The following is a 144,179-nucleotide window of genomic DNA, read 5'->3' as shown; positions in this document are numbered from 1 at the left end:
TCCCTTCCCCTCCCTGCTCACGCATGCGCTCTCGCTTGCGCTCTCTCTCTTTCTCTCTCTTTCATGTTTACTGGGAATTAACAACCTCTGGATGCTTTACCCCTGAGCTATATCACCAGCCCCCTTAAAAAAAAATTGGGGGACAGGGTCTCAGTTGCTGAGGCTGGCTGAGAAGTTGTGTCTCTGGGATTGCAGGTGTGTGTCCCTGTGCCAGGTTCAGGGTCCACTTTCAAGGAGTCTATGGTTTAGATATTATGTGTCCCCCAAATCTCATGAGTGAGAAAATGCAAGAAAATTTAGAGGTGAAATGATTGGGTTAGGAGAGTCTCAACCTAATCTGTGCATTAGTCCCCTGACAGGGATTAACTGGGTGGTAACTGTAGGCGGGTGGGGTGTCGCTGTAGGAGGTGGGTCATCAGGGACATATCTTTGGGGTATGTATTTTGTGCATGGTGAGGGGTGCTTTGTCTCTCTCTGCTTCCTTATCATCATGTCCTAAGCCGCTTTCCTCTGCCACACTCTTCGCCATGATGTTCTGCCTCATCTCAGGCCCTGAGGAATGGAGTCAGCCATTTGTGGACTGAGACCTCTCGGAAACTGTGAGCCCCCAAATAAACTTTTCCTCCATTAATTGCTCTTGTCAGGTCTTTTGGTCACAGCAATTAAAAAGCTGACTAAAACAGTCTAACTAAAACATTTACCAAAATTATAAACAAGACTGGACTTTAAAGAGATTCAGTTACTTTTTCTGGATCTGGAAAACTCTGTACCTGGGAAGACCCAGGAAAAAGGTTCCAAAATTGTGAGAGTGTTACAAAATAATGGTTCTGTTCTCAAATGGTCTCACCTGAGGTTTTTCCAACCAAATTTTATCATAAACACACTGTGGTCTGGAATCACAGGGGTAGAAAGCAAGACAGTGTGCCGAACTTTAAACACATTAAATAATTTGATTTTCTCATAAATTCTGTGAGGAAAGTACTACACATCTTGTTTTGCCGAAGATGAAACTGGGAGCTTAACTAATTTGACCAAGGTCACGCAGCAGGAATAAGTGCAATCAGGATCTTAGCCTACACAGCCTGGTTCCGGATGCAGGGCATGAGCCTTGGACATAGCCCTGAGATTGTGAGAAATATCTGATAAATCCTTGCTTGTTTCGGAAGTCTTAGAGAAAAGACTGTACTTAGAGAAAAAGGAAAAGCTGGTCTAAGTAATATCTTCCAATGTTTGAAGGCTTTGAGCCATGGAGAGCTTTGTTGTCAGGTGAAGCCTTCCATAATACATGGAGTTTTCAGACAGGTATGGTGGTGCCCGCCTGTAATCCCAGTGGCTCAGGAGGCTGAGGCAGGAGGATCTCAAGTTCAAAGCCAGCCTCAGCAACTTAGCAAGGTCCTAAAGCAACTCAGCAAGACCCTGTCTCTAAATAATATCAATATTAACATATAACATTAATATAATAATATAAATAACATTAACATATGATTGATATTTATAATTAATATAATATTAAGGTATAGTATTAATAAATTATATAATATTAATATAACATATCATTTTATATTTTAATGTATTTGATATTATGTACAATATTATATAATTATATATCATGATATTATACATGATTATATGTTTTATATATATACATATGTGTGTGTGTGTGTATACACACACATCTGGGGATGTGGCTCAGTAGTCAAGCACCCCTGGGTTCAATCCCTAGTACCAAAAAAACAAATACACAGAGTTTTCCCTAGAATAATTTTTTTTAATGAGAGAGAGAGAGAGAGAGAGAGAGAGAGAGAGAATTTTTTAATATTTTATTTTTTAGTTTTCGGTGGACACCACATCTTTTATTTTTTATTTTTATGTGGTGCTGAGGATTGAACTCAGCGCCTTGAGCATGCCAGGCGAGCGTGCTACCACTTGAGCGACATCCCCAGCCCCAGAATAATATCTTTAAGCATATAGAAGAAAACACTTAGGATTACAAAGAAAGCCTATATTAAAATGCATTTATTGTGAGGCATGGGGGCGCATGCCTGTAATTCCAGTAATTTGGGATTACAAGAGTCTGAGGCAGGAGCATCACAAGACTGAGACCAGCCTCAGCAACTTAGCAAGACCCTGTCTCAAAATAAGAAATAAAAAGGGCTGAGGATGTGGCTTAGTGGTCAAGTGCCCCTGGGTTCAATCCCTGGTACCAAAAAATAAGAAAGTGGGAAATCTCAGTCATTAGACAGTGACAAATGTGGACTAGCCACCCAAATGGCTGTATGATGTTAGGACAGACATCCCTGGTGGCCCCAGAAATCTACACTTCATCCCTTTTCCACCCTTCTTAACTTTCTAAAACACAGGTTTGTGTTTCCCACCGATGCCAAACCTTTCAGTGCCCTCCCCAGCACTGCCTGGGGTGCCCAGGATGGCATCCAAGGCCCATGTGTCCTGAACTCAGAAATTTATCCTACTGATCTCTGAGCGGTTTCTTCCACATGCCGTGCAAGCCAGCCTCAGCAATCTCCCTGCTTCCCTGCGTGCACCTTGCACGTGCACTTTGTGGGGCTCACCGCCTTCTCTGCAGCTCCAGGGCAGAGTCCTTCTCTCAGCTGAAACTGCAACTCTGCAAAGTTTTCCCCAACAGTCCCTCTCCCAGGCAGAACTGATCTCCTCCCACAGGCCTCTAGCATGGCATAACTACACAACACGTGACTGTATAGTTATTGGGAACACACACTAGGGCCTACTGCATGAATAATATCTTATTGACCTTAAACAGGACCTGGCATATATCTAGCCCATGACAATAGTTTAATAAATGTTGGTTAAAATTGATTTGATGGTGGGGGCCAGCCAGTTAATTGAACATGAGTTTGAGATAACCTGAGTGTAGTTTCTCAGTAGAATTTGTCAAATGATCAGTGGTTCCTTGGGAGTCTGGTTACCAAGTTCGAAGGGGTCCACTAAAATTGAATGATTGTGTAAGCTGGACATGGTGATGCACACCTGTAATCCCAGTTACCCAGGAGGCTGAGGCAGGAGGATTGCAAGTTTGAGGCCAGCAAGGCCCTAACAATTTAGCAAGGCTCTAAGCAATTTAGTGAGACCCTATCTCAAAATAAAAAATAAAAAGAGCTGGGGATATGTCTCAGTGGCTAAGCACCCCTAGGTTCAATCCCCAATACCCCACCAAAAAAAAAAAAAATCATGTAAAACTAATGCTTCATCCATAATACATTAATGTTTATTATCAAAATAATGTTATTGGTTTTGCCTCAATTTTAAATAAAATGGACACGTCTAAGAACCTGTCCTGTTTCATTTAAAGCTTCTCTTTTGGCGGGGAGATACTGGGGATTGAACTCGGGCACTCAACCACTGAGCCACATCTCTACCCCTATTGTGTACTTTATTTAGAGACAGGGTCTCACTGAGTTACTTAGTGTCTCGCTTTTGCTGAGGCTGGCTTTGAACTCATGATCCTCATGCCTCAGCCTCCAGAGCCATTGGGATTATAGGTATGCACCACCACGCCCAGCTTCATCTCTGACTTGCCAGTAATCCTGTGGGTGCAGGGACCAGAAGGCTCCTCCTCCTGACCCTAGGGGTGAGGGCACCATTTGGTTGACTATAAGTCCCAGGAGATTCCTCTTCCCTCCTCCCCCAGACAGCTGGATGATAAATACACAGCCTCTGGCAGGGCTCTGCCTCCCCATAAACAGTTCAGATGAGTAATTACTCCCAAACCTACCCATTTTCTAATCTTTCTTTAAAGTCCTTTGGGGATGATTCATTCTGTGAAATAAAACGATTTGTTGGGTTTTTCCACAAGGTCCCTTTGTGTCTGTTATTGTTGTTTTCATGATTCTTTGGATGTTGTTAAGATTTTATCATCTGTGACAAGTGACTTCCTTCTTGTCATTGCAGCAGGGCACACCTTCTTCTTTGACAAAGGAGGGCTTGATCATGGGCCCAAGCTCTTCCCTTTTCTTTGAGTTTGATCTCCCTTTTCATTTTTATTTTTGTGGTACTAAGGATTAAACCTGGGATGCTTAGCCACTGAACTACATCCCTTGCCTTTTAATTCTTTTTTTTTTTTTTTTAATTTTGAGACAGGTTTTTGTAAAGTTGTTTAGGACCTCACTAAATGGCTGAGGCTGGCCTCGAATTTATGATCCTCCTGCCTCAGACTCCTGAGTCGCTGAGATTACAGGCATGGGCCACCATACCCAGTCGATCTACCCTTTTAAATCTTAGCTATGGTGAAATTAAAAGAGAGTGGATTTTTTAGTCAAGCAGGATTGGTTTCATTCCTACTTCTGCTAGAAACTGACTAGATAATATTATGCCAACAACACAAGCTCTCCCCATCTCAAGATACTCATCCATAAAAATGGGAACAATTATTTCCACTTTCTAGGATGTTGTGGGCAGCAAAGGTGAGGTTAGGTATGTAGAAGCACCTTAGTATCTAGCACAAGAGTAGATACTGAATGTGAATTTTTGTTTCCTTCCTTCTATGACAGGAAGCATCTACTTCTGTGGCCTATAAAATTGGGTTGGTGCTGGTGCCCAATCAAGAGCCAGTCACAACTGGGTCTGGTGGCACATGCCTGTAATCCCAGCACCTCAGGAGGCTGAGGAAGGAGGATCTCAAGTTCAAAGCCAGCATCAGCAATTTAGCGAGATCCTCAAAACTACAAAGGGCTGGGGATGTGGCTTGGTGGCTTAGTGCCCCTGCGTTCGATCCCTGATACCAAAATAAATAAATAAATAAAGCCAGTCACCATGAAATCTGCCAATGGCCACTCTCCACTGGATAGAAGAATCTGTGTTTTTGCTTCAATATCTCGGACTCCTCCCGCCCCCCACAGGATGAGGCACATAATGGGATTCAGCAGGGTGTCCATGGAATGAATAGACAGAGAGAAATGAGTGAATCTATTTTTCTAGAACGGTAAAGGATTTAGGGCAGTGGAGGTAGCATTGTGGCAAAGCACTTCTTTAGCATGGGCAAAGCCTTGGGTTTGATCCTCAGCAACTGCCAACCAAAAGGTCAAGGATTTGAGATCGATAACTAAATTATATCAAAGTAATCAAGGAAACATATGTGAAACATATCTCCTAAAACCTATCCAATTCCTGTACCTCTGACACTATATTAAAACAAGTTGGTAGATGAAGACTACAGGATTGGGGAAGGGTGTGTGTGTGTGTGTGTGTGTGTGTGTGTGTGTGTGTGTGCGCGCGCGCGCGCAGAGGGTTTGAATATAAGAGCAAGTAGGCTGAATGCAGTAGAACACCCCTGTAATCCCAGTGGCTTGGGAGGCTGAGACAAAAGGATCACAGGTTCAAAGCCAGCCTTGGCAACTTGGCGAGGCCCTGAGCAACTCAGTGAGACCCTGCCTTGAAATAAAATATAAAAAAGGGCTGGAGATGTGGCTCAGTGATTAAGCACCCCGGGTTCAATCACTGATACCATAAATAAGTAAGAGCAGGCAGGCTGAGCAGCTCACTTGCTTGTTGAGGTTAATTGTTAGGACAATCATGAGTTAGTGGGGAAGGTATGAAAAGGAATCGTTCCATAATTACTACTGTTTCTGGGTAAGTATACAGCTTTTAATTGCTGTTTTTCTGGGTAGCAGTGATAGGTTCTGCCTGAAGTCTTTGAGGAATGGTTTCAGTGACGACGCACAGCCTTGCAGCACCAGATGGTTCGCTGCGGTCCACTGTCTCTGGCCTGGCCCACAGCCTGCCAGCCAGGCTCCTGCTTCCATGCCCCTCCCCCACAACAGTCCATTCTCCCCACAGCAGACACACTGGACTTTCCAAACCGTGCACCAGATCTTATGACCCTCCCTGATTAAAACCTGCAGTTCCAATTTCCAGATTTCTATTGCATCAAAAATCCAAATTCCTCAGTGCCCACCCAGCCTCTGCCTGAAATGAGATGGCCCTTGCCCATCTCTGCAAGACCTCTGCTGTCTGTGCTGAAGCCACACTGGCCTCCCGGGCTGCCCAGACACACCATGCCCATTTCCCTGAAGGGCCTATGCACTTCCTGTTCCGTGGGTCTGGAGAGTTCCTTCTGCTTTTCCTCACGAGGCCAGTTCTTCCTCTCACTCAGGTCTCCGTTCATTTCCCAGAATGCCTTTCCTGACTTCCTGAGCTACATGACTCTCTCCGCTCCTTTCTTTTACTGTACACTCTTATTTTCTCCATGTCAACTGTTCATCAGGCTTTCCTCGCTGTGACCAAGATACCCAACAAGAATAACCTGGAGGAGAAGTGTATTTTGGCTCATGGTATCAGAGGTTCAGTCCTTCGTGGGCTGACTCTGTTGCTCTGGGTCCAAGGTGAGGCACCATGGAGGAAGGGCGTGGTGGAGGAGGGCTGCTCCATTCCCGGCAGCTAGGAGGCAGAGAGAAGTAGCAGGAGGAAAGGGCCAAAGGGAAAATGAACAGTTCTAGGGCACATCCCCAGTGACCCACCTCCTCCAACCCCACGCCACCTGCCTAGAGTTACAAGTCAGTCCATTCAAACGAGAATGGACCGATTAGGTCACAGCTCTCACAATCCAGTCACTTGGCCTTTGAACATACCTGCATTAACCCAGGAGCTCTGGGAGGACACTTCATTTACAAACCATAACACCACCTATATGCTCTTACTTTTTTCCACATCACCTACAACTACCTAAAATCTATCTGTTCCTATATATATTTTTAGGGTTGATTTTGTTCACTTTCCCATCCCCTGGTGAAATATAGGGCTCATGGGGGTCTACGCCTCTCTGGTTTGTTGTTCTGTCCCCAGCACCAAGTGTCAGTAATAGGTGCTCAATAATTATGTTAGGTGAATAAATGAAAAAAAAACTGTCCCATTGGGAAGGGAAAAACTCATGTATCACTCTATCAACTTCTCATCATTCTTTGCTAGGAGATGAGGGTGACACTGATCCTGCAAGTCAGGGACAAGGTTGTGGGGAGCAAGAAACTCACAGCCAGCCACCTCATTTTTTGAGAGCATTTCCTTTGATAGGCAACAACCCTGCACACATGTTTTGCTCCCAGAAACTCTTTGGAGATTCTTGAAACCTCCTGGTTATCCTGAAGAGTTGGCAAGCCTGGTAGAAGCTGATGACCCTAGTCCCCCAGGCACAGTGGCACAGGCTTATAATCCCAGCAGCTCAGGAGGCTGAGGCAGGAGGATCACAAGTTCAAAGCCAGCCTCAGCAAATGAGAGGTACTAAGCAACTTGGTGAGACCCTGTCTCTAAATAAAATACAAAATAGGGCTGGGGATGTGGCTCGGTGGTCCAGTGCCCCTGAGTTCAATCCCTGGTACCCCCCATCACACACACACACACACACACACACACACACACACACCAAAAAGAGCAATGTCATTGAGGAATGACATTCGGGAGCAACTTAGTAGTAATGAAAATGACTTGGTCATCTCTACAAAACGGGAATTTCCTGGAATAATATGAGAGGCTTAGAATTCCAGAAGGAGAGACTGGTGTGATTAAGCCAGCGAAGTAAGGAAATGCAGGGCAGAATAGGTGACCCAAGAGGACATGAGGACAAGCCAAGAACGTCGACAGGGACAGGAAACCCATCCCTCTGCATCCTGGGCACATTAGGTGGGCCCCTGACTGTCTTTTCCGTTCCTTGCAGAGGTGACAGAGGGCAAACTTGTCTGAAGCAGGACATCCATGAGTTAAGGAAGCAGGACAGTTTCCTCTGCCAGCTCAGCCTCCTGAAAAATGAAAAGGTGACAGTAACATCCTCGTCATCCACCTCTGAAGGACCTGATCACGTCTTGGTCTTGCCACTACTATGAGGGGAAGAGTGGGCCCAGCAAGGCTGGGTGAGGCCTGCCTTGGCAAGACAGATGTCCCAAGCTCAAGGGTCTGTCAGGGCCAGGGAACACCAGATATGGAATGCAGAGGAGAAACTCCCTGAGGGCAGTCAATTCTGACATTTTCAGTGTGATAATGTGGTACTGTTTCTTTAAGGTACTGCAGGAATGGATTCATTATTGACTCCTCCTGATGGGCTGCAGCTGGCTCTAACCCACTTGTGACAGCCAATGGCTACATTTTCAGGACTTTTCAAGCTGGTTGAGGTCACGTTGGCAGTGTTTACAACATAGGAATCGGCAAAGGTTATATATCAGGACTGTTTTTTTTTGGCACCAAGGATTGGACCCAGGAGGGCTCAACCACTGAGCCACATCCCCAGCCGTTTTTTAATTTTTTATTTAGAGACAGGGTCTTGCTGAGTCGCTTAGGGCCTCGCTGAATTGCTGAGACTCTCTTTGAACTTGCGATCCTCCTACCTCAGCCTATGGAACCTCTGGGATTCAGGCCTGTGCTACCTGTGCCTGGCTAGCTTTCCATATTCTCTACGGCTCAGTTTCAATCTCAGATTCTCAGTCACCTGGGAATATTTTAAAATGCAGTTTACCTAGGTTATATACCTGGTTAATAATCATAATATTTGAGACTAGGTCCCCAATACTAGTATTTTTGAAAGCTTCACTAAGGATTCGAATGTACAGCCAGGGTTGAGAACCACTGAGATAGCCCAAGGCTTCTCAAGTATTAATGTGGACAGCCAGGTGTGGTGGCATGTACGGGTAATCCCAGTGGTGGGGGAGGCTGAGGAAGGAGGATCACAAGTTCAAAGCCAGTCTCAGCAACTGAGTGAGACCCTGTTTTGGCTACGGAAAATAAAGAACCCCAAGATAGTATGGCCTGAGAAAAGAGAATGAAAAAGGAAGCTATACATTGATAACTTTCATCTCTTCCAAGATGAATCCTCCCCTGATGCTGGCCGTAGGTGGGGAGAAAGTGTTTCATCAAACCTAGAATGTTAGTCTCTTGGAAACACTAAACTCTTCCAAGATAACTCCTCTCCGGGTGCTAGCCACCAACCCCCAACCCTCAAACTCAAATACCTGAGTGCCCAGACCAACATGCTCACTAAATCACCTACTATCTAATCCCTCCTTAGTTCAGTGGCTCATTTTCCACCACAAAAGTGGGCCTATTCCTGTAGATGTAGTCCTGTTCCTGAATAAAGGCTGAAATGATCTATGAAGTTTGGGTCCAGCCTGGTCTGTTTGTGCTAACACCTTGTCTCTAAATAAAATATTAAAAAGGGGGGCTGGAGATGAGGTTCAGTGGTTAAGAACCCTGGGTTTCAATCCCCAGTACCAAATAAAATAAAATAAAATAAAATAAAAATCAATGCATACAAATCATCTATGGATCTTGTTGATATGCAGAGTCTGATTTAGTAGGTGTGGGTGTGAGTGGGCCCTGAGATTCTGCATTTCCATCAAGTTCTCAGCAAGATGAGTGCTGCTGGCCGTAGACCATACTTCGAGTAGCAAGAATTTGAACAACATGGTAACTATCTGTACTTTAAAATTACATGGAGTTCAGCTATGCAGTCATTTTACTCTGGTCCTTTTTTCTACATCAAATCTCATTATGTTTGAATCTGTTCTATAGGAATTCTGATCCATTTAGGTTTTTGCCTTTTCCTATGAGAATTTTGGTATTTTGAATTTTGTAAGAAATTTGTTTTTCTAAGTTTTCAAATTTGCTGCCATTGAGTGACATTTAATAATTTCTCATTACTATTCTGAACTGTAGCTGCAATTATTAAGAATTCAAATTCAAAGTTTTAAAAAATATCAAGCTAACCAAACCAAAAATCTGTCTTGGTTTGACCTTTGGTACAAGTTTGAGATCCTGCTTAAAACATCTGTAGTAGTTTGCTTGGTCTGCCAAAATGGAATACAAAGGACTGGGTAGCTTTAACAACAGAAATTACTTTTCTCACAATTGTGGAGTCAAGACAGTCCAGGATCAAGTTACCAGCAGGGGGGCTGGGGTTGTGGCTCAGTGGTAGTACACTTTCCTTGAATGGGTGAGGCACTGGGTTCAATTCTCAGCACCGCATATAAATAAAGGTCCATCGACAACTTAAATAAACTATTTAATAATTAAAAAAAAAAAAGTTACCAGCAGGGCTCAGTTTCTGGTGAGGGCTTTCCTCCTGCCTTTAAATGGCTGCGTTCTTGCTGTTTGTCCATGTGCTCCTTCCTCAGGGTGCTCATATGGGAAGGGCAGAAGAAGAGTTAGGAGAGCGCTGGTCTCTCCCTCTTATAAGAATGCTAATTCTATCAGATCAGGGGCCCACGCTTATGATCTCATTTAACCTGAATCACCTCTCCCTCACCCATTAGGGATTGAACCTAGTGCCTCATGCATCTATACCAGTACTCTACCATTGAACTACATCTGTAGCCATTTTTAAGGTTTTTTTTTTTTTTTTTTTTTTTTTTGGTACCAGGGATTAAACTGAGAGGCACTGGACCACTGAGACACATCCCCAACCCTATTTTGTATTTTATTTGGATACAGGGTCTTGCTGAGTTGCTTAGGGCCTCACTTTTGCTGAAACTAACTTTGAACTCATGATCCTCCTGCTTCAGCCTCCAGAGCTGCTGGGATTACAGGGTGTGCCACCACACTAGGCTTTTAAATTTTATTTTAAGGTGTGTGTATATTGAGTGGGGAGGTATCACTAAATTTCAAAGGCTGGCTTTGAAGTTGTGACCTTCCTGCCTCAGTCTCCTGAGTAACTGGGATTACAGGCATGTAACTGCACAAAATGATCAAGCCAGGTACAAACTTCATGGATCAGCGTAGCCTTTCTTCAGCGGTAGAGTCATGACTCTGGTGGGCCCACTTTCCTGATGAAAGATGAACCACTGGTCAAAGGGGGAGTCTATGCTTATATAGGTTACACTGAGAAGTGACTTAATTTTGGACAGAGCATGTCACTTTGGGCATTCAGGAAACAGGTTTGGGAGAATTTGAAATTTGTTTTTACTGGGCAATAGTTTTACTTGGGAAAGAATGGAGGGTCTGGGGTCAGCATTCAGTGCTTATCTCTTTCCCTTCAGGGTCCCATTGTACTGTCACTGGGGAAGGATTTATTTGGAGAAGGATCAATGCTTTGGCTTCTTCCCAGAGATTGCCATTCTAGGCTTAATGGATATCTCCTTCCCAAGGATTGTCTTGCCACTGGATGATGCTTGCTTCCTTTCTAGGGATTGTCCTGTCACTGGGAAAGAATGTATTGGGAAAGGATCAATGTTATGAATGTGTTGCCTTCTTCCTCAGTCCCTCCTCCCAGACCACTCTATTTTGGGGTTTGTCATTTTCCATATCTAACCATCTCTAAAGGCCTAATTTCCAAATGCAGTCACACTGTGGTAAGGGCTTAAACAAATGAATTTGAGAGAGAGGGATACCAACATCACATTCAGTCAATATAACCCCCAATTACTCTAATCATTTCTCCTACTTTTGAGTTGTGGCTGACTCCAAAAGATTCTGTTGAAATATGTTGATGAAGATATAATCTCAGAAAATTGCAGAGGTGAGCTAATATACGATCCAATCATATTATTTTATCTGTGGAGAAACTGAGGCCCAGAGAAGCTCATGACCCATCCCACCCTAAGCATAGCTCCTACGCTTCAATAATTCAAGCAATCACTGAATGTGAGCTGATGAACATGACATACAGTTTATCTGGTGGGTCTTTTGTAATCAGGTCACTTTTGTGATGTCCAAGGCATTCCTCCATGACCCGGGGGAAAGTGATATTATAAAGAAAGCAATGATTATAAAAAGCCAGTGGAGTGGCATTGGGTGGGAGAGATAAAAAGAGAGACTGGTTTTTACCCAGAGCCCAGGCATATGCATTTACAACTGCTGCCACCACTGTTAAAATCACTGAGTCCCAGTCCCAGAACAGATGCCTGACTGGGGTTCCCAACAAATTGTCTCGTCATTCATTCACCTAAAAAAAAAAAACGAAGAAAGGAGCTTGGTTGTGACTCAGTGGTGAGTGCCTGCCTATCATGTGTAAGGCACTGGGTTTGATTCTCAGCACCACATATAAATAAATGAATAAAATAAAGGTCCATTGAGACAAAAAAAATAAAAAATGGGGGAGGAGAGTAATGGTGAAAAGCAAGAAAGAGGCCATGCCAGTAATCCCAGCAGTTTGGGAGGCTGAGGCAGAAGGATTGTGAGTTCGAAGCCAGCCTCAGCAATTTAGCGAGGCCCTGAACAACTCAGTGAGACCCTGTCTCTAATAAAATATTTAAAAGGGATGGGGATACGATTCAGTGGCTAAGTGCCTCTGAGTTCAATCCCTGGTACAAAAAAAAAAAAAAAAAGCAGAAAAGAAACTTGAATAGCTACTCTGGGAAGACGAAGGGCCCTACATCCTCAGCCCTGTCTTTGAGGAGCTAATGTTAAGTTCGAGGCATATAGAAAGGGGAATGGGAGGCTGGGGATGTGGCTCAAATGGTAGCGCGCTCGCCTGGCATGCGGGCGGCCCGGGTTCGATCCTCAGCACCACATACAAACAAAGATGTTGTGTCCACCAAGAACTAAAAAATAAATATTATAAATAAATAAATACACCAAGGAATTTTTATTAAAATAAAGAAGGAAGGAAAAATCATGCATCACTTGGAGAATGAACAATAGGTTACTGAATGATCAATGGGTTATAGAAGACATAAAGGAGGAAATTAAAAAATTCTTAGAGATAAATGAAAACACAGACACAACATATCGGAATCTATGGGACACAATGAAAGCAGTTCTAAGAGGAAAATTCATTGCCTGGAGTTCATTCCTTAAAAAAAGGAATAACCAACAAATAAATGATCTCACACTTCATCTCAAAATCCTAGAAAAAGAAGAGCAAAACAACAGCAAAAGAAGTAGAAGGCAAGAAATAATTAAAATCAGAGCTGAAATTAATGAAATTGAAACAAAAGAAACAATTGAAAAAATTGACAAAACTAAAAGTTGGTTCTTTAATAAAATAAATAATATTGACAGACCCTTAGCCATGCTAACGAAGAGAAGAAGAGAGAGAACTCAAATTACTAGCATACAGGATGAAAAAGGCAATATCACAACAGACACTTCAGAAATACAGAAGATAATTAGAAATTATTTTGAATCCTTATACTCCAATAAAATAGAAGATAGTGAAGGCATTGATAAATTTCTTAACTCATATGATCTGCCCAGATTGAGTCAGGAGGATATAGACAACCTAAACAGACCAATATCAATTGAGGAAATAGAAGAAGCCATCAAAAGACTACCAACTAAGGACCGGATGGGTATACAGCAGAGTTTTACAAAACCTTTAAAGAAAAACTAATACCAATACTTTTCAAGCTATTCCAGGAAATAGAAAAAGAGGGAGAACTTCCAAATTCATTCTACGAGGCCAACATCACCCTGATTCCTAAACCAGACAAAGATACTTCAAAGAAAGAAAACTACAGACCAATATCTCTAATGAATCTAGATGCAAAAATCCTCAATAAAATTCTGGCGAATCGGATACAAAAACATATCAAAAAAATTGTGCACCATGATCAAGTAGGATTCATCCCTGGGATGCAAGGCTGGTTCAATATACGGAAATCAATAAGTGTTATTCACCACATCAATAGACTTAAAGATAAGAACCATATGATCATCTCGATAGATGCAGAAAAAGCATTTGACAAAGTACAGCATCCCTTTATGTTCAAAACTCTAGAAAAACTAGGGATAACAGGAACATACCTCAATATTGTAAAAGCTATCTATGCTAAGCCTCAGGCTAGCATCATTCTGAATGGAGAAAAATTGAAGGCATTCCCTCTAAAATCTGGAACAAGACAGGGATGCCCTCTCTCACCACTTCTGTTCAACATAGTTCTTGAAACACTGGCCAGAGCAATTAGACAGACGAAAGAAATTAAAGGCATAAAAATAGGAAAAGAAGAACTTAAATTATCACTATTTGCAGATGACATGATTCTATACCTAGCAGACCCAAAAGGGTCTACAAAGAAACTATTAGAGCTAATAAATGAATTCAGCAAAGTGGCAGGATATAAAATCAACACGCATAAATCAAAGGCATTCCTGTATATCAGTGACAAATCCTCTGAAATAGAAATGAGGACAATCACTCCATTCACAATATCCTCAAAAAAATAAATAAAATAAAATACTTGGGAGTCAACCTAACAAAAGAGGTGAAAGACTTATACAATGAAAACTACAGAACCCTAAAGAGAGAAATAGAAGAAGATCTTAGAAGATGGAAAAATATACCCTGTTCATGGATAGGTAGAACTAACATCATCAAAATGGCGATATTACCAAAAGTTCTCTATAGGTTTAATGCAATGCCAATCAAAATCCCAACGGCATTTCTTGTAGAAATAGAGAAAGCAATCATGAAATTCATATGGAAAAATAAAAGACCCAGAATAGCAAAAACAATGCTAAGCAGGAAGTGTGAATCAGGCGGTATAGCGATACCAGACTTCAAACTATACTACAGAGCAATAGTAACAAAAACAGCATGGTACTGGTACCAAAACAGGCGGATGGACCAATGGTACAGAATACAGGACACAGAAACCAATCCACAATATTACAACTATCTTATATTTGATAAAGGGGCTAAAAGCATGCAATGGAGGAAGGATAGCATCTTCAACAAATGGTGCTGGGAAAACTGGAAATCCATATGCAACAAAATGAAACTGAATCCCTTTCTCTCGCCATGCACAAAAGTTAACTCAAAATGGATCAAGGAGCTTGATATCAAATCAGAGACACGGCGTCTGATAGAAGAAAAAGTTGGCTATGATCTACATACTGTGAGGTCGGGCTCCAAATTCCTCAGTAGGACACCCATAGCACAAGAGTTAATAACTAGAATCAACAAATGGGACTTACTCAAACTAAAAAGTTTTTTTCTCAACAAAAGAAACAATAAGAGAGGTAAATAGGGAGCCTACATCCTGGGAACAAATCTTTACTCCTCACACTTCAGATAGAGCCCTAATATCCAGAGTATACAAAGAACTCAAAAAATTAAACAATAAGAAAACAAATAACCCAATCAACAAATGGGCCAAGGACCTGAACAGACACTTCTCAGAGGAGGACATACAATCAATCAACAAGTACATGAAAAAATGCTCACCATCTCTAGCAGTCAGAGAAATGCAAATCAAAACCACTCTAAGATACCATCTCACTCCAGTAAGATTGGCAGCCATTATGAAGTCAAATAACAACAAGTGCTGGCGAGGATGTGGGGAAAAGGGTACACTTGTACATTGCTGGTGGGACTGCAAATTGGTGCGGCCAATTTGGAAAGCAGTATGGAGATTTCTTGGAAAGCTGGGAATGGAACCACCATTTGACCCAGCTATTCCCCTTCTCAGTCTATTCCCTAAAGACCTAAAAAGAGCATACTACAGGGACACTGCTACATCGATGTTCATAGCAGCACAATTCACAATAGCTAGACTGTGGAACCAACCTAGATGCCCTTCAATAGAAGAATGGATAAAAAAAAATGTGGCATTTATACACAATGGAGTATTACTCTGCATTAAAAAATGACAAAATCGGGGCTGGGGATGTGGCTCAAGCGGTAGCGCGCTCGCCCGGCATGCGTGCGGCCCGGGTTCGATCCTCAGCACCACATACAAACAAAGATGTTGTGTCCGTCGATAACTAAAAAATAAATATTAAAAAAAAATTTTAAAAAAAATGACAAAATCATAGAATTTGCAGGGAAATGGATGGCATTAGAGAAGATTATGCTAAGTGAAGCTAGCCAATCCCTAAAAAACAAATGCCAAATGTCTTCTTTGATATAAGGAGAGTAACTAAGAACAGAATAGGGAGGAAGAGCATGAGAAGAAGATTAACATTAAACAGGGATGAGAGGTGGGAGGGAAAGGAAGAGAGAAGGGAAATTGCATGGAAATGGAAGGAGACCCTCAGGGTTATACAAAATTACATACAAGAGGAAGTGAGGGGAAAGGGAAAAAAAAACAAGGGGGAGAAATGAATTACAGTAGAGGGGGTAGAGAGAGAAGAGGGGAGGGGGGGAGGGGGGATAGTAGAGGATAGGAAAGGCAGCAGAATACAACAGACACTAGTATGGCAATATGTAAATCAGTGGATGTGTAACCGATGTGATTCTGTAATCTGTATACGGGGTAAAAATGGGAGTTCATAACCCACTTGAATCAAAATGTGAAATATGATATATCAAGAACTATGTAATGTTTTGAACAACCAACCATAAAAATTATTAAAAAAAAAAAAAAAAAAAGAAAGGGGAATGGTGGAAGGGTTGGGGGTTTGTTGGCCTAGCTGGAGAGTTTTCACAGATGGCAAGCAGAAGATCTTGGTCAGGCGTGCTGTGTTCCACCATGATCTCAGCACTGGGGCCTGGTCAGTGATAAGAAAGCTGCTCTTGTGGCCTGCGGGGAGGAGCTCCAACTCCTCACAAGATGTTTATAGGTCAGACCTGGAATTTGTGGTTCCTGGAATCCAAGGGGACTCAGAGCAAAGGAGACGGAAGCCAAATGAGAGCAGAAATGCCAAGTTTTATTTTATTTATTTTATCCTGCTTTTAGTTATCTGCTGGACATTTGCAGGCAAAAGTAAAGAGTTGGGTCCTTGTTACAATTTCAGCCACTCAGGAGACTGAGGCAGGAGGAGTGTGAATTTGAGGATAGTCTGGGACACTTAGAAAGACTCTGCGGATAGATAGATAGACAGACAGACAGACAGATAGGGCTGAGGATGTAGCCCAGTGGTAGAGCACTTCCTTAGCATGCGTAAGGCCCTGGGTTTCATCCCTAGGACTGAATACAAAAAAAGAAAAGAAAAGTCACTTTTTCCACTGATCAAGAAACCAAGAGTTTTTGCTACTGAAACTGCCACCAGAGCTGCTGGAGTCCCTGGTTACCACAACCCAGGCCCTAGCACCCCGCACTGTTTCAGGTCCCACAATTGCCTTCCACAGCTGCTGCTGCTGTGGTCACAGTGGTCCACTTTATGCTTTGAATACAGCCTTTGCTGCTCTCTCACTACGACTGATCTTTTTAAATGGACATGATTCTTTCTCTTCTTCTCCCTCTCCTTAATCTCAGGGGGAACAGGATTATCTTTCTTTCCCATTTTAGGCAGATTTATCTGTCCTTCAGCACACACACCCACCATAGGAACAACTAATCCAGGCTTTGGGGATGGCATCAGAAGATCTCAGAAATGACTATCTCCCAAATTAGCAAGAGAATTACAGCTCTAACAGAGAACGCGTGGAATGTAGCCTTTGGATCACCCCTTTAAAAGCCCCCTGTTCCTGCTGAGGGAAGAATCACAGCCTTTGGGACAGAAGTCCCCTGTGTTTCTCCTTTACTAGCAAAGCAATAAACCTTGTTTTTCCTTTTTCTCAAAAATCAAGTCCTCGTTATTGGATTAGCTTCAGGGATGATGACCTGGCTTTTGGTAACACAGGCAGGAAATGCGGCTGAGTGGTCCCAGGTAATACACAACTATTGTTCTCAGGTGAAAGTGGAGAGGGGAGAATGAGGCAGCTGAACATGGCATTTAGTCATCCAGACTTGTCCCACCAGGGATAATCAGCAGCTCTGGAATGTCACAAATTCCATTTGGAAGAGACTTTTTTTTCCCCCTGGTCTTCCCAATAAAACTCTCCAGCCTGGAGAAAATTCTCCTCCACTGACTTCAGGGGAATGGGTGAAAGGAGCAGGGCTACCCCTGCAGGAGACCTCTGCTGAAAGACTTCTGCCAGAGCCCAGCAGAGCAGTGGGCTGACCGGGTTCCCATCCACTCCCAGGTGGCAGCGAGGCTCCTCAGCCAGGGCTGCCATTACAAAATACTGAGGATGGAGTGACAGTCTTCTCACAGTTCTGGGGGCTGGATATCCAAGATCAAGCAGGTCTGGTTTCTCCTGAGGCTTCTCCCTTTGACTTGCCCATGGTCACCTTCCTGCTTCTCTGTGCATCTGAGTCCCTGGTATCTAATTTATAGGGACACCTGTCCTACTGGATTAGACTTCCACCCTGATGACCTCATTTAAGGGCTTCACCTTGAGAATCTGGAGAGGATTCAATTTAGTCCATAACAGAAGCTGAGTAGATAACTGCAGCTCTGAGAGTAAACAGAAACCTCCCTCTAAGTCCTAGACAAGAACATGTGGTGTTACCTTCACACCCTCCTGCCCCTGGTTAAAACTTCTAAGTAGTTTGTATCCCCATTCATTTATTCCACAGATATTTATTGAGTTCCAACTCTGTGTCAGGCACAGTACCAGTCCTGGGAAATGGAGGTTCAATCAGGCAAGTGAATACAGTACAATGTGATGTCCACAGTGTTAAGGACCCAGGACCCAGAAGAGGGATGTCTTAGTTTTTTCCCTGCTGTGACTAAAGGATTTGACCAGAACAACTGTAGAAGAGGAAGATTTTGAGGGCTCATGGTTTCAGAAGTCTCAGTCTATAGACATCTGTCTCCATTCCTCAGGGTTTGAGGTGAGGCTGAACATCGTGGCAGAAGAGTATGGTGGAGGGAAGCAGCTCACATGGTGATCAGGAAGCAGATACAAAATATAGACTCCAAAGCCATGCCCCCAATTCCCACCTCCTCCAGCCACACCCAACCAGCCTTCAGTTACCACTGTTAATCCCCACTAGGGGATTAATTCACTGATTGGGTCAAGACTCCTATAACCCCATCATTTGTCCTCTAAATCTTCTTGCGCTGTCTCACACATGGGCTTTTGGGGGACACCTAACACTGAAACCCTAACAGGGGACTCTTAGGCTAGACTACTGAATCCTGTTCTGAAATATGAGATGGACATATCCAGCAGAGGACGGTGAGTTGTTTAGCCATCAGGCTTTCAAAGGATCCCTATTCCTAGAGTCATACAGGAGGGAAATCTAGTTTATATAAAACTTTTCTAATACAGATATAGTCCACAGGTCAGGAGAACTGGAATCATCGGGGGAGCTTCTTAGATAAAAATGGCAATCTCAGAACCCATCTCAGATTTACTAGTCAAAAGCCACAATTTAACAAAATTCCCCAGAGGATATGTGAACATTAACATTTGGGAAACACTAAAGTGGGCACGGTGGGTAGCACACACCTATAACCCCTGCTACTGGGGAATCTGAGGTAGGAGGATCACAAGTTTGAGGACAACTTGGTTGACACAGTGAGACCCAGTCTCAAAATAAAATGGAATAGGCTCAGTGACAGGATGCCCCTGGGTTCAGTCCCCAGTAATCGCACCCCCCACATATGCACGTGCGCGTGCACACACACACACACACACACACACACAGATTAAGTGCAATCTCATTGTTTCACAGCTAGAGAAACTGAGGCACAGAGAATGATCTAAGTCTCAAACCTAAATCCACCTCCTTCCCCAAAAACCCTTTTTCTATAATTGACACATTTGCCAGTTGACCTTCAACTTTTCTTTTTCTTTTGATATTGGGAATTAAACTCAGGAGCATACAACCACTGAGCCATATCCCAGCCCCCACTTTTTTAAATTATTTTTTTATTTAAAGACAGGATCTCACTGAGTTGCTTAGCATCTCACTTTTTGCTGAGGCTGGCTTTGAACTCACGATCCTCCAGTCTCAGCCTCCTGAGCCACTGGGATTACAGGCGTGTGCCACCATATCTGGTGCCACCACTCCTGGCCAACCTTCAACTTTTACATTGTATTATGGTGCTGATCTATCTATCCAACAAACCCTTAGGCTGGGCCTAGAGGACTCATTAGTAGTGCTTACTCATCAGGGAAGAAGTGGAGGCCCCTACAACCAATCTCTATTGACCCTGTTCTGCCTCCTGTTTGGGATGGTTTTGATTGCTTTGTGTCAGGCTCCCATCATTTTTTTTTCCCCTTCCTCCCCAGCCCTTGCTCACACAGTTGCTGACACTGACTAGAAGATGTGAGGTGCCTCCCAGAGCATGGAGCCCAGGGATAACCTCAGGCAGCCCTCGTCCTACTGCCTTCCATATTAATCCTGTGTGACTGTAAATGTGTATGTATGTGTGTGTTTCTTTTATTTTCTTAGTTTATTTCTTTGTATGGCTGACACTACAAATGTTTTAAACATTTTTTAAACCTAGTTGTTTTGATTTTTTAATTAGCAGACTTTTATTGATTTATTTTGTGGGGCTGGGGATTGAACCCCGGGCCTTGTGCATGCTAGGCAAACATTCTACCACTGAGCCACTGCTAATTGTCAGGATCAAGGAATATAAAATTTTCAGCTTGGTATAACTTTAATTTGAAGTGTTTATTTCTCTTGACAACTCACAGAAGCAAACTTTAAGGAAACGGTATCCTCCCCACTGCCTCCCTCATATTGGGGATTGAACCCAGGGATGCTCTACCACTGAGCTTCATTCCCAGTCCTTTTTGAGACAGGGTTTCACTAAGTTGCCCAGGCTGGCCTTCAACTTGGAATCCTCCTGCCTCAGCCTCCCGAGTCACTGGGATTACATACACCCATCTCACCTGCTGAAAAGTATCTTTAATATAGGCCTCAAGTCATTTCTACACAGAATGTTTAAAAAAACAATGTCCAGCACTCAGTCTAAGAGTGAGTCCAAGAGTGGTAATTAGCAGGAAAGAAACAATAGAAATAGACCTAAAAAGAGTTCAGATATTGGAATTATCAGATATATACTCTTAAAATGAATAAGGTAAATTTTGTTAAAAGATAAACTTGTTGATACCTTCATGGAATAGGAAACTATATATTTTTAAAGAGACGTGAGGTCTTGCTATATTGCCCTGGGCTCAAGTGATCCTTCTGCCTCAGCCTGAACAGCTGGGTCCATAAGATCAATCCACCACACCCAGGTTCAGGAAATTAGGAAAAAAAATTATATATATGTATGAATGAATATGGTCCATTGATTTGTTTTGGTTTTTGATACCAGGGATTGAACCCAGGTGCATTTAACCACAGAGTCACATCCCCAGCCCGCTCCCTCCCATCCACATTTTTTAATCTTTTATTTTGAGACAAGAGTCTCACTAATTTGCTTAGGGCCTCACTAAGTTGTTGAGGCTGGCTTTGAACTTGCAATCCTCCTGCCTCAGCCTCGAGAGTTGCTGGGATTACAGGCTACTGCATTCAACTATGTGGTCCATTTGAAAAAGAATTAAATAGAATTTCTGGGGCAGGATGGTAGGAGGGGGCAGCATAACCAAATTACATACATACATAACTGAGTGAGAGAGAAGGGGGCACTGGCGACATTGAAGACAACTATGAGAACAGAGCAAGACAGGGTGGTCTCCATGCTGCTGCCTGCTGTGGGTTCCCTCTCCTTGGAATCAGAGAACCAGCATTAAAGGGCGGAGTTCCACCTCCTATCTCCTCCTTGGCCACATTTCCCCTCCAGATGTCTTCTTTCTTTTTTATCTTTTCCTGGTAGGTCCTTATTCTTTGCGGAAATTAAAATCCAGTGTTTACTTTGGATTTCACATCCACAGCAGGCTCAGTGTCTAGGCAAAAAAAAAAAAAAAAATATGAAGAAAGCGTTTTGTGTTTTCTGGCCCTGCTGATGTTAAGAAACATCTGGGACAGGGAACAAACCTCTCCGGAGTGTGAGAGGCAAGCCCACTGCGTACAATTGTGTGGTTTTGTGCACTGCATAAAGGCGCCTGCAAAGATGAGGTCCTGAAATCCAGTGACAGCTCTGTTTGGTAATGCCCCAGCCAAGGCCCATCTGACAGAAAAGTGTCTTCCATCAAATGTGCCACACCAGTTAGGAGGACTGCATTCACTCAGGTCAGTCTCTCTCTCTCTCTCTCTCTCTCTCTCTCTCTCTTCTCACAAAGTACTCATCAGTTAATGGTGAGGCTATACATTGGAGGAGTCTAACAATAGATTAATTCACTCTTAGGTATTCTATAAAGGCTGGCCAAGGATAATGAATGGTGTATGATGGGGACAGAATGGCTCATAGGGTGACCAATTGCTAGCTTTGCTCACATTGAGGCATTTCCTTTCATGTGGGACTGCTATGCTAAAGCTGGGACAGTTCCAGCAAACCCAGTGGTTGATCACTGTACTACTAGACATGCCTCAACTTGGGTCAAGTTTTTTTTTGGGGGGGGTACTGGGATTGAACTAGGGGTCCTTTTAATTTTAATTAAAAATTTTGTTTAGTTGTTGATAGACATTTAATTTATTTATTTTTAAGTGGTGCTGAGGATCAAACCCAGTGCCTCACACATGCTAGGCAAGCGCTCCACCACTGAGCCACAACCCCAGCCCTGAATTTTTGTATTGAGACAGCATCTTGCTAAGTTGCTAAGGGTCTTGCTAAGTTTCCCAGGCTGGCCTTGAACTTTCGATCTTCTTTCCTTACCTTCCAGTGTCACTGGAATTATAGGTGTACACCACTGCATCGCTATCTGGCCATATTTTTTTTTTTTTAACATAACAACATGAACATTTTATTAAAATGATGTTGAAATTTTTTTTAAATATTTTTTTTTAGTTGTCAATGGACCTTTATTTTATTTATTTATATGTGGTGCTGAGAATCAAACCCAGGGCCTCACACATGCTAGGCAAGCGCTCTACCACTGAGCCACAACCCCAGCCTAAAAATATTCTTTCCAGACACACGGTACATTGAATATATTCCACTGTTTGGCTGTACCTTAGTTGGCTTAACTGTTCCTCTACCAGTCATTTAGGCCAGAGGTTTATAAGTGTTTCCTTAAAGACCCATAAAGTAAATATTGTAGGCTTTATTGGTTGTATAGTCTTAGCTATTGTAGCATAAAAGGAGAAATTAAACAATATAAACATAGATACAGCTGTGTTTCAACACTTGACCAAGATAATGGGAGGACTAATTCACCCATAGGCCATAATTAGATGATCTCTGATTTAGACTATTTCTAATGTTAGTATTATAATGTTGCCACTAAAGATCTTTGTGAAGAAGTCCTTGTATATGTGTCAGTATATGTCATATTATCTTTTGATAAAGGATCCTACAAATGAAGTTATTAGAACAAAAATGTCTGGCCATTTTTAAGGTCCTTGAGACATAATCTGTGACATTGGTTGAAGAAGCTGTCTGATCCCCGCCCAACATCATTCTGGAACTCTGCCCTGGGAATCCTGGATCTAACTTCTGTTTGATTTTAAGCACGTAACAACAACTTCATTTCTCCCAAATTACTCCTTTCCTTCAGATACTTCAGCCCCTCCACACTTGACAACTATCTTAATCTATTTCCTTCTCATATTGCTCCTTTTTCCTTCCTAACTGAATTGGTTCAAGATGGCAGATTAACTGGGCATGGTGGTGCACACCTATAATCTCAGTGGCTCCGGAGGCTGAGGCAGGAGGCTCACAAGTTCAAAGCCATACTCAGCAACTTAATGAGACCCCAAGCAACTCAGTGAGAACTTACTTCAATTTTTAAAAATTTTAAAAAGGGCTGGAGATGTGGCTCAGTGGTTAAGTGTCCCTGGGTTCAACACTCAGTTTCCAAAAAAAAAAAAAAAAAGGAAAATAAAAAGATTGTACAGACTGGCTGAATAGATTAAAAATTAACACTAAACCCATAATATTTTGCCTCTATGAAACCCACTTCAACACAGACTGAGAGTAAAAAAATGAAAAAAAAAAAGATACTATGCAAAGAAATTGAACAGGGGTAACTATTCTTCTTCTTCTTCTTCTTCTTTTTTTTTTTATTGAACCTAGGGATACTTAAACTCTGTGCACATCCCCTCAGCCCTTTTTATTTTAAGACACGGTCTTGCTGAGTTGCTTAGGGCCTCGTTAAGTTGCTGAGACTGGCTTTGAATTTGAGATCCTCCTGATTCAGCCTCCTGCACTGCTGAGATTACAAGCATGCGCCACAGCACTTGGCAGGTTGCTATCCTAAAAGACGTGAAAGGAATAAAATAGAACTCTTGGAATCTAAAACTATGAAAGCAGAAATTAAAAACTCAACAAAAGGATTGCAAGTTAAAACTCCTAGAAAGACTGATGGCAGAAAAGGAGAGAACAGATGGTAAACTAGAGCATGGTTCAGGAAGTTCAACATTTATAACAATAAGCGTTCCAGAGAGAAGAAAATGTGTGAACACAGCAGCATTAGAAGCAGTGAAGAATAATTAAACAAGCAATTCAAGTAAATTTCTTCAAATGAAAGGATATATATTTCCAAATTTGTAGCAAGGGACCACATCAATAAATAGAAATACCCATATCTGAAGCACCTGATCATGACATCCCAGGCCTCAGGGTCACAAAGACAATATACTAAGAGCATCCATTTTCTAATTCCTAAGAGGTGTCCTCTAGCTCCTCGTGGATAAAAATCTTAAATGTTGAAATGACATTTTTAGTAAATTTGTCAAAAGGATTTTAGTTTACTTAATTTATGAGTTTCAGAAAAAGTCCTGGGCATGTTAGAATACTTTTTTTTTTTTTTTTTTTGGTAGTACTGGAGATTGAGCCGAGGGTGTTGTACATGCAGACAGGCACTCTACCACTGAACTGTATCTACAGCCCTTTTAAATTTATTTATTTTATTTTTTCTTAATTAATTTTTATTGTTGGTTGTTCAAAACATTACATAGTTCTTGATATATCATATTTCACACTTTGATTCAAGTGGGATATGAACTCCCATTTTTACCCCGTATACAGATTGCAGAATCACATCAGTTGCACATCCATTGATTTACATATTGCCATACTAGTGTCTGTTGTATTCTGCTGCCTTTCCTATCCTCTACTATCCCCCCTCCCCCCTCCCCTCCCCTCTTCTCTCTCTACCCCCTCTACTGTAATTCATTTCTCCCCCTTATATTTTCCCCCTTTCCCCTCACTTCCTCTTATATGTAATTTTGTATACCCCTGAGGGTCTCCTTCCATTTCCATGCAATTTCCCTTCTCTCTCCCTTTCCCTCCCACCTCTCATCCCTGTTTAATGTTAATCTTCTTCTCATGCTCTTCCTCCCTACTCTGTTCTTAGTTACTCTCCTTATATCAAAGAAGACATTTGGCATTTGTTTTTAAGGGATTGGCTAGCTTCACTTAGCATAATCTGCTCTAATGCCATCCATTTCCCTGCAAATTCTATGATTTTGTCATTTTTTAATGCAGAGTAATACTCCATTGTGTATAAATGCCACATTTTTTTTTATCCATTCGTCTATTGAAGGGCATCTAGGTTGGTTCCACAGTCTTGCTATTGTGAATTGTGCGGCTATGAACATGGATGTAGCAGTGTCCCTATAGTGTGCTCTTTTTAGGTCTTTAGGGAATAGACCGAGTAGGGGAATAGCTGGGTCAAATGGTGGTTCCATTCCGAGCTTTCCAAGAAATCTCCATACTGCTTTCCAAATTGGCTGCACCAATTTGCAGGCCCACCAACAATGTACAAGTGAACCCTTTTCCCCACATCCTCGCCAGCACTTGTTGTTGTTTGACTTCCTAATGGCTGCCAATCTTACTGGAGTGAGATGGTATCTTAGGGTGGTTTTGATTTGCATTTCTCTGACTGTTAGAGATGGTGAGCATTTTTTCATGTACTTGTTGATTGATTGTATGTCCTCCTCTGAGAAGTGTCTGTTCAGGTCCTTGGCCCATTTGTTGATTGGGTTATTTGTTTTCTTATTGTCTAATTTTTTTAGTTCTTTGTATATTCTGGATATTAGGGCTCTGTCTGAAGTGTGAGGAGTAAAGATTTGTTCCCAGGATGTAGGCTCCCTATTTACCTCTCTTATTGTTTCTTTTGCTGAGAACAAACTTTTTAGTTTGAGTAAGTCCCATTTGTTAATTCTAGTTATTAACTCTTGTGCTATGGGTGTCCTACTGAGGAATTTGGAGCCCGACCCCACAGTATGTAGATCATAGCCAACTTTTTCTTCTATCAGATGCCATGTCTCTGATTTGATATCAAGTTCCTTGATCCATTTTGAGTTAACTTTTGTGCGTGGCAAGAGAAAGGGATTCAGTTTCATTTTGTTGCATATGGATTTCCAATTTTCCCAACACCATTTGTTGAAGATGCTATCCTTCCTCCATTGCATGCTTTTAGCCCCTTTATCAAATATAAGATAGTTGTAATTTTGTGGATTGGTTTCTGTGTCCTCTATTCTGTACCATTGGTCCACCCGCCTGTTTTGGTACCAGTACCATGCTGTTTTTGTTACTATTGCTCTGTAGTATAGTTTGAAGTCTGGTATCGCTATACCGCCTGATTCACACTTCCTGCTTAGCATTGTTTTTGCTATTCTGGGTCTTTTATTTTTCCATATGAATTTCATGATTGCTTTATCTATTTCTACAAGAAATGCCGTTGGGATTTTGATTGGCATTGCATTAAACCTATAAAGAACTTTTGGTAATATCGCCATTTTGATGATGTTCTACCTATCCATGAACAGGGTATATTTTTCCATCTTCTAAGATCTTCTTCTCTTTCTCTCTTTAGGGTTCTGTAGTTTTCATTGTATAAGTCTTTCACCTCTTTTGTTAGGTTGATTCCCAAGTATTTTATTTTTTTTGAGGATATTGTGAATGGAGTGGTTGTCCTCATTTCCATTTCAGAGGATTTGTCACTGATATACAGGAATGCCTTTGATTTATGCGTGTTGATTTTATATCCTGCCACTTTGCTGAATTCATTTATTAGCTCTAATAGTTTCTTTGTAGACCCTTTTGGGTCTCCTAGGTATAGAATCATGTCATCTGCAAATAGTGATAATTTGAGTTCTTCTTTTCCTATTTTTATGCCTTTAATTTCTTTAGTCTGTCTAATTGCTCTGGCCAGTGATTCGAGAACTATGTTGAACAGAAGTGGTGAGAGAGGGCATCCCTGTCTTGTTCCAGATTTTAGAGGGAATGCCTTCAGTTTTTCTCCATTTAAATTTAAATTTTTATTTTTAGACAAGGTCTTGTTAAGTTGCCCCACTGGCCTTGAACTTGTGATCCTCCTGTCTCAATCTCCTGAGTAGCTGGGATTACAGGTGTGTGCTGAAGACTTGTTTCCTCTCTTACTGTGAAAGTAACATATGCTCATTACAGAAAACTTGGTGATTTCAGAAGGAAAAGTATGGGTTATAATTGAACCACTCTGAAATAAATACTCTAACCATTCTGGATTGGTTTCTTTTTGTGAACCACCCCACCCCCCACCCCCACCCCGGCCACACACACACACTATGTATCCTCTCTACTCTTTTATAATATTTATTGTTAAATAAAGTTGAAACTTATAGTCTTATATTCCTATTGTTATGGTTTAGATATGAGGTATCCCCCAGAAGCTCATGTGTAAGACAATGCAAGAATTTTCAGGTGAAATGATGGGATTATGAGAGCTTTAGCTAAATCAGTGGATAACTCTTGATATGGATTAACTAGGTTTAACTGTAGGCAGGTAGGGTGTGGAGGGAGGAGCTAGGTCAGGTCAGGGTGGGGGGACCTTTGGGGTTTATATTTTGGCCCTGGTGAGCAAGAGCTCTCTTTGCTTTCTGTTTGCCAAGTTCTGAGCTGCTTTCCTACTCCTCACCCTTTGGCTATGTTGCTCTACCTCACCTCAGGCCCAGAGCTCACCTCTGAAACCAAGAGCCAAGTCAACTTTTCCGCCTCTAATTGTTCTTTTCAGAGTTTTTAGTCACAGTGACAAAAAAATAAAAATAAAATAAAATAAAATAATTCAAAAATCAAAACTAAAACAAAACCCCAAAACCACACAAAAAACAAACAAAAAACCCTAAAAAAAAAAAAAAAACTAACTAAAACACCTGTTTAGGTACATGACATTACATCACAGGCATTTTCTTATTTTTAATGATTACATGTTTTCTCTTATTGCACTGGTTTCTATTTTTAGACATTTGAGCTGTTGCCAGCTGTGTTAGTCAGTTTTCCATTACTATAACAATTACCCAAGACAATCAGCTCATAGAGAAAAGGTTTATTTATTTATTTGGTACTGGGGATTGAATCCAGGGGCACTTAACCACTGAGCCACATCCCCAGCCCTTCTTTGTATTTTATTTAGAGACAGGGTCTCACTGAGTTGTTAAGGGCCCCACTAAGTTGCTGAGGCTGGTTTTGAACTGGCGGTCCTCCTGCCTCAGCCTCCCAAGCTGCTGGGAGTACAGGCATGTACCACCCTGCCTGGCTGAGAAAGGTTTATTTTGCCTCATGGTTTTGGATGTTACAGACCATGGATGGTTTGTTCCACTGTTTGGGGGCCTAAGTGAGCTAGCATACTATGGCAAGGAGTGGATGGCAAAACCATCACCTTGTGTAGGAGAACAAGAGAAAGAAGGGGCTGGGATCCCAGTATCTTCAATGACCAGAAGACCTCCCACCAGGCCCCACCTCTTAAAGGTTCCTCTACCTTCTATGGATTGGGCCTTTGGGGGACACTTATCCAAACCATAGCACCAACTTTTCACTATCCTAAGTAACACTGTGATGACAATCTTTTTATCAACATCTCTGATTAGTTCCTTAACTGGATTCTAAAGCATTCTGGATCCAAGGTTGTATATAAATTTAAGGCATTCAATACATAATGGCTATTTGTGTCCTAGACTTGTGCTGTCCAATAAGGTAGCCACTAGGCCCATGGTTATTTACATATAAATTTAAATGCAATTTAAATCATTTCTGCTGTTGCTCTGGCCAATGGCTACCATATTGGGCAATACACCCAAATAACACTTCTATACTGCATAAAGTTCTAGTGGACAGTACTATTTTAGAAAGCCATACTCTTTGTCCCTCCATGATCAGTCTCTCTACTCCTTCACCAGCATTGAGTACTATCATTTAAAAAGTTTTCTTAGTTTGACAGACCTAAAAGGGAGTCTGGGTTTAATTTATAATTACTTCTAATTAGAATTGGCTGTGTTGCCCATTTTGTCAGCAGTTGTTTTTTCTTCAGGAATTGTCTCCTTTGGTAGTCTTTTTCTTGTAGATCTAGACATGACTGACAAGATAGTCTAAAGGAACTGTGTCACGTTCTCATCTCCATGGCTGTGCCCCAGACCAGAGCATATGATGCCACTACAGCAAAAATGTCATTCTTCTAAATGACAGTGATAGTTGGCACATTCATTTTTCTTAATTTCTCCCCCTCTGGTAATTGAGGGTGTATGTTTGGTTTCCTGGCTATCTTACTCTGGATTAGTGAAGATATGGCTGAAGCTGTTTCCTTACCTCCCAGCTTGTGCCCACGTTGTCCTTTCTTCTGAACCCTGTGCTCTAGCCATAGTGACCCCAGAAGGCCTTGTTTGAAATGCTATACACTTGAGAAGGGCAGAAAGGAAAAGCAAATAAATGTCAAATATTATTATTTTTTATTTTGTTTATTTTTGGTATTTGGAACTGAACCGATAGGCACCTAACGCTGAGCCACATTCCCAGCCATTTGTACTTTTTTGAGACAGGATCTTACTGAGTTGCCCAGACTTGCCTTGAACTTGCCATTCTCCTGCCTCAGCCTCTTGAGTTGCTGGGATTACAGGTGCACCACCATGCCTGGCTTCTAATTTTATTTTTAATGGAACATGGTTTTAGTAACGGAATTTATTTGTTAGAATGAAATATTTGCTCTCCAACAGAAGACATGGTCCTACAAAACAGCCTCTTGCTTTACTTAATTTATTTCATAGGTTTCCATTCCTTGGGCTCAATTATGAAATAAGGAACCAAAATACTATTAAAGAAAACTATGAATAATGTATGAGTTAGACAAATTATCCCAAGCTATAGCTCCTTATCTTTGTCTTGATACAAAGCAGTAATAAAATCAAATACACAGAAATATTTAGAGACATGGGAGCTAAAGTTGACCTAGAAAACACATTTGTAACATGCATTTCCCTTCCTTTGTAAGGACAGTAAAAATGGACACTGTAGTTAAGATGGCAGTGCAAGGTCAATGGGAGCAGTTAGCATCTATCGCCATCTTGTGGTGACATGTCCAAATTCCAGGCTTTGCAAGGACCCTAGGATTAAGTCACTGAGCCTTACAAGGAAATGGCTTGTAAGCTGTTTCTACGATTTGATTTAATAATCATGGGAGAGGTTATTTTGGGGGTGACTAAATATCATAGAACTAAATAGCATTTGAGTTATAATTTATCATATGAACAAAAGCATTCAAACGTGAATGATTTCATTCAATCCTGGCAGCAGGCTCTCAGGCTTAAACATGTGAAGACAAAGTTTCAGAGAAGTTTGCAATTTGCGTTAGGCAAGTCTTGAACTTGAACTCAACTGTTCATAATTCAAATCCTGTAATATATTAGTTTTACTGTATTTAGCTTTCATATATATGTATACATATTTCAAAGAAATATATAGTACATAATATATATTATATATACACATGTATATATCTCTATCTATCTAAAAATACACATGCACCAATAGTACTTATACTATTTTCTTTCCTTTTTTTTTGGATACCAGGGATTGAACCCAGGGGTGCTTTATCACTGAGCCACACCCCTGCTCTTTTTATTTTTTATTTAGAGATATAGCCTCACTAAGTTGCTCAGGGCCTTGCTAAGTTGCTGAGCCTAGCTTTGAACTTGCAATACTCCTGCCTCAGCTTCCCGCAGCTGATCCCTTTAATTTGCAATCTGCTGCCAATTACTTCTGGGAACATTTTCATAGACATGCCCAGAACTCTGTGAATCTTAGACATCTTTTTTTTTTTTTTTTTTTTTTCATTTTTATTTGAGACAGAATTTTGCTAAATTACCCAGGTTGGCTTTGAATTTGTGATTCTTCTGCCTCAGCCTCAGCAGTAGCAGGAATTATTTTGTAGAGTACTGCTAACTAGTACTCATTACCTTTCTGCAGGTTGATTTGTGTGTAGAGAAGGCTGTGATGGTGGACTCTTCGTAGTCTGTATGATTCCACAAATGCTCTTATGATCAGAGCTTTGATACTAAGTTTGGTCTTATTTTCCTGGTTTTGGGGCACCCAAACTGGGAGAATCTGCTCTATTAATGTCTCATTTTGGCGTGCACTGATGGAAAAGTGTGCCCATAGGAGAATGGACATAGGACACTGAGGTAATGGGACTGAAGCCAGTTTTTTTTTCTTTTAAGATGTTGATGGACTTTTATTTTATTATTTATATGTGGTGCTGAGAATTGAATCTAGGCCTCACACATACTAGGCCATTGCTCTACCACTGAACCACAACCCCAGCCCCTGAAGCCAGTTTTTATTAAGCTTGACCCTTTTTAAAGAAAAATTAAGAGTTTCCTAAATCAATTCAGCTAAAACCTTTAAGGACTAGGTCACCTTATCCACTTAAGAAGTATATTTTAAGTGAGGTCACTGAGAGGTTTCCTTGATCAGTGTGAGAGGTGGATATGCCATTCAACCAGTTTTAAATATCACAAGTGAAAACTTTTGCAGCCTGGTTTCATTGGTTAAGAATTTGGGGCAGTTAATTACCCCTGTGAGAGGAGACAACTCCAAGTTGTGTTCACCTGTATCTGCCTAGCCAATTACTGGCAAAGGTAGAGAGGCTTTTTCTTATGGCCAGGACCCTCAGCCTGCCTGTCTCTTGGACAGATGTTCCACCCTGCATCTGCAACCTCTAATAGCCATACCTCTCAGGGAGGATAACCTCAATTCCTTTGTTCCTGGATTCACATCAACCTCTCAACTGAGAATATTATTGACAGACGATTGTCACAAGGATTATATTAGGGTTTTCTACAAGAACAGAACCAACATGATATAGTAATGTATATGAATGATTATAAACAGGAGATTTATTAGCTTATCTTACAGTATCATTAGCTGGATAGTCCCACAATGGCCATCTGCAGTCTGGAGAGGCAGAGGAACCAGTAGCTGCTCATTCCAAAATGCTGGAGCCTCAAAGAGCCCCACTCCAGGAATGAAGGCGTGGATTCTTCCTGGAGAATCAGTGATCAGAGTCCACTTTGGAAGAATGAAAAGCTGGAGTCTGATGCCCTCAGGAGACCCCAGCAGCCTTCAAAGCCCTGGCTCAAGAAGTGACCTTTTCTATTATAAGCTCCCTCGTTCTTCCACCTTTTATTCTATCCAAGTCTCCATTCTAATGGACTCTGTCACCCACATTCTCCACCTTCAGTTTGTTGTCCCACATACATGCCAGTTATGTCTGGGAATATTTTCATAGATATGCCCAGAAGTCTTTTCTTTCTTTCTTTCTTTCTTTTTTGGTACCAGGGATTGAACTGAGGGACACTTAACCACTGATCCACCTTTAAAAAAAATTTTTTTTTTCAGTTTTACTTGGACACAATTCATTTATTTTTATGTGGCAGAAGATCGAACCCAGGACCTCACACATGCTAGGCAACCCAGCCCTTTTTTTATATTTTATTTAGAGACAGGGTCTTGCTGAGTTACTTAGGGCCTCACTTAATTGCTGAGGCTGACTTTGAACTCACAATCCTCCTGCCTCAGCCTCCTGGGCCACTGGAACTACAGGTGTGCACCACTGTGCCTGGCTTTAGGCATCTTTTTTTTTTTTTTTTTAAATAAACATTTAATTTTATTTACTAATGTTATTTTCTACATTTTATTTATTTTTATGTGGTGCTGAGGATCGAACCCAGTGCCTCACGTGTGAGGTAAGCACTCTACCACTAAGCCACAACCACAGCCCCTGTTGCATCTCTTAATCAATCAAATTGACAATCCAGATTAACCATCACAAGGACAAATAATTCATCAAAATTTTAGGGATCTCAAAACTCACCCAGCCCATGTCCTTTCATTCCTCTCCATTAGATTAAGATTTGGATAGCTCTTTGGGGTTATATCTATACAAAGTGAAATTACTAGAAACAATGCTTTGATACTGTATTTCTTACTGGTGTGAGAATGTGGGGAAGGAAGCTTGGGTTTATCTTGGATCTGGACTTGTTTTCTTCTTTTACACTGACTAGGGAGTCAAATTTCTAATTTATCTAAAGTGCACAAGACCGAATGTAATACCATTAGTTTGCTAACCTGGCTCCAACTTCTTTCCTTTGTTCTAATCTCTTTACTTAACATCTTATTGTAATGTACACAGTTGTAATGTACTTATTGTGTAAGTTGACCTTAAACTCCTTTGGGGGAGAATTTAAAAATAATATAGGAAGAGAAAAAACTATGGTGTTAGAAGTCATAATCATAGTTACCCTTCAGGGGACAGTGACCGGAAGGGGACACAGTAGGGAGTGGTTTTGGGGTGCTGATCATTTCCTCAGCTGTGTGCTTATTATACAAGTTTGTCCATTCTGTGACATCACTGAGCTAAACAGTAGATTTGTATCTCCTTCTGTACATTAAACTTTAAAAAAATGTTATAAAAATGAGAATTGAGGAAATGATACCTGCTGGGTTACTCGCAACTAAAACACTCAGGTGTCACTCCAGGGGAACTGGGCTAACTGGGCCGCGTGAAACAACCACACAAGAGACAGAAATACCTTTTGCTTTGGGGGTTCTGTGACAGCTCCTCTGACCCTAAGAGTCCACAGAAAGAGAGAGAGAACATGCTGACTCCTTTTATTGAGAAGCCATTCAAATGAGGCAAGGGGTCAGGTTTCAAGGGGCTGAGTCTAGCTTCATGATGTTTGCTGTCAGCAGGATGACTGACATCTAGGCAGGCCACACCCAAGGGCAGAGTAAGAGAAGGGGACAAGGGTGTTCTATGGAACATTCTATCCCAAACAGGGCAAGGGGTAATATTACAAAGGAACAGGTGAGCATAGCTCCACCCATGGGGATGTAGGAAGCACACCCATGCATGAGACACAGTCGCTGGAACCCTTAGAAGACAGGGGCTATCCAGAAGCAGCATGGCCACTAGATGCCACACCACTCAGCAGGGGAGGTGGTGGACCTAGTCATATGCTAGTCAGCCTCCCACAGATACCTATGTATATTAAGGCTTTATTATGTACCACACATTAGGTATTCCCATTCACCCTCAGAACACTTTTAGGTCAGTACAGTAACCCACACCTTACAAATGAGGAACTTAATCAAGGTTCAGACAGGTTAAGGAATGAGGCCAGAAGTCCAAACGACTCCTTTCTGGTCACAGATGACTGCCCCCCCCCCCCCCCCCCGCCACCTTTTAAAATATTTTTTTTTTAGCTGTAGATGGACACAATATCTTTATTTTCATGTGGTGCATGTGAGGCAAGTGCTCTACCACTGAGTACAACCCCAGCACCACCCCTTCCTTTATACTACACTGCTCCCTGCTTTCTACTTTGTCTATTAGGCTCAGACACTAAACCCAAGTGACAGTGTTCAGATTTAGTGGAGATACAGATGAAAGCGCTTCATGGAAGAGGTGCTGAGTAGCATCCTGGGGCTAAAGCTAGGTATGGGATTCATTTGGTGGAGGAGGTGTTGGAGGTAACAGCCCTGGACTACAGTGACAAGCCCTGGGGCTTCCAAGCTGCTAACAAACTGCTCCAGGGCCAGACTTATCATCCGTGATATGGCCTGTGAGACACCTTATAAACCCACCTTCTTTCCAAGTTAACTTCACACACAGTATGCATGCATATGTGTACAGCACACACAAAAAGAACTGCAGAAGACAAACTCTCACTAGTCTAGTCTTACCTGGAATAATCATCTTTCAGCCTCTAGAGGAAGGGGAGAGTATAGAAAGCAATGGATTATTAAAACATAGGGGCTCCTCTGGCTCCCCACTTCAGTTCCTCTCAATAAGACAAAAACGATGGCAGTTAAGTCACCCAGCAAATATGCTGAGCTCTGCAACCTGTCCCTCTTCTCTCCAGAAGCCAGGAGGATTTACTCTGATTGTCTAGAACCATTATGACCAGTAGCTCCACTGGAAGCCTTCCCCTCCAGATGTGGTTGGGGCTGAAAGGCCCTCATTTTTCGCATTTCCACCCAGTCATAGACATGCTGTGTGTCGAGTACCAAGATGGTCTCATACATAGCTTTCTGCAGAAAAGGAAATGTATGCTTTCAGCATAAATTTTCATATGCAGACCAAACAAACAAAACAAAAACAAAACTCATTTTATTTCATAATATAAAAGTCATTATATGGCAAGACAGGGGCAGAGAGACAGGGCAGCAGACCAATTCAGGCATTTCCCCAAATTCCACCACACTAGCTATTGGGTTTTAGCTTCAACGTTCCCCCAGCCACTGCTTATTTCCAAATAGAGAATTAGGCCAATCCATTCTAATGCCCCTTCTTAGCCCTAAAATTCGAACTATGAACTAGAGATTAGCTGCATTGGACAGATGGGAGTTGGGATGTGGAGAAAGGTGGTGGCGTTTGCCTCCCTCTCCTAGGGGAAAGTGTGGTCAGGAACTGGCCCAATTAGAGGGTATCAAGATCAGGGAGAGAGTCAGGGTGGCTCTTGAGTATAGACATAGCAAAATGGTATGTGTTGCAATCCCGACCTTATAGAGATACATAAATGAATTCAATGGGCAAATAAGACACTGGAAAAAGAGAACAATCTAAAATGTGGATGTGTAACTGATGTGATTCTGCAATCTGTATTTGGGGTAAAAATGGGAGTTCATAACCCACTTGAATCTAATGTATGAAATATGATATGTCAAGAGCTTTGTAATGTTTTGAACAACCAATAAAAGAAAAAAAAAAGAGAACAATCTTTCAGTCTAAAAATACAGGTGGATGTGTTATTTTAGTCGATTTGGCCTCATTTTTCTATACGGCTGTCTGTCATGCTGCCTGGAGCACACTTCCAGAGTCATATGAGTAATGACAAGGATCTTTCTTGAGTGCTACAGGGTTCTTAAAGCTTTCCTATGTGGAATTTTACAGTTGGATGACATAGCTAAACTTTGTTATACCATGAAACTTTGTTTGCTTTCAGGCTTCGAAGTTTTATTTGCATTTCTAGTAGCAGTCACTAGAAATGCTTGCTCCTTTTTTAAATGCATGAATTATATATACTAATTTTAAAAATTAAAATATAAAAATATACAAACTTAAAAAAGTAATCTCAAGCTCTGCTCTCCTCTCCTCAAGGGGAGGCACAATTCCCAGCCAGGTGACCCAGGCCCAGGGTTGCAGGCTTTGAGTTCTTCAGAGGCTTTCGGAATTTGCTCTGGAGGAAAACCCTCGGCACACACAGGCCCTCCTTTTTATTCACCGTCTCTCGAAACACATACTCGTTCACCACTTCTTCATAACCTCTGTCCACAAAGAGCTGAGCCAGGAATTCTACAAGACAAAGAGGCCAACAGTGCTCAATGTCCTGGTAACAGGAAGGAAAAAAATCTATGACCAGAGTGAAAAATAAAGACTCTTACTAAGAGTATCACTACTCTGAAGCACTCTACAGACATTACTGTTTTCCTCAATTATTTATATTTATGTATTTTTGGTACCAGGGGTTGAATCCAGGGGTGCTTAACCACAAAACCACATCCCATCCCTTCCTGTTATGGTTTTTAGAGACAGGGCCTAGGTTGCCTTAAGGCTTCACTAAGTTGCTGAGGCTGTCTTTGAACTTGTGATCCTCCTGCCTCAGTTTCCCAAGCCACTAGGATTACAGGAGTGTGCCACTGTGCTCAGCTTCTCAATTATTTTGAATTAGTTTAATCAGATTTTAGTGACCAGAAGCATTAAAAGATATTAAAATATCTTCTCCTGATATTTTTATGATATTATAGTTTTAGTGGTAATCACTCATTTTTAGTTTCATTTTAGTGTCTAAAAGAATATTTCCAGAAGTAAAAATATTTGTGAAAACAGAGATTATGAATGTAATTATCTATGGCTCAGATACTTATGTAGACTTTTTTTAATACTTATTTTTTAGGTGTAGATGGACACAACACAATGCCTTTATTTTTATGTGGTGCTGAGGATCGAACTCGGGTCCTGCCCATGCTAGGCGAGCGCTCTATCGCTGAGCCACAATTCCAGCCCCAATTATGTAGATTTAAAACTAATGTTTGAAACACTTAAAAGATGGAAATAGAGAATTTTCTTATTCAAAATAATGTAAATATCTCTTTATAAAGCAAATTTGTATATTTAAAAACAGACAACAGACCCAATTACATTTTTTTTTGGGGGGGGGGATACTGGAGATTTGCCCCAGGGGCAATTTACTATTGAGCAAATCCCCAGCCCTTTTAATTTTGAGACAAAGCCTCAACAAGTTGCTTAGGGCCTTACTAAGTTGCTGAGGCTGGCTTTGAACTTGGGATCCTCCTGCCTCAGTCTCCTGAGTAGCTGGGATTATAGTCCTGAGCCACCATGCCTGGCAGATCAAATTACTTTTATTAAAAAAAGGTTACTTGGGGCTGTGGTTGTGACTTAGTGGTAGAGCACTTACCTAGCATGTGTGAGGCACTGGGTTCTGTTCTGAGCACTGCATATAAATAAATGAATAAAATAAAGGTCTATCAACATCTAAAAGAAAAAAAAAGGTTACTTGCCTTTATGATCTTGGAAAGTAATCTTAAGGCATTATATTTGCCTTATTTGCTTTAAACTGAACAAAATGAAGTTTCTGATTTGCCCTCCCTCCTTTTTCAGCACAGCTACCATAAGGAATCCACATGGCATGTCAGAGCCTGTCCGTTATCCCAGACTCACTAACTAGGCTCTGTCACCAAGAAGCTTTGTTTGTTGTCCCAGGTGCTGGGTAAGAGGTGTGCACTGAGTTTGACCCAAGGACTTGTGCATGTGCTAAGTACAGTTATAAGCCCTTCCCACCCTTACCGCAGTGATAATGTAATCAAGCATATCAGATATAAAAAATAAAATATTTTAAGGATAGATTCCATTCATCTTACCATCAGTAAAAAAATATGATCGGGTTCCATCTTGTCTAACATAAAAGTTTTCTCCAAGTTTGCTTCCAGCTTTAAACCTAAGCATGGCATGATCATACAGTCCATAGTCTCGGAACAAGACACTTTTGCCTGGTTTTAATACCTATGAAAGAAAAATGAGCTGTGAGTAACTCTGGGGACCCCAGCTAAACAAAGTAAAAAAATCTGATTAAGTTAGGAATTCAAAGTAACTTATAGATTTGTGGCAATCAGAAAAGGGTCTAGACTGAATTACCCATGATAATATGTAGGAAAAGGGCATGCCAGTAAAAGGGATAGGAAGACCTGGCAGAGCCTCCATAATATTGGAGATACTTCTTGAGCACCTCTAAAAGCACTCTGGAAAGTCCAGTGTCATACAATTAAAATGCAAAAGGCAATACCAAAGGATATTGTCCTAATTGAAGCACATTTATTGGCTACCTGGTAATACTCAATCATAAAAATTTCTTTTAAAAAATATGATGTCATTTTCGGCTTTTTCAGTAAAAAGTAAAATATGTCATCATTTTTTTTAGGCTGGTTTTTCTCACTCAGAATCTCAGCTCTGGTTTCACTGTGCTCTAACTTGCAGCTCACCTGCTATGCACATAACTGATACATGTCTGGCCCTTGATAGCTTGCCAGATGTTTCCTCATTAGATCTTCACCTAATTCTGAAATGAAGGAGCATGACTGTCATCCTCATGTGAGGTAAGGAAAACGACTCTTGAAAAAGTTAAGCCATCTGCCCCCCATCATCACTCACTAGCTACTAAGTAGGGGAGTCAGGACTCACACTTAGGTCAAAAGGTTTCATACTGTGGAACAGACACTTCTGTTAGTCCTGGGGGATGGGGGATGTGTCACTCTTCACACTAGACAAGAAGAGAGGTACAGAAAGGAAAGGTCAATTTTCATATTCTTCCTGTGATATGCAGGACTTCTAGATATGGGAAGTAGATCATCAGGCTATAGTGCAACATGTCAAAGAAGACTTGTGTCAGGACCAGGTGGTGAGTCCTACACAAAAGTCCTTCAGAGGGTAGCTAATAAATTAAAAAAATAAATAAATAAAATAAAAAGAATTAGCAGGATAATACCAATGTAGTTAAAAAAAAAAAAAAGTCCTTCAGAGACAAGATGTCAGAGTAGATGTCTTAAAAATCAGAAGGAAAGATCAGTAGGGTATGGGTACAGCTCACTTTACAAAGGAAATGGCTACCTGTTTTTCAGAATGAAAAATAGTACACATCAGGGCACTTTTTTTTGACACTTGCTTTTTATGTGAAAATTCTTTCAAGTAGTTTAACACTACCAAATGAAAGGGAACTGGAAGCGGGTGTGTGTGTGCACTGATTTTTATTAAATCTATTTTCACTCATCATACATCAACAAGATGGTTTGAAAGCATCTATTTTAAAATGAACATATATAACCTATTATAATAGATTTGTCTCCTTTGGAAAAGTGTGTGATGGGCTATCAAATTTTCTTTCTTTTTATTTGGTGGGGCTGGGGATTAAACCCAGGCCTTTGTGCGTGTGAGGCAAGCAATCTACCAACTGTGCTATATCTGCAGCCCCCCTGGGGCTATCAAATTTTCTAAAACTAGTTAGATGTATTCTCTCCTCCTGAATAGAAGAGGAAAGATTATCCATGACTGTTTGAGCAGATTTTCTCATTTAGTAAACTCTTATTGATAATAGCATGTCTTTTAAAAATGCTGTCAGTGAAGAAAGAGTCTCAGATAAAAACATTCTCAGATAAAAACATGCTATGTTTTAGAATGTAAATAATTAAGAAAGAAACACTCTGAAAACATTTAGTTCACATGAGACTTATTCTTCATTTCAGAAGGAAGGGCTACATGGAACAGGGAAAATAACACTCACTCTGGAATTTGGAAATCTTGACTCAAATCTCAGTTCTTCCATTATCTAGTTGAATGCAAAGTAATTTCATCCCTCTGAATATATTTTCTCATCTGTAAAATAAATTATGATACTAATGCCTCTTTCGATCATGACACTGTAGTTAATCAGGCATTTCCCAATGTCAGTTTTTTTTTTTCATTCCAACAACTCCAAGGATGACCAGATTAGGTCCTATTACACCCACTTTTTGGTAAGGCAGGCTCAGAGTAAAGATGTCTTACTTTCCCGAACAACTCAAGGCAAGTCAATAATTTTAAGACTAAAGATCAGGTCTTCTGATGGCAAATCTAGCCCATCTTTCCTTTACTCTTCCAAAGATTTTTTTAAAAAATTTCCCCCTGGTGTTAATAACTTGGAGTGATTAAATTTATATTATAACAGCTTATTTCTGTGACTATTCATGCAAGGGTCTCAGAGCAGTTCATAGGGTGTCTTATCATCAGAGGTTGCAAATTGCTTCTCCCTCTAGAAATTTCCTGATGAAACATATGATTTCAAATAAATAAACCACTCAATGAGAAAGCAATCACTGCTGTTGTAAACTCATTCCAGATAGGATGGAGGAAAAAAAAATCTATTGAAGTATAAAAAATAGGAGGAATGCTGAGATGAAATTTGTTACTAAAAAAAAAAAAAAAAATAATGGTCTGGGACAGCCCGAGTCCAGGTTTTTCTTTTTAAATTTTTGGAACTGGGGATTCACCTCAGGGGCACTTAACTACTGAGCCACATTCCTAGGCCTTTTTTAAATTTTAGAGACAGGGTCTTGTTGAATTGTTCAAGGCCTTGCTAAGTTTTTGAGGCTGGCTTTGAACTCAGGATCCTCCTGCCTCAGCCTACCAAGCCACTGGGATTTTAGGCATGTGCCACTGTACTCAGCTCAGTTTTTCTTTTTTAATATAATATTTCATACTACTAATACACACACACATATACGCTGTTTGTTTCCATGAAAAGAAGTTCAGGAACTGATGAAACTGATCCATGAAGATGGAGGTTAGAAAACTGGTCACCTAGGGTCTCTGGGGGTGGGGTGAGGGCACCGGGAAGCCTGCAGAGATGCTAGAAACATTCTATATTTAGTTGGGGTTTACATGAGTATATGCATGTGGAAAAATCCCTCTAACTGGTCTGGAGTACTTATTACATGACTATTAAACCTCAGGAAAATATAAAACTATAGACAACATAATTTGTAAAATTATAAATGAACTTTCATCCAATTTAAGAATCAGACCATTATCAATACACCTGTAAGCTCCTCCTCTGCACCATTACCCTGCCTTTCTTAACACAGAAATTCTGAATCTCAAGTCCACAGGCCCAAAAGGTTGAAGATTAGAGATCAGAGGACTGTAAATTTAAGAAGAAAACAAAGTTATATCTTTATTTTCACTGCTTCCAATGGAAAGTTAGTACTCCCTTAACTATGAATTCAGGCAATCAAAATTTTGACCAAAAAACCCAAAAATAGCCTGGTGCCATTGCTCATGCCCGTAATCCTAGCCACTTGGGAGGCTGAGGCATAGGAGGATCCCAAGTTTAAGGCCAGCTTTGTCAATTTAGCAAGACCCTATGGCAAAACAAAAAGGGCTAGGGATGTAGCTCAGTGGTAAGCCCTTGCGGAGCATGTCCAAGACTCTAGGTTCCATTGCTAGCACAACAAACAACCCCTGCAGAAACAATCCCTTGCATCATGGTGCAGTCTTTGCATTTACTTAAATTTACATTCATCTTTACTTCAAAAATGTATGGTTTCACATTACTTGGTTCTTCAGAAGACTAAATTTGGCCCTGCTACTTAGTTCATTTTGTACCTAAGAAGCTTTGCAAAACTGTTTGTTGCTTTTCCTTTTGAAGTACACAAACATCTGGAGTCCAAAAGGAGACTTTATAGTGAGGCTACTACATGAGTTGCAAGAGAGGAATAAGACAAAATGATAAAGAGGTGTCAAGCAAACTTGTATTTCAGTGTAAAATTTATCATGCAGTTTTTGTAAGTAAATAAGATGATTTGAGAACACTATCATATTGCCTTGATATGCACACACACACATATACATTTTTGAATTTATTTTAAAAAATATCTATTTTTTAATTGTAGTTGGACACAATACCTTTATTTATTTTTATGTGGTGCTGAGGATCAAACCCAGGGCCTCACACTTGCTAGGCGAACGTTCTACCACTGAGCCATAGGCCCAGCCCAACACATAATACATTTTAAATAACAATGTCTAAACCTGTTAAAAGCAGGGTTCATGGCAAGCTCTAAACTGCTTTTTTTTTCCTTGAGGAATATACTACATTTATCTGCACTGATGTTGAAAATTCTGTTAAAACCTTGTCAAGAATTTGTTTTGCATTAAACAAATTTATACAGAGTGTGCCCAAATAAAGAAATAAATAAATAAAAAGTATGGTATTTACTAGATCACCACTAAAGAGCTTTTGAATTAATGTGTTAATATAATGTGTTAATTAAAAATCAAGCATAACAAATATGATTGAAACTGTATTTTAATAAATTTCCCTTGTAACCTACTTTAACCTACTAAAACAGGCAGTTAACATTCTGAGGGATTCATAGGTTTCACTAGATTACCAAGGGGGTTCATGGCACGAAAATGCCACAAACCCCTGCCTTAGAAATCCACCAGCCTGGATTTGCATTATTAATCTACTACTTTTCTTTCTTTTTCTCAATGGTGGAAATAAAGGGGTGAGTGGAATGAGAGGATTCTCAAAACACATCATGCTGTAAGCAATGTGCTTTTTTACCCTTTTTTTTTCCTTTCCAGACAGGTCTCACTATGTTTCCCTGGATGGTTTGGAACTCCCTATTCTCCTGCCTTAGCCTCCTACGTAGCTGTGATTACAGTTGTGTGCCACCATGCCCAGACAACAACTTGCTTTTTGAAAATTAACCCATGTCATTCCTATAGCTGAGGTCATTGTCTTTCAGTGCTGTGTGGTGTTCCAACTGTCTGAACATACTACAATGTATGTCTCCTCCATGAGGTCAAATTGACTTCAAAACTGGTTACTGTATCAGAAAAGTACAAGGGGTTCTGCAGATGCATATTCTCATCAATACTTGGCTTTATCAAACTCCTAAAATTTTGTTAATCCAGTGGTATCTCCTTATGATCTTATCTTACATTTCCTTGGTCACTGAGATTATCTTTTTATGTGTTAACTTACCGTTCTATGAAACGACTGAGTATCTGCCCATTCTTCTATTAAATTGTCTTTCTTTCCGACAGACAGGAATTCTTTATGTATTCTAGATACTAATCTTTTGCCAGTTGTATAAATTACTTTTCCCTATTTGTCTTTTTAGTTTCTTAATATTGTCTTTGAACAGTAGAAATTCCTTTTTCTTTTTCTTCATTTTTACTATCATCATCTTTATGCTTAAAATGCTTTGGGTCTTCTTTGAAGTTTTTCCCACTCTGAGGTCGTATTTTCTCTTGAAAGTTTTAAACTTTTGGTGGTGATGGGGGTACTGGGGATTGAACTCAGGGGTGCTTAACCACTAAGCCACATCTCTAGTCCTCCAATTTTTGGTACCAGGGATTGGAGCCAGGGGCACTTAACCACTGAGTCATATCCCCAGCCCTTTTTAATTTTTATTTTAAGACAGGGTCTCATTAAATTGCTTAGGACCTCACTAAGTTGCTGAGACTAGTCTTGATCTTGCGATCCTCCTGCCTCAGCCTCCCAAATTGCTGAGATTACAGGCATGTGCCACCACATGTAGCTAAACTTCTTTTTCATGTAAGTCTTTAATTAATTTGAGAATGAATTTTGTATAGGTCTGAAGTAGGAATCCAATTCATCCCCTCCTATAAATAACCAATATTTCTACCTTTCCTAGTGATTTTCAACTATCATACAACAATTTTCCATATCTGTAAGGAGCAATTTCTAAACTGCATCACACTCCATTTGTGAATCTGTCCTCCTGCCAACACCACTCTGTCTTTAATTATTATAGCTGTAATAAGTCTATAACTAGCAAGGAATAAATCCCCCTATCTCATTCTTCTTCAGGAGTGTTTTGGCTCTACTTGGTCTTTCATGTCTATTTAAAATCAGCTTGTCAATTTCCTCAAACCCACATCTCTCCCAATTAAAAAACAATCCGACAAAAAATAAAATTTGCAGGGATTTTTAGTATAATTGCATAGTTTACCTATGGAAGAAATACAGAATATGTCCTGAACACAGTATTTCTCTCCATATAAATTTTCTCCTCCCAAAGCCTCCAAAATTACTGGTACTACAGGTGTGTGCCACTGTGCCCAGTCATACAAATTTTCTTAAATGACCTTCAATGTGCTATGTATAAAATTTAACTCTCATACATTTGTCAGATTTCATTGTAGGAACACTTTAATTTTTTTATCGGTGTTCAAAAAAGATCTTTTTGAACAAATCACTTTTTCTTTGTATTATATAACTGATCTTAATATATAAACACAGATTTGGACTAGATGTGGCAGTGTAGGCCTGCAATCCCAGCTACTAAGGAGGCCGAGGAAGAAGAATTTCAAGTTCAAGGTCAGCCTGGACAGCTTACTTAGATTCTGTCTCAAAACAATTTTTTTTTTTTTTTTTAAAAAAAGGAGATTTTGATTGCTGGCTGTCATTTGCAGGCCCTGATGTAATGGAACACAGACAGCAGTCAAAACAAATGACAATAACATAAGCAATATATCAGGAAATTAAAAAAAAAATAAGAGCACATATTGCATGTTACTCACCCCCCACCTTTTGTAGTTGTAGATGGACAGAATGCCTTATTTTATTTATTTTTATGTGATGCTGAGGATCAAACCCAGTGCCTCACGCATGGTAGGCAAGCACTCTACCACTGAGTCCCAGCCCCAGCCCCAGCCCCAGCCCCAGCCCGTTACTCCCTTTTTTATGTGGCAAAATATATATAACATAAACTTAACCATTTTAACTTTTTAAGTGTACTGTTCTATGACATCAATACACTCTTCTTAAACTTTTGTGATTCTTAGGGGTGGAGGGTTGGGGGACAGTCCAGGGAACTGAAACCAGTGGTGCTCTATCACTGCGCTACACCCCCAGTCCTTTATTTTTTGAGACAAGGTCTCACTAAGTTGCCTAGGCTGGCTTCAAACTTGCAATCCTCCTGCCTCAGCCTCTCAAATAGCTAGGATTTCAGGTACATACCACCACACCCGGCTGTTCTAATAGTTTTTGATTAGAAAATTAGAATTTATAATTTCTACAAGTAACAAATTTCTTTTTCATTCTCAAATTTTTAAATTAGGGTCTTTTTTTTTTTTTTTGGTGGTACTGGGAATTGAACCCAGAGCATACTAAGCAAGCACTCTACCAACTAAACTATTTCCCCAGCCCCAAATTTTTAAATCAAATCTTATATTTTTGAGATGATTAGCACCTCCAGTACAATGTTGAGTAGAAGTATAGTCACATGTCATGTAAAGAATTTTTGGTCCTAATGTATGCTAATGTATGAAATATGATATGTCAAGAGCTCTGTAAGGTTTTGAACAACCAATAAAAAAAAAAAAAAAGAATTTCTGGTCAACAATGGATTGCATATATGACAGTGGTCTTATAAAATTAAAATGAAGCTGAAAAATTCCTATCACCTAGTGACATCATAGCTGTCATAGTCACAGCACAACATATTATGCTATTTGTGGTGATGCTGGTATAAAGAAACATACTACACTGCCAGCTATATAAAAGTATAGCACATGCAATTATGTACAATACACAACACTTAATGATAATGATTGTTTATGTTTTAATTACATGTCTTGGTCTGTTTTTCATTACTTCAGTGAAATACCTGAGGTGGGAAGCTTTACTTAAAAAAAGGTTTATTTAGTTAGTTCACAGTTATAGAGATTCAAGGTCTGGAACAAGACAGGGATGCCCTCTCTCACCACTTCTATTCAATATAGTTCTCGAAACACTGGCCAGAGCAATTAGACAGACGAAAGAAATTAAAGGCATAAAAATAGGAAAAGAAGAACTTAAATTATCACTGTTTGCGGATGATATGATCCTATACCTAGAAGACACAAAAGGGTCTACAAAGAAACTACTAGAGCTAATAAATGAATTCAGCAAAGTGGCTGGATATAAAATCAACACGCATAAATCAAAGGCATTCCTGTATATCAGCGACAAATCTTCTGAACTGGAAATGAGGACATCTACCCCATTCACAATATCCTCAAAAAAAATAAAATACTTGGGAATCAACCTAACAAAAGAGGTGAAAGATTTATACAATGAAAACTACAGAACCCTAAAGAGAGAAATAGAAGAAGATCTCAGAAGATGGAAAAATATACCCTGTTCATGGATAGGCAGAACTAACATCATCAAAATGGCAATATTACCAAAAGTTCTCTATAGGTTCAATGCAATGCCAATCAAAATCCCAACGGCATTTCTTGTAGAAATAGATAAAGCAATCATGAAATTCATATGGAAAAATAAAAGACCCAGAATAGCAAAAGCAATTCTAAGCAGGAAGTGTGAATCAGGAGGTGTAGCGATACCAGATTTCAAACTGTACTACAAAGCAATAGTAACAAAAACAGCATGGTACTGGTACCAAAACAGGCGGGTGGACCAATGGTATAGAATAGAGGACACAGAAACCAATCCACAAAATTACAACTATCTTATATTCGATAAAGGGGCTAAAAGCATGCAATGGAGGAAGGATAGCATCTTCAACAAATGGTGCTGGGAAAACTGGAAATCCATATGCAATAAAATGAAACTGAATCCCCTCCTCTCGCCATGCACAAAAGTTAACTCAAAATGGATCAAGGACCTTGATATCAAATCAGAGACTATGCGTCTGATAGATGAAAAGGTTGGCTCCGATCTACATATTGTGGGGTCGGGCTCCAAATTCCTTAATAGGACACCCATAGCACAAGAGTTAAAAACAAGAATCAACAAATGGGACTTACTTAAACTAAAAAGTTTTTTCTCAGCAAGAGAAACAATAAGAGAGGTAAATAGGGAGCCTACATCATGGGAACAAATTTTTACTCCTCACACTTCAGATACAGCCCTAATATCCAGAGTATACAAAGAACTCAAAAAATTAAACAATAAGAAAACAAATAACCCAATCAACAAATGGGCCAAAGACCTGAACAGACACTTCTCAGAGGAGGACATACAATCAATCAACAAGTACATGAAAAAATGCTCACCATCTCTAGCAGTCAGAGAAATGCAAATCAAAACCACCCTAAGATACCATCTCATTCCAGTAAGATTGGCAGCCATTATGAAGTCGAACAATAACAAGTGCTGGCGAGGATGTGGGGAAAAGGGTACTCTTATACATTGCTGGTGGGACTGCAAAATGGTGAGGCCAATATGGAAAGCAGTATGGAGATTCCTGGGAAAGCTGGGAATGGAACCACCATTTGACCCAGCTATTGCCCTTCTCGGACTATTCCCTGAAGACCTCAAGAGCGTACTACAGGGATACTGCCACATCGATGTTCATAGCAGCACAATTCACAATAGCTAGACTGTGGAACCAAACCCGATGCCCCTCAATAGATGAATGGATAAAAAAAATGTGGCATTTACGCAGCACTAAGAAATGACAAAATCATGGAATTTGCAGGGAAATGGATGGCACTAGAGCAGATTATGCTAAGTGAAGCTAGCCAATCCCTAAAAAACAAATGCCAAATGTCTTCTTTGATATAATGAGAGCAACCAAGAACAGAGCAGGGAGGAAGAGCAGGAGGAAAAGATTAACATTAAGCAGAGTCATGAAGTGGGAGGGAAAGGGAGAGAAAAGGGAAATTGCTTGGAAATGGAAGGTGACCCTCATTGTTATACAAAATTACATATAAGAGTTTGTGAGGGGAATGGGAAAAAAATAAGAAGAGAAATGAATTACAGTAGATGGGGTAGAGAGAGAAGATGGGAGGGGAGGGGAGGGGGGATAGTAGAGGATAGGAAAGGTAGCAGAATACAACAGTTACTATTATGGTATTATGTAAAAATGTGGATGTGTAACCGATGTGATTCTGAAATCTTTGTAATGTTTTGAATAAAAAAAAAAAAAAAAAAAAAGAGATTCAAGGGCATGATCCTGGAATCAGCTCTGAATTTTGGATGGCAGAAGAACATGTGTGAAAGAGATCTCACAGCGAGACAGGAAACCAGGGTGCAGGAGGAGCAAGGCTTTCTCTCTATTTAACAAATCTTTTATAAGAATTAACCAAATATCCAACAAGAACTGCCTCAATCCTTTCTGAGGGGAAGCCCTAAATGACCAAAGGACCTTTTAATTGGTCCTATTTCAAGGGTTCCACTGTTTTTCATATTGCCACACAGGGAGCCAAGCTTCTAATACATGAACCATTGGGAGAACACACTTGATCCACATTCAAATCATGAAATTATGTTGTATTTCTTTTCATTTTAGAATATATTCCTTCTACTTATTAAAAAAGTTTAACATACATTGCTGGTGGGACTGTAAATTGGTACAATCACTCTGGAAAACAGTATGAAAATTCTTAAAAAAACTTGGAATAAAACACCTTTTGACTCAGTTATCCCACTCTTTGGCATATACCCAGAGGACTTAAAATCTGCCCTTAAATAGATGAAAGAATAAAGAAAATGTGATACATAAACTTTCCTATGTGTAACCAGTGTAACTCCATAACAGATACAACCACAAGAATGGGAAGTCATATTTCACGTATGTATGATATGTCAAAATATATTCTACTGTCATGTATAACTAAAAAGAACAAATAAAAAATTGAAAAAAAAAAGTTTATTTCAAAACTGCAGCAGCAATTGGGTATGGTGGAACATGTCTGTAAGCTCAGAGGCTGAGGCAGAAGGATCATGAATTCAAAGATAGAGTCAGCAATTAGTAAGTCCCTAAGCAACTTTGTGAGACTATCTCTAAATAAAATATATAAAAGGTCTGGGGATGTAGCATAGTGGTTAAGTGCCTCTGGGTTCAATCCCCAGAACCAAAACAACAACAACAATAACAACATCATCAAAATTCCACAAAAACCTGTAGCAGCAGTCTCACATATCTTGTTTACTGTGTCTCTTGAATGCATCATTTTTCTCTTGTGCTTGATTGAATCATGTATTGTTTTGTTTATTGGTGGCCCAAGGAACAATAGGCTCATATAAATATATACCATGAAGTCTAGGTGTGTAGTAGTTGTAACATCTATGTACTCAATGTATATTTTACACAATAATAAAACTGAATTTTGTTAAGTGACACATGACTGTATGCCCTATCTATATCCCCAACTCCTCCCTAATACTGAAAACCTTTCATTCATGAAATCCCTGATATAGCATCATCACCTCTTTTGAATAGAGTCTTCATATTCTTGTTCTCGCAGAATCCTGACCATCCCCTTTCAAGTTAGGCTGTTTTCTCCCATTCACCTTTGTACCACTACAAGGCCTTGCTATTTTCTATGAATTCTTCTTTCTCCTTGTATCACCTACTATCTTTTCTTGAGTCATCTACTGATTCCAGGATCATTTCCCTCCATTTTGTGAGGAATGTATTTTCTGGTTTACTGTATTATCTGAATGCTATTCCACTTTTAATTCTGTTCAATTTCAATATACATGTGGATTATCTTTCCAAATATGCTGACCTCTTCACAATTTGGGCTTCTCTCTTCTTGAGATCTTGTCCTCCACCCTATCTATACCATTTACTCCCACAGTAATGTCTAATATGCTTTGTTAATACCAAGTAGTATAACCCAGCCATGTGTGGTGGCACACTCCTGTAATTTCAGTGACTCAGGAACCTAAGGCAAGAGGATGGCAAGTTTTAGGCCAGCCTCAGCAACTTAGTGAGACCCTAACACAAAATTGAAAAAAAAAAAAAAAGACGGCTGGGAATATATAGCTATAAGTGTTAAAGCACCCCTGCGTTCAATACCTAGTACCAAAAACAAAAACAAAACAAACTAAAAACTTTCAATTTGGACAAGTCACTCTCTGTTCAAGTTCCTCATCTTCTCCTGTTCTCTCTCTAATACCAGGGGCAAAGAGAGTAGAAATAAGAAAAAAAAAAAAAAAACTCACAAAACTCATAAGGAGAGGGCTAATATTGGTGTGCAGCGATCTGAATGTTTAAAAATAAGGGAGAATAATTCCCTAATAGGTTTCTAGTGACTTCTGGTTTTATAGTGACTTCTATCTTATACTAATTTTACAAGTTAATACCAGGAGCCAAGCACAGTGGTGCATGCCTATAACCCTCCTGGCTCGGAAGGCTGGGGCAGGAGGATCTGAGTTCAAAGTCAGCCTCAGCAACTTAGCGAGACCCTAAGCAACTCAGTAAGACCCTGCCTCTAAATAAGATATGAAAAAGGGCTGTGAATGTGGTCAGTGGTTAAGCACCCAAGTTCAGTGTAGTTCAATGAAGTTCTCTTACCCAACATCTAGCTTCCTCAACTTGCTGACTGATCTCATCTCCATCTGAATGCAGAGTAATTGTGGCCTGTGACTTCCTGAATGGTGCAGGCTGTAAATTTTGCAGAGCACATGCTTCTGCATTTTAGCAACTCCCCACACCTGCTGTGAGCTGCACACTTACACTGGTCACTTGTCTTTGTTCCCAAACTTGCTTATGCCAGTAATACTTAGACTATAATTCTGTAACTTGAATATATAACAATGAAATATGTACACGAATAGAAAGCACTTAAATGTTCCATAAAAGGTAGATCATTTTGAAAAGACTTGATAAAGAAATGCTGAATAAACTTTCACAATTAGGTGTGAGAAACTTTGGATAAAAATACAACAGAATCTGCCCTTAGATTACTTTCCAACTCTTTTAAGTTCTTGCTTCACCGTTTTTGTTGTTGTTGTTGTTTTTGGTTTTTTTGGTACTGGGGATTGAACTCGGGACCTCACACATGCTAGGCAAGCACTCTACCACGGGGCTACATCCCTAGCCCTTTTTTGTTTGAGACAGGATCTTGCTAAGTTGCCCAGGCTGGCCTCAAACCTGCAATTCTTCTGCTTCAGCTTCCCCAGTAGCTGAAATTATAGGCATGTGCCACTGTGCCAGGCTTATTATTCCACTTTTAGAGTCACTAAAACTGCCAAGGGTGGTGCATGGCCAATCCCAGCTGCTTGGGAGGCTGAAAAAGGATTGCCAAGTTCAAAGTCAGCCTCTGTGAGATCCTGTCTCCAAATAAAAACCAAAAAGGGCTGGGGATGTAGCTCAGTGGTAAATCTCCCCTGGGCTCAATCCCTAGTACCACCCTACCCTCCCAAAATAATTAAAAACACTAAAAATATTATATGTGGTTTATGTAAATGATTAATGGTCCATCCATACCTTAAAAAAACAAAGGGGGGGGGGTCTTGGCCCTCCATCAGGAGTAATGCGAGGATGAAAACTCAACACTTGTGTGCGTGTGCTGGGGATTGAACCCAGGGTTTTGTGCATGCAAGGCAAGCACTCTACCAACTATATCCCCAGTTATATCCCCAGCCCCTACATTTTAATATATAATAAAATGTTTAACACTTTTAAAGATTTCTTGGTTTAATTGATTTTTAAAGTTAACCAACACTGCAACCAATTGTTTATAATAGGTAAGTTTCCACTATAGTTTATAAAATGCCCAGATTCATGATGTCACCTTCATCTCTGTGAGACACTCCCATTTTACAGACAAGGAAACTGAGGTTCAGAGATGGCAGATGGCTTGTCTTAAGATACATGACTTCATGAGTGAATCTTTACTTCCTGAGTGCTACAGCAGCCTCCTGATAGCAACAGCAGCTTGGATTCTTCCCAGTTTACTAACAATAATGACAGCAGCAACACCTTAATGGCTGACTTTTGAAAAGGCTTACCATGTTCTAGGCATTGTGCTAAGTACTTTATACCCATCTCATCCAATCTTCCTCAAATCCTAAATCTTGAAGCTATTACTTCAACATTCACAGGTAAAGAAACAGAGGTGAAGGAACTTGCCTAAGTGGTAAAACCAGGTTTTGTGTCTAGGTATTCTTAACTTCGCATCCACTGAACTTCTTATTCCTCTCACCTCCACAGATCTCAAAATCATCCTTGCTCTAGGGCTAGCCAAACTCTAAGAACAGTCACAGCACTGAACAAATCCAAAGTTATGGTGGGTATTTTCTGCCAGAGAACCCCTTTTCATATGCTGAAAACACCATCTACATAGTGAGAACAAAGAGCCTGTGACTCTCAACAGTACACGAACCTCAGAGGGAAGGTAAACCTGGGGATTTGGATGTCCAACCCTCAAGTGCAGACCCCATACCACTAACCTTGTAAATGTTTTGTAAAACAAGGTGCATCTTATCAGGGTGAATGGCCGAGAGCACAAATATCAACATGACAACGTCCACAGATTCTGGTGGTACATGATCTAGAAGGTCATCTTTAGTGAGATCACACTGGAATACCTGGCATCTCTCAGTGTTATATAAAGGATTTTGCTAGAGAGGGAAAAAAGCAAAAAAAGAATTTTAATGCAACTGCCATGCTGACATATACAAAACATACACCATCAAAAGAAGATCCTATTTCTATCTGCGTACTACTACACGGAAATAAAACCAGCTCTTCTTACTGGATAAAACCATGTAAAGCATGCATTATTCAGAACAAGAGGCAAGGTATCATTTTAGCAAATCATTTTTAATTGAGGAAAGAATATAGTCTATCACTTGTTCAAAACTGAGCATTTCAGAAATGTGTACTTGCAGAGGGATGATAATATAAAATTGATCTGTGCTTCCTAACCCTCTGAATCATCCCCTTTAAGCCTAAACCCTGTGGGAAGCCTTCCAATTCCCCTTCTTGGGAGGCTCCCACAGCTCTTCTGGAGCGTATTTTCCTTTGATGAAGAAAACTAATTTTTTTTTCTTTTCTTTCTTCTTTTTTTTTTTTTTTTTACTACAAGTATATTCCTGGTATATTTTGGTTGGCGGGCTTCAACACATGAAAAATATTAAGTTGTTCCTCCATATAAATGAGGACCTGATTAGATAGATACATAAAGTTACTGGAAGGGAAAATTCAATATTGAAAACATGTCAATTCTATTCATAATTTCACCTATAGATCCAATGCAATCTCAACTAAATTCCAATAGACTTATAGAAACTTACCAAGGTAAATCGAATTTATCTGGAAGCAAAAGTCAATTTTTAAAATGAAAAAGGAGATACACCATGGAACATCAAACCATATTGCAAAATATAGTAATAATAAAACAATGTGGTTTGAGAAGGAGATCACTGAGACAGAATAAAGTCCCCAAATACCTATGTGTGGGAGAGTTTAACATTTACATGACAAATGTAACAAGATAAAAAGATAAAGAAGGTGATAATTATCAGAGTAGAAAAATGAATTTCTCATTCAGTTAGTGTTACAACTTTTAGTTTTAGCTCAGAGATACACAGAAGTGGGAAGACACAGCTCCTGCCCTTACAAGAAAATAGCTGCAAAGAGGAAAAAAAAAAAGATTTTTGTGAACCCATCAAAGGACAGAGATCACAGAACCCACCAGCCCAAAATCTGGAGAAAGATGTGTTTTTATCAGGCAGACACAAGACCCAAGCACTGGCTTACCTGAGGCAAAAGCCCTCTACCTAGACAGACAAAACTAGAAATTTGGCAAATTGCTAGAGACCAAAAGTGGGCACTGGAATGTGAAAATACAGAACTGTTTCCAGCCCTCTAAAGGGGTAATAGTGCTAGGCTCTCAAGGAAAGGATGGTGCTTTCTGGTGGTAGTTTTTCTCATATCCTTTAAGGAAGAAAATGCTAAATCTGCATGAAAAGGTCACCTGGGGCCTGCAACCTAAGGACACTATAGAATACTTCTGCAGCTGGGGCAACAGAACCACTCAGCCCTAGTCCAATCAGTCTGCATGGAAAACAGCCTCAAGATCAAGAGGGGATATTGGTAGATACATCCTGCAGCTGGGAGAGTGATGGATAAGAAAAGCTGTAAGTAGAAACACATATGAAGGTCATACCATTGAGACACAGGGGCACTGCAGAGTGGCATTAGTGAATAATAATACTCTCTCCCATGGCCCACCAAGAAGTCCCAAATAATAATATCCATAAGTTGCAACCAGGAAAGTGCCAGAGACAGACTCTATTTGGGGAAAAGGATAGGGGAATATCCAAAGGCAAGCCACCAGAGGGTTTTAAGTCTGGTGCCCATAGCAACAACAAACCTCACAAGTAACTATAGCTACAGCTTCAAACACACCCCAGCTCCTGGCTAGATTATTACAAATTCCTATTACCTCAGTATCTCCTGCCCTAATATGTCCAGCTTCAAGGCATACCAAAGACAAGAAAAACATTCTGAAGAAAGCAATCTTTAGAGCTAAACTCAAACATGACATAGATGATGGAACTAAAAGTTTGGGTATTTAAAATAACTATGATTAAAATGTTAAAGGCTCTAATGGAAAAGATAGACCATGTGCAGGATTAGGTAGGTAATTTTAGTAATGGAAACTCAAATATAAATGCCCCAAACCAAAAACATGGACAAGAAAATGAATAATTATGCTTCTGACAAGTTCATCAGTAGGAACACTTGCTGTTTAGGAAAGAATCAGTGAACTTAATGACAGATGATAGAAATTATACAAACTGAAAATGCAAGGAAGAATAAAGTTGCGGGGCCGGGTGGGGGGGAACCCAAACAACATTTAAGAGCTATGAGGTAACAGCAAAAGATAAGTACTTTTTTTTTCATGGCAGAAAAAAAAAATATATTTACATATTGCAAGGTCTTCAATATCTTTGGTAATAAAGAACAAAACATAGGGACATTACCCAAAGATTGACAAAAATAAAAGACAGACAACAAATATTGAGAGAATAGAGAAAATGGTATCTTTAAATTATTGGTGAAATTATAAATTGGTATGATCTTTTTGGAAGAAATCCTGGTAGTAGCTATAAAAATTTAAATGTGCTTATTCTTCCAAAAAATTCTACTTCTTCCATTGTCCATCACAGAGAAATGTGTACACATGTTTTGGGAATCATAAGTTTTATACCCATCACATAAACCCTATTTGTAAGAGGAAAAAATTAGAAATGATACAAATGATGAATAACAACAAGGTAACTATTATGTAAGTATATCTATCCATTTTATGGAATTTCATAACAGATATGTGTATAATGTGGTAATCTACATGTACTAACATGAAAAACTATAAAACATAATAATGTAGAGTGAAAAAAATCAAGTTACATTAAATAGGACACTATCTACAACTATTAAAGATCTAATGGATGTTAAAACTGCAAAAGGTTGATGTGCATGTTGTCAAAGTGCCCCCCACATATTTGTTAATGGCAAAAGGAAAATATTTTTATTGTAGGGGAATTAGGCAATTGCTACCTTAACCTAGGGAGTAAGACGACTACTACAGCTTGTAAGGAGATCACCAGATATTATTGCTTGGCAGATGCAATATGCAAAATACAACATCACCTATAAATATATTTATGTGGGGCTGGAGTTGTGGCTCATGGTAGAGCACTTGCCTGGCATATGTGAGGCCCTGGTTTCAAATCTCAGCACTGCATATAAATAAATAAAATTGACAAAAATACAAAAATAAATAAATAAATAAATATATTTATGCACCCAAATTTTACCTGATTTAAACCTAACTTATAGTTTATATGAAATATAGAGGATAGAAGGAACAAATTAAACAATAACACCAAGAAACAATCAGACCAACTTGGAACCTAAGACCTTATAGAAAATTGACTTGATATCTCCAAAAACTCAGTGGGAAAAATCATAGTTCAGGACAGGAAGACAGGAGCATTTTAAGCTAAGGAGATTTAAATGACATAAGGGAAGTGTAAGAGGTAGTTTGTGACTGGATTGAAAATAACTATATAAGATAACTTGGGGGGCTGGGATTTTGGCTCAGTGTTAGAGTGCACGCACGGGTGGGACGTGGGTTCAATCCTCAGCACCACATAAAAATAAAGGCATTGTGTTGTGTCCATCTATACCTAAAAAAATAAATTAAAAAAAAAAAGATAACTTGGACCTACTTGGGAAAATTTGAATCTGGGATAGGTATTAAAGACATTAGGGAATTAAAGTTATTTTTGCTGGATATAAGCTAATTGTGGTTATATTTAAAAAAAAAAAAAGGCCTTATTTTGGGGAGACAAATTTAGGAGTGAGTCTTGATGTTTGTAATTCACTTTAGAATAGTTCAGCAAAGAAAAAGTTTATACAGCAGGTATAAAGTATATACTTTTCTTGAATAGAGATGTATTTCTATACGTGTTCCTTATGTATGTAAAAGGAAAATTACATTCACCCGCACCACCCTGGTTTCTGGACCAGGTCCCTTGTGGAGAAGAATAAAATTAGAATTTGTGAACCTGGCATAGGTTAAGGTTGGATCTATGTTTGGAAACAGAATAGAGCAGACATAAAGAATGTGGAAAGAAAGAGGACTGGAAAGAGAACTGCAATTAGGCAAATGGATGCAAGGGGCAGGTCAAACACAAAAGAAAACAGAAACATAGCAAAACACATAGATGGTGTACCAACCTTAACAAATTCAACTGCTCTTGGAGAAAAATCACAGGCATAGGCAAAGATATTCATATCTTCTTCTAAAAGCGGGAATAAACAATTTCCAACCCCACAACCAGCTTCAAGCATGGTTAATTTTTGGCCTTCAAACTGGTGAAAGAGAACCCAAAATTATAATACATTATATTTGAATAATGAAGAAATAAACCAAACTAAAAGGCCCAGAATGTGAGCTACAAAGTCTTTCATCCCACTGAATAGATGATAAACAACAGAACTAATAAAAGTTAATACCGGTACCTCACATATCATCATCCAACATTGGGCAGGTTGTGCAGAAAAAAACCCAATATACTGGCTAACTGAACAGATTCTGAAGCTAAACTACCTGCACTCAAACCCCAAATCCTCCTCTGCCCCTGCAGTCTACCCTTGGGCAATCACTTCAATAGCTCTGTGCCTCAGCTTTACATACAAATGGGAATAACAATACACTTCACAGATTTAGTATAAAGTTTGAGAAAACAAGTCTTCTTAGAAAAAGGGCCACAATAAATAGTTCATTAATTGCTATTATTTTCAATTTGTCACTAAATTCACTCAGTACAAATAAATATTTAATATTTACAACTTTCAGAGTAGCCTTAAAAAAAAAAACAAAACAGAAAATCTATGCATGTCCTCTCTTCTAAACGTTAGCTAAAAATCGCTAAAACTACGGACCAAATACTATTTCTTTCCTAAGGTACCAAGCATTTTGATAGACTTCATAAATTTTCTACTTCACACTGCCTTCAGGAATGCAATAAAGCACCCCTCTTCCACACACCTGTTCCAAATGAAGAATAGTTCAGGATAAGGTGAAATATTAGCTTACCTCCCTACATAATCTTAGCTCCTCAAACTCTCTGGTGGTCCAGTGTCTATCTTTGAAAAAATTGGTAGTATTTCTTTTGTAAAAAAGGTCCCAGTTCTTCTGAGCATCTTTTTCCAGTTTTTGTTGTTTAAAATCAGACACCAAAGCTTGGTCTCTTTTCAGTTTCTCCTCTTCTTCAGAACTGAGAATTCTTGCCTGCAGTCCTTTCCTTTGTGATGAAGCCATCTCATATGTTGGTGGCAATGCATTTAACACTAATGAAGATTCTCCATCCTTGCATAATTTGAGGAATCCATATTGACAATGAAGACACAGGGTTTTCTCAGATGGGTTTTCTTCAGGCCTACGGTGCTTCATACAAAAAAGAATGAGATTCCCACTAGGAATTCTTGAGCAATTCTTTAGAATGCAGAGTGAGTGGTTCTAAAATAGTTTTTTTCCCCCCTGGTACCAGAGGATAGAACGTAAGGGTGCTTAAGCACTGAGTCACACACCCCAGCTTTTCTTATGTTTTATGTTGAGACAGGGTTTCACTAAATTGCTAAGGCTGGCCTCCAAATTGTGATCCTCCTGCTTCAGCCTCCTGAGTAGCTGATATTACAAGGGTGTGCCACTGCGCCCGGCTCTACAATAACTGTTGGGGACACTGGGTTCTATTTATCTATCAAACACGGTGCTTCCTAGAGGAAGAAAAAAAAAAAAAAGCTCATTAGGGGTTCTAGAGCTCTTTAGCAGGGTCGATGGTTCTAAAATAGTACTTTCAGAGGATGGGTTCCATTCATCAAACACCAGATGCTGTCTCTACACAAAACCCTGCCCCCGAAAGGAGGAGAGGTCACAAAGAAGATCAAGACACAGTTTCTACCTTCAGAGGGCTTACATTCAGTAGCCAGGACGGTTTCACGCGCCGAACTCGAATTCAAACCGGAATGAGTCAACTATTACAATAAGCCGGTTTAGTTCAGAAAAAGAACCACCTCCGTGAATAGACTGAGAAACCTTGAAAAGAAAATACTCATCCATCTTCGGTGCCCGTCAAAGGGGTGACTTAAAAAACAACCACAACAGTTGCCCGGACTGAAAGCGGGTGGTCAATCGCCCAACAGAAGCAGGATCGGCGCTTCCTTAGGGTCGGAGACAGGCTTTCTGGGAGGACACAGAGCTAAGCTCTGACCGCAATCACAAGAAGCTGCCGCATGAACCAGAGGGAGACGCGCTTTCCAGGGGCCAAAGCCCTCTCACCGTCATCGCGGCGCCAAGCAGGGGTAGTGACCCAATGACACGTGGTTAATGATCCGAGGACCCATCTCTCGCAGGACACTCGGGATAAACTAGGCCGCACGTGTCGCTAAGGACCTGCGGAGAGCGGCCCACATCAGCTATGAGACTCGAGTTAACCTAGTTCTCCACGCTCTGGGCTCGACCGCCATCGGTTCCCTGACTCACCTACAGGGTAGGGCAGGGCACACTCACCCCTCAGTCAAGCACGGGCTTCGAAGACAGAATTCGGGAACCGCGGTGAAACATCCAGAGCATTCACTAACCAGCTAGGAGAACTTCGAATTAGGATTTTTCCGGCGGACTTCTCTGACCATGGCACCACCTCTGCTACTTCCGCTAGGAACCCGGAAGTACCTACCAAACGCCGGAAGTCCTGCGGCCTTGGTTCCTCAGAGTCTTCCCCAGTCCCGACGCAGAGACTCGTTTCCGGTCCCAGGTGGGCGGCGGCTCGGCTGTCCGTGCGCTCCGGAGCGGTGTTCCGGGAGCACCGTCCTCCCGGGCACCAGTGCCGGGAGCTCGTGCTGGGGCCGCGCCAAGAAAGAACCGATCTGGGCGCGAGGCAGGTGTGGGGCCATGAACGGGACCGCAAACCCGCTGCTGGACCGCGAGGAGCATTGCCTGCGGCTCGGGGAGAGCTTCGAAAAGCGGCCACGGGCCTCCTTCCACACCATCCGCTGTAAGTCAGCGCACCAGTCGCCACATGCCAACCTCAGCTCCCTCCTTTCTTCCTTCGGCCCTCCGGGGTCCGGGGACTTCCCTGCCAGCGTCAGTTCTCCTCTCTTTTACCCCAGATCCTCTGGGACTCCGATTTGCTCCTTTCATCCTTTTCTTTTTTCATTTCTTTTCTGGATTACTCCTCCCGAACAAAATCTTTCGTCACTCCCAAATGTTCATTTACCTTATAATCCTACACATGAACCCCGAAGGTCACTGGCCTCTTTCTTATTTCATCCTCTCGACCCAACTCCCAAACCGAACTTCTCTTCTCCCTCGAATCCTTTTCCCTTTCTATTATCCTAGAGGTGATGGTGGTGGTGGTGGTGGTGGGGGCCTGCATATTTAAAAGATTTATCGTTTGCTGTAAGCCTCATTTGCCTTCTTTCAGTTTCATTCTGTTCTCTGCTTTCCTCAGCTTTCCCACCCTCTTCTGTCTTGGTTTTAGTCATCCTGACACTTTGCTGTGTCTCCACTTCAACCAAGGAATCTGCATCCTTTCTGCGCCCTGTCAGATCCGTCGCGCCACCCCCGACCTCCACGCCTTTTCGTGCCTTTAAACTGAAGTCTTTTGAGGTCACCCGCACCACCCTGGTTTCTGGACCAGGTCCCTTGTGGAGAAGAATAAAATTAGAATTTGAACCTGGCATAGGTTAAGGTTGGATCTATGTTTGGAAACAGAATAGAGCAGACATAAAGAATGTGGAAATAGTCATTATGCTGGACCTTCTTCTCTGTGATTATAGACTGTTGAGAGGGGGTACTTATATTCTGTCCTGGGTGAAGATTTGGCTGTTAGGAATTGGCTGACTGAGCATCCCCCTGTGATTCACATGCTTCTGGTTTCCTGTAGTGCTAACATTGGTTGAGGCTTGTTTTCATCAGAGGAACTAATAGATGTGACTCAACACATAGGAAGAGGGTGTGTTAGAAAATGAAGTTCCATCTTTGGCCTCTTGCTGTGCCATTTCTGTGCTTCTTACTGATAGCAGATTCAGCCCTTTCAAAGAGAGGATATTGGGAATGTGATTAAACCTTCATTTCCTGAGTTTGCTAAGTTGATCTATTCCTCCAATGAAGGGAAATGTTCATGTACACTCCTGGCTTGCAGTTTGAGGCAAGTGTGGGTTAAAGGTGAAGTAAGATGGCTATTTGGGTTGTGCTTTAACTGTGATTCAGAAACACCAGCAGGATAACCTTTGGAAATACAGCCCAACCATCTATCTGGTCTGAATATCTACAGAAGTTATGGAATTGAGTGTGGTAAATTTTTTGTGGTTTTTGTTACAAGTTATTGTACCCAAGGGCACTTAACCAGTGGGCCACATCCCCAGCCCTTTTTTTTTTTTTTTTCTTTTGAGACAGTCTCACTAGGTTTACAGCCTCACTAAGTTGTTGAGGCTGGCTGTGAATCTGCAGGCTTCCTCCCTCAGCCTTCCAAGTTACTGGGATTACAGGGGTGTGCTGCCATGTCCAGTAAGTGTAGCAAATTACGACAGCTTCTATGCAAAATGGAATTAGCTTTTATGATGCTGTGGCCTTTTTCATATAGGGTTTACAATCAAGTATTTTTTTCATATGCTTCATTGCTTTTGATCTTCATTATCCTAATAAAACACCTTATTGTGGATGATGAGGCATTGGTTTTCAACTGTCCCTTGGGAGAAGGAAATGGTTTAGGCCCCTTTACCCCCTGCCCAATATAATCATATGGGGGTTGGAGCAAAAGTATATGGAATTGTCTCTGAGATAGTAATTATTGAAGCTGAATGAAGGTACTTGTGGGTTTATTGTACTTTTCTCTCTATTTTTGCAAAAGTGAAGTTTTCCATAATAAAATGGTTTTTAAAGAATTCTAAATGATTTTTGCTTTCCATGTATGTAATAAAAATTTTAATTCTTAGCTGAGCATGTGGTGGTGCACATCTGTAATCCCAGTGACTAAGGAGGCTGAGGCAGGAAAATCACAAATTTGAGGCCAGCCTAGGCAACTTAGCAAGACCTTGTCTCAAAATAAAAAAGGACTAGGGGAATAGCTTGATGGTAGAGTGCTTGCCTAGCATGTGCAAGGTTGTGGGTCCAATCCCCAGTACCTCAAAATAGAAAAGAAGAAAAAAAAATTAATTTTTAAATGAAAATGTCCAGGAATTCCTTATTCTTATAACTTGGTCTTTTCCTTTATCTTTAGATGATTTTAAACCAGCATCTATAGACACGTCCTGTGAAGGAGAGCTTCAGGTTGGCAAAGGAGATGAAGTCACAATTACATTGCCACATATTCCTGTAAGTTTATCCCATTGTTGTTGGTTTTAATGAAAGCATCACAGTGAATCCTTGTATATGATTATATTGCAATTTGAATTTCCAACTGTAAAAACTTTTAGATTTCTAAAGTGCCAACATAAGTAAAAAAGGAATTTTGAATCATGGGATGGGGTAGAGTTCAATCAAGTTATTCAGGCACTTGGTTAAAATGTTCGTCATTTTCCCCAAGTTCCCCTTGCCGCCTATATGCTACAAAGAAGGCAAGGTTTCTATGTGGACACCTAGCACCTCTGATAAATGTACATAGTTTTTCTCCTAAGCAGCTCTGAAGAGAAGAGCCCCAGTGCCCTACTGATAAATAGCCATATCAGATACTGAGCAAACCAAAGGTTTGGAGCATGTGGGCAATTTAAGGATGAAAAACTCAGTTAAAAACTACATTGAAGCCAGATGTGTTGGTACACGTCTATAATCCCGGCTACTTGGAGGTTAAGGCAGAAGAATTGCAAATTTCAGACCAGCCCAGGCAATCTTGTAAGACTCTGTCTCAAGATAAAATAAAAAAGAGGTCTGGGGATGTAGCTCAGTGGAGGAGCATGCTCTTAGCATGCAGCAAGCCCTGGCTCTAGTCCCCAGACCAAACAAATAAGCCAAAAAAAAAAAAAAAAAAAATCCTCTTCTGATTACAAGATGCTCTTTGTAAACATGTGTCATTGCACTTAACAGCTCTGTCCTGAAGCATAGTAAGTTCTTGGTGGCTACTGATAGAATAAAAAGTCTCTGGACAGGGATCTGGAAACCTCTGTGCTAAGGAAAAATTATCTTCCCATTCAAAGAGCTATTTCATTATTTGCTGTGTCGGGTTACATCATCTCCCTTTGGACCTTAGTTTCCCAAATGTAAAATGAAAGGGTTAGATAAATTGTCCCTAAGGTCCCTTCTAACTCTAAGGTTTTTTTTAGTATGAATAAGAAGTCAAAGAGCCAAGCAGTTTTTGATTCAAAGCAAGGCATTAAATCATTACAAATATTACAACAAATATTAATCAAGTGACTACTGAGGCTTGAAGAACGTAACTTTGAGCAATAAGGCACATTTCTTGTTCTTGTGGAACTTGCGGTCTAGAATTTAAATTAAAAAAAAAAAAAAAAGCACGTATTTTAGAAAACCAGGGAAGGCTTTCTTAAGGAAATTACCCTTGAACTCAATCTGAATGTAGAGTAACTTCAAAGGAGATTCAAAATATAGCAGGCAAAGTTGGACACTGTGGCACATGCCTGTAATCCCAGTGGCCGAGGCAGGAGGATTGTAAGTTCAAAGCCAGACTCAGCAGCTTAGCAAGACCCTAAGCAACTTAGTGAGACCCTGTCTCTAAATAAAATATAAAAGGGGCTGGGGATGTAGTTCCGTGGTTAAGCACCCCTGAATTCAATCCCTGGTATGAAAAATAATAAACACACACATACAGACACACACAGAGCGGGCAGTATGTGCCATGGTGTACACCTGGCATCCCAGCTACTTGAAGGCTGAAGCAGGTGGTTCACAAATCCAAGGCCAGCCTGCTGACCTAGCAGACCTTATCTCAATAAATAAGTAAGTAAGTAAATAAATAAAATTCAGTAGTAGAGCACCCATAGGTTCAATTCCCAGTATTGGGGGTGGGAGAGGATGTAGCCAGCAGAAGCTTGTTAAAGCCTGAGCAGGAATGAGCTTGAGGATCTGAGAGAAGCTGCTCTGAAGCACACACAGTCCAGGGTTGGGTGGTGCAAGGCCTGATGGCTGGCTCAAAGATTTTCATCCTTTGGCCTAAGGGTGACAGGGGAGTTATTGAAGGGCTTAGGCAGATGACTAGCAGGCTGTGCTTCCTGAGGGTAATGAGCTGCCCTCAACAAGGCTTTGTTGGTTATGGACATGATGAAAAGCCTTGGACTCTCCAGTTAAGAAATTTAGAGAGCACTCACTAGTTTTACTATTCAAGTTTTACTTAGACTTATTATGGTTAATTACTTTTTCTATATAAAACTTTACTATTCTTTGTAACATTGTCTCAACCCCTTAGACACGTATGTTGTAATTTAAAAAAAATTATACTGCATTTCTTAATTACCTAGAGCCAGTTGTAAGGTCACAGATTCTTGCTGGATTATTTCTCTTTTATTTTTATATAGGAAACCAGAAGGAATTAAAATAGAGATCAGTTCTGTCTTTTTGAGTAGCTCTGATAAGAGATTTGATGAGATAGTCATTTATAATGTCAGTTTTGATATTCATAATTGGTGTGCTTAGCTTGATCATTTATACTTTTGTGTCAAATAGGGATCCACACCACCAATGACTGTGTTCAAGGGGAACAAACGGCCTTATCAGAAAGACTGTGTACTTATTATTAATCATGACACTGGTGAATATGTGCTGGAAAAACTCAGTAGCAGCATTCAGGTCAAGAAAACAAGGTATGTTAAAAAACAGATACAGTTTTATATGATGTTTCTAAACCTTTGTAGTACCGATTCCAGTTTTATGAAGATGTGAATATGGGATGTTCGCAACTCTGCCTGTGTCTTCTTACACAAATCAATAAAATTGTTATTTTCCTTAAATACAGTGAAAAGAAATAATGCTTTTAAGGGAGTAATTTATAATTAATCCAATTTTATCAAACCCATGATTGTTGTTAATAATCTACGTAAGGGATTAGATTTATATTTATAGACTTATAATTAAGAAAGAATAATTGCATAATTTTATTGGGGTTAAAAACATTACTTTTTTTAGGGTACAGTTGAGTTGACTAATGCCAAAATAAAACTTTGCCTATTTTTTTGAATAGTGAACTTTCATTAATAGTTCATTCAGCTAGGCACACCATGTCTTATATGAAGCCAGTTAGAGTTTACTTGAAAATTAGAATTCATTCTATAAATAACCAGTGGTTCTATTTATTACATTGTAATACAGTAATTATTATAACATAGTAATTCAGTTTTAAAGACAGTGTTACAATCTAATGTTTTTCTGTTTGTCTCCACATACTATTTTTCTTCATTGACTCAATTCCACAAAACAATAAAAATGACTCTCATTTATTGAGAGGTTATCACAAGACAAACAATGCTTGGATGCTTTATGTGCATTATTTAATCTTTACAAATAAATTTTACAAAGGTGCTATTATATTTTTTAAAAATAACCTCAAAAACACATGAGGAGACTGAGGATTAGAGGCTGTGAGTTCCCTAAATTGGACAGCTACAACCAAGGACCACACTGGGCAGCCGGTATAGAGCCCAACCCTTCTCATGCTGCTGTATTGTATGATCGCCTGCAGTGAAACAGGTGCTCTGTTACTCTTCCAGTATCTGGTGTGGTCCTCTGTTTCCTTTCTACTCAGTGTGATCTGGGGACTAGCAGCAACAAATCACCTGGGTACTTGTTAGGCAGAATCTCAAGACTTACCTAAGGTCAGACTCTGCAGAAATCTCCAGGTGATCATGTGCTAAAGTTTAAGAAGCACAAAAGAAATTGTTAATGGGTAGAATTTTCTTCGTTTGCAGTAGAACTCTGTGACACGGTGGGCAAGCAGTAAATAGATAATGGAAAAATTTGTATGCTGGCCAGTATTTTAAGAGCTAGTTTATTCAGGAACTCCTGAATTCATGATAACTGTGTATTGCAAACAAGTCAAAGAGTAAGATGGAATCTCATAATCACATTGTAATGTGCATGTTTTTTTTTTTTTTTTTTTATCATGGCTGTAAAATGTGATCTCCTTGAGGGCAACAAGTCTACTTAAAAAAAAAAAAAAAAAAAATCTCTCTATTTTTGACACACAGTGTAGTACTGGAATGTGGTGACACTCAGTTCTTTAGAGAGTAGTTCTCATGACCAAATGACAAATAGCAGTATTTTGCAGTGTTCTGGAAAGGGCATGGGGTTTTGCAGAGACTTCCAAGAATTCGGTCACCTGGACAAATTTGAGAACTGCTGTTTTAGCCCATCTGATTTAAAGTCTATCTCATTTTAGAGCTGAGGGGAGCAGTAAAATCCAGGCCCGAATGGAACAGCAGCCCTCTCGTCCCCCACAGCCATCACAGCCACCACAGCCACCACCACCTCCACCACCACCACCACCTCCGCCGCCACCCATGTCTTTCAGAGCACCAACCAAGCCTCCAGTTGGACCCAAAACTTCTCCCTTGAAGGATAACCCCTCACCTGAACCTCAGCTGGATGACATCAAAAGAGGTAGAGAACATTCTCTAGAGCCATGATAGCAACATGGAGTAGGGTGTCCATGTTCTTTAGGAGATCACAGAGCTGCTGCATTGACCTGGCAGCCCGGACATTTGCTATTATCAAAAGATTTTCTTCAAAGCTGACTCCTCCAGAACTGCTGGTTAGGGCCTTCTAGTATTTATTTGTGACTATCTTGGCAGCATTCTTCTTAAAGTCTCAGACTCTAAATAAGCATGACTGCCATCTGAAGCTCCATATGGCATACCTTTAAGGCTTTTGAGAAAGAGGGTTTTAGAAAACCAAATGTGGCAATGTTTCTGAACTCCACACTAATGTACCTAAGTTAGAGGACTATTTAAAACAATATCACCAAATGCTTTGTGCTAACACAAAGTGTATAAATATGAAAGAGGCCATGTGATCAGTGGAAATGGATTCAGGTCTAGAAAGACTTAGAGGTTTGGCTTGGCTCTCCCACTGCAAACCCTAGGCACAGTTACCTCGGTTCTCTCCCACTATGTAGTCTGCTCCTCCAGACTGTTAGAGTTTATGAGGTTAAGTATTTTATTTCACATTTGTAAGTTTTCACAAAACAAAATAAAATCCACAATAGTAGAAGACAGGGAAAGATAAAGAATTGTTTTGGAAGTTTGCTTTTCCCAACCTATGGAAATGCTGCATTTTAGCAAATAGAGTCACTCTCTGCACTGTGCAGTTGTTATACCTCTTTTTTTTTTTCCTCTCTCATTGATATTAGAATGCTGTTGTGGAAGTTTCCACTACAAAGTTGAATAGGAATAAGATGGTGAGTGGTTAGTTGTTGTGTTATGTTTAAAGGAGCCATAGCCATTTAAGGCCACATTGTATGTTTGGACGGGAAAATCTGTCATCATTCTCCTTGTATCCCTAGACATTGAATGGCTAGGTAAAACACAGTTTTCCTTCCTTACATCTGTGAAAAATGCAAAACCTGACAGGCATGGCCTTTGTTCCAATATGTAAGAGGAATGGTATTCTGCTGTGATTCTTTACTTGCCATGATTCTTCCTGCAAGCCTCCATAGAGTTGGAAAGGACCTCAGCGGTTGTCTGGCTTTCATGTTTCCAGAGTGACTTGAAAATTCATTGACTTCCTCTTGGGTCTTTCTGTTGGTTGAAGGTAGATCCAAAATAAGCACTCGAACCTTCCAGCTCCTAGTCAAATATTTTTCCAGCCCTTTAACACAATATTTCTCTTATTTGGGGTTTCACCCAAATAAGAATCATAATTCATAATCCTTTTTTTAAAGTAAATAAATAATAGATTTAATTTGTTTCCTATACAGAATGGTCATTATTCTGAAGCAGTCTGCTTTTTGTTTGTTTTGGTTAATTCAGTATTTTTTTTGTCTCTCTGCAAACAGGTTAGGTATTTTGTTTGTTTGTTTCGGTTTGGGTAATTTTGTTTGTATGTTTTTAAGGAGTTGAGAAGCAGGAGTTGTTCTGGCGTGTTCCTTCCTGCTGCCATTTTGCTAGGTCACTGTTTATGGAGGCTTTGGAGCTCTGCCTTGAGAGCTGTTGCTGTGCTGACCCTGTCGTTCATGTTATTGCAGAGCTGAGGGCTGAGGTCGACATCATTGAGCAGATGAGCAGCAGCAGTGGCAGCAGCTCCTCAGACTCTGAGAGCTCCTCAGGAAGTGATGACGACAGCTCCAGTAGTGGAGGCGAGGACAATGGCCCGGCCTCTCCTCCCCAGCCTTCACACCAGCAGCCATACAACAGCAGGCCTGCTGTCGCCAATGGAACCAGTCGGCCACAAGGAAGCAACCAGCTCATGAATACCCTCAGTAAGTGCATTCTCCCTTCAGTGGCTGAGACAGGGCCAGCAGAATCTGTAAACCTGAAGGCCTTTAAGACCAGAAGAGGATCTTGCAAAGATAATTTGGAGCAGAAAGAAGTGTGTTACCAAACAGTAAAAGACAGGCACAAAATTAAAAATCTGCTGTTTGTCTTTTCCATTTTCTACTATCACAAATTAGGTTTTGTGAATTCTGGGAAATCCTGAAAAATGAATAAATGGGTTCTTGGTTTTTGCATACACCAAGTTTAAGAGACAACCTGCCACCACACTATCCAAGTCTTTTATAAAAAAGAATCCATTGCCTGTGTTTAGAAACCTACTAGCTTTGGCAAGAGGGAAAAGAAGGATATTGTGATGTTTGGTTGGTTTTTTTCCTCATTCTTTTTCTGGGGGAATTGTGCATGCTAGGCAAGTGCTCAGCTACTGAGCTGTATCCCCAGCCCTTTTCATTTTGAGACAGGGCCTCGATAAGTTGCCAGGGTGGCCTCCAACTTGTGATCCTTCTGCCTCGGCTTCCCAGGTTGCTTGGATTACAGGTGCATGTTCCACACCTGGCTTGGGTGACTTCTAATGCATGATACTAAAGTAAAGCAGGAAAACAAGAACAAAAAGGCTTCTCTCTTTGGAATCCTGATGAATATTCATTTCTTGGTTCTCCTCCTTTGAAGAAGTTGAAAGGTCTTTTAACTTCGGTGGGGAAGCTAACCTCATTAACCTCAACTAGGCAAAGATAATCTCAATCTGGGGACTATGGAAATTTTGGACTGGATAAATCTTGTTTGTTGTGGGGCTGTTCTATATTTTGTAGGATGTGTAAGAGCATCCCCGACCTTTGCCCCCTAGATGACAGGACCAATCTCTCCCTACAGTGTCAACCAAAAATGTCTCAGTACATTGTCAGATGTGCCCTATCTTCAACATAAGTTGAACTATATGAAGAAAATCTGGCTTCACACAGGCAGGGAGTTAGAAAAGGAAGGCCTCGGGGCCAGTTGCCCTGAAAGGATTCTAGGGATTCCAGAGTCCTCTGAACAGATTTTGAGAAGAATTGGCCTGGAAATTAGCCTTCCAGAAATAGAGGTTCACTTTTGTTTTTTAATCCCAGTGGTACCAGCTGGGGTGCCAGTATATGTATTCCTGTTATGTTAACATGAAATGTTGAGTCACTCCTGAATTCTAAATTTTGCATACCAAGTAACAGTCTGGGGCTTTGTAAAGCTTTTAGTTCACATTCAAGGTTTAAAGTAAGATGAATATCTTGGACAGAGGTGTATCAGAGGGGACATTGGATTAGCATACAACTGTGTAATCAGCATTCAGCTTCCACAATGGAAGCCTCACTTGGTGTTTTCTTAGCTTATATGAAACAACTTAATGTGAACAATGCCAGCAAAGGGATCTTAGTTTCTTGTCATGTATTAACACATTTAAAAGCTGTCTGTCTACTTCTCCCTTGTTCTATTTTAATGAGCAGTACTGCTGGGCTTTGTGGATACCAAAAATAGCATTTCTTTGGAAATGTTGATTATACCAGTTTTTTCAGTTAGCCAAATTGATTTTCCTCCCTGATTAACTCATTAAGCCCCAAGCTTTTAGTTCAAAGTATATTTCAATGAAATTGACACAGGTGTATTAAAATAGTCTGGAAATCATACTGTAGTCTTATATTAATAATATTAATTAGTGTTATATTGACTGATATTATAATTGTTATAATTCTCTTTGTTGTTATATAATCACATCTTGTATGCTGTATTTTAAGTTTTTGTGCATGTTCCACATCTGAGACAACAGAACAAAATGGGTTAAGTTGAATTAGCAAGGTTTTATGGTAGTGTGATAGCCGAGGCAGTCCACTAATGAACTGGGAGAAGTCTTTGTTAAGGTTTATTCTTTCCTTTCTGTAGGAAATGACTTGCAGTTGAGCGAGTCTGGCAGTGACAGTGATGACTAGCACCGGATCTTTCAAAATCTACTTTCTGGTGCACGAACCTGCTGCAAGACCGGGCTGCTTTTGCATGGAGTCCGTTGCCAGGAGGAACATGTCGTGGATCAGTGCCTGTAGTAGGAGTTGGAGGTTCTGGCGCTCTCAGATATTCAAGTCTTTAACTTAGTGGTGATGGGTGATTTTCTCATGTAATTTTTGAACAATCTCTTATTTCAAAGTTTAAGTAGATCTATAGAAGAACTAACAGGATTATATTTCTATTTGGTTAACATTGTTAATGAAAAACAGACAGATGTGCCCTGGCCTGGGTTACTCAAAGGCGCTGTCTTCACCAGGCCAGTGAATTGGTTTTAACCCTCCGTAGCCATCCGTTCGGCCTAGTGGTCTGCATTAGTGAATTGAAACAATCTGGAGGAGCAGGAGGAAGGGAAACCTCAAACTGCATCATAGAAACATGCATAGAAATCATAGAAATATGGCAAAACCACTTTAAATTGTTGACACTAAGTGGTAAGGAAGCTTGTCTGACCCAGCCTGACAAGCCCATGTAGAAGTGGACTTGAGTGGAGTCCTCGGGTGTCAGCTGGGCGGGGAACCTTGAGATCTGCCAGCACAATCCCCTCATTTACAGGCTAGGAAAGGAAAGCACAGCTGGCCAGGGCCAGTGTCCAGGCCCAGTCCAGGGTTTTCTCACTGCTCCCTCCCTGAATTTCACTTAGTGGAATCAAGAGATGCTTACACGTGGAACTTTTAGATGTACATTGGCACTTTTATTGGATTCCAAAAGACAAAAGCACTGGGTATTTCTAGCTTGAATTCAGATCCAGACAGTCCTTAAATACTCGAGGCTGAGTGAGCAGATCAAACCAGCAGCCGTGGTGCTGACACACGGGACTAGGTAGGATCCAGGCTTTTCGTTCCGTGTGTTCCATCTTAGGTGATCTTCATTCGGTGGTTTTTGACAGGTGGGGGGTAGGAGTGGAAGAGAGGTGTAGTGAAGAAACCTCTCCGAACACACAAACCAGCAGGAAGTTTTCAGAAACCAGAGCCTAGATAGGAGTTCTGCAATATGGAATGAGCACATTCTTTGATAAGGTTTTTCTGTTTAATGCTTTTGTACCACTGTTTGTGCCTGACTTCCAGACTGACTTGTATTTTTTATATAAAACCAGAAGAAAGTCACAAGATTGCCTTTGACAGTGTGCCGTTTCCAATTGAATCTGTTGTTGCTGGAAACTGGTCGCTAGTAAATGTTTCATGTTGAGTGAATGTGTGGTAAACCATCTAGTGATACGTTTGGAGCAACCCATCTGTATCGTCTTAGTGGCTGTGTCCTCAGAAATTTCTGTCTGTTTTGTTTCAGTAGGCATCAAGACATTAATGATTTTCCTTCCTTGGGTTCCTCTACTCAGATGACCTCTCCCTCCCTAGCTAGTGGAGGGACACAGTCTGAACCTAGAGAAGAAAGGGGTGGCCCATGTGGGGGCTTTGGTCAGAGTTGTACCTTGTAGGTCAGTTATTTCATCCACATAGTGACTCCAGGGAGCTGGGGGTGGGACAGGAGCTGTTCCCCAGCAGCAGCCCGCACTAGGGTAGGAACTTATCTATAGTGATCTGATAATTGCCTTATAATTACTTGCAGATGATAGCTCAGGGAAGGCTAAGGTCAGGATTGGGAGACTTGAATTGTTCCTGGATGGGGGAATTGTGTCACTGCTCTTAACTTGCTCAGACTGGGGCAGGTTCTAGGAACTTGAATGAAGAATATCTATTTAAGCCCCCACCTCCCCTGTTTTTTTCTCCAAAAGCCTTGATTTCTTTAGTCAGAAATGGTTTTTGGCATGTTAGGTTGATACTTGTTTCTATAGGAAATACTTGCATGTGGCACTGGGCTTGGTGAGTGACGCTTTCTGAGCTTCACATGTTCTCCTATGTCATCTGTCCACTCAGTATGCATGGGAATTCTTCAGTGTGGCTCTGGGTTTTGTTCCCTGTGCAAAGCCTTCAGTGCTTCTGTTCTTCCATTATACTCCCCACCCTGACCCAACTTTCCTCACCAGAATAAGGAAATCTTTTCTTTTCTAGAAATGTGTTCTCACAGATGAATTCTCACAAATATCCTTCTGCTAGCCAAATTGGATTTTTTTCTTCTGTCTTTGTGCCTCCTCTCTCTCCTGCTCCTCGTCCTCACTCCAGACTCCACTTCTGAGGCTCTGTAGGTACCATCTTCATGGACTCTTCCTCTACTCGTTTCATACCCCTGTGAAGTACCCTGTGTACACAAACTGACCTTTCTCTTGCTTGAACTCTGGTTGGTGTGAGCTCCTTAAAATTAGGGACTGTCATCACAGGCTATTCCGGTGCGTAAGCCTGTCGGGGAGGAGGCAGAGAAGGCTAAGCAGTAAAGCCCAGGAGAGAACATTCCAGGCATTTGGACTAAGCTGACCATACAGTGCCTGTGCTGAAGTCTCTTAACTGAATTGTTAAGTTGCCTCTTAATGCAGCGTCTCTGCTGTGGGTCATTTAGGCAGGGTAGAAAGATGAAGTCTGGAGTGTCTGAAGAGCCATGGCAAGCCTTAGTAAAAACATGATTTGGGGAAACATAATACAAATGAACTAGAGATTTCTAATAATGCCACTCATCATTTTATTTCTGTAACAGAATTATTTTTTCTATGTGGTTTGCTTCAGTGGTAGGAAGACTTGAAAATTCCCAAATTTTTACTTCCCTATTAGACAGGCTGGTTCAGCAGAGAGAGAGAGAGAGAAAGAGAGAGAGAGAGAGAGAGAGAGTGTGTGTGTGTGTGTGTGTGTGTGTGTGTGTGTGTGAGAGAGAGAGAGAGAGAGAGAGAGGTATTTATTACATTATTTTGAAAAATAATTATTTGTCTGTTTTGTGGATATATATTAGGTACAGCCAAACTGGATATTTCCATTTGGCAAGAAAAGTAGGATTTCTGAAACTCAGGCCTTAACCAATAGGTTGGAAGACAAGACCAATTGAAGTGTTATGAAATGTGTATTTTTGTTGCTTCTGTTGTTTCTGTCTTGGGTTCATGTCTCATTCTTTCATGATTTTTAAAATCTTGTGCCTAAAAATTCATTTTGCTTAATTATGAAATAGACATGCATGTTTACATTTATGTAAAATATTTGCTGTATAGAGTTTTTTGTTTATTCTATTAAAAGATCACTATATTTAAATAAAAAATGAAGGTAAGCAATATACATAATGTCTTCGTGTTTTTTGTTTCCTTCATAGAATAAGTAATATAAGGTTCTTTTAAGAATTCTTTGTGGTGGGACCAGCAGTGTGTCACCTGGAACTTATTAGAAATGCAGAACCTTAGGACCCATCCTAGATCCAGAATGAAAATCTGCTTTTCAAGAGGATCCCAGGGTAATCTAATGTGAATGCATCAGTTGGCAAAGCTAAACTTTTTCTCTGCAGAAACTGAGATTTCTGTCACAGCTATTCACTTTCTGTAGGGAGATTGCACGTGCATTTGAAAGCCCCCAAATAAACTTTTCCTTCTTAAAATGTGGAAATGAGAAGAATTGGGCGATTAATGCAACCAATCTGCGATGTCTACATACCCCATATCTCTTTCCCATTGCTCAGGGAGAGTTCTTGGAGGTTGGATCTCCAAAGGACGTCCCAGCTCTGGCACTGATGGAAAGTCCCAGTGGGTGTTAGATTTCTACTCATGGTTCCTGCAGATGGCGCCAAATGCAAGCCAATGGTTCCTCTAGGCCCTTCCTTCTATTTGCTGTTCATAGTTTGTTTCCCTCCTATCCTCTCTTGCCCCAAACACTATTCTAGTTCTCTATGACTAAGTAACAAAGTACCCCAAAACTTGGTGGGTTAAAACAATGAGCATTCTATTACATGGAATCAGTTGGTTAGAACTGGGACCCAGGTTGGCTAGGCAATTCTGTTCCTTATGGCTTCAACAGAGGTTACTCTGGTACTCAGCAGGCAGATGGATTGAACTCAAGGCTCCAAGCTGATTTCATTCATGTGTCTGGCACCTGATTGGGGATGGTTAGAAATAAACTCCTCTGGGACCATCAGCCACACAGCCTACATAACCTCTACAGCTTGGCCATCTCATGGTAACTGGCCTTATTCCATACATCTGGCTTCCTCTGAAACAGGTGTTCTGAGAAGCTGCTTGGCCTGTTATGACCTAGCCTGGTGTTATGGTTTGGATTTGAGGTGTCCCCTCAAATGTGTGAGATAATATAAGGTTTAGAAAAATAATTGGGTTATGAGAGCCTTAACCCAATTAGTGAATTAATCATCTGATGGGATTGAGTGGTAACTGAAGGCAGATAGGGGTCTATATTTGTCTCTGGAGAGTGGAGTCTCTCTCTGCTTCCTGATCACGATGTGAGCTGCTTCCCTCTGCCACACTCTTCGGCTATGAAGTTCTGCCTTACCTGGAGCCCTTGGGAATGGAGCCTGCTGTCTATGGACAGAGACCTCTGAAACCACAAGCCCCAAATAAACTTTCCCTCCTTAAAATTTTTTTTTCTTTTAGTCACAGCAGCAAAAAATCCAAGACATCTGGGTGTCACATCCTATCGGTCATAGCAGACTAATAGATCCAGGGAAGGGGCAATAGTCTCTACTGCTCTAAAGGAGAAGCATCAAAAGCCACCTACCCAAAGCTCCAGGGTTTGTCTCTTGTTCCTTCCATCTCATCTGTCATTGCTCTCAGATGAGCTATCTCCCCCTCAGCAGTGGCTCTTAAATTATAATCCTGGATCAAGCAATATCAGTATTTTTGGGGATCTTGTTAGAAATGCAAATTGTCAGGCCCCACCCTGGATCTACTGAAGCAAAAATGGTGATGGGGGGCGGGGTGGACAGTGATGTGACAGGCCTTCCACATGATTCTGATGACCCATAAGGCTGAGGGCCACTTGGTCCCCACTGGTAAACCTCAAGTTATGACCCAAGACTGATTTCTGCCTTCAATGTCCCATCTGAGGTGATAAAGGACAAAGGGTAGCATGCAGGTGGGCCATATGGTGGAGTATGGTATTGTTGTAGGCTGGAACACCAAAAGCCCAATCTAGAAGAACTGGGGTGATAGGAGGGAGAGTGATAAGGCAAGCTATGTCCTCATTGTCCCTGAAGAATTAGGGGCTAAACCAGGCATGGAGATGCACACCTGTAATCCCAGCAGCTCGGGAGGCTGAGGCAGGGGGATCATGAGTTCAAACCCAGCCTCAGCAACTTAGCAAGGCCCTAAGCAATTTAGCAAGACCCTGCCTCTAGATAAAATATAAAAAGGGCTGAGGATGTGGCTCAGTGGTTAAGCAGCCTTGGGTTAAAACCCCAATACCAAAAAAATAAAATAAAATTTAAAAAGTGAGCTCATGTAACTAGCTTCAAAAGGGAATGAAAAACACCCCTGGGTATTCATAGCCACTAAAATATAATAGTGACACAGATAAAATCTAACACTTCCGAGACAGTTTCTAGGTGTCAGCAATTTATTATAACCTTGGAATATGATACTATGACTCCTAGTTTATAGATAAGAATACAGAGACCCAGAGAAATTAACTCTGCAAGACAATTAAATTATGGGTCAGTAACAGAACCATGCTTCAAATACAAAAGTGGGAATTGGATCTTCTTTTTTCATAAGCGATACCACGTCTTTCTGGACCTACAGCACCCTCTGAGAGTCAGCCTCTCTGAGTGGAGCTGTCAGAATTAATCATGAGCTTACTGGGTGTGAGAAATCTTCCCAAATATGTGTCCCAAGAGCCTTAGCATTTATTCCTGCCAAAAGGAGAAGCAAAACAAAGATGACCATTCTAATGTAGGGATGTGGATCAAAATCTGAATGCCTCATGGTTGTGGTGCGCTTGGGTTGGGCTCTCCCTGTGCAAAAGTTCAGGTTAACATTGCCCAGTTGCTATGGCAATGCCAGCCAGTGGTCACTCAACTCACACACTGGCTCCCAGGGATAGAGGATTCTGAACATAGCCAGATAATCATCATGTCTCAACAGCGCTGTGACCTCCAGCCTGCCTGCTTTGCAGAAACTCTGTCACAGATAACCTTTTGATGATAAAACCTATATAATAAATGTGTGGAGCCAGCTCTGGGTCACTGTTTTCAGAGGTCAGGTTACTACCTGATCCTATTTTTCTTAATCTCCCATTGCCCCTCGTGGGTTCCTGGGGTTCAGCCATGCAGGTCACAGCCATAAGGGATATTATGTATATTCAGCATCCCTTCCCTTCTTTTGGCCCCCAATATTCAGTCCAGTAATCATTCCTTCCCCTTGCAGCTTCTGCTTCTGCAAATCTCCAGTGGATAGGCTGAGAGAAATTATAACCTTGGGTGCCATGGGTTCCAGAACCTAGCTGTAATTCCATCAGCAGCTACGTTTTCCTGCCAATTCAGAAAATGAGCATGAGATCCAAAACAGGCCAAGGAAGCGCAAGGTGAGATTTACTGGGAACTTCTGGGAAAGAATTTCTTGAGAACCAGTGGAATAGAGCTTTTCTGTGGTCATCGTAGGGTTCAGACATAATCTTGAAATTGCCGCAGTCAGCCCATGACCACACACTAAGGATCAGATGAAAAGAAGAGATCCAAAAAGCAGAAAGGGCCATGAAATGGGAGCCTTCATTGAACCATGCTTGATCTCCACCTTCACTAGACTTTTAAGTTGTATGAGCCCATCAATACTACCCTGGAATGGTATCTGAGCTGGCATGGCCTCATCTGGTTCCTGACCACTTCTATGGAGACCGTCCTACATTTTCAGCCATTTTATGTGACAAGCTCAGCCTGAGGGGGGTGTTTTAGTCAGATTTTTTTGCCACTAGGACTAAAGGACCTGACCAGAATGATTGTAAAGGAGGAAAAGTTTATTAGAGGGCTCACAGTTTCAGAGGTCTCAGTCTATGGACAGCCGAGGTGAGGAAGGACATCATGGCAGAAGAGTGTGGCATGGGGAAGCAGCTCACATGGTGATCAGACAAAACCGAGAGAAAGATTCCATTGGCCAGATACAAGTATAGACCCCAAAGCCACGCCCCCAGTGAACCACTTCCTCCCGCCACACCCCATCCCCTTCTAGTTACCATTCAGTTAATCCCATCAGGATAAATTTAGTGATTAGGTTAAGGCTATGACCCAATCATTTCTCCTCCAAACCTTCTTGCATTGTCTCACACATGAGCTTCTGAGGAACACTAACCACAGCTAAACCATAACAGGGGGTCCATCACCATCCTAGGGATTACCCTGTCAGACTAGAGGGCGGAGTCCAAATTCACCAGCTGTTAAGAGTTGGAAGAACTTGTCTAAAGTCTCTTTCAGGTGTGTAAATTTAAGCTATGAGAAGTAATGTACCCAGAGTTATCTCGAGAAACACTTAGCTGGCACAGGTGAGCTCTTGAATGCTGGTTCTATGTCTGCCTGGCCTATTTACAGGTGCCCCTTGGTGGTGCACTTATTTCTGTTCAAGGGGAATCTATTCCCTCCATCACTGAGTTAGCATTTCAAAGACGGGCTGGTGGGGGCCACCTGTCTCCTGTGATCTCTCTCATCTTTCCATATCAGAATGCCAGAAGCACTGAATTACTATTATTATATACATTTTTAAACATGTAATTTTTTGGGGGGGGGTACCAGGGATTGAACCAAGGGGTACTTAACCACTGAGCCCCATCCCCAGCCCCTTTTTTATATTTTATTTAGAGACAGGGTCTCACTAGTTGCTTAGGGACTCTCTAAGTTTCTGGGGCTGGCTTTGAACTCACAATCCTCCTGTCTCAGCCTCCTGAGCCGCTGGGATTACAGGCGTGTGCCACCGCACTCAGCTAAACATGTAATTTTGAATACTTTTTTTTGTCCTGAGCCTTTCAAAAACCCTCCCTTGAAATAACTGGAGATAGGCCCACCCCTAATATTTTGGGGTCCAGAGAAGAGCGTAAATGAACACTTGCATTCCAAATATCTAAATATTCACATTATAATCAAACAATTATTTAAATGTGTTCTGTTTACCTCAACAAATAGACTTTCATAAAGACCATGTATATGGCCTATTTAGATTCTACAGAGTCCCTGACACTATGAAAGCACTAGGAAAACAGAGCCCAGGCCCCAGCCTGACCTCCCTCGCCCATCCACATTGAGAGGGGCTTCATGTGCACCCATGGAAACCCTAACCTCCATCTGTAATCCTTATGAATGGCTTTTCTTTGGCCACTCCTCAGACTTAGAGTTGTGCATTGGCCACACTCAGGAGGATAGACACAGGGAGGAGGCGGGTGCAGGCTCAGGACATCTTGGGCAGGGAATTGTGTTTCCTGGGAACCTGGAGAGCATGCTCTAGGACTGGGTGTGCAAGCTTCAGCCGGCATGTCACCTTGGCCCCATGGATTCCCCACCCTCTGGGGAGGGTCAGGTCAGAGAAGGGTAGGAGTGCTGCCCTCCAAGGTGTGGGACCCAGGGCAGGGTCCCTCTTGGCCAGATCTCGGGGTAGTTCTAGATCTCCACCCATGTCAAACAAGGTCCTAAAGCAAGGTTAGAGAGAAGCCTGGGCTAGCAAGACTGGACTCTGTGACCTTTGGCACTACCTCCTCCTGTTGAGCATGAGGAAGCTGGAATGCTTTCATATTCCAGAAACTTCCGTAGAATCCAGGAAGCACAACTGAGTCCCGGCTCCTCATTCTAGCCAGCAATATTGAAATGCTGGCCTCATCCTCCCAAGGAAGAGTGAGCCATGGTGAGAAATCCACTTGCTTTCTTTCTTTGCTTTTTCTTTCCTTCTTTCTTTTTATTTTTTTAATTATTATTGTTGCTGTTTTCGGCACCGGGGATTGAACCCAGGGGTTCAACCACTGAGCCACATCCCCAGCCCTTTTAATTTTTAATTTGAGACAGGGTCTAAATTGCTTAGGGCCTTGCTAAGTTGCTGAGTCTGGTCTCGAACTTGTGATCCTCCTGTCTCAGCCTCCTGACTTGCTGGGATTACCGACATGTGCCACCACACCCGTCATGCCTTTATTTCTTGATCTTTCATCTGGAAGTCCCAGGATGTCCATGCAAGCAACATTCCCCCTCCTCCCCACCCCCAAGACTTGTCCCAGAGACCTAGGGGACTAGCTGATCAATGCTCCTGCCTTGGAAGACACCATCTTTGGGATAATGTCATCACAGACCACCCAGATGACCTGCTGGGCCACAGTTTCTGCTTGCTGAGTCCTTAAGACTCAGGTTCCTTGAAAAACTTTGTACAAAAGCTCAGGGTGTGGGGTGTGTCCCTCCTTCTGGAAATAAGAGGGGAAATCCTGGTGATGTCTTTCCCTGATAAACCCAAGCCCTCTTCAGGAAAGACAGCCATGAGAAGCAGCTCACAGACAGGCAGGACTAAGAATTCTATAGAAAAGGAAGAGTGCAGGCACACAGACAGGAGGACAAGGATGTGCACAATGCAGTTACAAAAGGGGAGTCAAAGGGAACCCCATGAGTCAGCAGGAAGTGAGGAGATGCACCTCAGGATAGAAACAGTCTGCTAAGAGTGTCCTTGCAGTGGGACCCTAGATGGGGAAGGCCAGGACTGTATATGCCTAAGGACATGGAAACACCACCATCCATCTGCCCAGGTGTGTGGAGTTCTGGAGTGAGTCTCCTGAACAGGAAATGGAAGTGAGGGACACTCCTTGCAAGACAGAGGTCAAAGTACAGAAAGTCACAAGATCAAGATGGCGGCAGGGATTTTGCAACTCTAAGAATCCCGCTGTGGGAAACATCAAGAAGAGAGAGGCCACTGCTCTGCTGTTGTTTGCAGGCAAGTGACTCAGCTGAGCCTCCACCCTCTGCTCAGGGGTCATTTCCTGAGTGGGCGGTGCAAAGGTGAGCATGGGTTTTGTGGCGTTCTCAGTACTTTTTCACAGTTGGGTCTCTTCCTGGGGGAGCCATTTCCACAGGAAGCCGGGTTGTCCTCTGACCAGATGAAGAGTCCCTGGCGGGGTCCAAAGCTGTGAGCCATATTGAGAGAACATGTCCACTTCTCTGCTGTGTGGTTCTCAGGTAAGAACACCTGCGTGTCTGGAGGTCCAAGAGACCAAGAAGCCTATACACTAGACTTCCCAAATCAGTTCCCAAGAAACTAAAACAGCCCCCGCAGGTTTACATGAGTCTAACAGTGCTAAGCCAAGTCCACGGCCTGCGCCAACGACAATCCAGAAGAGAAAGGGCATTTTAGCTGGCTCTTAGGCCAGATGGTAGAGACAGGGAACAGTTCCCAGGGTGGGCATGTAGAAAGTTTTCCGGTACTTTGGATTAAGACAGGATGCAGTGGTCCTAAATTCTTCCAGTCAGACAGAGTCAAAAGCACGTCTTAACAGCGAGAATTCATCCTTGTTTTTGTCACACAAAAGTTGGTGGACACTGGCCCAGGAGAGCACAAGGCCAGCTTGACGAGGGTTGAGGAAGCTGCTGCCAGTTCCGTGGGCTGCAGCCCACCTGGTCCTCACGCCCCTCATGTGAAGTAGCGGCAGGGTGTGGAGTCGATGTAACAGTACTGGGTGCACCGCAGGTCTCCATATGACCTGAGGAAGGCAAAGGCACAGGTCAGGGCAGACACGGGACAGTGGGCAGCCAAGCTCCTCCTGCCCAGCTCTGACAGCAAAGCCGTGTTCTAGAAGGCTACCTCAAAACGTAGCTCTTTTTGCCACTGTACCAAAGGCCAGGGTTTCTATGAAAATATTTCCATTTTTGTTTGGGTTGCAGGGATTGGAGGAGTTGAGTCGGGTCTCTGGGCTTTTTTTTTTTTTTTGCCTTGAGCCTCATCTGAGCCTAGGGTGTCAGGACGAGCATTCCCGAGTCCTGAAGGGGTCCCAGTGCCATTCATGAGGCCCATGGTACTGAAGATGCACATGTCCAAAATGCCTGCACTGGCCAGATGTGGCTATTGAGTTCTTAAGAGATGGCTGCTGTGACCAAACTGAATTTAAAACTTAATTTTGTACCAGGGATTGACCCTAGAGGTGCTTAACCACTGAACCCTTTATTTTATTTTATTTTATTTTTTGGTACTGGGGATTGAACTCAGGGACACTTGACCACTGAGCCACATCCCCAGTCCTACTTTGTATTTTATTTAAAGACAGAGTCTTGTTGCGTTTCTTAGGGCCTCACTAAGTTGCTGAGGCTGGCTTTGAACTTGAGATCCTCCTGCTTCAGCCTCCCGAGCTTCTGGGATTATGGCCGTGCACCACCATGCCCGGCCTAATTCTAATTATTTTACACTTGAATAGCCACGTTTTTTGAGGGATGCCATACTGGACAGGGCAGTCTATACCTCTGTAAAACCAAGTGATGATCCCAACACATTGTCTTATACATGATACATACATTCAGAACCATCCCTCTGAGGCTTCTGGGGACGAGGGAAATAGCCACAGCGCCCTGGTCTCTGCTCCACCTGAACTCCATGTCTGAAAGTCTGCATTTTTTTTTTTTTTTTGTGGAGGAGGGTACCGGGATTGAACCCAGGGGTGCTTAACCACTGAGCCACATCCACAGCCCTTTTAAAATTTTATTTAGAGACCAGGCCTTGATGAGTTGCTGAGACTGGCTTTGAACTCGGGATCCTCTTGCATCTGCCTTCCCAGCCTTTGGGATTACAGGCGTTGTATCACCATGTGCGGCCTGATTGTCTACACTTAATTGTCTCCATGGAGCCATCAAATAGCTCAGCCCTGCCAACTCTCTGGCAGGTGCCTATTAGGAGCTTTCCTTGCTTCAGGAAGACAATATGCACACAGACACATATTCACAGTAGGGTCCTGGCTAAGGCTTGCAGGCCTGGGGTGACTATAGGTGTGTAATTCCGCTGACCTGGTTGACTATGCTGGTATGTGTTTGGAGGGTGGTGTTGAGGAGACCCCCTTGGAAGAGAGAAGAACGGAGGCAATAGAGAGACAGACATTATGTGTCTGTTCTCCAGCCCTGCTGAGGACCTGAGTCCAAACCTATTAGATGAAAAGGATTGGAGGTAAAAGCTGAAGAGATCGGATTCATAAGGGATCTAAGAAATCTAAGGAACAAGTGGATCCACTCTGGAAAACAGGGAAGACCAGAACGTGGATTGGGTGGGAGGGAATGGTCTCTCTATTTTCTATAGAACATTCTACAGCTCTGGTTCTGCACCAGAAGGCTACATTCTAGACAGGGAATCAGCACCTCACAGGGCCAGTGGCCCTCAGGTGGCTTGGGAGATGTCAACGTAGAGGCCAAGACACTAATGCACTTGTACTGAGCATTGAGAAAAACTGATGGAGAGTCTCAGAAATAACTATCAGGGTCCTTGAAGGGAATTATTTTCTCGGAGGTGCCATGAATTAGCAAAATTAGATATCAGTGTTGGCCTGATCTCACTTGGGTGCCAAGGCCTGCGCCCAAAGGCAGGTTATTCCGGGGAATTTAGGTTGTATTGATAAGTAGATGCTTGGAAATCCCCTGGCATTTCTACCTTCCACTGGGCTTCCCTCCAAGGCCACTGCCCACCCAGGAGATGGATGTGGCCATGGTAACCACTGGGGATTACCAGTTGACTTAGGGATTCTGCTTCCCTCTGGACCCAGGATAGAGCTGGTGACTGTGTCTGCCCTGGCTCAGCTTCAGGGGCCTGCAGGCTGCTCTGACTGAGAGGAAGCAGGCACATTGGGTGCTTATTGCCTGTCTCCCCATTGAACAGAAAGCTCCAGGTGAGTCGGGACCATGTGCTGTGTTATTCATCGCCCCACCTCAGTGCCTAGAAAGGACCAGAAACATGAGAGGCACTCAAAAAATATGTGTGAAGGAAAGGTGGGTGAAGGAGGGGAGGTCGAGGCAGGAGGAAGGTTGTCTTAACAGCACATAAAGCCAGGTGCGGTGGTGCATGCCTGTAATCCCAGCAGCTCGGGAGGCTGAGGCAGGAGGGTTGCAAATTCAAAGCCAGGCTCAGCAACTTAGTGAGAGCCTAAGCAACTGTCTCTAAATAAAATATAAAAGGGGTTGGGGGATGTAGCTCAGTGGTAAAGTGTCCCTGGGTTCAATTTCCGGTAAAAACAAACAAAACCAGGGTAAAGCCTTCCCTACCCAGGGAGATAGGTCTCGCATGTCAGGTAGCCAAAGTCGGAGCCGTCACAGTCCTCCACGCCCTCGTGCCGGTGACCATCTCCACAGTAGGCCCGGTGACAACCTGAGGGGACATGGGAAGTGCAGCCCTGAGAAGGGGCAGGGTGGACAGGCTTGCCTCAAAGGTCCTCCCCAGAGCACTGCAAGGGCTTGAGAACCAATCTGTTTAGAGGCAGAAGGGACTCGGGGCAAAGCCAGAACCCTCGGAGCTGACATCCTGGGGTTGTCAGGGGACAGTGCAGCCACAAGGAGACACTGGCAGCATCCCCTCCTCTGTACCCGCCCCTGGGTACACCTTCACCACTCTATGCTGCTGCCCTCCCCTGAGCTTTCTGAGGGCCAGGACCACATCTTTGCATCCTCATGCCCCAGGTCTGTCCCCAAGCAAACCAAGTCACGAAGGGATCAGTGAATGCCTGTCCAGCTCTTACTGCATCCAGACAACCAACCCACGCATACCTCGACTCCCAGAATCTCTTAAGGTTTGAACCGTCAGCACCATATGCCCCTCTCAGCAGAGGAAATGAAGCTGACAGCTGCACGTGGCCCGCCATCACTGAGTGTGGTGGCCTCCTCTCTGAGCCCAGGGGCAATCCGAACTTGCGTTCAAACTCTGTTCTGTCTTGGAAAACCATGCTAGCTACCTCACACCCTCTTTTGTTGCTTGATTTTAAAAAAATAAAGTGAAATAAATAAAAACAAACCCTAGAGTTCCCATGCTCAGGGCCATCCCATAAACCTAGCAGTGGCTCTGGCTGGCCCAGTTTCCTACTGGAGCTCTGCCCAAGCAAGAGAACCTCTTTTAAATCCATGGCTGACTCCCTAGGACCTCTCACTTATGCATACAAAGTGAAAGACCACCACCTTTATTTTTATTTTTATTTTATTTTATTTTTTGGGTACCGGGGATTGAACCCAGGGGTGCTTAACCATGGAGCCCCATCCCCAGCCCTATTTTGTATTTTACTTAGAGACAGGGTCACACAGAGTTGCTTAGTGCCTTGCTTTTGCTGAGGCTGGCTTTGAACTCATGATCCTCCTGCCTCAGACTCTCCAGCTGCTGGGATTACAGACCTGCACCACCACGCCCAGCTGTACCTTTATCTTTTTGTGGTTCTAACGGCCAAGGAGTAAGATTGGGAGAAAGCCCGGGGCAAGGAAGTCCTCTCTGGTAGCAAGACCCTGATAACACTGAGCTCAGGTAGCGGAAGAATCAACATTTGGCCAGAAATCAGGAGGGAGGTCCCCGAGGCGGTCCATACATACCCTCTCTATCTCTAGAATTGTCCCAAACTGCTGCAGCTAGTATCCAGGGCTGGCCTTGACCCCCACCCCATGGCTGTCCTGGTCTCAGGTCCTCCTGGGCGGGGCCCCCACTCACTGATGCAGTCGTCACCCACGTCCTGGTTCCCGTCGTCACACTCCTCCCCAGGCTGCAGGACCCCATCCCCACAGGTGCCACGCTGGTCTACAGTGGAATCCACAGGGTAGAAAGGGGTCAGCTGGCCAAAGAAACACACAACATTAACCAGGGGGTGGCACACCCAGGCAGCCATCGGGCAGGGAGGTCAGTGCACTGGGGACAGATGCTCTGGGTGCAGGGACCATGGCTGGGGCATCCCTTAGCTTCCTCCTGGAGGTGGGGAAGGTCCTCTTCCCATTGCTTGCCCTGAACTCTGGCAGGTTCAATGAGGTAGCATTCTGGGGGCATAGGGACTGGACAGGGTTGGGGGCTCTTGCCTCAGAGCGGAGCTTTGATGGGGAATGGGAAAGCACAGAGATGCTCAGGGAAGGACTGTCGTGGAGACAGACTGCAGGAGCTCTGTCCAGGCCCTTCCTTTAATGGATGTTTTACCTGTCCTGAGTCGGGGGTGTCCTGAGGGGGTCTGCTTTGGGGTACCTGGATGGGAAGCCAGCCAAGGCTGTCCTTGAAGTACAGAGATCTCTGGTCTCTGCGGAAGGCAATGGCGTTCTGAGTGTTCAGCCTCTCGAGTTCCTCCTGGTTGTTGACCACAAAAATCTGCCAGAGAACACACTGGTGAGGATTCCTGGAAACACTTCTCCAGGGGGCCAGGAAGAGCTGGAGGAGCACACAGAATCTCTGTGCATGGCTGGTTGGCCATGGGAAGGGGGCTGTGCAGCAGCCCGCTGTCATATTCCTTCTGACACAGGAGGAATGTCCCATTCCCAATCCAGTTCCTAATGACTGAGTTTGAAATTAGAATAAATGCCATGATGTAACCTGTTTAAATATTTTAGATGTTCCCAAGACTCAGATGAAGAAGTGATGTCCTATAGTTAAGTAATTCAACATCTGGAAATGATGCTTAACAAAATGACCACAATCAAAGATGCTCATTGCAGTATTATTTACATTAGTGAAAAGTTCAGGAGCACCCTATCAGTGGCACTGGTTAAATAAATCACAGCCCAGTTACACGATGGAGGGGTGAGCGTGCATCAATGGATATTCATTCACTTCAAAATGATCCAAGGGGCTGAGTGTGGTGGCGCACGACGGTAATCCCAGCAGCTTGGGAGGCTGAGGCAGGAGGATGGCGAGTTCAAAGCCAGCTTCAGCAAATTAGCAAGACCCTAAACAACTCAGTGAGACCTGCCTCTAAATAAAATACAAATGAGGCTGGGGATGGGGCTGAGTGGTTAAGTGCCCCTGGGTTCAATCCCTGGTACAAAAAAAAAAGTAATTAATAATCATCATCATCATAATCATCATCATCATCATCCAAGGGTAGGTATTTGAGAGTAGGTATAAAGAGAAAATAAGGAAATGTGGATGGCCATGAGTTGATCCTTATTTCCTGGGATTCGTAACATTATTTTTTTCTGCTTTTGTATTTATTTGAAATGTTTTATAAGAATGATATTTATATAGAGTATGAAAATGTGGGACTTCAACTGAGAACTAGAGCAGAACATTTTTGCACAATATAATCTGAACCATATCAAAGCTATTTTGTTTGTTTACTTATTTATTGGTGCTGGGTATTGAACCCAGGGGCACTGAACCACTGAGCCACATCCTCAGCCCCTTTTTATTTTTTTATTTTGAGGCAGGGTCTCACTGAGTGGTTAGGGCCTCACTAAGTTGCTGAGGCTGGCTTTGAACTCGCAATCCTCCTGCCTCAGCCTCCTGAGCTACTGTGCCTGGCCTCAAAGCCATAAATAGTCCAATAACAAAATGGAAAATATGGTTTTCTTCTTTCGATTTTCTGTTATTTTGTGATTCCCTATGAGTGAGTGCCCAGTGTAATGGGGGGAAATAAATTTTACTAAAAGGATTTTGCAGGCCCTGAGAGGATCAGGTCCTCATGGATAACCTCCCAGACTTTACCCAGAAGCCTTACCACAGGAACTCGCAAGGAGCTGGGCCCATACATGGATTCCCCGTAGGAAGGGTTATTCACGTTCACAGAGGGTCCACAAAGACATCTTCCTGGGGGCCCAGGATATCCTCGCTCCCCTTTGGGTCCCATTACAAGTTGTCCTAGGAAGCAATAGATTGTTATGTTACTAAAGCCAAGAAAGAGAAAACTGAACAACCCAGGAAGGTATGAGCAACCTAAACAACAGAAAGGAGGTTGAAATCCAAAGCATTTCAGGGTGGGCCTGAGAGAGAAGTTCAAAGGGATGATTTTGCTCCAAGTTGTAAAGGAGATAAAAGGGCTGCTGAGAGATATACCTTCTCTCTTATTCCTGTTTTGAAGACAGACAAGATAACCAGTGCTGCAGCAGCCATATTGCAACCATGAAGTTGAGAAGCCAATGTACAGGAAAGACAAGGGGCTCTTGGGATCTAGGGCCCTGACAGTGATACTTGGAGGCTGAACCAAAAGACAGCTACTGTGTATCTATGGATTTCTTTGTTGGAGAAAAACAGTGAACTATTTGTTTAGACTATTATTTATAGGGAACTTCTTACAGATGAACATATTATTTTTTACGGATGGATAACTTTTATTGCTTTTTAATTTTCTTCTTATAATATTTTTGGAAGCATTGGAGATTGAACCCAGGGCATCATGCATGCTAGGCAAACACTCTACCACTGAGCTATATCCCCAGTCCTTTGTAATTTTATTTTGAGACAGAGTCTTGCTAAGTTGCCCAAGCTGGCCTTGAACTTGCCATCTTCCTGCTTCAGCCTCCCAAGTAGCTAGGATTAAAAATGTGCACTACATGCTAATTTTCCTCTTATATATAAGATGATTACACAGGAATTTCTGAATGTGGGTTTGTTCCCTGGAAGAAAATGGATCATTTGTACTGAGAAGTCAGGACATACCCTGAAAAGATTTTTTTTTTTTTTTTTTTGAGACAGGTTTTAACTATGTTGCCAGGGCTGGTCTGGACCTTCTGAACATAAATGACTCTCCCACCTAAGCTCCTGAGCAGCTGGGACTACAGGCACCTACCACTCTGCCTGGTTTCACGTTTTTTTGTTTTTGTACTGGGGATTGAACCCAGGGGCACTTAACCACTGAGTCACATCCCCAGCTCCTTTTTTATATTTTATTTGGAGGCAGAGACTTACTGAGTTGCTTAGGGCCTCCCTAAATTGTTGAGGCTGCCTTTGAACTTGCAATCCTCCAGCCTCAGCCTCCCAAGCTGCTGGGATTATAGGCATACACCACTGTGCCCAACTCACCTTGGTTTTCAAAGACCCTGATGTTCAGGCCACACCCTCAGCAGTTCTACCAAGACTTCTAAGAATAGAAATTAACACACACACACACACACACACACACACACAACACATATATTTTTCAGTACTAGGGGTTGAACACAGTGTGCCTCATGGCACTAGGTTCATGCATGCTAGGTAACCACTTTACCACTGAGCCACGCCCCAGCTATAGCTTCCCATAATTTTAAAAGCTCTCAAGATGGTTCCAGTGTACACCAGGACCAAGAAACAGCTGGTCCAGGGAAACTGTATTTGCACAGGCTATTCATTCACCCCACCCCCAGACCCTCTCCCTCCTCATCCCTCCCTCTCTCTCTCTCTCTCTGTCCCTAGGTGCCTCCTAACTCCCTTTTGATCTAGGATCAAAAATTATTTCCTCAGGGACAGCAGTCTTGAGACTTTACATTCTCATGTTCAACTGAGGCAATTTCTTCGTTCCTTACATCTATTTTTTTTGGGGGGGTGGGTACTGGGGATTGGACCCAGGGGCACTTAACCACTGAGCCACATCCCCAGCCCTTTTTTTGTTTTATTTAGAGACAGGGTCTCACTGAATTGCTTAGGGTCTTGCTGAATTGTTGAGGCTGACTTTGAACTTGCGATCCTCCTGCCTCTGCCTCCTGAGCTGCTGGGATTATAGGTGCAGGCCACCATGTCTGGCTTTCATCTATTCTTCATGACACTTATCATTGGTAATTCTATGTATCGTAAGTTTATTAGATCAAGCATTATCTCCTCCACAAGAATGTAAGCCCCACAAGGGCAAGTCTGGTGAGTGTTCTCATCCACCAGGGCTTGACATTTGGTAGGAACGTGGTGCATGTTTGATGATTGAATGAATGGATGCAGCCTCTGGAAAATACTAGAAGTCACCCTCCAGAAAAATGCTAGAACAGGAGGCATCCAACCAAAAGAGAGAAAAGAAAAGATTGTGGGACTGAGAAGAGAATACATATCTGGGGAAACGGGAGCTTTGGAGAAGAGCCTATCATTGGCTTTAGCTGTATAGCCTCTGGGGCAGCCAGGAACAGGGGAGTCAAATTCATAGATCCCAGAAGGGCAGGAGACAAAATGAACCCAGGGGACAGGTCTGGTCAGGACCACAAGAAAGGAGCTGCAGCTGGAGAAGGAGACCCCAAGGGAAAGACTCCCTGAGCTTTCCTGAGCTGATTGACAGATCTGTCCAAGACCAGAATGCTGACAGCAGGAGGCCAGGAGGCTTCAGCCTAGGAATATTGTGGGTAGTTAAGCACTTGGGGAAAATGAGGTGGGAATGCTTTGTGAGCAGGGGTGTAAGAGTGGTACTGGAACAACTTTCTAGAAGATTCTGTGACTCCCCCCACTACCCCCGCCCCAAGGACTCCACCAGAACCATGCCCTCAGAGAGAATCGGGAATTTGCCAGTTAATTAGTGGTGAGGCTGAGATTTGAACTCATGTTTGACCTAACACTGTGCCATTCGGAAGACGAACTCCAAGAATACTGATGCTTTCAGGAGCCTGTAATTCCCAGGTACCGAGCTGATTCATTTATACCCTGTCTGGGTGAGGAAAGACCCAGCCTGATTTGTAATTCGATCACCACAAATCGCATCCGAAGGACACTTTGCCTGTATTCTCTCCCCCTCCCCAACTTCTCTTTCCCTGTAACTTGGGTGATTAAAAAACTCCTACCCTCTCCAACCCTGCCCCCTCCCCCGACCCGCTCCCGTGTGCTGGCACCTCCCCACAGGACAGGACGTGGCAGGGAGCCTGCTGCCACTACTGCAGTTTCCCTGCCGGTTTCCTCCCAGCTGTTGGAGGACATCTGTTACTCCTGCCTGTTTCCTGCCAGGCTGAACCGAAGGGCACAGTGACCCGAACTACCCCCACGTGGGCTTCATCACCATGCCCTGCAGCCGCTGGACCCAGCTCTCATCTTTGGCCCCCAGAGTCTTCCACTTCTGTTGGCTGCTGTGGTGGCAGCAGGTGACAAGAAAAGGAAAGGCAGAGAAATCAGCAGGATAATCTCCAGAGGCTGTGTGGGGGTCCCAGGAGCCACCGAGTGATTGCGAACAAGGGTGGCCACTTGGCAACTCTGTGACTTTGTGGAAGTCACTTCTCTCTGAGGCTTAAGGTTCTCAGAAAGGGAGACCTGGACTAGCTAGACCATTCATCCTGTGGTCTGGAACCCAGGGATGTGCCAGGATGGAGCAGGGTTTCCAGAATCTTGGGTGGAGATATCTACCCTCCAGAACAGGTCCAAACCAAAAAAAAAAAAAAAAGAATTTTTTTTTTTTTTTTGGTACCAGAGATTGAACCCAAGGGCCCTTAACTGCTAAGCCACTTCCCCAGCCCGTTTTATTTACTTATTTTATTTTGAGACAGGGTCTCATTAAGTTGCCAAGACTGGCTTTGAGCTTGTGATCCTCCTGCCTCAGCCTCCTGATCTTCTGGGATTACAAGTGTGCACCATTACACCAGGCCCAAATCTACTTCTATCAGACTCTCAAAAATACTCTTAGGAATTACTAGGGGGTCCTGTTCCAACTCTGGATGATTATCCAATTGGTATCAGGCATAGGAATCTCTCTTCTAAATTCCTCCCCTCTCTTCTCTCCCCACCTGCCCTCTACAGACTTTTACAAAAAGCAGGATTATTGTCCCACTTTGACTCTTTCACCTCCCTCTGGGAGGCCCCTCAGAAAGGAAGTAACTCAATGGTAGGCACAGGGAGGGAACAACCATTTCAAGAGATGGCCCACCTCCTGCTTGGCTGCTGGCCGTCACCATTAAGCCCCACCCAGATGGCTAGGTGTAATGGTGGGCCACCTCCCATCCATCCCAACTACCAGGTGCCCTGGGGGGATGTGAAAGCGACTCAGCCACAGGCTCTGCCCTCAGGAAACTTGTCCTCTGGCTTGAAGAAAGAACACTTTTACAAAAAAAAAAAAAAAAAAAAAAATGCAACCAATAGAAGAGCCATAACAGCAAGGCAATGTATCAGCTATACTGTCGGGGCCAAGGAAGACATATTGCAAAGAGGGCTTTGAAGGAAGCAGAGAATTTTGCTGGATGGGCAAAGGATGCAGGAGTGCATGTCAAGCGATGTGGGCCCAGAGAGACTATAAGAATATGCTCCAGCACTACTGAGAACGGAGGAACTGCTGACAGTTGTCATCTGGTCCTATTGGTGTCTGTGTCTCATTGGCAGCTCATGGCCATGGGCTCCAGGGGAACACTATACCAGAACTAAAGAGGATAAGGACTAGTTTAAAAGACCCCTATCCAGGTCACCCAGCCAACTCGCAGAAACAGAATGCAGAATATGGACACATGGCCTGGGCTGCATCTCAAATTTAATTCCCTTAAAAACATAGAAATAGGTGGAGAGACGAAGAGAGGGATTTCCCTAGACATGGGGATGATGGGGACCCCTGTATCCTGGGGAAGAGAAGAGGTCTCAGAAAGAGTGCTTGTGGGTGTACCTTGGGAAGTAGGGATTCCCAGTCTTGGAAATGCTCTGACACCCAAGCATGGCATGAGGGCAGCTTGAGGTCACCAGGTATCTATGGACAATAAGGTTATGGACAACAGGTATTTCAGAGGCCAAGGGTAGATCAAAGGCTTAAGGAATATTCCCTGGTATTTTTCTGCCATAATTCACCAGTATCTTTGCCCAACCTGGTTGTGGCAGTTGGGAGAAGTGGAGAGAACCCCTACAGTGCCTGAAATTGAATTGTTCTGGTACCCTGACAGGTGGGGATCTCAGAGTCAGCTTTCATTTGGTTTAAGGATCTAACAAAATATGACATTTCTCTCCCATCCCATGATGTGGCTGCCAATGTGTTCACATGAACACTGGGGGAATGCACGGTGGAATTCTAAAATGTCTTCTTCTTCTTTTTTTAATGTTGGAATAAAAATTGTTTGGATGCATTTTGTGTAAATGAAGACAAAACCCTGGCAGAGTCAGGAGTCTTCTGGGACCTAGAGATGCTGTCTGTGTATGGATGATGCGTTTTGAGAGGCCTTACTTTGAGCTGACAGGGAAATAGCATAAAGGTCTTAGCTAAACAAATCAAACAAGGAAAACAAGGTAGCAGTATACCTATGCCCTCTTCAATAATACACTTTTAAAAAATTTCTTTTTATTAATCCCATCTCATCTCCAAAGCAAATAAATAAGGCCTCTCTCATAACCCTGTGTAAGATAGGAAAGTGCAAAATGCCACCTCTGCTTCTGTGTTTAAGAGAATATTTTGGAACCACAAAACATGTTTTTCTAGGAAAAGCTGTCAGTTGATGACATATGTGCCTTTTTCACAGACGGTATAAATGACGTCACTCATGTAATGTTTCCCCCTCTGTCTTTTCTCTCCTTGTTTTCCAAAATGCTAAAAACAAAGCCAGATGCCATTTATGACTCTTTTTTGGGGGTGGGGGCATTGGGGATTAAACCCGGAGGCACTCCACCGCTGAGCCACATCCCCAGACCTTTTTTGTATTTTATTTAGAGACAGAGTATCGCTGAGTTGCTTAGGGCCTCACTAAGTTACTGAGGCTGGCTTTGAACTCATGATCATCCTTCTCAGTCTCCTGAGCCACTGAGATTACAGATGAGTGCCACCACACCTGGCTGGCATTTTTGAGTCTTGGTGTAAATACAGAATAAGCCAAAGTGTGGAAAAATCATAAAGATATTAAATCGCCTCTAGCCGTTTCTAACTGGAAACAGAAGAAGAGCTCTGTGAGCGTTGCTTTGTCCCTTCTCTGGGAGGCTGGCCAGAAGTGTCACCCTGTGGATCAAGCCCAGCAGTGTAACTCTTACCTGCAGATGGGGGGCCTGGAGGCCCCGGGGGGCCTGGACGGCCAGGTTGACCAGAAGGCCCAGGCTTGCCAGGTGGGCCCATAACTCCACTATCTCCCTTCTGTCCCTGACAGAGAGAAAGGCACAGCCTGTTATGATATGTGGCAGGGCAAATTTCCTTCCCCATTTGTTTCTAAATCAGGGACCACCTAGCACTTCAGAGCAAGAGCTCAGGGTAGGATGCAAGCCCAGAAGTCTTGGACCACCAAGCTCCTAGAAGACTCAGGACAAGTGACATTTGAGATATAGTGACAGTTGCAAGATTATAGGCCTTGGTTCTTGCTCTGTCCCAGAAACATGGCACAAGGCATCTGAACAGAACCAACCCGACCCACCCCCTGGGATGCATTAGGAAACCGAAGCTCAGAAAAGAGCAGGGATTTATGCAAGTCCCCTGATATCAAGTTAGGCCTGGAATCCAGTCTTTCTGCTTGCTTCTCAAGACAGTTTGTTTATTTCCCTGGCTTCCTGTGGCTCTCTGGGTAAAGATCCAGCTCCTTCCTTTGGCTTAGGAAACTGGGCATGGCCAGGCTTGCTAGCCTTGTTCCATTTTTCTTTTCTTTTTTGGTCTTTGAGAGCACTATAACTCTTATTCCCTCTTCTCAAAACTCTTCTCTCTGCCCAGACTCCTCTTCTGCCCCCTCTGCCTTCAGCTCTCAGCTCAAACGTCACAGCAAACCCATCCCTGACTTCTCAGGGGGACTCGGATCTCCCTGGCACAGGTTCTCCTGACGTGGCCTCTCTCCTTCGTGGCAATCATCCCAGATCCCTGTGTACATATTATTTGGGTGGTTATTTCATCCATGTGTCCCCATGAGGCTTGACCTCCTTGTGGGTTGGCATCTAGTGCTCACCTCCCCTCCCCAGACCAGATGAGGGAGGAGAAAGAAGCAAAACAAAGAGGAGAGAGATCTTGCTCTATAAAGCTAGAGTTTTCACCTTGACCTTGGGACCCTGGATAGCTCATATGGTTTTGTGCCTCAGTTGTGTGTTCTGTAAAGTAGGGCCAGTGAATATCCATCCACATAGGTGTTTGTTTTGTTTTGTTTTGTTTTGTTTTTTGGCTAACAAAGATCTCAAAGGTGAAAAATGGGGTTGGCACATAATGAAGGGCTATATAGAGCCACATGATTATCCCAGCAATTGGCCTGGTTTCATCACATAGTAAAAGAAATCCTGATTTCTTTCTCTTTTTTCTTCTTCTTCTTAAAAATTTTGTTTTTTGTTTTGTTTTGATTTTTGGTGCTGGGGATTGAGCCCAGGGGGGCACTCTACCATGGAGCTACACCCCCATCCCTTTCTATTGCTTGTTTTGAGACAGGATTTTGCTATGTCACCCAAGCTGGCCTGAAACTTGCAATCCTCCAGCTGGGATTACAGGTGTGCATCAACATGCCTGGCCTGATTTTCTTAAAGAAAGATATAACCCAAAGCTACAGCTATTCCTCTAGGAGTGGAGTATGCTCTTTGCTGCCTATTCTGGGGGTTTCAAAAGCAAAGATCAGGCTCTCAGTTCTCCCTCATGGGATTCTTAGAACTGAACCCCCTTTCCCCAAGAACTGGTGTATGCTATAGGCTCTTTGTGTGAGCAGTTTGCTAACTACCCTTGCACGAGGCCTTATAGGGACAGTGATTGTCACCTGACATCTTTGGCCTGGCTCTCCTTACTATACTTGTGCCTTGGCAAGCTTGCCCACCTGATGAAACACAATCTTCTCCAAGTCTGACAAACACACATACCGGGGACTCCTTTCCAATCACAAGGGGACACATGACCTGCTGCCTTATTGACTTGTCCTTGGGGGCCCTGTCACTAATGCCTGGTGAGTTCTTACACTCTTAAGATGGGACCCACGAGGTCAGTTTGTTTCCGAATCCACGCTCTTGGAGGGCATTCTGAAGGTGCAGGCCAAGCTGAAGCATTCCAAACAGTAAGCAAGATGGGGCCCAGAATGGCAAAGGAAGTCACACTGGCTTAATATAGCCACAGTTAAGGCTTGTTTTTCTAACAGCCAGGTCAGTTGGCTCTGAGCACAGGAAGTACACAGCTTGAAGGAGCTGGAGATGCTCCTGATTCTGACAGCAGCCGTAAAGGAGTCTTCGACGCAGAATGAGCCACATCTCTATCAGTAGGACTCACAGAGCTGAGCTTTCCAGGAAAAGCTTTCTTTATTCCTTATTTGCTACAAAGCTGGGAGATCTCTCTCTCTCTCTCTCTCTCAAGGAAGTTGTTGTGTCTCCTTCGTTGAAGGTTTTAATGATAATCAGCTGCTGCTTTCTTGGACCTGCCCATAGGCAAGTCCTGGAGTGGGAAAGAGGTGGGCAGAAGATGCATGGGGGAAAGCCTGTGGACGTACTCTAAGTTCTAATCCTGGTTTTGCAATTAATTGACTCTGTCACTGAGGGATCTTGGGCAAGCAAGGCCACCTCCCTGTCCCTCAGTTTCCTTGAAGAGATTTGGGTTAAATGGTCTCTCAGATCCTTCTGATTTGGAAATTCCAGTCTGAAATCCCCTCTGGATTTTTGGTTCCTGGTTTTGGATGGATGACAACAACCTCTAGAAGCTCTTAGCACTGCTGGCCCCATAAACGCTAGACACAGGACTCTACGCTAGGAAGTGAATTCGTGACAAAAACAACATCCCCTGGCAAGGCACCAAGGCTCACCACTCAAGTGTCAGCTCACTGAACAACACCAAGGGCTTGGAGCACTCTCAGGGTGTTGATAGCATCTTCTAGAAAGGATGAGCTCACTCCCCTAGCTTCTCTGAGCTCCCAGATGTGGTTGTGGTATGGCTCTGACTAGTGATCCAATGGAATCCATGTCAGCAGGGCCAGGAAATAATCTTTCTGGCTTTGACTCTCCCAGGAAAAGTTGGACACTGTCCAAGAAAAGTATTGGAGGACAGAAGTCTGGAACCCCAAGCATAAAATACTCTGGATGGGAATCATCAGTATGGAAGAAAGTGATGAAATATTCCTCCCCTGTTTTCTTCTTCTTTTTCAGAGTCTAGATTTAAGGAAAGTAGTGTCTGTGCTGTCACGGTGAATCCGTGGCCATGCCAGTCATCATAAAACTTTGAAAATGAGATGGGGCTGTTGTCACTTCAAAAAATTATTATAAGGTTTGCATTATTCCGATGGGAACTTTTGTCACTTCTATATTTACCTGGAGAAGACTGTAATTAGCTTCATATAGTATTACTGACTCTGAACCCTAACTGCACATTAGAACCACATGCCCAGCTTAAACAAAACTAAACTAAAATCAGGCTGGTGGCCTAGTCCCGGTTGATTGCATCAGTCTGGGAAATAAGGCCTAGGCATGGAGGACCATGAGAGGCAAATCTGAAGGAACACCACTGTACCTGGTTGGGAATCTGTATTCAATAGCTCCTCCACCTCTGGTGATTCTTTTTTTTTTTTTTTGGTACCAGGGGTTGAACTCAGGGGCACCTGACCACTGAGCCACCTCCCCAGCCCTATTTTGTATTTTATTTAGAGACAGGGTCTCACTGAGTTGCTTAGCGCCTCCCTAAGTTGCTGAGACTGGCTTTGAACTCTTGATCCTTCTGCTTCAGTCTCTTAGCTGCTGGGATTATCAATGTGTGCCACCATACCCAGCTCAGGTGGTTCTGATGTAAACTACAGTTTGAGGACCACAGATCTAGCCCAAGGAAATAACTAGGAGAATGGAAAAAGCTTTGAATCTAAAGATATTCACCTTTCAGGACTCTTTCTCATCTGGCTAGGTCTCTCTTGTCATGCTTACTCATGTACTAACATATGATACAGATATTAAAACATGTTTTTAAGGGGCTGGGTTTGTGGCTCAGTGGTAGAGCGCTCGCCTAGCACGTGTGAGGCCCTGGGTTCGATCCTCAGTACCACATAAAAACAAAAAAAATAAATATTTTTAAAAACATGTTTTAAAATATTAACTGATATCTACAGGGGCAAGCAAAACTACATATTGTGATTTTAAGTTAAAAGTTAAAAACAAAATAACTACACATTGTAGATGTAAGAAACAACAAACCTGAAACTATAAAAAGAAATAATTCTGGAAGGAAGTATTTGAAAATCACACCATCACCACCAACCATGTATATGCTTGAGTATTGGGTCTTTAAATTATTTCCATCTTATTTTTCTGAATTTTCTAAGTTTTTGTGATGATTATGTATTATATTTATAATGAGAAGGAAGGAAAAACTCAACAAACTGAATGGATTCTAAATGTATCTCTACAAAGAAACAATATTTGAGGTGATGGATATGATTTGATCACACAAAAACATAGTGTGCTCCATACAGAACTGTGTGTATATAATTACTTATTAATTAAAACTAAAGTAAAACAAATACTTTACTAATGTTCAAAATGATGTTTTCTTTGAACATATTCACAATCCTTGACTTCAAAGGGCAAGTCGTGCAAGTATATACATTCATATATCGATTTTAAAATTAAGATTATTTAAATAAAGCTGAATTTAAGAAGTTTTTCTGAAATTAAAAAGATCCAGGGCTGGGGATATAGCTCAGTTAATAGAGTGCTTGCCTCACATGCACAAGGCCCTGGGTTCAATCCCCAGCACACTAAATAAATAAATAAATAATTCGCCTTGAAATTAAAAAGAGCCAAAAAAATGAAAATCAACACAAGTAATGGTGCGCCCTTCTCAAGAGTGCTGTCCAGAAGTTTTTCTGAGGACCTCAGTATAGCTCTAGAGCCAGCCAGGGAAAATGTACCCTCCTCTTTCCTTTCCCTGACCTAGGGAAGCTCAGAATGAACTATTTCCCTAAACCCTTACAAACACAGTTAAAAGGATTGCTTACAAATTGGGGGCTATGTAGGGGAAAACCGACCTATCCTTAAGACCCAGAGACCTTTCAATAGCTGTTCTCTAAAACTCTATGTCTGGGACACTGAAGCAAAAAACAGGTTTTCTGGGTAAATCACCCTATCTTTCATTCTGAGTTGCTTTGGTCTAGATGGACTTGTTCCCATGAACTGAAGACCCGTTCTTGCTTCTGGTCTTGAGAACAGCAACCATGGCACAGCCTATTCTGTCTACCTGGACCTGTGGCTAGCCGGAGAAGCCAGGAGTACTTGGAAATGATGCTGCTTCTGCCCACTACCCCAGAGGGCACTGGAGACTGGGGGTGAGGGTTAGCTCTGACATGACCCACCTGCCTCTCCACACAGTGGGGGTCAGGAAGTGCTGACCTTAGGCGGGTGGCAAACCCTGAGATCCTTACCTGCTTGCCACGTTTCCCTGGTCTTCCTGTGGGTCCTCGGTGACCTGCTATCCCAGGTTCACCCTTTGGACCCATTTCACCCTGGAAACAAGAAAGAGAGGTGAAAGAGAAATTGGGGCATGTGGAGTGGGCATATCTAGACAGGTCTGTCCATATCTAGACTGGCCATGAGGGAAGATCTAGATCATTCCAAATCTTTTCCAGATGGGCTGCCCTGGGAGCCTTGGAGAGTGATGAGGTTGTGTAAAAGACTGACACATCTTTCAAAGAATAAGACGGGAAGAAGCTAACCCTGAGTAGGTTGAGAAGCTAATCCTAATCCTGTACTTAATTTCTGGGAGAGATGGTTGTAGGCCCAAAGGCATTTTGGTGGCATAAAAAAAAAGGGGAGGTGGGGGTGGGGAGGGGTGGGGGTGGGGTGGAAACCACATCCAGAATACCCAAAGTGGGAGGCTTCTGCATTTCTGTCACTTGTGCACCTGATGCTACAAACTGTCCTGGAGGTAAAGATTTCACTTTTAGTTAAAATTTTATATTGTGCTTTGTGATGTTTGCTTTTAACCACAAAGTCAAATCTGTGGGCCTTCCTTTTTTCCTTCTTACCAGGGATTGAACTCAGGGGCACTTGACCACTAAGCCACATCCCCAGCCCTTGTTTGCATTTTATTTAGAGACGGGGTCTCACTGAGATGCTTAGGACCTCGCTAAGTTGCTGAGCCTGGCTTTGAACTTGGGATCCTCCTGCCTCAGCCTCCTGAGCTGCTGGGATTGTAGGCATGCACCACAAAGCCCGGCCTGTGGGCTTTTTTAGTGATTAATTGGACACCATTTGCCAGCTATCACGTTTGGGAAGTTTCTGCTCATCTGATGCCTTTATTGAAAATTATAAGTTCCCCGCCCTTCATTGCTTTGAGTTCATGCTCACTTCCATTTGATTTAAATGAAGACTCTTTTTTGGAGGGAGGGTGTTTCCAATGTATGGTCAAATATTCAACATAATTATTATAAAAGGCCTGGAAAACAATGTACACAACATTTCTAATTGAAAATAACGTATACTTTACAATCAGAACCTAATGCACCGATCCCAGAATTTCATAGGATAAGGCCAATCTTTTGCAAGGTCATTTCTTTCTTCATCTTAGTTTCTTTCCTTCTTCCCTATGTTCTCCTAGGATCCTGGTCCCACTTCACTATTTTGGAGGGGTCATGAACTCACAGGACACATCATTCCTACCTCCAGTTACCCTCCTACAATGAGCCACCAAGTAGCCATCACAACCATGAGACTTTCTTTAGCAGCACCAGCCACTCAGAGAAAATAGAAACCCAGGCTCCTTTGCAGGTGGTGGTCAGGAGAGGTACAACACAATGGAAAATTCCAGAAGAGGATAATATAATATGGTGAGGTTCAAGAATAAGCCTCTGAATGATCTGTCAATTCAACCAACACAAAGAATTTGTTCCTTCTTGAGACACCAATGTCTTGTATCACCAAGAATTTTCTTGAACTCTAAGCATCCTCTCCTACATGTGGCATCCTTGAGAATTCTCTGCAGAGTGTGTTAGGGGATAGGATGGATTCTATATGGTTGTGGAAATGTTTGTGCCGTTTTCCCTTAGCTGGCCAGAGAAGGACAGGGGAGGTCTTATTTGACTAGGAGAAAACAGTAGCATAAACAATATAAATTTTTTTAGAGATTGTCAGAAGGCAGTGTGGCCCTTCTCTTTATCAACTGAAAGCAGCCAGTAATTTTTTGATCTAATTTCTCTCCTAAAACCTAATTATGGTTACCTTATCAGCTCTGTCTTAAAACAGCCTGCCACAAAGGAGGGAAGACAATTCTTTTCAACGCCAGGTCTAGTAAATGTCGCAGAGGCTGGAGAAGCTGTCATGCTTAATTTTACAGTAATTTATGACTCTTTGATGATCATTGTTGCACTGAATGAATACCTAACGTAAATCTTTTAAAATAAAATTTAAAATTTCCCTTTTTAGTGTTTCCTTTAATTTGCTTATAAAATTACAATTTAAAAAATGCAACACCCCATTTAGGGTAGCAGAAACAGAGTTTTTGACAAATTCAGGTGGCGATACAATCATAGTAAATTAATGCATGATGACTGAAAATATGGAAACATGTTCTACTGGTTGGATACTGTCAGATAAAAATTATTTAGGTATGGAAAATGATATTTAGGGTAAACTTTAAAATGTTAAAAATACTAAGTGTCCATTTGCATGTTTGGAGAATTTCGCACTCTGGGACTTAAGTTAAAATAACAGTTTCCAAATGGAAAAACTGTGGGCAAAGGGGAAGGAGGGATGGGGAGGGGGAATGGGGGCAGGAAAGATGGTGGAATGAGATGGATATCATTACCCTAGGTACATGTATGACTGCACATATGGTGCAACACTACATCTTGTACAACCAGAAATGAAACGTTGTGCTGCAACTGTGTACAATGAATCAAAGTGCATTCCGCTGTCATATATACCTACATCTCAAAGCCCTAGAAAAAGAAGAACAAATTAACACCAAAAGCAGTAGAAGACAGGAAATAATTAAAATCAGAAATGAAATTGAAACAAAAGAAACGGTTAAAAAACCAAAAAGTTGGTTCTTTGAAAACATAAATAAAGTAGATAAACTCCTGGTCATGCTAATAAAGAGAAAAAGAAAACTGAAATTACTAAAATACAAGATGAAGAAGGAAATATCACAATGGACACATATGAAATATAGAAGATAATTAGAAAGTATTTTGAAAATTTATAATCTAATAAAATAGAAAATACTGAAGACATTGACAAATTTCTAGAGACATATGACCTACCCAAACTGAATGAGGTGGTCGTACACGATTTAAACAGATCAATTTCAAGTAATGAAATAGAATAGAATGCCATCAAAAGTCTACCAACCAAGAAAAGCCCAGGACTAGATGGATTCTTAGCCAAGTTCTACAAGGATTTCAAAGAAGAATTAACATCAATACTCCTCAAAGTATTCCATAAAATAGAAAAATGAGGGAACCCTTCCAAACTATGAGGCTAATATCACCCTGACACCAAAACCAGTCAAAGACACATCAAAGAAAGAAAACTTTAGACCAATATCCCTGAAGAACATAGATGCAGAAATTCTCAATAAAATTCTGGTAAATTGCATACAAAAACATTTGAAAGATAGTGCATCATGACTAAGTGGGATTCATCCGAAGGATGCAAGGTTGGTTCAACATATGGAGATCCATAAACATAATTCATCATATTAATAGACTTAAAACGAGAATCATATGATCATCTAAATAGATGCAGAAAAAGGATCTGACAAAATACAGCACACCTTCATGTTCAAAACACTAGAGAAACTAGGGATAGTAGGAACATACCTCAACATTGTAAAAGTTACATATGCTAAACCCAAGGCCAGCATCATTCTAAATGGAGAAAAATTAACAGCAGTCCCGCTAAAAACTGGAACAAGACAAGGATGTCCTCTTTCACCACGTCTATTCAACATCATCCTTGAAACTCTAGCCAGAACAATTACACAAAACCAGAAATTAAAGGGATACAAATAGATAAAAAAGAACTCAAACTATCACTATTTGCTGATGACATGATTCTATAGCTAGAAAATCCAAAAACTTCCACCAGAAAACTTCTAGAACTAATAAATGAATCAGCAAAGTAGCAGGATATAAAATCAACACCCATAAATCAAACACATTCCTATACATCAGCAATGAATCCACTGAAAGAGAAATTAGGAAAACTACTCCATTCACAATAGCCTCAAAAAACAAAAACAAAAAAACCTGGGAATCAATCTAATGAAAGAGGTGAAAGACCTCTATAATGAAAACTATAGAACACTAAAGAAAGAAATTGAAGAAAACCTCAGAAGATGGAAAGATCTCCCATGCTCCTGGATAGGCAGAATTAATAATGTCAAAATGGCCATACTACTAAAAGTGTTATACAGATTTAATGCAAATTCTATTAAAATCCCAATGACATTTTTCAGAGAAATAGAAAAAGCAATCATGAAATTTATTTGAAAAATAAGAGACCCAGAATAGCTAAAGCAATCCTTAGCAAGAAAAGTGAAGCTGTAGGCATCACAATACCAGACCTTAAACTGTACTACAGAGCTATAGTAACAAAAATGGCATGGTACTGGCACCAAAATAGACTTGTAGACCAATGGTACAGAATAGAGGACACAGAGACAAGCCCACATAAATATGGTTACATCATACTAGACAAGGGTGCCAAAAACATTCACTGGAGGGCTGGGGATGTGGCTCAAGCAGAAGCGCGCTCGCCTGGCATGCGTGCGGCCCGGGTTCGATCCTCAGCACCACATACAAACAAAGATGCTGTGTCCGCCAAAAACTAAAGTAAATGAATAAATAAATATTTAAAAAAAGATAAAAAAAAGATTAAAAAAAAAACAAAACATTCACTGGAGAAAAGATAGCCTATTCATCAAATGATGCTGGCAAAACTAAAAATCCATATGTAGCAAAATGAAATTAAACCTGTATCTCACCCTGCACAAAAATCAACTCAAAGTGGATCAAAGACTTAGGCACTAGAACAGAGACCCTGCGCCTAATAGAAGAAAAAATAGACCCAAATCTTCACCACGGGGCTGGAGCTGTAGCTCAGAGGTAGAGCGACCACCTCGAACGTGTGAGGCACTAGGTTCCATCCTCAGCACCACATAAAAATAAATAAAGATTTTGTCCAACTACAATTAAAAAATATTTTAAAAAAATCTCACCACTTCGGCCTAGGATCTGACTTCCTTAACGACACTCCTAAAGTGCAAGAAGTAAAATCAAGAATCAATAAATGGAATGGATTCAAATTGAAAAGCTTCTTCTCAGCAAAGGAAACAATTAATAACATGAGGAGAGAGCCTACATATTGGGAGAAAATCTTTACCACATGCAACTTCAATAAAGCACTAATCTCTAGGCTATATAAAGAACTCAAAAAACTTAACACCAAAAAAAAAAATTACCCAATCAGTAGATGGGTCAAGGAACTGAACAGACACTTCACAGAAAAAGAAATATAATTGATAAACAAATATGAAAAAGTGTTCAACATCTCTAGCAATTAGAGAAATGCAAATCAAAATTACTCTAAGATTTCATCTCATTGCAGTCAGAATGGCAATCACCAAGTATACCGGTAACAATAAATGTTGAGGATGTGGGGGAAAAGGTATATTTATACATTGCTGGTGGGACTGTAAATTGGTGCAACCACTCTGGAAAGCAGTATGGAGATTCCTCAGAAAATTGGGAATGGAACCACCATTTGACCCAGCTATCACACTCCTTGGTTTATACCTAAAGGACTTAAAATCATCATACTACAGTGACGCAGCCACATCAATGTTTATAGCAGCTCAATTCACAATAGCTAGACTATGGAACCAACCTAGGTGTCCCTCAATAGATGAATGGATAAAGAAAATGTGATATATATACTCAATGGAATATTACTCAGATTTAAAGAAGAGTAAAATTACGGAATTTGCCAGTAAATGGTTGAAGTTGGAGAATATCATGCTAAGTGAAATAAGCCAATCCCACAAAACCAAAGGCCGAATGTTTTCTCTAATATGTGGATGCTAATTCACGATAAGGTGAGAAGCACTAGGGAAGAACAACATTACTTTAGATTAGGTAGAGGGAAGTGATAGGAGGGGAGGGGAGGGGATATGGGGATACGAAAGATAGTAGAATGAAACAGACATTATTACTGTATGTATAATGTGACTATATGACCAATATGATTCTGTAACATGTGCACTCAGAAAAACGAGAAGTTATATCCCATCTATGTATGATATATCAAAGTGCATAAATGCATTCTACTGTCTTGTGTAACTAATTATAACAAATAAAAAAAATTAAAATGAAGAAAATAACAGTTTCCAATGTCAATACCTTATGACATGAGGCTCCAGCATGACTGTCAGCTTAGAATTAGTTCTAAATGGTCATTTGTATGTCCCTTGTCTCTTCATTCCCTAGCAACGAGGGTTAGCAACCAGACCCTAACCCTAAGCAAAAGTTTTCAAAAATCTGTCAGTCATTTGTCATCTTCACAAATGTCATTCTATCTGCATGCCACTCTATTGTTATTTGCTGACTAATTTTTCTTTAAGTTACCTGAGCCTGACTCCATTTCTATTAGGCCTTGTTCCAAGCAAGATACCCACTAAATATTTCACTATTTAAATAAAATCTCTTTAAATAAAAAAAATCAACAATTAAAAATGTTTACTGTCATTCAATTACAATAATTCTGTGCACCTTGAAGAAGACAGAAGAAGAGTTTAGGCTGCAGAGACATGAAGCCAAAAATGGTTGTACTTTGCCCTGAAGCCTACGGGCTGAGAGGGGCCTTGACCACTGCACCTCAGATGTGAATCCCTTGTCCCAAAGTTCCTGCCTTTGAACATCATCATAGTCTTCCAAGAAGCGGGAAAAACAAAGAAGGACCTCTCTCCACCTGATGGAAGCTGTTTTTCTGCCACTGCCCGGAGGGAAGTCTCAGACCACCCTGCCATCCTCTCCTCTGTGTGTAAAGAAGCTTGCTCTTCACCCTAAATCAGAACCTTCCACAGTTAAACTTGCTTTCCACGGGGGACAAGGGGCGGGGCTCTCTTGTTGTGCGTGCTTTTTTTTTTTTTTAACTGAGACCCATTTTCACTATTTTGGGGTACTTACTTTTTGCCCCAACATTCCAGGAAATCCTGGGAAACCCTGTGAACAGAACAACAAATATCAAGACCACCTCTGAGATAACCCCTTGAAAGGGCAGAGGATGAGCTGGGTTCACCCATTTTCAAGATGGAGGCCTGCCAGTCCCATCCGTCCTCCAGTCTACAGGTGGGGTGAGCTGGGGGCTGCTACTTGCATTGTAGTTTAGCATTTCCGTGTTCTTACCTTTTCTCCTTTGGGACCCAAGTCACCCCTTTCACCTCTGGATCCCTAGGAGGAAACCACAGGAGAGAGGCAATGAGTCAATATCAAGGGGGAGGGTGGAGATTGAAGCATTTCACACTGAAAAGCTCCCTAAGGCAACACCCTCATTTTAGGAAGACAGAGGCTCACAGACGTTTTGTGGTTTGCTCAGCAAAGGAAAGGTTTGTGACTACCTTCTGTTTGGACCCCAAAAACCTTATGCATAATAATGAAGCACAACTTACAGAAAATCTTGGGTCCTAGATCCTCTCTTATCTCAAAGGAAGTCTGTTCTCAAGTTCCTTCTGGCTTTTTTTGTTTTTTGTTTTTGACAGATGAGAAGGGCAGGTGGTAGAAGTCTGCTCTAAGGACACAGACCTGCCACCTTCCTCCGGCATCCCCCTGCATACTGTGTACCTCCACTGGGAGCGCCCCCTGATCCTGCCTCAGGAGGCCCCCCCATCTCTTCCTCAGTCCACTGACAAAGGACAGAGGAACAGCTAGGAATGGCTTTTGTAGTTAGTGACTAATGAGAGGCCTGGGGCCGTCCTCTGTCCACCACCAACTGTGGAGCCTGTAACCCAGACCAGGCTCTGGGATGCCATCAGAGACAAGTACTGACCTTTTCCCCTCTGGATCCCGGGTAGCCCTAAAAGAAAGCAGAAAGTGCATTTAAAATCAGTGTGGTGTGAGAATGGAAAGAGTCCCCCACGGTGATGTTGAGGGGTCTCCAAATCACATTGCAAGTTTTAGTGGGGTTGCAACAGATGTCCCTGAGGATTGTGCTTATAGCCTCAGAAGAACATGGTTTCCCTCATCGCACAAAGGTTTTCATCTGTTCTGTTGTCCAGAGGCTTGACCTTAACAGGCCAGGAGAACAGCAGGAATGGTGTCCTTATGCCCCTGAATTTCAGGGCATGATGTCCCCAAAGTGCCTCTAAAGACTAGCACCCGGCACTGACTCTCTAATACCTATGACATTCTGCAGCCCAGGATGGTGACTCTGCCCTTCCCATCTCTGAGGACAGCAGCTGCTCTAGAGCCTTAGTGAGAAGATCTGGGGAGATCCATCTGGACCACACACTGACCTTGGAGCCCATTGGTCCTCTTGACCCTGGCAAGCCCATCATGCCCAGGTCACCTTTTTCACCCTGTGTGAATTACAAGAGGGGAAAGGAGACACACAGTGACATTTCTTAGAGAAACTGAACTACGAGAATCATAAGCAGGATTGGGATGGAACCAGGAACATTGGGGTTGGATTGTGAATCTGAGGTCCCCAAATGGCCCCTTGCCCCCTCCTAGGGGCCCAAGGTTCCATACTCCACCTTTCATTCTGGTTTGAGATTAAATATAAAATGAAAATGCCCAAGGTAGAGCAGATCTCCAAACTAAATACTCACTAAGCTGTTGTAAATGGTGATACTTGATCTTTTCCTAGAAAAGGTTGTAAGAGGGTAGGGGAGAAAGCATGAGGGCATGGAGATTCAGAAGACAAAGTGTTAACACACACAAAAAAAAATCTTTGTATGACTTGCTCTTTGCATATGGAGGGCCTTTGAGACATCTTCATAGACTCTCACTCTAGGTTTTCAGTCGTGTATAGTGAACATCAACCTCTGGGTGTACACTATGGAGGCAGGGGCTTAAGAATTATGGATGGGCTTTCTTGCCCCTCAGAACAATCTGCATTTGGAACTTCCAGCATCTTCCATGCTAAGAAAACTCTAAACTAGGACTAACCATTATAAATATGAGGTAAGCCACATGCTGAATTTTAAGTGTTTTTAGAAGTCACCTGAAAAATAAAGCTAAGCAGATGACATTAATTTTACCAATATATTTTATTTAATTTCTCATTTCAACATGTAGCAAATATAAAATGATTAATGAGTATTTTACATTCTGTTTTTTATACTTAATACTTGAAGTCTGTTGTGTATTTTGCATTTAAGGAATGTCCCAATTCAGGAGCTAAATTCTCATTCCAAACACTTGACCTGTGTTTAGATTTCACAAAATTTATAGTTGAAAAAGCAGCCACACCTTCAAGTTGCTCCAAACATACCTGAAAGTTCTCAAATGATTAAAATGAGTCAAGGTTTTAAAATTCAGATTTGGATGGATTAAAATGAAACATTCAGTCCTTTGGTTGAACTAGTCACATTTCAATAGCCACCTGTGGTTAGTGGCCACCATGTTGGGCAGCTCAGCCCTGGACAGTGGATTTTTAAAAGAAATGTCCTGAGGACTTTTCCTACCAGGACTGGAAACAGTTTTCTACTCCTATAGTATCGTCAGCGAGGGAATCAGAGCAGTTGGTGACTGCCACAGTCTGGCTGGACACAATTCAGGAGCCACTTGTCAAAAGAAACTAACTTTATTTTTAGAACCACACACGCCAAACAAAACAGCTCCTCAGGAAAAAACCCTCAGAGCCCAACTGCCACCAACGGCTTCCCACAAGCCACTCCCTCTACCACCAGCCTCTCCACCTCCCACAATCCTCCTGCTCTTGAGGCCGATTGGCTGGGTCGTGTGGGCGGAGCCAAAAAAGTCCCCCAATGAGCAGCTCCGTGGCCTGAAAGGGCAGGGAAACAGCCCAATGAGCATCACCGCAGAGGAGCCAATCAGCTAGATGTTGCTGGGGCTGCTGTGAGCCAATCATCAGCTGGCAGTCTGAAAGTTTGCTGGGGCCCCTTCAGCTGTGGCTCTCAACAGGTGACATTCACCTATGTACCCCTACAGGTAAAATTGCTACGTCAGAGCCTCCCACCCTGTCTATGTAGTTTATGACTGACAGTGAGAAGAACCTGAACCAAAGCAGGGGGATTTGTGTTCACTACCCTTTCTGAGGAAGGGGGTTTCAATCTCAATCTCTCCCTTGATGGAAGATTTCCATTCTTCCAATTGACACCTCCTTCAACCCTCCCTTCCCCAAGCTGCCATTTCCTGCCCGATCATCACCACAGGCAAGAGCTTCCCAGACACAAGTCCCTTTTGGATCATCTCAGGGAAACCAAAGAATAGAACGCTAATTTTAAAGACAGAGGAGAAACCGTGCTTCTGTAGAAGAAGGGAAGAGTCCCCCATTTCTCCTCCCACAGGAACAAAGCCTTTGCATGCAGCAAGGTCTGCAGGCCAGGGAAAGGAGGAAATGTTTGGGGGCCTGTGGACAGTCCTCCGGCTCTCTTCTTGATTTTGAGGACGTGATTCACTGAGCATGTGCCAGGGCAGCTGCCATCTTCCCTCCCCCCTCTCGTTTGGATACCACATGAGCCCCAACAGCACAGGACACTTACCCTGGGTCCTTCCGGGCCAGGCCAGCCGACAGGTCCAGGCATGCCAGGAACACCTGGGGGGCCAGGTCTACCCTTCAAGAACCAAGAACAAGAGTCAGAAAAAGTGGGCAAGTGTTTCCTTCCTTCCAAGAATATCTGGGATCCAGGAATGAAAATGGGGCTTCCAAACATGGCCCCCAGATTCTCAGCCTCGCCCTTTAAAGACGGAGGCCCTAAAATGTTGGAACTTAGGTGTAGATTAGATCCTTGATGTCACAGAGTATCACCAAACAGGATTTTATTTTACCCAAGGAGTGGAGGATAGTGGGAAAGAAAGTCTGAACGTCTTTGTTTTCCAATCTCTGTCACCTCCTCCTAACTACCCTAATGTCCCCTGCATTCCAGTGGGTTCTTTCCACAAGGATGGGCTGTGGGATGAGACAGCATTAGCATAGGAAGCAGTCGCAGATGCTGTTGGTACTCAAGCCTTAAGGTCTTTTTACCTGTTCAGGGTGCCCATCCCTCGTGGCTACACTTCTCACTAACAATTCATCTCTGCAACCTGCAACTGTGGAGTTTGTGCTTGGGCAATTGGAGCTGTCCCGTCATTTACATTGGCTCTTTCTGCAGCCAATGGTCCAGATCCCTTACCTCAAGGCAGGACCAACTATCAGGCAATCCATGCTCCAAAGTTTCCCTAGGGATCAGGCTACTGAGGCTGGACTTCACCTTATCCTATATCTTTGCTCAGCTTCTCCCGCTCTCTCCAGACACCTCCTCCGGTGAGAACTCCCTTAATACTTTATTCACTTGTGCATGTGTCTGCTTCCAGGAAACCCAACCTAAACCAAGGACTACAAGAGTCAATTGGAGAATGCGCTCGGGGTCTATCTGGACCTCTGTACCCACTGGCTAATTTCACAGTTAGCTAGAGACTAAAGGGTGCAGAAAAGCCAAAGGCTAGCATGTGCACTGATTCCTACTCTTGCCTCCCACACCCAGGGCAGGTATCATCAATCAACATGTTCTCTCTTAGCAGGGGACCACTCCAGAACCCTGTTCAGCCCACTATGCTGTGGCTGGCATTGTCATCTGTACTTTGCAAACATCTGTTTAAGGCTTCTGTTGACAGCAAAACCATTTGAATAAAACACTTCACCAGGAATGGAGTCATCTCTATTTAGAGCCAACATTTTACCCTTCTTTCATTCACAAGACCCGGGGTTTCAGTGCCAGTATCCACTGATCACAGCTAGTAAAAGAATCTGCTGCTTTGCTCCTCCTCGACACTCGTGAGAGTCTTGATAACCCACGTTGAGTTCACACAGAGGCGTTGTGACCTTAAGTAACTCCCATTTTTCTGGAGCCAAAGAACAAAAGCCATTTGTTTCTATCTGCTCGGTCATTTTATTCCAGTTTCATCAAATAGATAAGGTGGCCTGCGCCTGAGGGCAATTTGGCCAGGCTTGTCAACCCCTGGAAGAAGTCTGAATGCCTGGCTTTGGCAGGCTCCAGCTCCTGACTGAGGACCAGGAGAATGAGCAAGGCTACTTGTCGTCATCAGGATGGCCACACCATCACTGTCCACCTGGGTCCTGGTGGCCACACAGAAATGTGTCACTGCTTCCCCGCCCCAGGAGTGCACACACACTCACACGCATGTGCAGCACAGTTGCCCGGATGCTGCTCACAAAACAGCAGGGTCCATACCTTCCTTCCTGGTCGGCCAAGCTCCCCCTGTGGATGGAGAAGACAGGTAAACAGAAGCAGCTCTGGGAGAGAGGTTCTGGCAGCAGAAGGCCTACTAGGGCGGATGACTGGTCATGGCAGTGTGGCTCAGCCTGTTGACCAGTCACTATCCCTGTGGGGCTAGTGGGCCCAATCAGAATACACTAGTGTGCCCTGGGTCCATTATCAGGGCCCGTCCTCACACACTCTAGGCAGAATGGTCTCAACTGGTAAAATCTCAGTGGCACCCCACAGAAATCAAAGCTGGAATTACCAAGGAGAGGTGGGTTGAAGAAAAGAGTGGCTCATACCTTTTCTCCCTTTGGTCCTGTCTTGCCAGGAAGTCCGGGTGGACCCTATACAATTAAGACAAGAATGAAGAAAAAATATACCCAACCAAGGCAGAGCTGCTGGGGAGGGAGGGGGAGAGGGAGGGAGGGGCTCCTACAGAAGCAGCCTTGATCCCTGTGTGAATGTGGGGCGCCCAAGGCCCCTTTTCTGCCCTACAACCCCTTCCCCTCTCTATTCCTCCTCCTCCTTAACTTTCTTGGCACTGTGTTTCCAGCAATGCTAACCCATCCACAGTCAGTGACTGTAATTTTTACCCTGGAGCCTTTTGATTGCCTGAAAACTCTTGAGAGCTTATTGAGAACAACTAAAGAGTTTGGCAGAAATCCTGGCAGCTGAAAAACCCAACGCTTTACCATCTCTCATGTCTTTTCAGCTACTCACATCAAGCTTCTGGGGGCCCTGACAAGAGGGAAGTCAATTTTGTGCCCAGCAGCAGCTGATTTAGAACACCCCATGGTCGACCTATGGGTACCAAGATCAACCTTCCCCCCTGGAGCAGCAAAATTCTCTTTCACTCTCTCTTTTTTTTTTTTTTTTTTTTGGATGGGGGATTGAACTCAGAGGTGCTTTACCACTGAGCCACATCTCCAGCTCTTTTTATTTTTTATTTTGAGACTGGGTCTCACTAAGTTGCCAAGGGCCATCACTAAGTTGCTGAGGCTGGCCCCACACGTACAATCCTCCTGCCTCAGTCTCCTGAGTTTAGGAGGATTACAGGTCTGTGCCACCATGCCTGGCAAAGGTGTTCTTTTTAAAATGTGAAGAATGTGAGAAAGTAAACTCACATTTCTGTCCCAGTGGTCAGCCACAGGAGTGAGGTGATTCCACCTCAGGGGCTCTAGAACCCATTGCCCTAATGCAACGCACGTCCACAGCAAAATTGCAACTGCTTTCTGCTTACATGTCTGTGGGATGCTCAGTCACTGTTTTTTAAATTCCCCAGGACTACAGGAAACCCATCAAAATCCCTCGGGCTCCCGCAACATCCCTAGGATCTGCAGGTGAACATGCACAAAGTAAAGACTGTTTGAAATAGGGCTTCTCACCAGGCATGAGATCCTGTCTCTAAATAAAATATAAAAAGGGCTGGGATGTGGCTCAATGGTTAAGCATCCCCTGGGTTCAATCCCTGGTAGAAAACAAAACAAACAACCAAAAAAAAAAAAAAAAACAGAAAAGGAAAGAAAAAGAAAAGAGAAACGGGATTTCTCTGAAACTTGTCAAAACCACCAAGAGCCTAGCCCCCTCAGCCAGTGATTCCCAGATCTAGCAGCACATTCCAATCCCCTGGGGAATCTTAAAAAAAAAAAAAAAAAATCCCAAAGCCCAGTTCACACACTGGACCAGTCAAATAATAATCTCAAAGAGGGAAGAAAATATAAGCCTTAGGAATTTCTGAAGCTTCCCAGCTCAGAGAGTGTAGAGAACCCAAGAGAACCTCACTGGGGCTGAGCTGGGTGCCTCTCTGTGATGGGGCCCCTCTCTGGGGCAGGCCAGAGGAGCAGGAATCTGAGAGAGGGTTTCTGGAGGGTAATCTTTTGTTTGTCTAGAAAATTCTTTCTCTAGCAGTTTGCCTGTTCCTCACTTTCCCCACCAACCTTGGTAAGGAGAGGTGGGCTGCTTGGTAGCAATACCAGGGGCCCAAGGAAGCTCCTCTGACCCCCACTTTTCTGTACTAAATGCAGACACCTCTGGGTCCTCAGATGGGGCCAATAGTCACATGAGACCCGTTATCATCAAGGGTTTGTCCAATGCTAACTAAATCATAGCCACATCCATATAGGCAGTATCTCTCTTGATCCCCCAAAATCCAGTAGGACAGAAGCAACTAAAAAACATCTTTTGGTTTGTTTATTTCTTTATTTTCCTTCCTTCCTTTCTTTTTATTTTCCTCTCGCAGGGGCAATTATTGTGATTATTATCCCCCTGGCATAGATGAGGAAATCACAGCTGGGAGCTGAGAATTCACCCAGGTGGCTCTGGAGTGGCAAGTAAGAAGAGAAAGAAAACTAATTTTCCACATAACATTAAAAGAGGCAGACACCATGAAACTCTACCCAGGGGGCTCCCCTGGGTTGGAACAGAAGGCAGGAGGGAGGGGTCTGTTAAAACACCAACCTGGGGGCCGGGGGGTCCAGGGGAGCCGAGAGAGCCCTGCATGCATGGGGACTGTGTGGTCTCGAGTTCCAGGAGGAGATTCTTCATGTCTGGGGAGAGAAGCTTCAGTGCAAAGCAACACAGTGTTAGAAGTCGGACTCGGGGGACAGAGGAAGGGTCACCTCCCTGGACACAGCTCAGGTTCAAGACTGGCGATTCCCTGACACAGCAGTATGTATTCTGAGAAGATGACCTTTTGGGCCACCAGTTTCGATTCTCTCATCTGCTCTTGAGACACACGTGGCATGAATGAGTTACTGAGCTAGCAAGGCCACTTTGGATGGAGTTAGGAAACTCATTTTGGGACCTTATCCCATGTCTAGGATAGGAGTGTCTAAAAGAGATATAATGCAAAAGAAATATCCAAAAGAAACATAATGAGAACTGTATTGTAGTTTAAAATTTTTCTGGTAGCCACATTTTTACCTTTTGAAAAGGTAAAAACAAGTGAAGTTAATTTTATAATATGTTTAATTTCACCCAACAGACCCCAAATATTATCACTTCAGCATATATTCAATATAAAAAGTGACTAATGAGGCATTTTACAATCTTTTTTTTTCATATGAGGGCTTCACGCTCCTGTTTATCTGTTTATTTATTTATTTCAGCCAAGAATCCTCAGAATTTCATTGTATTATAGACTAAACATACCCAACAGGCATTTACAGAGCAGTTCATCCAACACATGATATATTTTACTCAGTTCATTCACAAACTCCTGTTTATGTTTAACATAAACAGCGTATCTCAGTGTGAACATTGAAAGTGCTCCAGCGCGCTAGTGGCTATGATTTTGGACAGCACAGGTCTAGGAGATTCCAGAAAGATCTGAGTGTCTCAAGTCCCTAGAATGCCCTGGATGGATGTCAGAATTCTAAGTCCTGAGTCCGGCTCCCTTCCTCTCTTCCCCAAATCTGTTCCCTCTCATCCCTCAGTGTGGCTACCGAAAGGCTCTTTCCTGTGTCACTCCATGAACATGGTCTACATAAGTCATGGGCTGTGGAAGGGAATTTATCGTTTCTTTAATTGGCACATAATATTTGTACATATTTGTGATACACTATGATAATTCCATACATGTCTATAATGTGTAATGATCAAATCAGGGTAATTAGCGTTGCGGTCTCCTCAGACCTTTATCATTTCTACATGTTGAAAATTTTTGGGGCTCTCCATTTCTAGTTATTTTGAAACATATCATAAATTGTGGTAGGCTGTCCCTACTGTGCTCTAGAACACGGGAAGTGTGTTTTGGTACCTGTTATACAACCTCTTTCTATTCCCCTTCTATACCCTGCCCCCCATTTTATCCAGATTCCCCCATCCCCTCTCTCCCCAGGGAATTTTGTAAATGCTTGGGGAGAAGAAAAAGGAAAAGGGAAAACCCATATCTGAATAGCTGATGGGAACCCAGAAATTCTTAAAAAAAAAAAAGTTGGGACATTTTGCCAAATTCATCTCCCATGGGAGAAGACCCTCTTCAACATTACTGATTTAAGACAGCAGGAGGACAAATACATCCCAGAAACTGCAAAGTGTCCATTCTAGGGTTCAAACTCAGAGTGAGAATAAAGGGTTGACTCTATAGACAGAGTCTGCAGGCAGCCCCTGTTAAGTGGGTGGGGTGCAGAGTGGACATCCAGACGGCTGGAATTCTTCACTCTCTCAAGCCCCATGTACTCACCGGACTTCGGCCCCCTCTGAAGAAGGGTGGTGGGAACAGTGGGGGCGGAGGGGGTGTCAGGAGGCAGCATGCTTTGTGGCTGCCACGCTTCTTCTGATCCAGGCCAGGAAGGGCTGTGTGGAGAAAACTGCTGCCCGTTAGCGTGAGTTCAGAGCTAGGCTCTCTGCCATGCCCAGCACACCCAAGGGAGACCCACGCGGCCACCCCAGACTTCCAAATCTAATTTCTAACCTGTTAGAGATGGGAGCAGAACTCCTGTCTGCTACTTGACAAGCCCTTGTATTGCTTTTGCTGAATTAAAATGGTGACCATTGTAAGATCCTTCTTCACAGGTTGGTAAATACCTAGGAGCGAAATTGCTGGGCTATAGTTCACGTCTACGTTCGGCTTTTAATAGAAAATAACAAGCGATTTTCCAAAGAGATTATACTAACTCACACTCCCACCAGCCAGTGGAGGACAGTTTCTCCTTCTACTGAGATTAACTTGTAGATTTTGTAGATGTGGCAAGGAATGCCAAGTTCGGATGGTAGTTGGGGAGTTGGGTCCCCAGTAATTGGGGAGAAGGAAGTGTTTGTTAAAAACTTTGATACTAAGGAGGAAATCGTTCAGACAGGAAGGCAGCAAGGGCTGGAGGTAGGGTTAATTGATTTTAAGGTACTCGGACCCATGATTAAAATACAGACTCCAGGATGAACTCAATTTCTATATATAACTATAAAGATCTAATAAAAATAAAATAAAATTCAGACTCCACCTATATACAAGGATCACCCATTTCATAAAGAGTCATAGTATAGTGTCTCAATACTTGGGTGTCCTGATCCCAAGCATGAGGACCTGTTGAGATTGATTTTCAGGTGGGATCTTGCCAATGTTCCATCTCAGCACACATTCAATGTTGAAGCATGCTTTACGAAAAGAATGCAGATCACAAGTTACAGCCCAGTAGATTTCTGTGAAGTGAACTGACTCTAGAAACCAGCACCCAGATCAAGAAATAGAACTCTCCAGGACCAGAAGCCCCTCACATTCCAATCTGTGTTCCTCACCCACCCCCATCCTGAATTCTAACACCAGGGAGTCATCTTGCCCATTTAGACATTCTATATAAATGGAACCATACATTATGAATTCTTCCGTTTGTCTTCTCTTGCTCAACCCAAGAGCCATCCAGACTGATTTTCACAGTTGTTACTGCTGAATAAAGTTCCATGTGGTTCGACCACAATCAATTCATCTATTGATGAGTGGGCAATGGTGGGCAATGGTGATGTTCACTGGGGTGATACCGCTAGCACCCACCAGAATAGCTAAATGAAAATGGGAGAAACTATCAGGAAGCAAAGTCTGGCTGTCTGGCTTTGCTCTGGATTGGACAAAATGTTAGAAAGCAAGGGCTACTCTGACTGGGCACCTTAATTCTTTTTTTTTTTTTTTTTGAACCAGGATATTGAACCCAGGGGTACTTAACCACCGAGCCACATCCCTAGCCCCTTTTATTTTGAGACAGGGTTTCACTAAGTTTCTCAGGCCCTTGCTAAGTTGCTGAGGCTGGCTTTGAACTTGCCATCCTCCTGCTTCACTCTCCTGAGATACTCAGATTACAGCCATGTGCCATATTCTTATCTGGAAGAAGAGATGCCACAAATAAGGATGTAAAACAGCCAGAACTGTCATCCATTGGCTGGTGGGAGTGTAAGTTGGTACAACCTCTTCAGAAAATTGCTTGGTATTTTCTATTAAATAGCGCATACACATACGCTATAGCCCCACAATTTCACTCCTAGTTATTTACCAACTGAAAGGTGGGGGTATTTTCACCAAAACACAAATAAATAGAAACAATATTTATAATTGCCAAAATGAATGATTTTTTTGGTTCCCAGTTTTTTTGAGGTTTTTATTTGTTTTGTTTTTTTGTTTTGTACCAGGAATTGAAACCAGAGGAGCTCTATCACTGAGCTAAACCCCCAGCCCTTTTTATTTTTAATTTTGAGATGGGGTCTCAGTAAGTGGCCCAGGCTGACCTCAAACTTGCAATCCTCCCGCCTCAGCCTCTGGAGTTGCTGGGATTACAGGAGTGTGCCACCATACGTGACTTTGTTCCCAGTTTTAGTCTTATAATGGGACCCTTACCTTTACCCCATAACAGAATCTCTGACATCGCAGAACGTTTGCAGGTGTCCCACTACACAGGCAGTTCCTACTCAGTTTTTAGTCTTATCACCAGGAAGCTTCTCTTCCCCCACTTCCCAGGCCAAGGTTGAGTGGCCCTTCTACCCTGCTATGTTTTTCTCTGGGTTTATGGTCATGTTAGTTCTTCCTCACAGATGAAACTGTTTCATTATATCTTCTTGATTAAACTGTATTTTCCAGGAGGACAGGAGTCAATTTTCATCACCAGTCTCTAACAGTGTACCTTGTAGACATAGGTGTTCCACAAATGTTTGCTGAACTAATAACACACACACACACACACACACACACACACACACACACACACATACACACACACACACACACCAGGGATTGACCCCAGAGGCATCTAACTATGAAGCCACACCCCCATCCCCACTCCTTTTTAATATACTTTATTTTTAGATAGGGTCTCCCTGGGTTGCTTAGAGCTTCTCTAAGTTGCTGAGGCTGGCTTTGAACTCACGATCCTCCTATCTCAACCGCCTAATGATCCTCCTGTCTCAGCCTCCCAAACTGCTTGGATTACAGGCGTGTATCACTGTGCCCATCTGGACTAATAATATTAATGACAAACACTACAAGGCAGTATAGTTCATATGTATAAATTTACCTAATCCTCAAGACAACCCTGAGAACTAACTGTTATTATTATCTCCAACCCCATTTTACAGGTCTGTTAACCAAAGCGATGAGTTAAGCAATTTGCCCCGTCCTATAGCTAGTAAATGACAGAGCCCAGACTTGAACCCAGGGGGTCTGGTTTCTGAATTCTTCCTCAAAAACTCTATACCATGACTCCTATGGGTCAAAATGAAGGTCAGGGACTGAGAGGGAGGCAAGGAGCTCCCTAACTACCACTAGAGACTATCGTATCAATGTTCTCCAGAGACCACTGAGAATATAACTAGTCCAACCAAGTTGGGTTGTCAGAGTCATTGCAACAGGATGTACACACAATCAGAGGACCTGGAGGCATCCCAATAAGAGAGTGTTAGAAAGAATTTATTCTAGGATTTGGGGTTTTGCTAGGTGATTTGGAGAGAGACCATGAGAAGCAAAAGTCTGGCTTTGCTTTGGATTGAATGCTGTCAGGAAGCAAGGGCTACTCTGATCAGGCACCTGAATTCTCACCTAGAAGAGGAGACTAAATCTGCAACGGGTGAAAAGCAGCCATTACTCATATTCGCAAGGATGGGGAAACGCTCATTTTCATGGCTGGATGACAGCCATGCTTTTGTCTGTGTTTGATTATGGTTTTTGGATGCTCCTGTTTTCATGCGGATCCCTCAAGGTCATGGAATGGTGCTGCCTGAGGTTGGTGCTCTGGGAATTTGTCCACATGCTGCAGGGGTCATATGGCAAGCTGTGAGCATTGGGTCTGTTCCACCTGACACCGGCTGCTTTTCCCTAGTGGTGAGAGGTTAAGTTCTTTTTCTTTTGGTCCTGGGGATTGAACACAGGGGCACCTAACCACTGAGCCACATCTCCAGCTCTTTTTAATATTTTATTTAGAGATAGCATCTCACTGAGTTGCTTAGAGCCTTGCTACTTTGCTAGGTCTGGCTTTGAACCCACAAAACTCCTGCCTCAGCCTCCCAAGTCACTGGCATGAGGGCATGTGCCACCGCGACCAGCAGCAGGTTGTTCTTGACCTTGACATTGATGCCAGTCCTTTCCTAAAGTGTGAACTAACTAGGAGTGGGCAGCTTCAGTTGCCACCCTACCTGGGGCACTCGGAGAAGGTGGCAGATGTATACCAACCTCCCGAAGGACCCCCAGCTACAGTTTCTCGGCAGTCTCTCTTTCGTCTCTGCAGATTGCTAAGGGCTGGGTAAGGCTTCAGCTTTCAGCATAAATCTCTCCCGGCTAGGATCACCTGAGAACCTGGCAGTTCCCCACAGCTAAATTGCACTCATTTATTTTTCCAGACCATATACGGCTTCCAGTGCCTTCCTTTCTTCCCCCAGGACCCTGTGTGGCTCCCATTGATGAAACATCTTGTATCATTTAAGGCAGTCACTTTGCTTCTCTGATTTCTTCCTGGAAACTGGAGACCTCTTCAGGGACCATAAATTATCAGTTGCTTTTCTTGCAAAGGCATCTGCTTTGCCCGTACCCCCACTCCACCCCGCCCCCCCCCCCAAATTCCTCCTCCCTCTTTCCCCCTTGACCCACTTCATTTCCAGCAGGTGAAGGCCATTGATTCCTGCCCCTCCCCCAACTCCCTGGAGCTGTTTGTTTTTAGCCCAGTCTAGTTTATTTACAGCTCATTCCAGCTCAGAATATTTCCATCAGGTGGCCGTGTGTGGGAGCAGCTCTCCCCCTTCCCACCCTCCCCATCAGCTAAGCCAGGACTTCACATGTCTATTTTGGTGTCATCCAGTGGCCTGTGGGTCTCTCTCAGGACTATTGCTGTCTCTGTTGGAATCATGTCTGGAAAAGCCCCAGAAGCCTCTGTTGTAATGGAAACAATTGTGTGTGTATGTACAGGGGCCTGCAGAAAACCGGTGCCCACGAGGCTCAGCTCCCGGCCAGCTGTCTTGAAAAAGCCAACTGTCACAGAATTTCAAGACTGTTGACCTCACTTAAAGACACCAAAGTCATATCACACGTGGCCACTGCATTGCCAAATTATGGATAATTGTCTAATGCAGGCTTTTGGCAAGTGTTTGGGGGTTTCCCCCATGGTTCATGATGGTTTTGCCCTTTGGACTCAGTACTCAATCTTCTGTTTCATCTTGAGAAACTGAGGGAGATCCTTGCTACTTTGCTGAGTCTGGCTTTGAACCCACAAAACAACACAAGTGGGGTTGTCAGAGTCGGAAAGAGACACCAACTTACTCTTGGAAATGTAGGGTCTTGTGTCAAAGAGTGTGATCTGGGTGCAAGCGGACGTGTGATATGGTGCAATTCCCATCCTCAACCTGAGACTCAGTTTCCTGATCTGTACCACAAGGGATTTGATCCACCCCATCTCCAAGGTCCTTTTTAAAAACAAACACAATCCAGTCACAAGGACCATTATTAAGAATACAAGTAACAATAAATATTGGCGAGGATGTGGGGGAAAAGGATGCACTTAAACATTGCTGGTGGGGACTGCAAATTCGTGCAACCGCTCTGGAAAGCAGTATGGAGATTCCTCAGAAAACTTGGAATGGAACTACCGTTTGACTCAGTTATCCTAGTCCTCAGTCCATACCCAAAGGACTCAAAATCAGCGTACTACAGTGACACAGCCATATCAATGTTTATAGCAGCACAGTTCACAATAGCTAAGCTATGGGACCAAACTAGGTGTCCCTCAATAGATGAATGAATAAAGAAAATTTTACAGATACACAATGGAATATCACTCAGCCATAAAGAAGAATGACTTTATGACTTTGCTGGTGACTGGATGGAACTGGAGACTATCATACTAAGTGAAATAAGCCAATCTCCAAAAAACAAAGACTGAATGTTCTCTCTGATATGTGGATGCTAACACATAATAAGGGGGAAGGGGAAGAATAGAAGAATAGAAGCTCATGGGATTAGTCAAAGGGGAATGAAGGCAGGGGAGGGGATTGGGAATAGGAAAGACAATGGAAAGAATGGGATGTAACTTTCCTGTGTTCATATGTGAATACACGACTAGTGAAACTCCACATCATGTCCAACCACAAGAATGGGATCCTAACTAGAATAAGTTAGACTCCATGTATATAGAATATACTCTACTGTCATGTATATCTAAAAAGAACAAATGCAAGAAGCGACACGAGAAATCATCCTGCATTAGCAGGTTGGGAAACATGGTGAGTGCAGCCACATGCTGAGATTCTGCCGCTACTTGTCCAGTTGGTGGACTGTTGCACATTTTGCTTCCTTCTCCTCCTCCTGCTTTGGGGCCTTAACCTGCCTCTCGAGACTGGTGTTAGAAGGAGGCCTGGGGATGAATGAGAGATGGTGGGGGGCACCTGTGACACCCTCCACAGCATCACCTGGTGCCCCAGTAGTTGTCTGGACATCTCAGCAACCAACAAATTATCAGACTAACTGGCTACAGTCTGCCCAAAGTTTCCCATGATGTACATATTCCACAAAAGGCTGAACCCTAGAACTTTCCTTCACCCACCCTCCCCGCCCCTGCACGCACCACACAAGCCTTAAAGAGCAAATCTCTTCCTAAAAGTAGAAGTAATTTGAGCTTCTCTGAAAGACCAGGGTAGAAGTTTGCTATTTGTGACTCGCACCCAGAGTGGGCCCAGGGGACAGGTGGGGACGCAACCTACGAAGAAAATGATTTGGTGTTTTGGTGGCTGCTGCTTCTAAGCCATGTTACCTAAACTAGCTGGCCTGGAGAGCGTCCCAGCCACCTTATGCCAGGGGACCCTGGGCTGCAGAACACAGTTTTATCTCAAAGCCAAGGGAACAGCAGCTACCAGCCTGCCACCCTGAAGTCAAGGTCACAAGAGGGGCACAAAAAATGGGCGCGTATGTTGAGGTCCCCACCCACTCCTCTGCCAACCCCCTTCGTCCTGCAATCCCAACACTGGTTGAAAAGTTTAAAATTTTGAAGTCTTCTCAGAGATCCCAGGATAGGTCTGCTCTCCAGGTTTTTTTTTACCCCCCAAAACCATCGGAGCAGGCGCGTGCACACAGGACTCACCCAGGCAGCAAGCTGAGTAGCACAGCAGTCCCGAAAGGGTGAGCAGATGAGCCAGGCTGAATGATGGGCGCGTCATGGTGGGGCAAGGCCCAAGGCAGACTGGCCCCGGGTCGCGAGCTGGAGACTGGCTGGGATTTGTCACGCCCCCAAGTGCTCCCTGAGCCCGGCCTGCTTGGCATTTGGGGTGGGAGCTGGCCAATCCCTGCTTTGATGTTGCTTCTGCCCCAGATGCCAGGGGTCCAGGGGCCAGGGATGGGTAGGCAGCCCTGCCCTGGTCACCCAGCAATGCTCCTCTGGGGCAGGCTGGGAAGACAGACTGGCCTCCGCCCAGGGGAGGATGGGATGTGAGGTTGGGAGCCCAGGGCACTGATCACCCCCGCCGGCTGAGAGGAAATGAAGTGCAATCCGTCAAACAGGCTGCTTTTCACTTGGCTCCAAAAAAGCCCCCGTCGATACTGCCTCTGGCAAGACTCACAGCCAACCCCCAGTGGACAGTGTCGGAGGAGGCTTAACCTTCCTGTTTCAGGGAAGACCTTGGTGGCCAAGGGGTCTCTCTATGTCTGTGCCAGTGTGCTGCCGACAAAGCCAAACTTAATTATCACAACAACAACCAAACACTCTCTCTCAGCCTCTCTATCTCCAAAGAGCATGAGGGCAAGCCTTTCCATTTCATTTCATTTATTTGTTTTTGGCGCTGGGGATTGAACCCAGGGCCTTGTGCATGCTAAGCGTTCTACCACTGAGCTACACCCCCAGCCCCAAACCTTTTAAGATGAAATCTGCTCTTAAAATAATAAAATGGTGCATGCCAGCTACTTGCTGAAATCCACCTGATGCTTTACAGGCATACCCAAAGCATGAGCACAGACACACAATATCCTAGGTCATAAAAGACAAGATTACTAGTACTTCGCAATAAGTACGTTTTGTTTGTTTTGGGTTTTGGTACCAGGGACTGAACCCAGGGCACTTAACCACTGAGTCACATCCACAGCCTGTTCTATATTTTATTTAGAAGCAGGGTCTTGCTGAGTTGCTTAGGACCTCACTAAATTGCTGAGGCTGGCTTTGAACTCATGATTCTCCTGCCTCAGCCTCCTGAGCTGCTGGGATTATAGGAGTGTGCCACCGCATCTGGCAGCACTGTCACACTGAGTAAAGACCATACATTATAACAAGAGTCAGCAAACTTTTGTTATAAAGGGACAGAGAGTAAATGTTTGAAGCTTTGTGGGTCTCATGGTCTCCTTTGCAACTTAAGTTGCCATTATACATAAAAGCAGCCATAAATAGTATATAAAGGAATGAGTGTGACTGTGTTCCAATAAAACTTTACTTATAAAAATAGGAGGCAGGCTGGATTTAGCCAGTAGGCTACAGTTTGCCCACAATATTTTTCATTCTATTTGTATGGAGTGAAAAAAGAGAAGTGGTTAACAGGAGTGGGGATGTCTGGAGGGATTTACAGGAGGAAGAAATGAGTACCAGTTTGAGGGTGAGGGGATATGAGTGAAAAAAATCAGAGAAGGCTTCCTGGAGGAGGTGGCATATGAGCTGAGTGAGCCTTGTAAGGAAAGATTTATAGATACAAAGATGGAGGGGGAAGAAGGCAGGCTCTGTTCCTTCTCTGGGGAATTTGCCTATGTTCTTCTCAGAAACAGGATCTAAGACACCAGAGGAAGCACATGAGGACAAGGAGTGCTCAGTCCTGAGCCAAGACACCTGCAGAAATATCTGCATTACATTTTCCCAGTGTCCCCTGCTCTGGGTCTCATCCCTACTGGTCATATTTCAAACTTCACGTCAAGCCTTTGGAGTTGGAAGTTTTGCACTTTCCACATCAAAAGCATTCGTTCTATGTGACACCTTACACAGCCAATCTACTCAGTAGTACCTGTGCCACTGATGTAAAACCAAAGGCGACTGGACTAGCTCATGGCTGGGCTCCTGTCCAAGTCTGCAGGTGTTTGAACCTCTTCTTTTTTTTTTCACACCAGAGATTAAACCCAAGAGTACTTGACCACCGAGCCCCATCCCCAACCCTCTTTTTTTTTTTTAAAGAGAGAGAATTTTTAATATTTATTTATTTTTTAGTTTTCTAAAAATATCTTTGTTTGTATGTGGTGCTGAGGATCGGACCCAGGCCACACGCATGCCAGGCGAGCACGCTACCGCTTGAGCCACATCCCCAGCCCCCCAGCCCTCTTTTATATTTTATTTAGAGATAGAATCTCACTGAGTGCTTAGGGCCTCGCTAAGTTGGTGAGGCTGGCTTTGAACTCACGATCCTCCTGCCTCAGCCTCCCAAGTTGCTAGGATTACAGGGCTGTGTCACCGCACCTGGCTGAACCTCTAGTTTGAACCTAATGACTCAAGCTCATGGGTGTCTCTTTCTGTATCCCTCTCCTCTCCTCCTCTCCACTGTGGCTGCTTTTTTTTTTTTTCTTTTCTTTTTTGCTGTCTAACTCTTGTTCTCTATGTTCTCTGTCTTCCAGCACTAACAGTTGAATTTCCTTAGATCAGATGCCTGTGTGTATACTAGACCTTTCAGCTGCCTCTCAACCTTGGAGTCAGGAATCCTGTTCTCCAGCCTTGGCAGTAACTTGCATTCCCTTTGGGCCTCAAATTTTCCAGATGTCAACGGGGAGCAGCGTGCACCAGATGAGCTCTGTGCCCTTTCCAGCTTTGCTGCCATTCCTGAAACATAATGGCCCTGCCTAAGGGTCCTCGATGCAATGGAGGATCTCTGCTCTTCGCCCTGCTGAGCAATCTTTGGCCTCCAGTTCCCTCAGGTGCCTTGGCCCAGGCACCAGCTTGCCACGGCAGAGCTGCCTGCAAAATCTAATTCATAATCAAAGTTTCTGGGGCCTTCCTGCAGCTGTCAGCAGGTGTCATATTCACAGTATTTTGTCTTAATTGCAGGTCTGGGATTTATCAACCAGGCCAGAATACCACTTCTGGAATACTGCCTCCCTGGGCACTGCTCCAGAAAATTTGCCCCTGCTGCTGCCATTCGCCCTTCCCAGGCCAGCAGCTACCTCCACTCCAGCTGGCTGCAGATTGGGGCCAATGTGGATTCTGCTCTGCATCTTCCTCCTGCCTGGTGTCCCATCACTACCCCACAGAGAGATTTTGGGGGGCCTAGATAACACAGGCACCCTTCCCAGAGGTCCAGAGGCAAAGATGTCTGCTTATTTGGGGGCAGAGCCTGGGGTCTCAAATCTGTTGTCCCATCCCAAAACTTTGGTAGTCCCAGGAGTAGGTTTGAGGACCTGACTTCTCCCTGATAGCTATGAAAGAGTCCCCTTGGCCAGACTTTAGCTGGGCTCCTCTACCCTCTGCTCGACTAGCCCTTGAACTTGGACTTCTGTGTCCTCCCGGGAAGTATCCAATTATAGCAAGAATCCCGAAAAGTCAGCTTACAGAGAATCCCCCATCCTTGACATCTAATCAAATTCTGAACCCAGGGGTGTTTAACCACTGATCCATATCCCCAGCCATCTTTTGTATTTTTATTTAGAGACAGGGTCTCCCTGAGTTACTTAAGGCCTCACTAAGTTGCTGAGGCTGGCTTTGAACTCATGATCCTTCCGCCTCAGCCTCCTGAGCTGCTGAGATTACAGGCATGTGCCCCTGCACCCGGCTCCTTCCTCACCCTTGATATCTTACCACCCTGTCCTGACTTCGATAAGAATCCAATTAAGTTGGTTTAGACAGAATCCCCCTATACTTGATGTCTACTGTTGGTAATTTTCCACCTGCTCACCTAACCTGTTCCTTAGCTATAAATCTTTACTTGTCCTTGTACCAGGAGCTGACCTTGTCCTAGTCTTCGAACCTGTGGCAGACACCTTGAATTTTATCCTTACCATTTTAACACGTGCCAGAATGATCTTCAACATTACCTCCACATTCAATGCTTTTGTTCCTCGGGAGGGACCCATAGCAGGTTCTACTTAAGCACACAAACATTTATTAAAGGCTTACTGTGTGCCAAGCCTTCCATAAGCCACCAGAATATAGAGATGAAGAAGCTCATGGCCTGACCCTTGGAAGGAAAAGAGTTCTCATCTCATCTGCTCACTTGTGCTGATTGGTCTGAGTTTCCTGGAATGGAGCCTCAGGAAGGATTCTGAGAAGAAGGCCATGATACATTGCCCTTCCTGTAACTCCTGCGCTGCATGCTCGCTTGCTGACCCTTACTCTGCAAAATCCTTATCATGAAACAACATGACACTGGGCTTAGCATTTTCCATACATTCTTGCTTTTTGTTCTCAGGACCACTTTATCTCTATTTTATGGAGAAGAAAATGACTCTCAAAGAAATCAGGTCACTTGTCTGAACCACACAGCTAGTGCAGACATGGGGGCAGAGTTCAGAAGGAGCCCTGCACACAGACCAGTGAGGAGGTGCCCCTCCTGGAGCCAGCTTACCCAGCTCCTGGGGCAGCTCACTGGTCCCTGGCTAATTGCACTCTTCCCGTTATTCTCATGTTATCTGGAGTCAGTTTCCCTCTGGTCCGGCCCTTCCCTGGACAGCAGCTACCTCCACTCCTAACTCCCAGCTTCTGACTTAACATCCCAAGACATCCTCAGAGTTGTGAATGTGCAGAGATGACTGACAGTTCCCCAAAAAGGTGTGCACCACCTTCCACAGGCTGGAGGAATCCCTGAGAAGTGGCTGTTTCTCGGTCCCCTGTGGGGGGAAGACCCAGAGGCATGTGACTATTCTTGCCAACAGTTCTGCCTGAGTGCAGAGGACTCAATCCTTCAGGGATGGTGGAGCCATGAGAGGGAAAGACCCTGAGTTCCCCAATGCCCCTGGACTGGTAGGTGAGCATAAATGTTTTGATTAGATTAAGTCATTAAAATCCTTATTTCCTGCAATAGGTGATATTGCCCCCAACCCACCCGTGAGGCACCCAGCAATGGAGAACATGCTATGATGCTTCCTAACCATTCCTTCTTTGTTCCCCACACAACCTCATAAGGCTTATCATCATCATCATCATCATCATCATCATCATCATCATCCTCATTTTTAGATAAGGCCATGGGAGATCATGGGATGCAGCTATGATCAAACCCACCCAGTATGTATGACCCTGTAGGTAGTAGGTCGGGGTTCAATCCAGATTGAATGCAGTTAGCAGCACAAAGTAATAACTCCTTCTACCTACCACCTCCTAGAAAGAATGAGCAGGAAACATCAGGAAAATGGCATCTAGAGGAAGCAGAGTCATTGCCTCACCCAGCTGGGGTGGAGCTTTTACCAAGACCCACAGTCATGTTTTTCTAATCGGACCTTACGATTATTCATCTATGAATTCTGTTTCCTGGTCGGTAAACTCCTATGAGTTGACAATCTTGGTGGCCTCTGTATCTCTGTCATAAGGAGGGTCCAATCAAGTGTACTGCTGACTCCCAATCAAATATACATTGGCCTTCTCTATCTTACTCTAGAAGTGGGCAAAGAATTCAAGTCACTTTGAAATCCATCAAAAACTAAGATGGATCAATAGATATATAACAGCATAAACAGAGCAAAACACTGACCATTGCAGAATCTATGTGGGGAATGTATTAGTTTGCTAATGCTGCTATAATAAAATATCACAGCTTAGGTGACTTAAACATTTACTTCTCATAGCTCTGGAAACTGTTAAGTTCAAAATCAAGGCGTCAGTAGGTGTAGTTTCTTCTGAGGCCTCTGTCCTTGGCTCCTGGATGGCTTTGTTCTTGACTCTGTATGCTTTCCTGCTGTTTTGGGGTATCCACATCTCTTCTTCTATAAGGATACCAATCAGACGGAATTAGGGCCCATCCTCAGGGCCTCACTTAATCAACTCTTTAAAGAGCCTCCCTACCTCACGTTCTGGGGTATTGGGATTATTAGAGTTTCAACATGTGATTTTTTTTTTCAATACTGGGAATTGAAACCAGGGTGTTGCTCAGGCTAGGCTAGTGCTCTATCACTGACTGAGCCACATCCCCAGCCCTTTTTATTTTTTATTTGAGATAGGGTCTCCATAAGCTGCTGAGGGCCTCACTAAGTTGCTGAGGGTAGCCTCAAACTTGTGATCTCCCTGCCTCACCTCCCAAACCACTGGGATTACAGGGGTGCACCACCATATCCAGCTAAATGAATTTTGAACAGATACAATTCAGCCTGTAGCAGATGTTCCCTCAACTATTCTTTTCATATTTTGAACTTTTTTGAAAGTGTCTATAATAAAAAAGAATAACAACTGGGCTTGGTGGCTTATACTTCTAATCCAGTGGCTCTGGGGGCTGAGGCAGGAGGATTGCAAGTTCAAAGCCAGCCTCACCATCTTAGCAAGGTCCTAAGCAATTCAGCAAGACCCTGTCTCTAAATTAAATGCAAAAAATGGTGGGGATATGGCTCAGTGGTTAAGTGCCCCTGAATTCAATCCCCAGTACAGAAAGAAAATTTAGAATTATTTATTATCTTATTTAATTAAAAAATTTTAAGTGGGTAACTTAGAACTGCAAGATTTCTCTGTAAATGTTAGGGTGGGGAGTGGGTGAGTCCAGTGCCTCTGTTGGCAAAGACTTAGGGGTCCCTGGAGATGCACAGAGCTAGGGCACCAGTACTGCTCGGAGGAGGGGACTGCGGTCACCTTGAGGGCTACCCCATCCCCGAGAATGACATGAGAAGGACATTCTCTTTCTTTCCCCCTCCTCCTCACTCATAGAGACAACTTGAGGAGTCTGTCCTAGCCACAAGGATGAAAGGAGGAGGACGACCTCCTTCCTGTCATTATTTCATATAAGTCATATATCAAAAGTGACGACTGTGCACACATCTATTCAAGGAAACAAAACCCATCCCCCTTTCCTCCTGCAAGGGAATTATTTTGGAACTTATCTAAAGGAAGCCATCTGCTTTCTTGAGTTCAAGCTCTAATTTGACCAAATGGCATGTGGTAAATAGAGAGGAAGAAGGACAATGTCATTAGAAGCTCAGGGAGCATAAAGAAACATCCCCACGGCTGGCTGTGCCTCGGCTCTCAATTCAATTACAGTGGCCGGCATAAATCAGTGGGCACTATTAAATCTTCTGCCCGGGTTTGACAGGGGAGGCCAAGTTTGTAGGATGATTCTCGGGAGATCTGGCCACAAGTCAGAGACAAAAACCCTCCAGCTGTGTCCGGCCCGGCGGGTGCATTATTTCCAACACCCGCTGACAACTGTGGCGAAGGAGAGACCCTGTGCTTCCATCCTCTGGGTTCCTGTGCCTTCATTTTTCCCTGGTGACATTTGAGCCCCACGGGCACTTGTGATTCAAACCAGGTGGCTCACCGAACCCCTTCCCTCAGAGACCCCCGCATCCCTGCTTGTACCCTCCAGGATCTGTCATCCAGGGGTCCACAGCAAGTGGGGAGGAGGGAAGCTGGTTCCAGGGAGCCCGCTGGCTGCCCACGCACACGGACTGGCATCTCTAATCATAGGTCTCGCTGAGTCACTTGAACCTCTAGATCCCAGAATTTGGGGAACCTGAGGCTGGCTCCTTTGGATTTAATTGATCAATAGAATTTCTCAATTGAATGAAATGGCAAGATGAAACTTCATAGCACTATAATTGTGTGATTCTACCATTCTGGAAATTCTCCAAGATCTCAAAAATCCTGGTTGTTTTGGATCTAACAAACTTTTCTTCCTCCCTCCCTCCCTCTCTCCCTCCCTCCCTTCCTTCCTTCCTTTCTTTTTTTGTACCAGGAATTGAAACCAGGGGCACTTAACCACTGAGCCACAACCCTCAAAATATAAAAATTATATTTTTAATTTTGAGAAAGCATCTCTCTAATTTGCTTGGAACCCCACTGAGTTGCTGAGGTTGGCTTTGAACTTGTGATCCTCCTGCCTCAGCCTCCACGCCTGGCTCTAAAAGACTTTTAAATACAAAAAAAAAAAAAAAGATCTTATTTTGTGCTTCAGATGAGACACAGCACTTTGTATGCACATGTGTGATGTTCGTGTAAATGTTTAGAATTGTTAATGCATGTATCTGGTTCAAAATTCAAAAAGTATAAATGGGTAAATATGAACAATCTCTCTCACCCTTCTCCCCGCAGTCTATCAGCTCCAGTGATTTATTATCAGCCCACTACTTCATTTCCTAGGTATACTTCTATATGCAAGCAAATAGGTAGGTATGATATTTCCCCTCTCTTTCTCAGAGAGAATTTTCTTGTACAGTTGAATAGTTGTGTTTGAAGAGTAGAGTGTCTTTCTCTCCGATTATCAAAGTGAGCTGTTTCCCTCCACCACACTCTTCCATCATGATTCTGCCTCACCTCGAGCCCCGAGGAGTAGAACCAGCTGTCTATAGTCTGAGACCTCTGAAACCATGAGCCCTCAAATAAACTTTCTTCCTCTACAATAGTTCTGGTCAAGTCTTTTAGTCATAGCAGTGAACAAACTGACTAGAACACCCACTAATCTTATAGTTCATATTTTAGAGTTAAATCTTAATTCATTTGTAATTTATAGCAGTGAACAAACTGACTAGAACACCCACTAATCTTATAGTTCATATTTTAGAGTTAAATCTTAATTCATTTGTAATTTATTCTGGCATGAAAAGTAAGTTTGTTTGCTTGTTTTCTAAAAGACTTTTTTTTGTGATTTAAAACAGAAAATAAAAAAATCTTTAAACCACCTTTACATAGTCCACACACATCAGCTATTATAGCACTCTTTAACTAAAGGTTAAGCATTGCCCTACAACAGCCCAGAGTTATGGATATTTTATCCATTTAACAGATAAGTAAACTGAAATTATAGACCACTGGGCCAAGATCCCTTAGCTTGTGGGTCAGGGAGCTGTCAGTCAAACCCAGAGCTGTCCCTGTTCTCAAAGAGGTGTCCAGGTGAATGGTAGAGTCACAGCTTGCATGCAGATGGGTTGTTTCTGTCATTGGTCTGCTCTCCCGAAAGCTCCAACTATACAAGTAAACTACTTGTACAGTTCATTTTGAATGAATCAGTCGTTTGCGTGATTTTATTGTCACAAAGAGATGTTGGAGTCAACAAGGCCCTAAGCAACTTAGCGAGACCCTGTCTCTAAATAAAAAATTAAAAAGGGCTAGGCATGGGCTGAGGAGGGGGGTCCTAGTCAGATCACCCTTGATGGGGGCAGGGAGGGGCTTTCTCCTTCATAGTCATGGAACAGCCCTGCGAGTGGACCTGCCCATCTGCAGTCATTCTACTGGGAGCTCAGTATGCCTAAGGTGTTGTCCTTGGGTGTGAGCTGTGGGTCCCTTGTCTTCAAAATCCAACATTGCCCTCAAGGTACCATTATGACTCCTGAGTACACCCTCTACCATGCCCAGGGCTAGACCCTATCGTGCTCTTTCCTTTGATCCTTACAATGACCCTATGAATTATATTTTTTATGTCCCCCTATTCCAGGTGAGGGAACTAAGGCTGCCATCCAAGGTCCTGGGGAGCTGGGCTTCTGAATCTAGACCTGCACTTCCAGGGTCTAGGTGCTGTGATATCTCTGACTCAGACTCAGCCTTTGGATGGAGACTCCAAAATGTGGCAATGAAAACAGCCCAGGAGAAGGCAAGAGGCCAGGATTCCAGTTCTTTCTCCACCATTTGGAATAATTGTTGCAACCTGTAACTGAGAGATAACTAAATACTAAGCACAGTGCCAAGCTCATTTTATCCTCATTGCCATCTAAAATGAAGATTTCCGACTCTCCCCATTTTACCAACGTGGAAACTGGGGTGTTGAGAAATTATAGACCACTGGGCCAAGATCCCTTAGCTTGTGGGTCACGGAGCTGTCAGTCAAACCCAGAGCTGTCCCTTGACTTTAATTCACATACATCTCAGCCAATGCTCAGAAGAAAAACATAAGCCAAGACCCCTTTTTTTTGGGTGGATGCTAAGTCTGTGAATTAGCGAATAGTCTGTCAGACACAAAGTCAGAGAAAGTCTGAGGCTAAGGGATCTTTGCAATTTGGTCCACACTTTTATTTTATAGATGAGGAAACTGAATACCCTAAAAGGAGCAAATGGTTTTCCAACACCGTACATGTGTCTGAATTTTGCCTCAGTGTCTTAGCCTTAATCTCTCTAAGAACTTTAGTATACAGGCAAATTGCCAAACCCAGTCACTGACTAAATGTCCCCACACTGGACATAATCAAAAGGACCTTGGCAAGACATCACCACAGAGGTGACCTCTTAGGCCTGCCTGGTGGAGGTACTGTTGCATTCAGGGCCAACCCTCAAGGGAGTGAGGGCCAGGGTGATTTGATTCAGATAATTGGGGTTCGTGTGTAGGTAAAAAACCATTTGCCTCAGATGCTCTGCAAAAAAACATTTCTAGGGCCCACACAATTTTCAAAGCCATCTTTTCTTGGAGGCGGGGGTTCCAATTCCTGAGAATTGAACCCCAGGAGCCACATCCCCCAAGGATTATTTTGAGACAGGATCTTGCGAAGTTGCCAAGGCTAGTCTTGAACTTGTGTGCCACCAGGTCTGGCTTCTTGAAGCCATCTTGGGCTTCCACTGCTGACTTTCTGTGGGAGGACATGGGCAGTAAGGGAACTCCCACAGGGCCCTGCTGACCTACAGACCTGGAGGACCTGTGTCTCTCCCACTGTTAACTTTCCCTAACGTGACTTTACCCAATGCAGCTCCCAGAAAGTCAGATAGGAGGGAAGAAGGGTGTTCTTTCCTGGAGGCTCCCTGAATCCAGAACACTAGACTCAGTGGTTTGAGAATTTGGTTTCTGTGTGACCATTAGGAATTCGGAAGCTTTCTGAGGGTAACCATGAGGTCCACCCCGGTGAAGCTCTTAGAAACGGACTCGGTCCTGTTTGGATACAAAGAGGACGTCCACTTGCAAACTTCCATGACAATGACTCATGCCAGAGGCCCCTTACAGAGAATGAGTTTGAACACTGAATGAACCTTGGGTCACAGTAAAGGAAGAAGAACCCCAGGTGGCCAAGAAGGGTGGCCATTATTACCCCATCCCCTTTTGCCCCCAAGAAGTCCCCATGCTAAGGAGAAGTTTCTGCAGCAATTCAGAAACTTCTGGAACTTTCTTCAAACTTCTCAGAAGGATACCAAGAAGATGAGGTGGGCAGCACAGGATGAGAGTGTAGAGTAGAACCTGTATTACTCTCATTAAGGCTTCCTTCTTTCCCTCCCTCTTTTTTGAAGTCACCCCCTCCCCCAGCTGGTTGACCATGCAAGACTGCAGCAGTCACAGACTTCATCAGCTGTCACCAGCTCCCATACAGGAGTCGCCCAGTGTTTCTGTTGGTTGCCATGGAGAGGTAAGCGAGGACTTGAATGGAGCTGCGAAATGGAAGAGGGCCAGGTGTATTTTTAAAGTCATCTGGGGAGGCCGGTCACCACTAGGACAACCTCCTTCCCCAGGCAGCTCCTTCCTTCTTTAGGGACTGCTTTACAAATGCAAAGTGGCCCAAAGCAGGGTCTCTTCCTTTTGCTTTAATTCCCTGGGTATTTTAAGCAAAGGGTTATTTAGGTTGTCTTTGAGGTTTTTTTTTTTTTGCCTTTTGATGCAATGAATTGTGGAGGAAATCGTGGTCTCTTGGCATGTGTAGAAATGAAGAGAGATTTTGGAAATAACGTCCGAGAATGTGCAATGGTGTCACGCGTACATCAAACACTACTGAAAGTATTTGATGTCTGTAACTAACTCTCTTGATTCTCACCACTTCTCTTTGAATTAAATCCTATTTTCAGCCCCATTTCATAGATGAGGAACCTGAGGCACGGGGTGGGGAATTTGCCCAAGGTCACAAAGCTAAGGGAGACACAAGATTTAAACTCAGACAGGGTGATGCCAGAAGCCATACCCTTAGCCACACTCTTCGATTCTGAATCTGCATTGATTTGGGAATCCGAAAGCCCTGATTTGGAATTTCAACCCTGAGCCTGTGTGACTTCAGGCAAGTGACTATACCTCTCTCATTGTTATTTTCCTCTTTGGTAAAATGGAGATACTAATGGCTACTTTATGACATTCTTGTGAAAATTAGAAATAATAGGCAAAAATAAACGTAGGTTTAGTATTGTTTATGGTGGCTCCCTACGTCAACTGAACCCCAAATTCTTCAGAGAAGGGATGTTGAGCTGTAACTGCTACTGCCAGAGGGATTGGTAGGACCACAGCTGGTTTTTTAAAGGATCTATAGCTGACGCTGTCACTTCACTGATGCTCCTCAGTATCCAACCTCCTGCCACAGGCACCTGAGACTAGAACTTCTATGGGAAGTCATTTGGGTCAAGCAGGAAGAACAGAGTAGTTGGCGTCGACAGGAGTTGGTGGATAAATATTCCAGCTCCCTGTCTCCCAGAGGTCCCCAGGAGAGTGGAGCCCAGAGCCGTGACCTGCTCATAAACATACCCTATGTCTGCCTTCTCGGCTCTGCCTGACTCCTCTCGGCTCTGTCCTACTGGGGTCACCTCCAAATTTTTGTCTCAGGGTCTGCTTCTGGAAAGAACCCAAATGAAAGCAGTCCTTATGCCCACACCTTTGATTCTGATGTCACTTCAGCAAAACACAAGTGGGTCGGTTTACCTGCTGGAAGAGATCACTGTGGGAGGCTGAATGATGGCCCCCATAGGTCTCCAGATCCGAATCCCTGGAACCTGTAAATGTTACCCCATATGGAAAAGGGAACATTGTAGACATGATGATATAAACAAGTTTAGGAGCTGGGAGGTGGCTCAGGGGAGGAGTGTTTGCCTAGCAAGCATGAAGCCCGGGGTTCAATCCCCAGCACTGCTCCCTGTACTGCACCCCCCAAAAAAGCAGGGGAGATTGATAAAGAAGGCAAGTGACCCCCCTGCCCCTCAAACAAGATGCTACACTGCTGGCTTGAAAAGAAAGGGGACAACCAGAGAAGGCGAGAGATGCAGCTCTAGAGCTAGGAAAGGCACAGAAACAGATTCTCCCCTAGAGACTTGGGAGGCAGCTGGGCCTCACCAACACCTTATTTCTATAGAGTGAAACAGGTTTCAGACTTCCGACCTCCAGAGCTGAAGAGAACAGAGGTGTGTTGTTTTAAGCCACCGTTTGAAGTGATTTCTTCACAGCAGCCAAGAGAAACTAACAGAGTAGGGTGTGAGAGAGCAGGGGTTCTCAAAGCTTGTTAGAAGTGCAGACTCTTGGGCCCTATTTCCTGCTGAATCAGAATCTCCCAGGGGTGGGTTGCTGTGGTCACCATTTTAATGAGCCCTTCAGGGGGATGCCAATGCTGCCTGTAGTTCAGTGGTTAACCCTGGCTGGATCTTTGAATCATCTGGAGGATTTTTACTACAGATGCCTGATCCCACATGATTCTGCTCTCAGTCTGTTCAGCTTGGAAGCTGAGCCTTTGGAAAGCACTTCAAAGTGATTCCTAACCAGGACTGAGAACCTGTGCTGTAGTTTAAAACCACCGATTAAGGATGTTGACTTCCAGGCTGAGCTGTGCAGAAATTTGGAAATATGGAGAGATGTCTTCAAGGCTGCTAAACAAACAAACAAACAAACAAACTGGGGAGCATAGGTCACACCAGCAGGGTTCCTGGCCTTAGGGGCCAAAGAATCACATGCCTAGAGGGTCCAAATAGGTAGACCATAATTAAGAAAGTGGTATAGGACAAGAGGGCGTGGCAGCAAATTGCCAGCTGGAGCCAAGTCGCCACCAACCATTATATTCCAAAGAGTGTCACCATAGCCAGAAAGTGTGGCCAGCACAGCCAGACTGTCTGATTTTCGAAAAGTAAGATTTTTAAAAATTTTTTATTTTTCCCTAGCCCTAGTAATAAAATTAGGATTAGCCCCATTTCACTTCTGAATACCAGAAGTTACAGAAGTTTCCTTTGCATGGTAGAATCCAGGGCTTCATGCAGGCTAGGTCAAACTTCTGCCACTGGGCTACATCCGCAGCCCTTTCTATTTTATTTTGAGACAGGTCCTTGATAAATTGCCTGGGCTGACCTCAAGCTTGCAATTCTTCTGCCTTAGCCTTCTGGGGGAGCTGGGATAACCTTCTGGGCTTAGCATATCAGAAATACATTTTTTCCCCCAAATATTAAATCATTCATCTCTTAAATGTGAGCAATTAAGGCAATTTTAAAAATATCTCCTCCTCTTCCTCCTTTCCTGTACATTTAGGGCTAGGGGTGAAGGCTGTCACCAGCTGTAGGCCAACAGCTACAGCCCACTTCCAGGCACATAGTTGGCACTCATTAAATCTTAGTTGCTTAATGAATCCTCAGAGCTCTCCTGACAGGCAGAGGCTCTCAGAGCCATTGAAGGGATGAGGAACTTGGGGTTCACTGCCATGAGGTGGCCTCCCCACCACTGCATAGAGCATAACCAAGAGTCAGGATTAGAACCCAGGACCCCTCAAGGTAGGGCTGCTGTTAAGAGCAGATACATCTGTAAGTGATAAAAGCTTTTGTGAAACAAGGAATTGAGGGTTTCACTGGTACCAGCCAGAAGAACAACAGAGGTAGTCCTTGTGACTGTGAGCTGTATTTAAAGAAGACAAGACCCCAGCTTACTGGGTGTCTCCTCAAAGCCAGACGGACTTTCTGATCTGTGTTTGTATGCTCCTGGATCTGAAGAAAGCAGGCGGGGCATGGGGCGGCTGCCCACAGGGCGACTGGGGGATGCCCCCTCCATCTCTCACACCGCCTCTCTCGGTGTCTGAGCTGGAGAGAGGCCATCGCTTTATGCAGACCTTTGGGATGAGATGAGGCGGGACGCCTGGGACCCCTAGAGAGTCCTCTAATTTAAGAGCCCTCTCTGATTTTATTATCCAGAGGAAATGGGGAGCTAAATCGGAGGAGATGGCTGGCGAGTGCATTACGGGACATTAAACAATAGCTGATCAGACACAAATAAATGGCTCCTAAGCTAGTGCCAAGAACATGGATGGTTCCCAAGTGATGATCTGGCTGGCTTCCAGGCAGGAGGGTATGTGGCGGGGGAGCTGGACATTAGGCCATATAGGCCACAGGACGGCTGCTCTGGTCACATCCCAGCTACAACACAAGATTCCAGTGCCCAGACAGAAATCACAGCCTGCCACATGATCTCACTCACCAGGGCTGGACTTGGGTCTTCTCAACATCTGAGACCTGGACCCAAACATCACCTGGAGAGTTCCTGCCTGCCTGGGAAACCCTGTATTGGAAAAGGGAAGCCATGTGTGGGCATCAGGTAGGTTGGGTCCCAGTGAAGTGAGGTTGCCCTGGGGAGGTCCCTGTGCCCACCCAACACCATGGTTTCAATGCATCTCACTAAAACATCCCTATTAAAAAGAAATATCACCAAAAAAGAGATAAACCAGTACCCTCTCGAGTCATATATATTTTGATATAATGCAATATCCACTTTTTTTGGCTAGAACTTTGGACATCAATATCCCAGAGAGAAGGCAGTAGGAGAATAGAGAATTCAGAGGAGTATTTCTAGGGGCTAGGAGGGTAGTCTGCTAGGCCTTAAATGCCTGTATCACTATTGATCCAAGGCCTTAAATGGAATTGGTCTATATTGATAAAAGTCTTGGACTTAGAGGCAGAAGACAGGATGCCAGTCTCTATCTCATCAGTTCTGTGACTCGGGGCAGATTACTTAACCTCTCTGAGCCTCTATTTTCTCATCTAAAAAGTGTGAGTGATGCCGCATCCATCCCAGGGGTGTTATGAGAATTGTATACCTTGAACTGTGCAGAAGGCCTGCCTTTCTGTGACTAGTATTATCCTTGGGTCTGTGCCTTCACACTCCAGAATCTACGATGACTGAGCCACATCTGTGAGTGGAGACTGGAGCCCAATCAATCTACAGACCAGGAATGAGCCCAGCCAGGCCCAGCCAAGCCTGAGCTAGGTCAGCAGACCTTTAGTTGATCCATAAACACAATAACTTCCATAAATAATGATTGTGTGTGGGTGATTTTGTTTTTTGTTGTGGGTACTAGAGATTGACCCCAGGTGTGCTTAGGCACTGAGCCACATCCACAGCCCTTTTTCTTTCTTATTTTGAGATAGGGTCTCACTAAGTTGCTTAGGGCCTCACTAAATTGCTAAGACTGGCCTTGAATTTGTAATCCTCCTGCTTCAGCCTCCTAAGCTGCTGGGATTCATTTATTACCCAGTAAATGGTTAAGATATACAGTAAATTTAGGGCTCCTGATGTTTTTAATAGTTGCCATGTTCAATAAAAATCATTCTAAGATACTTATCTGCCTTTTGTTTGGAGAGGTGTGGGAAGGCAGGATTTTCTGTCTCTGAACTACATTCCCAGCTCATTTTATTTTTTTTTATTTTGAAATAAAACCTCACTAAGTTGAGGTTGGTCTCAAACTTGTGATCCTCCTGCCTCAGCCTCCTAAATCATGAGGATCACAGGTGTGCACCACACCCAGTGAGAGGGGTTTTTGTGTGTGTGTGTGTGTGTGTGTGTGTGGTGCTGGGGATTGAACCCAGGGCCTCGTGCATGCGAAGCAAGCACTCTACCAACTGAGCTCTATCCCCAGCCCCAAGAGAAGTTTTCTATTTGTTCATCTACTATATATTTTTTTGAGCACTATGTATCAGTCACTGTTCTGAACCTGGGAACCAGTGACAATGCACAAGATAGACAGGGTCCCTGCCCACACAGCGCTTATAATTCATCGCCAACACTCACAGAAGTCAGAGAGCCCATCAGAGGCAGGATTGGAACCAGAAACCCAAGTTCCTTAACTCCTAAGCCTCAAATCCTTAGGAAACTCTAACCCAAACAAAATGAAGTGGTAGCATTGGATTGGACCAAATTAACTGTCAAAGCTCCTCTTTGAATAAGAGAATAAGGACCCACTAGTCCCAGAAGAAGCTTGGTGCTCTCAACTTGAATCTGCAAGGGGTGTGTTGACATACGGTCACAGTGACACAATCACCCACCTTTCCTGCCTAGCCCCACCTCCAGTGTTCTCCAAGTCCCCCCTTTCACCTTCTTCTGTTCCTCACACTTTTATAATTAGCCTCATACCCAGCTGAGTCACCCCCTAGGACTTAGAGACATTGGCAGCTCCACTTGCTGAGCTGTTTTTATGAATGGACAGTGGCTGGGACTGGGTGCAGAGCTAGGCCCGCGTGAGAAGCCGGCATTCCTGGCCCTCCCGGTGTTCTACAGGCAAAGACAGTGAAACTTCAGCCTCCATGGACGTACCTATGAGACTCCATTGAAGGGCTTGTCTGACACTCTTGTATGGGGAGTGCCAGGGACAGCTGATGGGGACTCTGAGGGGATGGCTAGCAAGGCCTGGGGTCTGCCTGCCTCCCTCATGCCTTCCAGAGACATTTGAGTTTCCTCAGACAGGTTTCAAGAGGACACATCAGTAACCCAATACTTCCCCTGCCCCTGGGTCAGGCAGGACAAGGTCAATGCCTGGTGCCCTTGGGAAGATTGCCCGGCTGGCAGACCAAGCCCCTTCCCCAAATCTCTCAGCCCTGCCCTCAGCAGACATAACCAGCTCTAGGCCCCGCGTCTCTCTGGATCCCTCCACCTTTCTCTGCCAAGCCTCCTTCTCCCAGGACCCCTAGATGCCTTATCTGAGGCTGAAGGGAAGTTCCACCCAGGAAGAAAGCGCAACAGGATACAGATTGGACTGAAGAAACAGAAAACCCAGTCCTGAGGCTGCAAGGGGCCCCTGGGCTCCAGGAGGATCCACTGGATTCCCTGTCCCTTCAGTAGGTTTGTCCTGGCCACCGTTGCTGCCAAGGCTTGGACGGATTCCTGTTTATTCTGCAATATCCCCTTAAGCCAAGCCCCCTTTCAGAGCAGGTCAGAGAGGTATTTATAGAAACATCGGGGACTCACTTTTCTCTCACTTGCACCTCCTGGTCTCTTAAGTTCCCCCCCCAGATTCCTGACCAAAATGAAATCATGCAGCAAATGGGGGAGAAGAGGTGGGGGAGGCCGAGGCAATTTTTTTTAAAAGTCTCTGGTTTTGAGCAGCTAAGTAGGAGCCCTAGGAACAAGGACAGAAGGGGCTTCCCAGACAAGCTCGGGTGACAGGAAGCGGCTGGGGTGTCCACCTCCCTCCCAACCTCCCTCCCAACCTCCCTCCACCAAGAGTAGAATGGCAGAAATACCAGGACACCTTGCAAAAGCCATCTTCCTTTCTCCCCCTGCCCAGAGGAGAATGCTGGGCATCATTTACCTGCTGAGATCGGGAGGACGCTATTGATGAAAGTCGGCTGAGACAAGACCGAGCGGAAGAAAAGCTGAAGATAAATTCCCAGAGCCATTGGATTCAGGACAACCATGCTGGCCAGGTCTGGCAAGTGTCAAGTTAGCAAGACAGGGTTGCTGCAGGAGCCTGCTTATCTCTGCTCTGCCTCAGGGCTGGCTCGCTCCCTCCCTCCCTCTCTCTCCCTCTCCTTCTCTCTCTCTCTCTCTCTCTCTCCCCCCCCCCAGACCCCTCCTTTCCCATGCCTTTACCAAGAAAGAATGCCAACCATTTCCCATTCAACCTTCTCCGTACTACACAGAGTTATATTTATCTCAAGCCCTGGAACAAATTTGCCCCCATTAACATTAAGATATCAGAATCTTCTTTTTTGGATACTGAAGTCAGTGGCTCTTGAAGAGGTGATAAAAAGGCAAAACAAGTCTCGAATGTTCACTAGTCTAGAGTCCCTAATTGATTATCCACCATGGTCCACCCGCCTGGAATGAAGGTGAACTGTGGCAACAGAGGATCAGTTCTCCTGACTCAAACTCGAACTTCCTGGAGACAACCCCTCTGCTGTCAGTTTGTGACAATTTTACCCACTGGGTGACAAAATGGAAAGTTGACCTCAGGTTTGGTCTTTTTGTTTTTTGTTTTGTTTTGTTTTTTCATCATCCAATAAAAAGGAGAGGAGTTTATGTTTCCAAATAGTTTTCCCTATGAAAAAGTCTCTCCCTCTCCAGGAGCTGCACACTTTCAATACCAAGCAAAGCAAAATAAATGAAAACAGGAAATGGAGAGGAAAGTGAAAAATCCAACCACACTTGGAGAAACAGCGACACTAACTTGATCTTTGGCTGGACAAAATTCTTTAAATAAATAATTTTGCAATCCTTCTTAAATGAAGATCTTTTATAAGTTTATAGAGCCTGTCACAGAGATCCTTCACAGTTCTGAAATAATTAAAATAATCCACAGAGTTGTTTGTTTTGCTTTAATTTATACAGTTTATGCCTCTTGCCTCTTAAGAGTTAATTCAGAATCAGTTTAGGAGTGGCTGGACACTGGGTGAGCATCCTTGAGAGAAAGCATCTCTAGTGCCTCCTCTGGGATGGGCGGACACAGCCCAGGGCTGGCTGCTTCCCCTCCAGGCAGCCTGTCCAATAGTCCAGACATTTTAAAAATGGCAGCTGGTTTCCAAGAAAAGGCAAAAGCAGAAACTCTTCATCCTGGGGACGGTGGAGTTGGGTTTGGGCAGAGAATACGTCATACTCGAAGGCTTTAGCAGAGACTTGGGCTCTAGACTCAGCTCTGAGTGGCACTGGACAAATTGTTTGTCCTCAGTTTACTCATTCAAAAAATAAAGACCATATTCCCTTTATAGGTTTGTTGGAAAGGTTACATGACATAACATGGGATGAATCATACATGAATTAGGAACTTTATCTCCAGACACCATAAATGAAATCCAAGGAGCTATGGTTGGTGGGGTGCAAAGAAGGCCACCCCAATCCCTCACATCCCCATATGTGCATGCCTCTCTTCCCATCAAAAAGTGGCGTATACTCCCCAGCCACCTCAAATCTGGGCCAGCCTTAGTGACTTATTTGTTTTGATCAATATTGTGTGGCCAAAGCGATGGTGAGCTATTTCTATGCCCATGTCTTAAAAGGTCTGGAAGTTTCTGCTTTTGCCTTTTCTTGGAAACCAGCTGCCATTTTTAAAATGTCTGGACTATTGGACAGGCTGCCTGGAGGGGAAGCAGCCAGCCCTGGGCTGTGTCTGCCCATCCCAGAGGAGGCACTAGACATGTGAGTGAGGCTATTTGGGATCATCAATCCCCATTCAGATGATGTCAGCCACAGGAGTGACCCAAGAAGACACCAGCTGAAGAACTGCTCAGATAAGAGCCCAGATTACAGAATCAAGAGTAAATAAAACGGCTACTATTCAAAACCTCTGTCTTAGGGTGATTTGTTACGTAACAATAGCTGACTGATAAGAGAGTTGATAACAAAAGCATGAAGAATATACTCAAGCTACATTCAAAATGTACAGGACAGCTTAAAGTGTGTGTGTGTGGGGGTACTCTATTTATCTGCTCCCCAAATTTTTCCCAGAAGGAGCTGTGATTATTGGCCAAGCCCAACCAAGACATCTCGACTTTCTCCTATTGACTCTTGGATCCAGCAGCTCCAGCCTTGGAATTTTGTGGCTGAAGAAGAAACAACTAATATAGTCACTTGTTTTCTGAACCTGGGCTTTTATCACCCAGACTCTCCTCTGTGAAGCCAGCAGGATTTCTCCCTTCTCTCTGTTGAACCTTGACCCAAAGAAAAGATCCCCAACTCCAATTTTAAATTGAATTAAAGCAAGCTTGTATTTGTGTAAACAAAGAGAGCTGGTCAGCAACTGTCTCTCCTAATGTGGGCTAGAGACCAGCCCCCCAACTCTCCAAGAATGAGATTTTATAGCACAAAAAAATTGCAAAGGGGGGTGTCTTAAGAACTTACAGATAACAGGATTTTGACAAGCATAATACAAAGGCAGATAGTAGGTTAATGATCTAACATGGCATAATATTTCAAGGCAGGGAGTAAATTTATATCCCAACATCAGAATTTATGAGGCACTGCTAAGGTTTCAGAGAGGATTGTTATCTGGTCAGGGAAAGCCACGCATGGGTGAATTCAAGGCACAGGCAGGAATTCCAAACAAGTTTAGAAATAGCAGTAATTTATAGTAAAACAGAAATTAACTTTTTATGACTTTGTGACGAGATGGCTTCCAATCTTAAGATGGAATTAGGCTGGGTTCATCATCTTAACAAGGCATTTGCCCCTGACTGTGCACTTGGCACAAATTAGCACAGTATGTTCCACCGGTGTGACACCTGTGGCTATTATTTTTGAACTGCTTCTAAGCCACCTTGGTGGCTGGCCTGTGATAACATCCTGGAGGAGGGGGACTGTCCCACCACTGTGTGCAAATCAAACAGAATAGAATTAGCAAAAATGGCAGGAGGAAGTTGGTAGTTAACAATCATAAATCTGAATGTAAATAGATTAAATTTACCAATCAGAAGACATAGACTGACTGCTCCAGGGCAAGAGTCCTTGTCACCTAACAGATTTTCAATGTTGTCAACTAATGTGGTCAAATCACAGCAATGTGAAGAAGAGAAAAGAAGAGAAAGTGATGTCTCAGCTGCACTGTACAATTTGCATTTTCCCAGCACCCTTTGTGTCTTCACATGCACAGATGCTGGTCTGGGCCTAGTACGGAAAGGCTTTGGTAAACTTGGTGAGAGAGTGAGAGGTTATGTGGACCGCCATCTTGAATTAGGACCTGCCTACAGGGTGGCTAAATGACCCATTCAGGCTACTGGAGAGCGAGTCACTGCTGATGTAAAGTGATCACTGGAAACTACCCTTAGGGCAGGCCCCAGGATAGAGATGCTTATGAGCTCCCAATACTTACTAAACAATTCTTGGTAAATTTCCATTTCCCCATATATTTTGTGAGCCTTTGTCTTATGAGGTTACCCTGGCTGACCAAGGCAGAAATGATCATCTTTCTCCAAACCCTCCTGGAAAGGCTCTGACTCTTTCAGAATCTAATAATACAGGCTATTAGATTTGTCCAGAAGGAAATTATCTAATATTTGAGAAAGGCTCACACCCATAAGCCAATCAAAGTCAGAGCCTTCCCTCTCAGACTTTTTAGATGGGAGTGTAATGCTGGAAGACAACTCCTTGGTTCCATTAAACTTAAAATGCACTTACCATTGAATCCAGAAATTCCACAGAAATCCTCAGTAAACTGCCCAGTGGTTTAGGTATAAGAATGTGCATTGGAAAGAGCCTTTCTATTTTTTTTTTTTTTGGGGGGGAGGGTTCTTTTTTTTTTAAACATACATGACAATAGTGGAATGCATTACACTCATTATTACCTATTTACAGCACAAGTTTTCACAACTCTGTATGTAAGAGCCTGTCTATTAATAAGACACTGGTGGAATAAATCATGGGCCATTCATTCAACAAAATATTATGCAGTCATTAAAAAGAATATGATAGTCTTTGCAACACATGGTATTGAAAAAATTGGACTAACAGATGCTTACCTTGCCTCATATATAACAACTAGTTAAAACTAGATCATAGACCTAAATGTGAGTGCTAAACATAAGAGCAGCAACAGGCAGAAGATGAGACTGGGTAGCTGAGAAGGCCCGGGAAAGGTGCTTCCCACATTCCCCTGTACCCTGGCAACTCTCACCCAAAAAGTAGAATTGATGGAGCCTCACAATGCAAACAACAATTCAGTCAGAGTCAGAATAACTCAAGTAAAAAAATCAAAGTCATCCCAATATTCAGCCTGCATTTACATCTACAAGGCCAGGGGCTCAGTTTTTCTCTTGCAGGGAAGAGATGTGCACTGGATTAGCCTTGAGCCATATGGAGGGCCATCACAATAGTGTCAATTGTCTTATCTAATATAGTATTTTCCAAACTGTGCTGGGAGGTGCACTCATTCTAAGAGATGCTCTGTTTTTAAGAAGTTCCCATACAGGGAGAAACACTGTCTATTTTATGTCCTTCTTGAAAATTTGTAAGAAATATTATAGCATGGCAAAGTCACTGAGAAGCCCTGCAGTAAAGAAACTCATTTGACCGTCCTTGTACCCTTGAATGTATTTGATTCTCAAGCCCACTTTTATTTAATTATTTACTTCCCCTTGTCATAGTTTAGATCTGGATTGTCCCCCAAAATCTCATGTGTTAAAAGCTTGGTTGCCAGCCTATGGCGCTATGGGGAGATGGTGGAAACAGGAAGTGGGGCCTTATGGAAGGAAGTTACATCATTGAGGGTATGACCTTGAAGGACATATTAGGACCCCAGCTCCTCTGCTCTCTTTCTGCTTCCTGGCTGCCATGAAGTGAGCAGCTTTACTCAACCATGAACTTAACACCATGTCGTTGGACTGCCTCACCACACCCCTGAAAATGATCAGGCCAAGAGACTATGGACTGAAACCCTGAACCAAATATAAACCTTTTCTCCTTTTGAGTTGTTTACCTCAGGTATTTTGTCATAGTGATACAAAGCTGACTAAGACACCCCTTTTTTCCTTTACTTTGTTTTGTACACTAAACATATTCTAGTGATATGACTAATAATTCTTATTTAGGGCTTTATTATTTTGAAGATTCTTTTTATCATTTTTTCCATTTAAGTAAGGGAGCAGGCCTAGAATTATAATT

The 144,179-nt window shown here is 43.0% G+C and overlaps 3 protein-coding genes across 10 annotated transcripts; 1 reads left to right on the top strand and 2 right to left on the bottom strand.

Moving 5' to 3' along the window:
* Window positions 1-35,104: 35,104 nt before the first annotated feature.
* Mettl6 (methyltransferase 6, tRNA N3-cytidine) lies at window positions 35,105-58,945 on the bottom strand. Of its 6 annotated transcripts, XR_013092889.1 has the most exons (7): window positions 58,826-58,945; window positions 57,353-58,032; window positions 56,491-56,625; window positions 52,188-52,358; window positions 39,765-39,856; window positions 38,669-38,747; window positions 37,949-38,546 (listed from the first exon to the last, which is right to left on the bottom strand). XR_013092889.1 is itself a non-coding variant. In XM_076872292.1 (6 exons), exons 2-6 carry the CDS (start codon window positions 57,707-57,709, stop codon window positions 36,066-36,068), a joined length of 1,005 nt encoding a protein of 334 aa, XP_076728407.1. In that variant the 5' UTR covers window positions 57,710-58,032; window positions 58,826-58,945; the 3' UTR covers window positions 35,105-36,065. The 6 variants fall into 6 exon arrangements, 5 of the variants coding, with proteins under 5 accessions (XP_076728407.1, XP_076728490.1, XP_076728566.1 ...); XM_076872292.1 differs by lacking the exons at window positions 38,669-38,747; window positions 39,765-39,856 and adding an exon at window positions 35,105-36,265 and having other exon boundaries at window positions 37,852-37,993; XM_076872375.1 differs by lacking the exons at window positions 38,669-38,747; window positions 39,765-39,856 and adding an exon at window positions 35,105-36,265 and having other exon boundaries at window positions 37,852-37,993; window positions 57,353-57,703.
* Eaf1 (ELL associated factor 1) lies at window positions 58,946-72,823 on the top strand. The gene is made up of 6 exons (XM_076872209.1): window positions 58,946-59,309; window positions 61,536-61,630; window positions 63,932-64,068; window positions 65,640-65,860; window positions 67,443-67,676; window positions 69,598-72,823. Exons 1-6 carry the CDS (start codon window positions 58,946-58,948, stop codon window positions 69,642-69,644), a joined length of 1,098 nt encoding a protein of 365 aa, XP_076728324.1. The 3' UTR covers window positions 69,645-72,823.
* Window positions 72,824-80,110: 7,287 nt separating this feature from the next.
* Colq (collagen like tail subunit of asymmetric acetylcholinesterase) lies at window positions 80,111-139,006 on the bottom strand. Of its 3 annotated transcripts, none has more exons than XM_076868069.1 (17): window positions 138,901-139,006; window positions 113,827-113,939; window positions 112,101-112,202; window positions 109,943-109,987; window positions 109,614-109,640; window positions 107,925-107,996; window positions 105,711-105,773; window positions 105,245-105,271; window positions 104,605-104,649; window positions 104,386-104,421; window positions 97,624-97,704; window positions 92,321-92,426; window positions 86,172-86,311; window positions 84,707-84,826; window positions 84,188-84,308; window positions 82,768-82,870; window positions 80,111-80,234 (listed from the first exon to the last, which is right to left on the bottom strand). In XM_076868069.1, the coding sequence occupies exons 1-17, from the start codon at window positions 139,004-139,006 to the stop codon at window positions 80,165-80,167; spliced, it is 1,377 nt and encodes a 458-aa protein (XP_076724184.1). In that variant the 3' UTR covers window positions 80,111-80,164. The 3 variants fall into 3 exon arrangements, with proteins under 3 accessions (XP_076724184.1, XP_076724193.1, XP_076724201.1); XM_076868078.1 differs by lacking the exon at window positions 138,901-139,006 and adding an exon at window positions 120,683-120,758; XM_076868086.1 differs by lacking the exon at window positions 112,101-112,202.
* Between the last annotated feature and the right edge of the window lie 5,173 nt (window positions 139,007-144,179).

The sequence above is a fragment of the Callospermophilus lateralis genome, chromosome 1 (genome assembly GCF_048772815.1).
Source record: "Callospermophilus lateralis isolate mCalLat2 chromosome 1, mCalLat2.hap1, whole genome shotgun sequence".
In the NCBI taxonomy this organism is placed as follows: domain Eukaryota; kingdom Metazoa; phylum Chordata; class Mammalia; order Rodentia; family Sciuridae; genus Callospermophilus; species Callospermophilus lateralis.
The sequence above is the reverse complement of the archived record's forward strand: the minus strand, read 5'-3'. Positions and strand labels throughout refer to the sequence as shown.

Bases quoted from the DNA above. Each gene is read 5' to 3' on its own strand.
- Colq (XM_076868069.1), bottom strand. From the start codon at position 139,006: ATGGTTGTCCTGAATCCAATGGCTCTGGGAATTTATCTTCAGCTTTTC. The intron at 112,203-113,826 runs GTGAGTACATGG...TTTGCACTGAAG, and splicing joins TCAGAGGGGGCCGAAGTCCG to CTTCTCTCCCCAGACATGAA. The intron at 105,774-107,924 runs GTAAGTGTCCTG...TAATTCACACAG, and splicing joins CTGGCCCGGAAGGACCCAGG to GGTGAAAAAGGTGACCTGGG.
- Mettl6 (XM_076872292.1), bottom strand. From the start codon at position 57,709: ATGAAGCACCGTAGGCCTGAAGAAAACCCATCTGAGAAAACCCTGTGT. The intron at 56,626-57,352 runs GTAAGCTAATAT...CTCTTTCACCAG, and splicing joins AGCTAAGATTATGTAGGGAG to TTTGAAGGCCAAAAATTAAC. The intron at 37,994-52,187 runs GTTAGTGGTATG...TTTCTTTCATAG, and splicing joins TTTTACAAAACATTTACAAG to GTATTAAAACCAGGCAAAAG.
- Eaf1 (XM_076872209.1), top strand. From the start codon at position 58,946: ATGGCACCACCTCTGCTACTTCCGCTAGGAACCCGGAAGTACCTACCA. The intron at 59,310-61,535 runs GTAAGTCAGCGC...CTTTATCTTTAG, and splicing joins CTCCTTCCACACCATCCGCT to ATGATTTTAAACCAGCATCT. The intron at 67,677-69,597 runs GTAAGTGCATTC...TCCTTTCTGTAG, and splicing joins CCAGCTCATGAATACCCTCA to GAAATGACTTGCAGTTGAGC.